Here is a 144,179-nt window from a genome sequence, read left to right on the forward strand (position 1 = left end):
TGACAGCAGGATTTAAAATTGGATGGATGGTAGTGTCTCATCATCCAAAATATATCCTTGCCGCCATCCTACTTCGTGGCTGGCAGATGCTGAAGATTGCCTAGTTTGCATATCAAAAGAAGAACACGGATAAAGAGCAATAATCAGAGTGGTAGATTGACACATTATAGCCAGTGAAGCTTAGCGGCTTGACTCAGAGGGTTTTGAATATTAAACAGGAAAAGCAAACGGGTGATAAATTAAAACGACAAGCGTGTGACTGTGGTAGCAGTTCAACCAAACTGAAAGAAACTTCTGCCTCTCAACCAGTGGAGGGCAGTAGAGCAAAGACATAAACATTTATGTAGACTGAAAGTAATCTCCTAGCTATGGTATTACCAAACTGGTGTTACTTGGCTATTACTCCATAATTCAAACTGAATTTGAAACTTCAGTCGCCAAGCAAGCTAGAGATGTTCTGCTGAGGCGAAGAATCACACGGTATTGGAGCCAGCAGGTGATTATAAATGGGACAGAGGTGTCAGGTGGTTCAGAGTTTGTATTTCTTATATTTCTGTTCCAGCTACTCTTTGTCTCTTCCTCTGTCTGTCTTGTCTTTCTTCCTCTGCTTTCTGCTCAGCTCCTCTAAGGAAACTACCAAACTTTAAAAGGTTATATTTTGTAGATCCGCACCGATCTACATACAGGGCACACAGGAGACATTGGAGACATGTGCAAGGTATTGTTTTGCGTGAATAAAAGCATATAAAAAAAGGCTTTATCACAAATGAAAACAAGATTTCAAAGAAGCAGCTAGCAGGTGTTATATATTTAACCACCTGCATTCCCACTAAAAGTAGCTGTCTGGTTGTCATGGAGCATGAGGCAGACTGTTTAAGACTTTGAAATCATCAAAAGGCAGACATGCTTTTTAAACCAAAAAATGATATATTTGATGTGGAAGGCTGCAGCTTTATATGCAAATGTGACCTCTTTTCTTGACTGAACACCCTCACCACCCACACGTGGTTTTTAACACTGCAGAACAAAATCCAAATGTACTGTACAGTGGCTCTTTGTTCAGTCTTCCTCTACTAACTGATGAATTATTAAGAGAACAAGAAACTTCAAATGTCAAAATACTTCTCAGACTTTTTCTGAATGATTTCTGATATAGTTTTTTTTTTCCTGCACTGACTCCAAAGTTAGTTGTATTTAAGGAGCATTCAAACCCTTGCTCTCCCCTACACGTCATCTAAAAGTATACGTGTTGAAAGGATCATATTTGTCCCATTCATCAGAATCAGAGTAAAGGTCAGTCAAAACAAGGTGAGGTTATGGTGCAGTAGTTGAAGTAGCAGCAGTCCAATAAATCAACTGTCTCTTGTCTCTTCAAGAGACGGCCAGGTCCCTGTGCTTAAGTTCACCATCAAATAATATCTAAAATCCTCTTCAGAATACCTTTCATAGTTTGATTGAGCCTTGTAAGGGAAAGTAATCAGTAATTAAACTGTATGGGGTTCAGTGACATTTCCATACACTCCACTCCACCAGGTGAGGCCCATCAGTCCCAGTTAAAAGTATTCTGATGGATTCCAAATAGTATTTGTCTCCGGCGAGCTGACAGTTTCAGTTTTCGCTGCTCTCTGTTGTAGCAGGTGTTTCTGTTTTCACCTCTGCCTTCTTCTTCCCATCTTTTTTCTCATCGTCATCCTTGAAGAACAGAAGAGGGAACATGCCAAGGATACAGCCGATCCCGACTCCGAGGGCCTTACCCTGCACACAGGAGAATTAGAATTAAGAAGATAATCATGACGAATCACAATTTAAGAAACTTGCTTTTAATTTATCTGCACAAAAACAGTCTTAAAATGGTATCTGTATCAGAATTTATGTTTTACATTTTACGCAGCACTTGATCTACTTAATGTAAGACTAGATAAGCAAAAGCAAAAGACTGTGAGGAAAGATAGACAAGCCTGAAAACAAGTATTTAAAATTTCCAAACACTGATATATTGACTGATGTGCTTTTAAGAAACAAATCAGATTTTTACTCAAAATGTTGAACTATTGACATGGCCTTTTACTCAACTTAATTACAGCTTATAACATGTCACACTTCACCAGTCACAGCATAATAAAAACCATTCAGGCCTAATTTTCTTGCAGAATGAAGGAGTAATTGAAAGGGCACATCTTAGAGATTTATGTTACTATTGTCGCTGTAAAACGCTGTGATCTGGGTTGCTGTTCACAATGCATTACACAACAAATTGAACCCATTAAAATGCTTTCAGCTGCCGGCTCAGTTATATCCACTCTGAGGTTGTTAATGCTGTTTGTCTGTCTCTCACACAGACAGTAGGAAAGTGAGACAGACATTAAGGTCCCTTCAGAGTAGAAGACAGAGACAGTTGCAGAGCAGATTCTGGGTTAATGGTTATAGATTGTGACACAGTGATACTTACTGAGTGAGAGCTAACTCTGGTCTGCCACATATCAGCCTGCTTTGGACTCAGGTCAGGAATTTGCATCCCCAGCCGAGACGCCAGGGCCTCCACATAACCTGCTAGCCTAAAGTTGGGGAGGAGCAGACAGGCAAAGAAAAATCAGACTTAACATTGCACAGTTAAATAAAAAGAGAGAATCACTTCTCCTCCGTGAACCATAAAGGTGCTGCAAGAAACAGATGATGATTTACCCTCTCACTCGATCAAGTGAACCATTTGTCCTTCAATCTGCTCAAGCAGAGAGACACATGGTAGGCAAAAAGATCAGTAATAGGGACATGTTTCTAGTTATAGATAGTAAAGACTCAGTTAGTGTCAGTATTGGTGAATGTGTTAAGATGTGGATGATTTGGCCCTAAGCTTCCGATTTTATCATAATGTAAAGAAAAAGAAGTACAAATATTGTTAACATCATATGAATAAAACCATAATGTCTAATGGAAATCAAATATATTACTTAACACAAATGTGCCACACACACTTGCACACATACTGAAACTGAGCTAGGATTCATGGGTCATTCTGTAAATTGTATATGGATTAAATTTACAACCATGTTTTCATGTTTGCTTTGTTCTGGTTTCACAGTTATCTGTTTTTTAGATTGCATGTCATGACCCATTAAACCACACATGGAATAATGCCTTCCAACCCAGAGCAGGAAAGACAACGACCAAAAGAATCAATAATAAGAAAATAAATCAAAGTTAATGTTCCAATGTGCTCCTTGTCGCTGCCATCTGTCATAAAACCAGCAGGATGCCAAAGATCCTGTCTCATGCCAGAGAGAATGTCTCCAGTTTGGATGTAAATGGAATAATTTCCATCACTCTTCAGTTCTTTACATAGATGATAGATTGCAGCACATAGGGAACAATGCTCACTCAGTAAGAAATGTAACATTAGAAACTCATCAATCATACCAAACTTTTTCATTGTAAATTTCAGTTCTGAAGTTGAAAGTTTTGTCTGACTAGTACATGTAGATGTGTAGATGATTTCTGTGTCACTGAACAAAATTAGTAAAGATTCAACTTATTTTTGTCCTTTAAAGATATAGACAAAAACATGGTTGTGAAAATACAAATAAATTGTGATTCTGATATATTATGACATGTAGATTTGTATTATGACATGATATACTTTGTGCAGGTTCATCAGTGAATCAACCAACACCAAGGGTGATGAAAAGTTTGTTTTTAATATTCCCTGGAGAGAGGCTGTTCTGCTCTGTTTATGATAGTCTTGACCCAAAAATGAACTATAGAAAATTATAGATTGCCATGGACCAGAGCAAAGAGAGAAAATGGAAGATGGGGATAAAAGTCTTACGTCAATAAGAAGAACAATGAGTGTAAGAAGAAAAATGCAATAGATAACAATAAGAATAATGTGCATTGTTCCATATTAATATTAAATAAATAGTTATTGATTTATAGGGGTAAACTGGGGCACAAAAGGGATGAGTATAAATAGCCCACACAGATGGGCTGGAACAGATGGGTATATGAAAGTCTAACTTTAAAAGGCACCTAGTGTCTGGCAAGAGGACTAAAATGTGTCTTATATTAAAAAAACATTTAAATAAAACCCATCATGCAAAAACAGAAGCTGATGCTGAAAAATACAAAACAAGAAAACGGCTGACACTAACATCAACTGATGCAAAGTGTTATGTTGGCTAGATTGCAGCATCTAAGAGTGCCGCAGTCTGGTTCCATGTCCCTTCCTCCAGCTGCATTCCCACTTCTCCCAGTCCGTTAGCTGCGATACTCCACCAGTCCACCAGATGCCCTCAGACTTTTCTTCTTGCTTTCCAGATCCTGCCACTCCCATCTGCCCTGGATTCACTGCTATCACCTCATTCCCCTCACTTCTCCACCCATCTTTCCATCTCATTCCCTCATCACCCATTTACTTCATATACCGGCACAGATCCTTGTAACTGTCATGTTGCTTTTTGTCAGTGCTTTCCAGCTTTTGTTTTCTGTATCCTGTTACCTGGACCTGTACCATACCTCTCTCACCTGGTTACTCTGTGGATTTAATACAGCTGTTGTTTGGCCAGCCATGACTGTAAGCTTTTTCAAACTAAAGTCCTTGCCTGCCTGCATAGTCTGTATTGAGGTCCTTTCCCTGCTGCCTAACACATACCACCTGTGACAGCAGCTCATGTGAGGGGAAGGAAGTGATAGCAGTGGTTTCAGTGTAGGTGAAAGTGGCAGCAACTGGAAAACAAGGAGAAAAGTCTGAGGGCATCTGGTGGACTGGTGGAGAATGGCAACTGAGGGACCTGGAGAAATGGGAATACAGCTTGAGGAAGGGATGTGGAGCTAGACAACAACAAAGCGGGTGAAGCTCTCCTTTGTCTCTGTTAATATTGGTCAGAGAACAGCAGAGACAGAATCCCCGTGAAGCTGGGTTTACAGTGTAGTCAGCTCTGAGTGAATGGGGCACTTATTTAAAGGGTTTCTAAAATGTACATTTTTAAGTAAAGACTGTTATGGCCAAGAAAAACCCCAAAACCCCCCAAAAAACAACTTGAAATGTCTGAAAAGCTGCTGCGTGTTACTGTCATGTGTCCAGCCAAAGATATTTAGCAGGCCAAACAGTTCCAATGTGAGAAATGATATATTTTGACTTGGTTCTGGTTCAGTCACTTGCATTGATGGATCCTCAGTTCACTGCACACACAAATGAGCTGCAGCTGGAGCTCTCAAGCCAGGGTGATGATAAGTGGCAAGTAACATATTTGAATATAAGATATGCCAAGCAGAGGAAGCCTCTGCATGTGTGTGTGCCTGAAGTGTATGTCTCCAGCTTCTTGGTTGAAGAATAAACTTTTTTATCCAGATTTGTATCATTACAGATTATGGCAAATGTAATAATTACAAATATTGCAAATGGCATTAATTTTTACAATTGAATTAAATTATAGTACACTATTTCGCACAATTGCAACAGCAGCAGGCAAATAAAATAAGAATAAATAAAGAATCAGGTCTGCATCAGAAAACAGTACTGAAGTATTCAAAATACTGAAATGATGAAACTTAATGAAAGAAGACTGAGATAAGGCCTGGCATAATTTCTCAGTATGAGTGAAGGGGCTAACTTTGTGAGAAGATGTCAACAAGCTGAAACCAACCTGGCTGCAACAGAAGCAATCAAAACTCACTGGAAATATTTTAACATCTCAGCCATTGAATTTCCTGACAACTATTATGATGAAATCTGCTTTGTGTTCCCTTTTTGGAATACATTTCAATTCTGATTGATTGTGTCGACAATGACCAACTGTGTTTTACTATTAAAAGGCATAATTGATCTCATGTTATAGTGATATCAGTCAGATAACAGTTTGATGTGAGATGTGGACATGGATGGATCTAAGTCAGTGAGAACAATAAGGATCAAACATGTTATAATAATCAATTAGCTTCAGGTGATGGTAATAATGGCAGGATTCAGAACCTGGTAACGAGCATCCTATGTGTCCTTGTGCATTTAAATCCCCACTGATCTATAACAGTATGATGGGCTTTAAACCTCTTTAATGGAAGGCAATTAAAATGAGATTTTCCCTAAAGGGATCAATGAAGGATCACATTATTGTTAATCCTCACAAACATATATGGAAAAATAATCATAAAAATGTTACTATCAAACATCCATTAATCATTGGCTTTATAAGCTTATTATAATAGCAGTTCATGGAATATGCTCCAATTTATGAAACAAGGATTAAGTAAAAACTGGCATGACAACACAGGGTTATGTGTCAGTCAAGTAAGATTCTGGGAATCAATTTTGGGTCCTGCCAGCATAGGCAACAAACATTTCCCCCTGTTTTATTCCCTGGAACCCACTAATGTCTGTTCTTATCCTTGTGCAATAAACACTTATTGGGCTCCTTGCCTGTCCCAGAAAGCTACTGATGCATAGTGGCCATAAAAGAAGCAAACAACAGCTGAAAGTGAGCTGGGCAGGAGCATCATTAACAACCGGAATGACTCATTAGCTAAATTAGGACTTCAGCGAGATTCAGCTGGTTTCCTGTATTTGTCAACACACATGCCCAGAGGAAAATCTTTCAAATTTGTCTCAGGATGAACGCCTACAAATGCAAAATATACAAACATATTATATGGATATGAATGCAAAGATTGCTCACCACAGACACACACACACACACACAGACACAGACACACACACACACACACACACACACACACACACACACACACACACACAGACACACACACACACACACACACACACACACACACACACACACAGGAGCAGGGTAGCAGAGCAGCAGAGCTCACTCACTGTCTCTTGGTTGAGGAAAGCAGACTTTGAGTGGGAGGATTTACAAACAATTATTGCCATGTAATCACTACAGTATTGACCAACGAGACTCTAGAGGAGCATGCTGCAGTGACGGCAACATCTATTTGTGCTGCCGGATTACACGACTGAAGAATAATGGCCTTGCAGAGAAGCAGGTGGCTGTTTCTAGGTGGTTCTAACGGGCTAATGTGTACATGAGCCGGGGTTTTAGATGTGTAGGACTTTTCATCCCTGCTCTCACCTATGTGTTTCCTGTTAGTCCATTTGGAAGGTAGAAGCACATGAAATTCCCTTAAGATAATAAAAAAATTATCAATGGATAGCTAAGAAAGGTAGTTTTAATGTAGATACTTCTGTTAAAGCATGCTAACCTCTTTCTTCACTCCACACAGTGATCTAAAGCACAACAGTGGCACTACTGGAGGGTTTCTGTAGCGGAACAATTCACATTTTTTGACTGAATGAAGCACAAATTCACACCAAACAAATTAGCAGATTTTAATTTGGCTCATTTAGGCAGGTGATTATTACACCCAGACAACCTGAAAATTGGGATCTTGATCTTCTTCCAAGTGATCTACAGAGTGGCTTGTAAGGAGTGAGGACAACCTACAAAACATGCATTTTGTCATTTGCTGTTAGCTGGCAAATCCACTAAATAAGATATTCACTCTTTAAATGGTTAACCAAGTCTACAACAAGTTTAAACTTAAATGACATCAGGGGTCTCCTCATCTGTCAACTTTACACACAGCTGCTGAATCACCGTCTCAACTAAAGTGCCACTGAATCGCAGAGTAATCTAACACACAGGGTATGTTTGCACTTCAGTATTTCCTCTTTGAAATGAACATAAACTGTAATTCAAATGCTGCAGTGAAGGACACCTGCAACAGCTCCACTGAGATTCAGTGCAGCAGACAAACAGCCTTCACACTCACCACTGTGAATCTATCAAAATCAAATAAAACACCTCTCTTGTCTGGTTTAATCTTGTCTCACCTTGACAAACAGGGCACAAGGGCTCAGCTTTACAATTATGATTGAGTGGTGAAGGCACACACAAACAAACAGACGCAAAATTGTGCGTGCGTCTACTGGGAACACTTACAGAGGCCAGAACAACTTGAGTGATCCATCATGCTTTATTTCACTTTCTCAGTGTGCGTCTCCATGTCTATATGATCCTGCCCAACTATGAGTTTGTATAGTTTCCTTTCTGTCTGTCTGATCATTGCCTTGTCTGTGTTGCTGACTGTTTTTAAATCTGTTATATTGCTAATAATCACTCAAAGACACCAATAGGGTGTTAAAAGCACAAGGTTGGAGGCCTCTTCTATTACTTTAAGTATTATGGCCAGTAGAGCTTGTGAAGCAGGACAGGGAGCTTATTATGGTCCCTCAGGCCACCAGTAGGCTTTGAAGTGGATAACAGACATGAATCAGCTGATTAAATCCAAGACCCTGTGATCGTCTCTAAGGATCCAAGACACGCTGCTGTCTTTAACAACTGATCACATATTGATCACAACTGTAGCAGACAGCTGGGATTAGACATGTGAGTCAGTTCATTTTTGTTTCATAATTTTGGAGGCGCGGATGAAGAAGCAGCCTGTAGGCAGCAATATAAAAATGAAGAAAGCTGGAAGAGACAAAACACTGGCTCACATTAATGAAGGTTGGATTTTAAAAATATATATTTTCTCTTTAGTTTCTGTTCCAGTAACTCAACTCAACAACATATTAAGGCCATGTCAGAGCAGAGATTTTCCTCTTAACAGTGCTTTACAATCCCTGCGTTTACTGCAGTACATTACAGACTGTTCTTCTACAACTTTTACATCATTTAACTCAAAAACAGAAACAGATGCTGATTAAAACTATACAAACGCTGTTAAGACAGTCGTGATTCAATACATGCCTTTTTATTCTTTGCAGAAACATAGACATGTTTTCCTCTGGGTAACAGGCATCTGGTGGCTGCGTTTCATTTTCTCCCTTGTTGCTCATGCTTATCCTCAACTGGGCTAAATTTAACAATTGCAGTCTAATCTTAAATTAATAACATAGCCTATACTAAAGAGAGCAGACTGAGATGATAAACATGCTCAATGACAATGTCAATTAGGGGAAAAAAATACAGGATTCTGTATATAATTTATATATCTTTATGGAAAAACAGTGTCACTGTAGTATCAGTGCAATAGGGTGTACACAATATGATTTTTGTAATATTTTGAGTGAATAAGGGTATTAGAGTGTCAATCCCCCTGCAAACTGCCACAATTTTCAGGAACTTTAAGTATGATGGTGACAAAAAATTGGTCAGTAACCTTTCTATATCTGCACATATCTGTCTATCTGTGGGCTTGTGTGCGAGCATGTGTGAAATCCTTACCCGAGTCCTGCCAGATCAGACACCAGGTTGCCAAGAGCAGCAGCTGTGGAAAGTGTGAAAGAGAAAGATGCAAGATTACAAGATAAGTTAGGAAATTGAGGTTTGTGTCAAAGACAGCAACAAATTGTGTTGTCTGGAAACTGAGCTTTGAAAAAAAACAAAAAAAAAACATAGGCATGTAGTTGAAGAGATTCACCCAAATATAGTGTAGTGCCCTGTGTATTGATTTCCCTGAGAGTATATGTAAGGGGTCATACCCTACAAGGTGTACCTTGTACTGGACAACAAGCAGACAAATAACCACATTTATGTGTGTGCCTGTAAATAATAACAGTAATAATCTTCATTTGAGGTTCAGGTGTTGACTGGAGGGGAAAAGCATGGTATTTAGGCTTTCCTATATCGATGTACTGTGAGATGTCACCTATGTCACCACTTTCATCATAGAAGGCAGGAGCAGAGCAAAAAACAGAGCAATAAATGATGAAGCCCTTCACATGAGTTTATTAGTTGGTTTACATTGTTAATATTGTTTGTTTGATCACATGTATATATTATGTATATATTCTGGTTAGGATATTAGTTCTTGTGCATGAAATGATGAACAACCACACTGTGTTTTGTGTTATTAAGGAGGCAGATGCACGGCTCTAGCCCACTTCACTGTTGACTTGCTTCGTCAGACTAATAACTTCACATGAATAATCAGCGCAGAAGAGCAGCTCTTCAGACAGCGCCCCAGGAGAAGAGGGCAAGGGCATGTTGAAATGATTAATGAAAGAGGCACGAGGAGCAGAGTGTCATTATCTCTCTCAGGACATTTTCTGATCTCTGTCACTAGATGGAGCAGCACTGGAAGAGAGGAGCTTGGGCACTGAGATACGTTGCCAGAGAACCTGCTTAAACTGCTGCGGCTGCACCTGAAACACCCTCCCCAGGGGAACTGAAACAAAGCAGCAGTGCCATCTCTGCTGACATCTCCATCTAACTCTGGCAGAAGGTCTGAGTGCTTCAATCTGACAGACTTTCAGCTACTGTAGCAACTTATCATATAACCAAACAAGCTTTCACTGGCTGCAGTGACATCACGCGATTACAGACTGTGAATCTGTAGTTTTTCATTTAAACAAATCAGCCACATTAATCAGCACAGAGGAATTCAGATAAGCCTTTAAAGAGCCGCAGTCAAATTGATGAAGTCGGTGTGTCCTGAGATCTAGGAAAGTGTTGCTTACTGCGCATCTCAGCAGGCGAGTGACCCTGACCTTGTTTAAGAGAGACTTGGCTGCTTGCTGGAACAAAGCATTAGTGTTAACAAGCTTCAGGTCTTTCAGTATTTTGCTTCAATAAGGGATGTTAGTTTGTTGCTCTCTGAGCAACATCATAATGAAAGTAGAAAGGCGGTGACACAAAGGAATGTAGCCAATCAGTTGGTGCCAAAATACAGAGAGGAAGGTTATTTTAAGTGAGGAGATCTTTTTGGTATTTCTATCACAATATTATTTTGTGCAATGGGCAGGATCCCAGTTTGACTGTTTTCAGCAAATGTCTGGCTTTAAGTACACACTAAGATACAGATTTCCTGGTTAGTTTGTGTACATTTCTGCATTTAAATTGATGCAAATCCCCTGTCTCTAAAACACTGAGGATGATGCTTAAGAGAAATGACATCTCCTTTCAGAATTTTAAGTAAACTTTTTGATTTCTGTGTCTTTGCTTTGTACTATTATTGTTGCAAGACAATCCGTACTGGCAGTTTGTTAAAAAGAAGCAAAACTGGTCATGTTCAACACATATTAAGGTAACAGAATAAGAATTATTTTTAAAAATCGAGAACATATAGCAATAAAATAAATCCCACTGTAATAGTACATCATACCTCTGCACAAGCTCCTGAGGAAGCTTATCTAATGGAGAGCTCCAATCAGGCTTCACTATGTGGTCGAGTTGCTCAAATGTAATTATGAGTCAAGGTCAGCTGTCTGCCTTTAACTCACCACTTGATCTGCTACACGCTGTACTCTGCCTCAGACATGCAAAATACAAGAGATTTTGAAGCAGTTCCTTAGATGTATAGTATCATGTAAAAGCTTTTATAAAAGTGACTGAGTTGCATCCATCACTCTAACTAGATTGAAGGAAGAGAGTCAGCGATAGAGGCTGAGATGGGCCAACAGTAAACAGATAAGGGACAGTTTTGATACATTTTTATTAGATCTTACTTCTGGGTTAATATAACATTTAGCCAGCACAGAAACTTTTATATGATTTCTTTCCTTCTTCTGTTGGTAATTTTATCTCATGCATACCTCATGATGGAAGTTTACCAAAACCTTCCAGACCTGCATCAAAACTCGAGACACTGTCTGCATTATGCATCATCGGCTGCTGGTGTTAAATGGGTCATGAAACAAATGGAAGACGGCGCAAACTTTTATTGCTTATTTGACTTCAAGGCTCTCTTACCAGCTATATGCTGTGGGTCATAATGTTCACTGACTGAGAAATGGATATGAATGAGCGACACCCATCTATAGCTGGAACCTTGCCACAGCAACAATAACACGAGTACACGTAGCCATACATAGGCTTACCCACAAACAGGTGAAATCACTAAAAGCTTGTATTTATGTATTTAAAGCTTGTGTGTTTGTGTGTTGCAGCTGCAAAAAGGTTTCAGGTAAGTGGAAACAGGTCTTGGATCACACCTGATGATGTGAAGAAAACCAACCTCAATGCATTTATTCAGTCTGTTTATGTAAATGCATGATGTTAAGCTCTCAAAAATTAAGAGATTTATTAAAAACACATTTATGCCATATAATTGAGATAATTAAGAATCTAATGAAAATGGAACTGGGAAAGACTTAAGTCTCTCGGCGGAGTTGGTTGATTTTGTGAGTTAATTGCCTTAGTTGGAAATTTTAATGGATTTAATCCAATTTGGATTTTTCCACATCATTACCTCTGTTTGAATTCATGTAATGAGCCCAACTCAGCGGTAGACTTTTTTGTAATGGTGCAGCCTCCATCTCCAATCGAGCAAGCTGAGACACATTTACCCCCTAGAAAATGTGTGATTGGTGGACTTTACTACAGATTTGACACAAGTGGTAAATCACTCTGGACTGGGTTAGATAACTGAAGAGCTGAAGTTCCTTCTGTTTTTCATGAATCAGTGGCTTTCTGGACTTGGGGGTAATTTTTAATTTTTGCAGTCCAATAAATGTCTACAAATTTCCCAATTGTAAAAAAAAAGCTCCTTTGGATTACTCAAGATCTCAATCATCCATTCCAAATTAAAATGCTGAAATGCCAATTTGACAAAATGTCAGATTTGAAAATGTACATGAACAGCATCAGGTCAAAAGCATGTTTGATGTCAAGTGCCTCAAAGTGAAGATTCACATGCCTCATCTGTACAGTCTTATGCTTGATAGATCTATCACTCCACCATTTATTCTTCCTCATCTCTTTTGAATATGAAAAGCTCAAGCTTCTCCTTCCTCTGCTTTATAACAACGTCAGTGCTGACTCCTCCAAGTCTTAAAACAGATCAGCTTAATGCATCTGTTTCATGTCACCATCATCACAACCGGTAACATCAAGAGGATAACAAGGAGAAGTAAGACCTCCAGAATATAGTAGTTAGGAATGCTGGTTGTCCTAAAACTTGTTATCTGTTCTTCTTTATTCACCATCACAACCTTTACCCTTTCTGCTTCTAGTAACGTAGAGACATACAAGAACATTTTTAACATGTGTAAATAAAAACACTTTTCAGGTTTCAGACATACTGAATATCAACAAGTGATAACATTACAATGTAAATGTGCCTACTTAAGCCAAGTGGATCTTCCTACACACATTCAATCTGCTGGTGAACAGTATGATCATATTCATGAAATTATCTACACTTGACTCTATCTCTTTATCCTTTCTTTAATTTTATCATCTTGCATTAGTGACCCAGCAGTGATCAAATTGTGAGTTTATCGTTAAAGCTTTATAATAAGACAGTGAATTTTGTCAACATAAGATTAGAAATGTTCTTTTTAGAGTACTGTCATTCTTTTTTTAGTTAACAGATGTATTATACAACAATAACAATATATAGAAACACTGACAGAGCAGAATACACAGTAATACCCCCCCATGCACACACAGGTCGTGGCCTGGCTTTGTGAAGCAGACATTAAGCATCTGACTGGCTACACAACAACAGGTCAGGTCAGGATGTTGAAGCCATTTGAAGGCATGGTAACAATAAAACAAAAAACATTTTCATATCTTGGGGGGTTGGGAAGGAGAGCATCCAGCCCCTTGTGTTTTGATGATTACCTCTTACTGCTTGGGTTTAGAATAGGGATATCAAAAAACCTCTACATATACACAACATATACACCAACATAGGCCTATAATTGCCATCACGGCCTTGTGGACCAGCAACCTGCACCATATATGCTTGTTATAAGTATCACATATGTGTATGTTTTTAAAAAAAAAAAGATGAAAACAAAACAGGGAGTCCTAGTCTCCGCTGGCTGTTAATATTAATGTGCATACTAGTTTATTGAATATTTGTTAAAAACTGACATGACTCAAAGAGCCTATGTGGCCACGGCCAAAATCTTGAAGAACCACTTCTGCTTTCTCTATAAATACTGATTCAAGTAATCTTTAAACCAGCTCCCTATACTGAAATGTAATTTCCTCACATTCCAAGTAATACATATTGTCTGTTTCACTGAGAGAAAGTCTAAACCAAGTGTTCTGATATGAGGTTAGTCTGTCTATCTTACATCCCAGTAGACCAACTGTTGGGCATGATTACATCCAATATTTCGCACTTTTTGGAGTACTGTAATTTTAATTAAGGAGCAGACAAGCAGAGCGGCTTGTAGTCTGGGCTGTCAAAATCTATTTATGAACCTGTTAGGTAACAGTTTTGGGTCTGTATTATTATTTGTTTTGCAAACTTTGATTAAACTTAAACGATGCACTTAATTTGACCAGGAAAATGTTTTCAAATTATGACAAACATAATTCTACTACATCCTAAATCCTGGGAAATCATGAAAACATGTCAAACTTGACTAACAGATGTTGTCAGTTAAGTTTCAATGCTAAAAACCTTCTGCAACAAACAGAAATATGTGATTAAAAAGTTTCATGATTAAAAAGTCCATGAGGATAAATTAAAATCAAAGATGTTTTCAGTTATGAATGAGCATCAATAGATAGGGGAAACTTTGTGAAATTACACACAGGAGACATATTTTGGAGAGCCTGATGGACTCTTTATGCGGGAAACTTACCGATTTTCATTTAAAGTAGACATTTCTTATTATGCATTAAGTTACATAAGTGATCATTTTCTTACCAGCCATAGTGGAAATGCCAAGGATCACGCCAATGGATAACTCAATATGTGTGCCCTGTGGAATAACAAACACATTTCAGAAGTTAGTTCATCAGACAGAGATGTATGTCTGTCTGTCTTTTATACAAACCATCAGTATGGGTTATCTTTCCAAAATGCCAAGAAAAGATTTAATTACATAAACCAAGTATGATAACAACTGACTGACTGTAATCTTAAATTCAATTCAATTTAGACTTTCAGTTCATGGTTTCCTGGCTTCAGTGCAAACGTCTTATCCCATCCAAAGTGGAAAGCAGTCTGCGATCTCCAGGGTGCATCAGTTTCTCTCACAATTTGGACTGAAAGAATAGAAGCACAGCCCTGCAGGATCCAAATACAGTCAGACCTTTGAACTCACTTACTTGATTATAATTTTACCAATTCATCAAACTTTCACTGGCCAGCTGAATCTGGCCCAAGAGGTATTGATTTTAATTTTCATGGTTTTGCTGTGTTGGCTTTACAAAGAGTGAGGAAAAAAGCTAAATATATTACATAATATCATATTCTTATAGTATATTGCTTTTGGAGAAGCTACATAATTATGTTTTACTTTCAGTAGGTTTATTCATTTTTGTTTGTTCCTCTTGTATAGATTTTCCTCCTCCCTGTAGATACCCCATAAAAATTCATCATCCATGTATTAAAAAAACAAAACTGTTGTGCAACGATGCTTTGAATTAAAATATTACACCTCATTTTCTGAGCACAATTCCCTGGGTTTAGGTTTTAATTTATTTTGCTCTGAGGATTCCTTTGAACAACTTCACAAAGACTAAATAAAGGCTCGGTATTCTCATGGCAGATGAATTATTAAAAAGTGTACAGGATGTTAAAACACAAAGAGAAAAGGAGTGAAACAGAAAAACAGAGATGACAGACAGATGGCAAAACAATGACAGAAAAAATAGGAAAATACTCAAAGATGAATGTAGTTGCATCAAACAAACTTTGAATTTTGTTTTTCTCACTCTCCCTCCTCACTATCATCCAAAGCTTCCTTCAGTATCTTGAATATAAACAACAACAACAACATGTGAAAAATGGCCCCTGTGGAAATCAAGCTTCTACCACTGAGTATTTGTTTTTCTGCAGGGGGATCACAGCACTGCATGTAGCCGACACTTACAGCAACTATCATGATGCAGTTGTCCAGGAATCCAAATCCAACAAAAGGGAGCGCATTGTGCAGCAGAACTGGAAAACAGCAAACACAAACAATAAATTACTAAAATGGACATAAAGTCTACTGATTGTTTGTGCATACACATTGGTTAATTAATAACGACCCATTAGACATAATTGAGCCTTGCAGAGCGCAAATGTGACAGATTGAACACAAACATCACATCTATGCTGAGAGTCAAATGAATACAATGAAGCCAGAGCAGTCTATAAATCAAAGGTTAAACTGATATGAATTGATTGGAATTTTGTAATCTATGAAACCATAATTGGTGAGCAGTTTAGAGCTGCAAAGGCTGGTCAACTGATCAATGAATCTGCAGCTATCAAATAAAACTCACTTTTTAAGCAAATCTGCCCAAATTTGCTGGATTTAGCTTCTCACGTGATGACTTGATGCTTTTCTTTGAGTCATACATTATTATAGACTGAAACTCTTTGAGTTTTAAACTGTTCTGACAAAATAAGACATCTGAGACAGTAACCTTTGTCTCTGGGATAGTTCCACTATTTCTGGCTTTTTATAGACGAGACATAACCTCAAGATTTTACAAAAGTTTGGGCTCAATAATACATAAATATAAAACAAGGCATATGAAACTGAGATCATATAAAAAACTAAAACTGATCTCACAACACTTTTTTTTTTTTTTTTTTTTTTACAGTGGTAAGAGAAGGATAGTTAAAAGAATGCAAATGTGCACATCAGTAGGCTATGGGAAAGTAAAACATAGGACTGATACATGTTAAAAAAATAAATGTTGCATAAGTTTGTCAAATCATGATGTATCGTCTCCAACAAGGTAAAGGCCACCGGAATGATTAACTACCTCACAGGCCAGCAGTAAAACATTAATGCTTTCTCCTGAACTGTAATACATTTCATCTTGTGAGTAAAATGAAGCTCATTATAGTGTAGACTATTTTTTGTGTGGATTGTGTCATAAATATGAAACAGCTCCATTTCCAGGCCAAAAAGGCAATCAGACTGTCCTTTTACATGCATAAATAGACACACTGTGTGTATTGTGTTGTGTTGTGTGTGTGTGTGTACAAGACATACTGTACAAGGCAATATACTCTGGTAATGTGAAGGTGAATTTAAATGTCACCAGCAGCCCCAGAAAAGTTTATTCTATTCTAGATGAAGTTCAGTTCAGTTTATAGTTTATAGTCCAAGTAACTGATCTGCAGCAAAGAGTTTTCTCACAAAATAATCGCTGCTCAACACCAGTCATCACTTTTTCAAAAGCCATTATTCTGCCGTAGTTCTTTTTCAGTGCAAAGTGAAAATCACGGTCAATGCACAAATCGACTGCTGACTCATAACTTAAACACAGGCTTTACTTTAATGTTACACCAGAAGCCTTCTTGATCTTAAAATGCACGCTGAAATAAAAATAAAAACTAGAACTCAAGAGTGAATTCTAACAACCTTGACATCTTTTCAGGCAATATCATCGTCTGGAATCTTTTTGTAAGACCTTTTTGTTCATTTGTCTGTCTAGTATCCACCGGGCTTAGACATACTGTGACAGTTTTTATTTTTCTGAGGCTAATCAAGCATTTTTTGTCTTCTTTAACTGATAAACAATACTTAATGATTATTCAATGATGTCCACATAAAAACTGATGAACTTTCACCTAATGAACTCTGCTGACTTAAGTGATTGGGTGTCTACACTGTTAGATGGTAAAGACAGTTTGTTAGAAACACAACTTCAAGCACATTTCCCTCCACTTAGTGTAACCAATCAGCTTATTTCAAGATATTTGAGGTCATACGATTATGACTCACATAACAGTAGACTGTTTCTCAGTATTCAAAAGTCAAGAAATCTTTTCCATAGGAGTCATCAACATGTAACTCCCAGGAGAAGATGAACGGTGCAGCAATACACACAAGACAAAGACTTTCTGTGTTGAGGAAAATCATGTTCACAAATCATGTGCTGTTGTTCCTGTGGCAGCCTGCTGAGTAGATGTTTCCTTTAAAGATTCTCTCTGCATTGTTATCTTTACTGTGGCACCCAAGCAGGAAAATCAGCATTTCATAAGAACAAGAGAAACGGAGATTTCTAACATGATGTCTCTGTCTTTGCCTGCTAAAAAAGAGCGCTCTGTTAGCAGCAGGCTCTCTAACCTCTCAGCGTGAGGAGGAGAGGGTGCAGAAATGTGAGGTCATGTCAGTAACTGAGCACCACAGAGTGAAGTGTGCCTGCAGGAGCATTCACTGTGCGTGTGTTCATGTGTGCAGGTGGATAACATACATTAGTGGTGACCTTGTTCTATACAGAGCCTCTTCAGATTGAAATTCAATCACATCGAAAATATTACACATGTAAAAAGCACTATGTGTGTTTTAAATCATTGTTTGGGCCTGTCTTTTATCTTTTCCTGGTTGTACTAGTCAGCAATAATCTAATTTGTTGCTGCATTTTACATTTCATTTCTTTTATATTTGTTTCTGTTGTGTTAATTGTTTCTTTCATATCTGTTTATGTCCAATATTTTGCATTATATTAAATTGATTGTATATATTGACCGCAGGAAGACTATAAACTGCATCAGTGGAAGAAAATGAGGATCTGCTAAACGATTAGAGCTACCGATCTCTGAATACACAAAATTATAAAGTCCCTAAGTTGTTCAGACAGTGTATGGTAATGTGCAGAAGGTGTAGTACAAGCAGTATGTCCTTGATATGTACAGTGTTAATTTTCTTTGACAGTATATTTGTATTTGTGTCGTGCTGTGGCACAGCATTATGGAAGAGTTGAATAATGTGAACTTTGTTTCCTGTGAAATGACAGGATTTGTATTGTGTTTTTTAAAGCTCATTATCTTCTCAAACCTCTCTCTATATTGTGAATAAATTGTCTTGTACTTTAGATTTCACTGTTTTCTGTCTTTGATGCCATAGTTTGCTTTTTAATCCGTTTGAAACATTAGGTAAAACAAAAGGAAAATCACATATAATCCTATCAGCCAGCTTTATATGGTGTTTTTCATTTCCACTGGAGACAAATTATCAATGATGAACCACAGCATCCTGCTCATTAGTGATAATTCAGACTGACTGTTCATTAGTCTCCCTGGTTGGTTGATTGACAATTAAATGAGGGATGTCAATCCAGGCTGTCTTGACACAGGATTTATGAGCATTTTTCAAATCACATGAACCTCTACATTAACAAAATGTAACAAAATGCACAAACAAACATATCAAGAATGATTACAAAATAAAAAAGCACAACTTAAAAGACTTCTTACCATATCTTAACTGTGCTCGAGTTGGTGGTGCAATTTCCAGCTGCCCTGAAAAAGAAGAGAAGAATAAATCGTATTATAAGGCATCTATATATTCTCTGGCCTTCTTTTCTATGGAGGGGAAAAGTCAGCATAAATGTCACGCAGTTCTTAAATGGCAAGGCATTAGTCAGGACCTTTTAGACCCACGGAGAGAAAATCAGAATAAAAGGCAGCAAGAATGAGGGAAAGGGGGGAAAAAAGAGTATAAATTATGGTGATGGGTCAAAGGAGACGAAAGGGAGTCAGAGAAAGGAGTGAGGAAGAGGAGAAAAGAGCTTCTCCCTTGTTGTCACCTCCCCTGAGTGCAACATGGATAAGGACAAGAATGACGTCAGAAAAATGATGAATGTGCTGCCAATCAGGCCTCGGAGGAGGACTGCCAGCACACTGATTATAATTGGAGTGTGTAGAAAGGGAGGAAGGGATACAAGGTTTGAGAGACATTTCATTTCTACCTTTTCAGGTGATATCACCATCTGACAATAAATGGATGAAAATATAATGACTTTACTGCATCAATTTGCATCCTGATACTCAAGTTTGAAGGACACTGTGAAGTTAAAGAGATGAAACATCTATCTGAGACGAGAGGTCACTGAATAAAATAAGGGTTGGAAGTACCAGGAGGGCCTGTTGTAAAACAACAGATAATCACACTGGTAGAAGACAGTATTTCATTTGCAGGTTCGGTGAAATTGGATTTGATTCACTGAGGGCAGTGAAAATGTTACATAGTAATGAATGAGTTACAGGTTTCTCCACTTCTCTGCACCTAGACACACACACACACACACACACACACACACACACACACACACACACACACACACACACACACACACACACACACACACACACACACACACACACACACACACACAGCCCAAATTCAAATTTGCTTTCTCGGTGGAAAGCCATTACTGCCAAATATCAACTCCAGGATATGACCAGCTACTATAAAAAGATATTTCTATTTTTTTTTTCATCATGAATACATTTTGAGTTTGCCATTACATTATAGGTTAGTTTATGTAGGTAAATAGGTGGAGGTTTTTAGTTGCATTCTACACCCATTTCCATCTTCCTCTCCATCCTTCTCTCCTTTCCTTCCGGACTCAGTGTCACATTACTCCTAAACAGCAAGTGTGTCAGACACATTTTCCATATGCACGTCACACGCAACTGATCTGCTCTCATTTTAATCTATGCAGCAGCCTGCACCTGCTCCGTGAAGGCTTGCGCTCGGGGTGAAAACGCACTGTGAAACGTTCATTTATGCTTCAAAACTTTTTTCCTCTGTTTTACGTGTGTCACTTCAATCTTGTATTGGGTTCTGAGTGCTTTCGACACGCAGGTGAGCTACGCCCAATACTGTACCTGAACGCCTCCAGTGTCGACACAGGCAGACCGCTGCTGCTCTTCTGACGTGCTGCTCACGATTCCTGTCTAGACCCGGGGTTACAGTCTTCAGTTTAGCCTTGGTCTCATATTGCTGACACAATGAACAATTGTTCATTTCAGTAGGGGCCCTTTCCTCAGTACAGAAAAAATACTGCTGACACATTCACTCACACTCACACACACACACACACACACACACACACACACACACACACACACACACACACACACACACACACACACACACACACAGACATATAACAACATGCAGTATGTTCACCATCAGAGGTGATTACATGATGAAATATTGCCTATACCGACTTTCTCCATGGGCACTGTTCAAGGTATTATCTTATTTCACAGATTTTGGAGAATCCTCACAGCTACAAAATCAAGTGCAATCCAACTATAAATGCAAGGAGCAAACTGGCATAGATAGAGATCTTCACCAGGGAAGATATATCGCTTCAACAATAAAGTAAGAGAACTAATTTCCTCCCCCTCATCACTCACTCAGCCGTTGTATAACGGGGTGATTAATGGCTTTCAATGATCCTCCTGTGCTCATCGGTGAGCCAACAAGGTCTTTAACACTGCAGCTTTCCTCCAAACAGCTCATCCAGAATTATTCTCAGCTGTCATATAAGACTTATATCTGTAAGTATCTGTCACTAAACACTGGTATCATACAGAGGGCAAAGATGAATCAGAATGTGCTTTTTTTAAGGGCAGATATTTTGATAAACCATAGCAGGAAATGCCCAGGTTGAATTTTTTGAAAACTCTTTGGATATTTGAAAATGTGTTTTGTCCCTATATTCCAAGAGAAAATAATTTTGGTCACCTTGCAACTCTTTCCTGCACATACTGTCTACTGCCAACCACCATAATGAGCGTTTTTGGTATTACAACCAACTGGAGGTGTGTCACACCTGTTGCTGAACAGTGACTGCAAAAAATATTAATGTGACCTAACTTCTTCCAGCAATGCAATATCTTTAAGATGTGTAGGAAACATGTTTATGTAGTTTCCCAATGAGCTCAAACCAGTGTCTGGCTGAATCCTACAGTACATATAACTAGTGAAGGTCAGTCAAATTAGTCATTCACTGAGGTGAGAGTTTTTGTGCCGTTTTATGTAATATCTAACCAGTGAAACACACACAAAAAAGATATCCAGTCTCAAACTGTAAAAAAACAAAAAAAAACCTGTTTGTTTGGATGAGCTACTCCTCATGGACACATCAACTTGGCATTCTTGGATTTTCATAATCACTGTAAGTCGTTATTGTAATCAAATTTTACTACACTGTTGGGCTGATAAACATCTAATCTAAAGGGATACATGGAATCAGTTGCTGCTTGATTAAAAGGAAAACTAAAATACACTCCATGGTTTCTTTTGACAAAAAATGACAAGTCTGGGTTTATGTAGACTATCAAACATAAAGGCTGCAGATGGAAAGTTAAACATTAATATGATGAAAATGATCTATTAACATTAACCCATGCTGTTGTTGTTTCTTCAGACAAAAGAAGTCAAATTTATTCTGTGTTGAATCTGAATTATTCCTTGATCCACACTTGGTTTGATTGTGATTTTCTGACAAAATAAAAAGGTTATAAAAACTCTAGAAATCTTGTGTATAAACCGGTCATTTTGTCAGAGACACAGAGTGGTAAAAATGAATTAAAATGTTTGTTGTTTACTTGTAGTTGCTCACCTAACTATGTACCAGACTGTAGACTCTGTGGTTGCACCATGTTGAGTGATGCAAGCCTGTGATCAACCTGATAAATAATTATGATCTGTCAAACTCTGACAAGAAAGAAATTACAAAATGTATAATTTGCAGCCCAAAAATCAGAAGCTTGTTACTGCTAGATTTTCTAATCATTTAAAAATAATAAGACCAAACGAAAAGGCAGCTGAGTCACTGCCTCATTGCTGGTCACATGAAAAAATCCATTAACAAGAGAATCTCTTAGAGATTTTTCTCTCCCAATCCAGACATTTATTAAGACTGTAATAGCCGACATGGCTGTCTATCGGTCCCACAACTCCTCTGTTCTCAAGTATTGATTGCATGCATGCTGTCTTAAATCCCAACACAGCTGCTTTCTTGGGAGAATTCATTTTCACCAGACAGGAGTGGTGAAACAATGTAATGGCCTATGATAAGTAGCTAACTGCAAGCATGATTAAATGCCAAAGCAGCCACATGAACAGCAGACATCTGGCATCTGTGTTTACAGATAAACAGAAAAAAAGGATCTCTCACCATTTTGGGAACACGTTTGAACTGTTAATTGCCCTGTCAGCTAGATCATGCCTCTGAAGCAGTTATACCCAGCATTCAAAAATGGCTGTAACACATCCTTTAACAATCTCTCCATTAGAAGAACCAGGCTGTATATGTGCTGCAATTGGACACTAATTAAGAAATCATTATGTTAATGCACCACCTAGAAAGTCCGGTCTTACTGTCTAATATTGCACTTCTGCATCTGAGCATTGGTGTGCTTTATCTGACAGTCTGTATGCTACTCTGCCGCTATTGGTGAATGGTGAAACTCTATATTCCCTATTCAGAAAGCCAGATGGCACTTACTGTAAAAGGATCAGTCGAAAAACCTCTCATTGAAAGTTGCTTTCAGTTTCTCCATACTGTATGACTCCCAGCCAGGTTTACTTTAGAGACTCATCTAAAGCTGTTGAATTTTAATGAGCTTTAAATTTAACCTGTGGGTCTAAATGATGCAGAAAAGTTTTCTTTAAGGTGAAAAGTCCTTTGTCCTTTCTTGTCTTTGTTTTGCCTTGACAAATGTATCATTCCAGACTTTGCCTCTCAGTGCTGGCACAACAGGCTACAGTATTAGATTGACATGTGAATAGACTTTTGGAAATCGAAGATAAGTCTGTAAAGGAACACAAAAGCCAAGTTTTCTCTGAGCAAAACTCAATGGTGATGAATGAATACCTGTCAGCTCATTCTGAGTTTGTTTCGCCTCAATAAAAATGACAAATAGAGGCAATAAGACTGTACTGCATTTCAGGTGTCGGTGTTACAGGAGCAGACACAGGAACATTTGAAGAGGCATTTTTCATTGTACTGCAGCTTACAAATTATGTGTGTTTGTGTGTGACTTAGCCTTTATCTAGCAAATGCAGACTCAAACTAAATTCACACCAGACCAGGCATTGCGGTTAAATCACCAGTGCTCCCATTCATTTGAATGGAAGTAGTGCGTTTAGGCTGGATGCATAAAGAGAACTGGATACAGCGTTGAAGGCAGGTTACAACCTCTGCACAACCCTGTGGAGGTGCTGTAATGCCTGATCTGGTCTGAATACCAGCCTCCTTGTTTCTCAGGATTTTATTGATTTTTGAGTTGTACGCCTCCACACGGGGAAGGGATTCTCATTAACTGAGTGTGGTTTTGATACAACAGACTGTTGTGTGAAGGGGCATGGTGTGTAAGTGTATGAACATGTGTTTATCTGTATGAATCAATGTCACCTTACTGCATTTACATTTTTTGTGCACGCACATTCTTGTATTCTAGACAGAGCATGTGTGTCTGAGATCAATAGAGTTCAGCAGAACAGGAACAATAGAAGGCTAGAATCATTCATCAACTGCACAGCACCTTGCTATTGTCCTATGATTTATGAGAGAGAAAAGAGGAAATTACACGGCATAGAGAATGTGAGTCAGGATGGGCAGACAGTCATTAGTAAACATGAAATGGGAGCAATGACAGTGGAAGGAAAGAAGAACTTTTTGTAGCTGTCTAGTTTTGAGAATTTGAAGTTGAATACATTTGTCCTTCAAAGGGCGATCTGATTTTGTACCAAAAAAACCCTAAAATATTTGAGCACATAATGAAAAGCAATGTTTTCTCTATCTATTTTTCTTAGAGGCAACCACCACTCTCATGAAGTTTAGAAAAAAATTCATCTGAAGTTTGTGTTTTACATATAAAAGCTAATTTGAAGGAAAGCTCATTTATTTCTGTTTTTTCGGTTCTACCTGCCGGCCTTTACCCATCCCTCATACGTTTGCTGGAGGATTTCTGAATGTCACATCAAAACTTAAATACTTTATCCACTGAGAGAAATTAATGAGTAGCTCCAAAGATATACAAGAATAGCCGCACAGTATATACCTGTGAAAAGAAAAACAAAAAAAGCACTGGAACGCAACACTACACAAACTGAAGCCTAAATATGTTGTTAGAATTCAGCAAAGTATCATTTTTCAGAGAGCTGTGTATGGCAGGTAGACCATTAAATATACCAACCTATTCCCCTAGCGCCTAAAAGCAGCTGTGGAGGGCATGAAAAAAACCCAAAGAAAACAGACAAAAAACCACCCTCAAATCCTTGAAACATCCCCCTGACAAATAGCAAACCACAGGGGATGAAAAGTAGGAAGTAGTGTTGTTTCCTATCTGTGTCACAGCAGGCACTCTGCCAGAAGGAACAAAGGGCAAACTCAAGTGGGAAAAGGGAGATACTTTTAATTGGGTAGTGGGGCTGTGTTTAAAACAACTCACAGTGACAGTCCATAGTGACTTCACCTGCACTTTGGTAACACTAACAAAGATAGAGTGTACTATATGGCAGACCACACATTGGTTAAAATCAATAATAGCACCCTCTAATAATTTGATAATTTGATCCCACACTCATTCCATGCCAGTGGTGTCTGAAAAGCAACCACTTCTATCCTCCAAAAGCCTCTGGACACTAACGGTACACACAAAACATGTGCACAGGTGTTTTCACTTATTGTTGCCAATTAGACCTCTTTACAGGGCTGTGCAGGAGTGCACAAGCCATGCTTTACTGACACCCTGGCCGCTATTTAGTGTGGGATCACGTTCACGTTTATGATTTGCCGTGCTCTATTTGGCTTTGCTGGCACGCTGCATGTTCCCGAGCATAGAGGCTAATGGTTGAGAACATTGCCTAGAAAGTGTGACGGTGCCACAAACTATAATGAATTTGTCTAAGTGGATGAAGAGCAGCAGGTAGAATGGCAGGAGCAATGAGAAAGCTGCTGGTTGAGGATGAGTTCTAATCAGTTTGCTTAATCTCTGCATAACTTCTGCTCATTTGCTTTTAATGGTTTATTAAATCCAATCCCATAGTGTAAGCGCAATAGAGTCCTGCAAGACTTTCCTGGCTGAGTTGGCTGACTTACTGGACTAAATGGATCAAATTCTGATCTTAGACAGTGAATCTGTATTCTATGATGCTATTATAGAGTCAGTAAGCCAAATTTGCCTCATAGCACTGCATTGATCCTTGGAGATTGAATTTACACCTCAATATTTCCATTCCAGCATGGCACATTTGCAGTTTACAATGCTAAGTATGGCAGAATTACATATACAGTAGTTGTAGCCCACAGCAATGAGCTAATGCTCACACTAAAATAAGACATAAGTTGGTTGAAAATTCAGTCTCCAGCTAACGTTTTAATGTTTCAAGCAGTGAGACCATTTAAAAGGCATCCGAAATATGCAGCCGAATGCTGCACACGATATAATGATGTTCCAGGGAAAAGGCATCCTTACCAGCATGTAAGACACATGAAAATAAAGTAACAGCATTGTGTTTTTAAATTCAATGCAGTGTTGTTTTCATATTGATTCAGCCACGAGTCTCAATGTTTATCATGCTGCTGGTAAACTACATGTGCTACTTTGTTTGTTTGCTGCACAAGCTGTAGTCTCAGGTCAGCACAAGAAGCACATGCTTTTATGTGTGCTGAATTTAAAAAGTGGGCACTGCACTGGTCCAGCACCAACCATGACTGTATCAGTTGGAGTGGACCTTAATCATGCATAATACCATAATAAGACCTTAATTAATACAGTACTAAGCAACAAATACAGACCTGTAGAGAGCTATTAACCTTAATATTCACTATGAAATGCTGAATTAGTCTTGTGGGGCTGCAGTGAAATCAGCAGCCGTAGTGATGGTATAGCAAAGTCAGTTACAAAAGCTGTTAAAAGGCCCAGGTGCAGACCAAGGAGAAAACAGGCAGGTATCTATGTGTGCGTGTTGCGGTACATCTCATGAGTCTGTGAGGGAGGGATGGAAAGAGAGGAAACAACACAACAAAAGAGATAAAAGAGAAAACTTAAAGGAGTTAATAAAAAGTGAGTGTGTTGAGGTCACATTGTCCCATGTAAAAAAAGAAAATGATCCATCCCGATCTCTTATGCTCTGAAGCTCATGACCTCGTGATCGAATGGACAGGCTCACAAAAACAAACACCACCTTGAATATCAAACACATCCTGCTGTGCATAATATTACCTGAGCTTCTGTGGTGCTGGCATAATTTGATTCCTGACTTGTTCCATCTGTCTAGGTTTCACAAGAAAGATGAGACATACACAGTGATTTTCTTTGTCACTTTCATATCCTATGAATTATATTATTGTAATTGGTGCCAGATTGGCAATTGGCAGACAATCTTACAGACAGATCTCTATTTATTATATTTTTTGTTTTTTAAACTTGGCCTTGATTTGTTCCCTCACAAAGACTCCAGCTAGGGAAAAACAACTTTACTGCTGAAAAGATTTCTATTTTTTTGCACCAATAATGACGTAACTGACCTTTTCTCTTCAAACAAAAACACTACAGTGGTCCTCAACTTCAGGGTCATGGTCACACTTGCTTGTGAAATGTCTAAAAACATTACATTTTAAGGTCCATTATTGACCTTAAAAATACTAGTTTGACAAACACAGCCCAGAGCTCTCAAAAATGAGTGGTGGAATGTTTCTGTCAAAAAGGTATTTCAAGTATTCAAATCTCAATAATCCATGTGATTTCAAATAAGTGATTATTCTGAAAATGTGCCAGTTGTGTCAGCATTCACCACCCTGCTTGTGTTTCTTTCATCAATTGGTGACAGATATCACCTCATTTTGGGGGTAAAAAAAACACAAAAACTGTAAGCTCGACACTGCAATTTAGAAAAGTGCACAGTGAAGAACTGCATTGAATCTACTTGGCACACTGACACTGATTAGTCACCAATCACGGCAACTCCGTTGTTGGCAGTGAACTGCACTCAATAAACACACACACTCTCTGTGATGAATGGTGTCTTTTCTGAATGCAAATTACTTTATGACAGTGACCTGCAATGTTCAGTATTGCTGATGTGTCTACTTTGTTTTAAGGAGATTGATGTGAGTCACTTTGTATTTGTGTGGGTCACAGCAGGTTAATTATAACCATGCTAATTCACACCATTATGTGTGTGAATTAGCATGACAATAATAGTGTATGAGCTGATGCAGGAAGGAGAAATGAAAAGGTGCTGTCCTGTTCCTTGAGAGGAAGCTATAATTGGAACGCCTGTCAGAGGTTACGGCTTCTCCTTTCAACACAAAAGGTGGAATAAAATATCATCAAGCACCGTGAGAGCAATATGTTGAGGATATAAAATATTTAGAATATAAGTCTACCTTTGAATCAGATTAACGTGAAGCTTCAAGAGTGCAGACTGAATCTGAAGCATTCATAGTTCAAGAAGAGATTCAGAAAAACCCTTTCAGACCAATATAATATGGGTAGGAAAGTGCAACAAATTCATTTAGACGTCTCCCTTCCTATGCTGCCCTCTCCCCTCTTTTACATCTTCAGTTAATACTCTCCAGCCTCTACAGTGCCTCTTCATCCACTGAGCCATGATGGGAAATTGCCTCTATCCAGTCTTCTCCCACATCACCAGCAGGCAGCATGAAAGCCATGTTAGTATAGCGGATGACTGAACGCTGATGATCACAGAGGTCCAGATGAAAGAGAAGGATTTCTGGATGTTTATTAGTATATCTGATGCATCTCTCCTCCATGCCCACTCCAAATATTTGCTTCCTTCTCTGTACATTAACCCCAATTTACATGAATGTGAGTGCTGAGTTTTTATAAAGTGAACATAATTACTTTTACATACGCAGAGGTATGCAAAATGGGTTTTCCAGCACACAAATACAGTATATTATGTACATACATCAGCACTTATTCTTGATAATACAGACTCATTAAGAACTTTTTCAGCAGTGGTTTTTGCAGAATGTTATGAGTTGTTATTAGTTTAGCTTCTTTATTTTCACTTTCATTATTAAACACCCACAGCGAGACTCACATAATAATCAGAGCATTCTCTCATTTTGCTCGACTTAACCATTAATCGTTTCTCATTTTTCAGCTCATTTAAAATGAATACTCCAGTCCCAGTTATATGTTTAGTTATTTCAAATTTTAAATTTTTTCCTCAACCAGACATTTTGTCACCCTGAAAGGACTGTGTAATAATCACTGAAGTGAAGCATTAATGCCTGGTCTCTGACAGTGCAATTAGTGAGAACTCAAATATGACAATGGGAACTCATTAAGAGCCACACTTTAACTGTGGTGGTCACCATTGTGAAAAAAGGTTAATCTAGATATGTTTTATTCTTCAATATGGCCATGAAGACTTTCTTATCAATCAGAAAAAATTCAACTTCATTAAAAAAAATTGCAATATTTGTCGTGCAGGATCTTAATTTCATGTCTTTGAAACACCTCTCAATGTTAACTTTTGTTCGCCGTCTCTGTCCCAGAGCAATACAATTTGTATCAGCGTTCTTGTTAAGTAAGTCTGAGTCACCTTGTACATTCCCTGGTTATTACAGTGCAGCTCCCTCATTGTTCTGACTTCTCTCCCCTTCAACCCTTCCTGTCTGTTAACTGCTCACATCCAAATCTCTTTGTCTTCAACTGCCCTGAGTGTCTGTGTTCGCACTTCACCTCTGTCTTCTTCCCTGCTTGCTTTCAAACTTCTCTTCTCTCACTTCTATGAGAATGGGATGCACTGATATAAGAGAGAGCAGCCTCAATTCCTGCCATTCATGTGTGACCTTCATGAAAAACTGCTCCTTTCTCATCAAACTTCTACCAGTCCTTGAGAGAAAACCCTCTGCCCCTAAAATGCGCAATAAATATGTCTTTTAAAACATTTTCTAACTTGTCAACAAGAAAAAACCATGCAAAAATGTACAACAAAAGGAAAGAAGGAAGTCAAGGAAACAGCTGTCCACTCTTACATTTCACTGATGTAAGATGGGTTTGGCAACATTACATTATTTCACCAGAAAATCTAAATAAAAATGTATTGCACCACGATACTGTGATTAGTGACTTGAAATAAGATGCATGCTTCATTAAGCAGCATGCAAGTAGTTTCAGCCACCATAAAAAATACATGGAGACATTTGTTTGACATTAGAACATAACATTTTAAAAGTAAAATTAATCTCAGATTAAGTATCATGAATGGTGAGTGATGTTTTAATTTTGGAAAAGGTGGTAATGTTAGCAAAATATTCCCAGATCTACTCTCTGATCCACAAAGAGTGCTTGATGACTCATCTTTATGTCTCTACTAGCTTAAAGTTTCACTAATCAATATTTTAATATCAACAATGAGTCAGATGAAGATGTGTCCTTTGAAATGGGTCACTGGTAGTAATTAACCTTCAGTGAATCATCTCCTAACACTGCAGTTCCCCTCAACTTTATAAAGTGTAAAACCAACATTTCAGAGCACAGACTGGAATGAAGGTGGTGCCTTCAGTAAACAAGACCAGCGTGCAAATACTGCAGTACACTCTATTAAACTAGAGGACCCTCCCTGCGCTCGGATATTGTGAGTGAGATTCAGCCAGCATCTTCACCGCTCAACCAACCTGCATATAAACAACAAGAAAATAAGGGTTCTGCTTCAAGCGTCCTGCGGGCTATAGGGAGGTTATTAATGATGGAGGTTGATAAGCCTGTCAAAAAAGGTCAATCTCTCCGTCAGCAAGTCAGTGAGAGAGTGAGTCGACCAGTCCAGCAATCACTGATTCAGCTTCTCTGCAGCCTGCATATACAGTTGGTAAGAGAATCCCTGAAGGTTTTTATAGCATGAAGGTGACAATGTCAGTAAGCTCTAGCCAGGCAGGCCCCATAGGTGAGAGCAGAGGAAATTAGCCGTCCTCTATGTATAGTCACCTTTATACACTCGCTCACATTATTCTCTCATTGTCAGCTGAGTCATTCATGGTGGTTTTGAATTCAAAGGAAGCTTTAATGATTATTATTTAATGGTATTCTGCAACAATCACATCAATTGTGCAAGTAAAATACCAAAACATGAAACAACATTGCTGTTAAATTTTTAATGATCACATTATTATTTAACCATGGTTCTCCAGCCATTAAGCCCAAGACCACTGTGGTCCAAGATAAGTGCAACACCTTTCATTTAGCAGCCTCAGTGCTGTATAAAACATCCATCATGAGGCTTATGTGGGATTTAGCGCTGTTTGCTCAGTGTTGATATTGCAGGGTATTTGTGGCACACAGAGAAAGGCTCGTAGCCTGTGGTCAGGATGCAGTCAAGTCACATCCGACAGGAAAATAATGATGTGCTATTAGCAGCCGTGAGCATGAGACATCTCACGGTGAAGATGGGTCAGCTGGTCTCCATCATGAAACCATTTCTGTGTCAATTCCCCTGAGTCAAGATAGAGAACGGCAATAAAGACGACAGCGGTGTATCAAATCAGGTAATCGTACAAACTCTGGGTTTTTTTCAATAAAGTAATTTCCTCTGGGCACTCAGGCAGAAAATGTGGTTCCTAGAAAATAGCATGTCTAATCTGCTTAAGTAATAATCATCAAAGCTGCAAAAATGAAACATGTGAAGATCTTGTCAATGAAACTGCACTGATGTTTACCTGCTCATCTAATGACCAAAGTCACGGTTAGACGACACTGTCAAACTTAAGTATCATCAAGTTATCTGTCAGCAGAAATCGAACTGGCCTGTCATAGCGTACATGGAGAGAGGCGACTGACTGCTATGGCATTATATTTACATTTTTGATGCATCAGATGGAGTTTTCCGACAAAAACCTCCTCTGATAAGATGACAGGTTGAAATCTGCTCTGACCTTTTAGATTCAGCATTTGATCTACAGATTAAACATTTAGAGCCACAGTGTCAGAAGCATGCGTATATTAACACTGTCAATCTGTGCTGTGATTTATTCACGTACTTGTTACTTGTTACTCACAGCCTGAGAAGAAACAGTTCGAACACGTCACTATTCATAGCAACAGATGCATACATGTTTAACATTCAGCACTCTATTGCTACATGCTTTTACAGCAGCTTGGTGCACAGTGAAAGTGGAATGAGATACATAAAATAAAAGAGACTATTTTCACTTTGACTCAGCTTTTCTGAAGCAGGAAATATTTGGAGCTTCCCCCGCAGCAAGTCCCACAAGATGGGAAAGATGTAGCTATCATGAGACACAAGAGTAAACAAGGCTCCACTGTAAACTTCCCCACAGCAACGCAGGAAGAAATCAACAGTGCTTCATCTTCTATCTGCAGTCCTAGATCAGATCTCACTGGATCTGATTTCTATATCAATATTTTTATGACACAATAAAAGAGCATTGATTAAATTTTCAGTTGAGATTTGTTTTTTTTATGGCTTGAAATAGCATTTTCTTCTAGTGTTCATACAAATCAATTTGTAATAAATTATGTGAATCTATTTTTAAGTATAGCATAGTCTTTGCTCTTGACTGCTAAAGAGGAATATTACGGGTGAGAAGAGTTCACAGCAGCGTATTCCCAGAGGGCCTCATATGCTGTAAAGCCTCTTCATCACCATCACTCATCTTCTTCCCCACTCTCTCCCTGTTCTCTCGTATGCCTCGATATTGATCGACCCATTTCTCTCTCTCTCTCTCTCTCTTTATCTCTTTCCAAATGTGGAACATCTACCATGCTCTCATACTCCCGTAATTTAATTCTTTGATTCAGCTCATGAATGCACTCAAACTTTTTACGAGAGTAACTTAAAGATCAGATTAGATGTTGTAGCAGAAATAATGCCAAAATTACAGTATATGTGTTCACACACTCAGTCTTTTTAACTATAACATGATGGGTTTATAGTACAGGAATGCCAAAACAGGCCTCTAAATTAAACTGTAAATATTAATATGAATATAACCAACTATGTTATTCAACTCTCCCCAAAATTTTTTTAAAAAAAAATAGAAGAACCAAAATTAACCTACAATAAACTTGTATCTACTGGGTGCTCGAATAACTTCAGCAGGTAGTTATTTCATTCCAATATTCACTCTTGTTTATTACGGATTTATTCTTTTTCAGCATCTCGGTGGCTGGAACCTACCCGAGCATCTTTTGAACAGTTTTTGTCAGAAATATTGGACGATAGAAGTGGAAATAACAGCTACAGTAATGTTATTTTATTGATCCCTGCTGATGGATGCACACATGGAGGTCAGAGGTCAGGGTCAGTGGCAAAACAGCACTTGGGGGTTAGCTGTCCCTCACAGTGGAACTATGATGTTTATAGTAAAATTAGGCTTTAACAGGATCCTTCCAACTGTGTCTCTTAGGTAGACGTTACACTTAGAGACATAAAAGTTTGTTCATCTTTTCAAAGCTCTGATGCTGTAGCTTGGAACAACACATGCAGCCTCTGTCATTGATAATTAGTCTGATATAAGATTTTATAACCCCAGGGTTAACAGCTTGTCATATTGTATCTTGTGATGCAGTGGTGAGTAATAGGGCTAAATATGACCTGCTATGATGCATAAACCATTGTAATCATCATTATAAATGATTTCAATTGAGCATTTTCCAATTAAGCTCTTTGTGATGATTCTCTATGTTGTTCAATATATTAATGACATGATTTATATGCAGAATTAAATGCACAACGTTCATGTCAATCCAAAATTGCAGGTCAAATCAATTTATAATGAAAAAAATGGCCAAACAGTTTTCTCTTTCAGTGCCCACACAGTGATGTGATGTGATGTGATGTGCTGACCAACTTCAAATGTTACTGCTCCTTGTACTCTTGCACATCACCTACCTTGAGCAATGGCTATGGACTCGAACTTGTGCAGCTCCCGCAGCAGACAGGTACGCTCAGTCGGATGAAGGCTATAAATAAATTCCTTGGCCCCCCGGGGTGAGTTGAGAGGCTCCACGGGCTCCTTCAGCGGGTGTGTGCCCAGGTTACACCGCTGCACCAGCATGAAGAGAGGCGGCTCTGAGGCGAGTCGGGGGCCGGGGGATGCCAGCGCGGGTGTTTGGTGGTTGCTGAGTCCGGCTCTGGTTAGCCCGGTCCCGGCTCTGAGAGAGAGAGCGGGCCGCAGAACTGTCCGCAGACTGGACAGCATCTCTGGGATAGGAGGGGGTAGAGCGATGCGCTGGAAACCTGGAGGACAACAGCGGAGGACGGTAATGTCTAGTTATCACCATTTTAAACCTACATTTGTGAACACATGACATACATGACATAATCACATCATTTTTGCAATTATTGTAAACGATCCCTGCAGTGGTCGCATGCAAACACCGTAAACACATCCTCCATCTGTAGATAACCCGGGTTATTTGAGGGCAAAACGCGAGCCTGACAATAACAATTACACATTATTTACGAACATACTGACTCGAGCCTTCATCCTACGGGGAAGGATGAAGTAGGAAATGTCCAAAATCAAACTGCAACTTGTCTTATCGGACGCACCTCAGTCGATGCTCCGCTGTCCCGTCCAACAACCTCCAGAGGAAACCTTGAAAATACACAAGCTGCTGCGAGGCATACGTCTCTTATTTATGCGATTTTTGTAGATAGACGCTCAAAACCTCAAACACCTCATCGGCTGTATAGCCTATTTGCGCAAAATCACATTTTTGCAACCGTAAGTCTGTAAGCTGGTGTAACCTCTGGCTGGCAGGATGGTGTGAGGCGGATGGGAGGGCCAGCACAGCCCGAAAATATTTTCCAATAGCAGAGCTGCTTTCCTCCGTACGTAACGCTGACGGCACCGACAGACGTACGCACATCCAGCACATATAGCCTGTTGTAGCCTATTCATACATCGTCTTTTGCGTTTGGCATAACGAAAACCACACTGTGCACTGAAATCCTCATCGCTGGTGTTGATAAACTTGCTATAACTGAAATATGAGTGATGATGCCATGAGGTGCCAATGCTCATAAAGTGAGATAAGCTATTATTTAAGGGTCATTTTCTGTAAAAAATAAATAAAAATAATTGTGCAGTATAAAGGAGTAGCCTATATAAGTACTCCCCAGTGTGAAAGGAGTGTCTGTTGTATTCATTCCTTCCCCTTCACCCAGACTACAGTCCACACCCACAGAAAATATGACACCATTTGGAAGTTTTTTGTTTGGAGGAGGAGGAAGCCTCATGTGAGGCACAGGAGGAAAATGTTTGTTTAAAACCTGTGATTTAATGCTTCTTTCGTGTTTTTATGTCGCGGGTTTCGGCTACAGAGTGGGAGATTTATTATTTTGGTTGTACTTTCATTGATTAAACCAGCGCTTCAAGGCCTCTAAGGATGGGAAGTGATGCATTATTTCAGTAAAAGCTATAAACCAGGATAGAAGTGTTTGGAAAAGCTCGGGCAAGAGCGACCCCTGGTGGTAAAAGCAAACACATTATCTGTTTATAAGGCGGATTCAATGACTCTGTACTGAGTTCAAGGGTTCTTGAGATAAACAATATGAGCCGAATAAAAAAAGATACTGAAATTGCAAATGAAAGCTTTACTGTCATAGTTTTGTTCCTGGTCATTACTGTGAGTTCATCAATCAGGACCATTATTGTCCATCATGGCAGATGTAATATGTAAATATGTCTGTAGTATATGTTTTGTTAAATGTTTATTGTGTTATGTATGTGAAAGACAAGACAAATTTCAGATAAAATATTCCAGTAAAGTCAGCAAGACATTCTGCAATGAATGTGAAATTTAGGCCAGCAGAATGAAACCCTCAGGAAAACAAAACAAGCATTGTAGCAAGAAGGAGGTCTTGATGCACACAGAGGATACACACTTGCACAATCAAGAGGCCAGCGAGCCGAAGCAAAATTTATATTTTTATTGTATTGCTAAAGCTGTCATTACACAGAAAATAACAACCTTTCACTTTCTGACACGAACTGCATCATATCCTGTTGAACTGTACAGGGACACACAGAGAGGTCAACTCTCTCAGAGGGGGGGACATAAACTAAAACTAAACTAAAAACCAGCTTTAACCACACTTTCAAACCCTCACAAACTATAAACTTCTTATTCATAGGATATACTGACATTTGGCAACTCTGATATAATATATATTTACTATGCTAGCAATTTAAATATGGAAATTACAAGTTGATAATACACATTTAAGACAAGTGGGTGGCCAAAAAATCCCAAACATTAACATCATCAATGATCTGGTGAATTTAATGCTGTTTTCCACAGTATATAAGCAATAATATTCTTACTGTGTTGAAATATAACAGTACGGGGGTATCTGATTTGTCAGAGGGTTGTGGTGCATCCCCTGTTCATCAGATTAAGTCTGGCACAGAGATGATACATTATGTATGAAAGCACAAACTGGATTCACATGCTAAGATGTTTTTGGGAAATTCAGATCAGATTAGGCCAGACATTATGGCCATCGTGTCATTTGTTTAAATTTTATAAGACAGATGCCTACCAGATCAGCTGTTTACTTACAATTAATTTTACCTCAAATCAATCAGTAAGTACAGTTTAACTTTTTAACACAGATCACACTCAGGGAACAGCTCAAATGTAGCATGTTGCGTTATGTTCCGGCAAATGTCCTCAGTTTGCCAAAGAATTTTTAGTATTTGACATCTGAAGAAAACATTCTATCTCAACTGAACTCATAATACTGATGCAAATTTCTCCGTGAAGAAGCAAAAACATGTGAGCTTCTGTTGGAGGTCAAACAAACACACTTCAGTGTAGCTGCGTGCCACTTTTAAATCAGACAGCACCGTTAAAATGCAGTTTTTGCACATGTGAGTGAAATAAGGGACTTAAATGAATCATAAAAATACAGCCAAGAACAATTCAGTGATGCTTAAAATCTGATTTACAACAAATTATCATGTGTGGATAAACAAAAACAAAAAAACAACAACAACAACTCTATGACTCTGATATTTTATATAAGTATAAAAATAGAGATAGGTTGAGAAAGAAAAAGATTTAAAGACTGAGAAAGAAAATAAATTAAATGTGTGAGTTCCTGGACTAACTTGTACAGCTAAATAATATTTACAGTTTGATAAATCTTGTAGTAGCCATGGTCTCACAGTGCTTGAACTGAAATGCAAATTAAAATACAGACTATCCCTAAGTAATACAAATTTCTTATAGCCTATAGTCTTACAATGCTGCAGTGTGAGGAAAAGCCTCATATCTGAAACATCTTTTTGTCCTGTAAAATAAAAAAAGCCTATACCTACCTATAATGACGTATTTCTTACATAATACAGAGGGTTTTTATGTGGTTTCTTAGTTTTTAGGGTTACAAAGCTTTATATATCGGATTTGTTTCCTTGTCGCCTTTGATGCTAAATATAAAACACCAAAATTAGAGCTAAAATGACTTCAGATGACAGATGTAGAAACTGAAGTAATCAAAAAAGGTGGACATACATGCTAGAAGACAACCGAAAAGCTCAATAATAACAGCAACCAGACAAATAAAAACAGTTTGGCATCACCAATTACTGCGGATAACTCACAACGTTCAAAACATCAAAAAATATTTTGCCTTATTATCTTCTATAAAATGTTTTTCTAATATATATAAATTTGAATTAAGGTGGAGTTTTAACATGGCACATGTGTACTCTAACATTTATTAGTAGTGTTATAAGCAATCAATGCGCAACAGGTTGCAAGATGGCACATACAAGCTACAAAAAATAAGGAGCTTATATAACGTAATGGCTACCTTATCAACATAGATCACTGAGTAGCTCTACGAAGCTCTACATGTACATGTTACAGATGAAGTGAGATTCATAATGGAAAAAATTATCAAAAATAAAACCAGGTGAGTGGTTTCCAAATTCAACATTGATTATTAAATGAAACTAAATAAGCATTCTGGTTAAAGGAGTGAAGTTGAATGATTCTGGCACTGTGGAGGTGGAAATACAGGTAGATACAGAGTGTGAGAAACAACGACACACTTCTCAGATGAAGAGATGTGCAAAATGATTTACAAATCACGTAAATACTACAAGAGTTAACACAAAAAAGAACCTAAGATATAGTGTCTCTTTATATGATGGCATCACCCATGTGAGGCTTTAGTCTTCTTAGATGAACCTCGGGCTGCAACACATTGTCAGTCCATTTGCTTTTACAGAAGCTCTCTTTATTATTCATACTCCTGTCCATAGTGACATAGGGACAACTCAAGTACTATGTATTTGAGTATTATGGATGGAAGACAGCTTTGACAACACAGCAGTAGTTTGCAGCTGTTAAGGCGTCCCTCCGAGTAAGCAGTCAGTTCAGTTGGAGGGAAGCCAAATGGTGCAAACTAAAGCTGACCAGCTGAGCCATTACCTCCAAGTGTACCTGAGTATTGCTCTCTTGGTGCTGTGTCGTACTTGCTCCCGTAGAGTCACTCAGCAGTTTAAATGTTTAGTTGTCCCACAATGGTACTATGCGTTTTTAAACATATAATACACAGTGTTTATTCTACACTTAGAGGAGGCATACATACTGTCCTCCTGCTTAAAGGGGAATACTGGATACGTCTTTACTGTCCTCTTAAAGAAATGAACATACTGTTCTATAAACCTGCTCTTTCCTTCTCTTGTTATTTATTAACAAAAAGATTTCCTTATGTTGTACACTTTAATTACACAGATGAGGACTCAGATTTGTGAAACTTTTTTAGTGCTGAAATCCTTTATTCTAGGACCTATGCAAGAAATCAGGTCCTATCTTGTTTACTCAAATTACCATATAAGGATATACCAGAAGTGGGAACTATGATCCACTTTGGCTCCAAACAAATCTTTTTACTACCTTTACATCATTTTTGAGGCATCACAAACCAAATAAGGAGATGTGATCTTAGTGCTTAAATACTTGGTTGGCACCCAACACCTGAGCAATAGAATATATTTCCCTCTCTGGATCATTACAGAGGGCTTGTGTAGTAAGGCATTCTCACAGGTGAAAATTCACAGAATGAGATCTGTGTAAAATAGATGAAATAGACTTCTTGTATAAACAAAGAAGCCATATGATTCTGTAAATCACATTTTTCTAAAGCCTCTGACCCCATTTGCAAACACAATGAAGGGGGGGCCTCATGCCTGTGCCATGAGCTCACGTCTCTTATGACTCTCGTCTGCGTGTTGTGTTGTTGTCATCATGCAATGCGTGGTGCAGAGCGATCGTTGGTGAGGGTTCTCTTGAGCTTGACCCCCTTGCGGATAGCTACCAGCATGTTGCCATCTCCAACTTCTCCTGCCTCGTCTTCTCCCATCTCACTCTGAAGGTGCTGTTGGGTCAGCTGATTGGGCGATGGGATGGTGGGAGGGTTGGTCGTGGCCTGACCACTCCAAGACATCATAGGCAGTGCACCAGCATCCTCTCCTCCTGCCAACGTCGGAGAATCTGGACTCTCTTCTCCTCCACCTCTCATTTCCTCTGCACTCCTGCTGCCATTAACTGCTCCTGACATGTTGGGCACTGTGGGGATTTTTACTGGAATGACGGGCGTACGAATAGGGATGGGGCCAGTACTAACAACTGAGCCTGCGCGGCGAGCAGAGGGTTTTGAAGAGGGAGTGCGACGGATTGTGGCAACCCCAGGGGTGACGATAACTGGACCATGGCCTGTAGAATAATAGCCAGAGGCATTATGAGAACTAGATCCAGAATAAAATCCCTGACCTGAGCAAGAGGAGCCTGTAATTATAAAACAAAAATGATTAATCAATTAGAAATAACACACCTTTCAGCCACACCCTTAACAAGAACAGTACAACAAAAAGGAAATGTAAAAAGAGAAACAGGCACAAGCAAACACAAAACTATTCTGATAAGGTATTAAATTATACATTTATGTAAGTGTGTTTAAAGTAGAATTACTTACATTAAACATGATGCCTTACAACAATAATCCACATACAGACTCAAACATGAAAACTTAAAAAATAATTCTACATCTGTGCACTATAACTACAATCTGTACCTGTAGGGGTGGATGGATAAGCCCCCGTGTGGATAGGTGTGGAGGGATAAGCTCCGGTGTGGACAGGTGTGGAGGGGTAGGGTCCTGATGAGTAGGCCCCCTGTCCAAGGTAGGGAGCCTGCGTGCTCGGCAGGCCGGCTGTGGAGGCTGGCCGTTTGGTCTGGAACATGCGTCGGTACGACTGGCCGATGTCACTGTTTCTGGGGATGGTGGAAGACTTGTCAAAGTCAGACTGCTGCTGCTCAGGCTCCTGGTCCCCAGCCATTGAGAAATAGTCGTAGTCCGATACTGGAAGCAACACACAGAAAAACAGAGAGGTCAGTGTGACGACACACTGAGACATAACAAAACAGTTTGCACTGGTGATCATCTGATTTACAAAAAGTTTGTTACCTTGTGAAGGTATAGTGTCTTCAGAGCAGCAGGGTGTGTTGGTCTGAGTGCTGTAGCCACTGGAGCACTGGATGGAGTCTCTACTGGACCTCTGAGTGTCGAGCTCTAGACCTCTGGATAAGGCCAGGGCCAATTCCTCATGAACCTCAATTCCACCAGCCTGGAGCAATCAACCAATGAAAATAAAAAGATTTAGTCTAAGAGTCTGAGAGTCTGACTGTCTGAATACAGCTAGATACAATTCATTAAGTCATTAAAATCATTAGGTACAACTTGTTAAAGTCATTAAGTAGGAACATTAGCGGTGAGAGGCTCAATCATGTGGTCTGAAAAAAACACTGGCCTGCTGGAAGTTGAATTTAAGGTCACCTGAAACTTAAACAACACACTGTAAATGGCCTAACATGTAGACTGGCCTATGTTAATATACCTCATCCAGTCTATGTAGAATAATGACGTAATTGAGTCGCTAAACATTTTTATAGGAATTTGCAACAGCTGCAGTACTAAAATTTTATAGCATAAAGCTGACAGTGGAAAGAATGTCTGCATCCATATGGACCCCCTTTAATGGAGACCAGTTAGTCACGCACACTTCTCACAGGTTGCTGTTATAATAATTACTAGTATTGAGTGTACATGGAAAGTATAAAAATACTGATACAGAGATAGAAATAAAGTCAGCAGAGAAGAACAACAAAAAAGTGAACATGTGCTAAAAATAAATTAAGAATTCTGAATGACAAAAACAACCAAACAATGAATGAATGCCTGCCTCAAAGCTTGATCTACAACAAGAGTCATTAACCAGAATCTGTGTTATTGTGAGACCTGCTGAAGAAAAAGCAGAGGGACAGTAGGAGATGCTGACTAAAACTGACCTTGGGAGGTGCAGCCACAGTCCTGTTCCTCTCTTCCACTGGGCTCTGTGTTTGTAGCGCAGCTGGAGCTGGTACTGAGGTTGAGATGGACGCAGGGTTGCTGTCACTGCTCATACTACCATTACTGTCCACTGTAGCTGGAGTCTCCTTGTCTTTCTTCCTCCTCAGTGTGTTGACCATGGGCTGGTCATAAGGCCCTGGCTTTGCCCAGTCCTATAAAGAATGACATGTCAGTGTTTTTGTACTTATACTTCACATTTATATTTCTCAATGATGTGCTTCTGATGATGGAATCTCCTGATTCAGTTCACCTCTTGGTTTTTAGGTCTGCAGATGTTACTGGAGTATAAAAGAAACAAACTAATGAGCTAAAAGTATATTTTACACACTAATCAAGAGTATCTCGCATGTTGAACCAACTGTTGGTGAGGAGGAGGGATAAGATGGTCATCGAGATGAAGATGACAAACAAACCTTCCAGGTGGGGACTTGGGATGAAGGCACCATGGGTGAGCCCATCATGCTGCAGTGAGGGAAGTCTGGCAGCAGTGCTGAGGCGGGACGTGACCATGAACGAGTGGGGCAGGAGGTGGAGGTGGAGGATGAAGAGGACGGAGGGAAGAAGGGGAAGGCAGTGCCGGAGCTGGACCCCAAACTCCCCCCGTTGCTATGCAGGTAGGGGGAGTTGGCTGGACTGTAGTGGTCAAAACCATTGGACAACTGGATATGTGTGTGTCAGTGGGAGGAGGAATGATAACAGGCAGACACAAAAAGAAAGGAAAAACAAACAACACAATGGGATAAATTACTGAAATGAAATAATAGTGCAAAATCAAAATGCAAAAGACTGTAACACTTGGGACAAACCACTCAAATGGAACACAAAAATGATAAGCGATTCATCACATAAAAACAAAGCAAATTAAATACATTAAACTAAATGAGCATGAAAAATTGATGGAGGCGCCGGTTCAGAGCTGTCCTTGACTGTCATACACTGCCGTTCCTTCAGCTCGTCAGTGTTTTATTGTCAGTGTGGAAAAACGAAAGTCACTGTACAGCCAAGTATGAAGTTAAGTATGCAATACAAACATTTATTAGGAAGAGGTGAAGCGTTGATTGTGGATGAGTGTGTTTCACCTTGTCAGTAGTGTGCTGAGGTGCAGCAACAGCAGCAGCAGATAGAGAGGGGGGGTCACTGCTGCAGTCACTGTGAAGCTGCCCAGTCTCTGACACCTCAGAGGATCTGGAACTGGGACAAGGCTGGGACAGCGAGGGCAGCAGCAGCAGCACGCAAGAAAGCAGGCAGTGGGATGAGACCAGAAGGAGAGAGAGAGAGAGAGGGAGCGAGAGAGAGAGGGAGAGGGAGAGATAGAGAAGTACAGAGGGGAAAATGTGCAAACACAGACATTTCAGCAGGTAAGACAGAGAGAAGCAGAGAGAAGCAGTTTGTTAGAGAGCAGAAGCAACTTTTCCACAGTTCTCAGCAGTTAGTCAGGAATACAGCCAAGTGACTATAGAAGCTGTATAGAAGGTTCACTGGGAGTCATACCAGTATTAATTGTCAGCAGTGTTACATTAGAGGTGTTGGAGCTTTGTTAAAAGGAAGCATAGACACATCTCTGTACTGTGTGGAATGACTAGAAAGTATCCTCATCAATTGATATTTAAAATGGTATATTAGTAGTTTGGCCCTGGGTTAAAGAGTCCTGTTTTGCAATGTCTTCTTCTTTCAAACAGTAACTACTGTAACTACACCAAGAATAAGGCCATGAGAAGGCTGATTCTTGGGACGGTGCTGTAAATGGGTCAGATATTCACTTGCCAAACCACCTTCACTGCATCATAAAAACTTGGAAATCTGACGACACCAGTGTTTTCTGGACAGGGGAACTCTGGTTGCTGGCGTGCTAACAAAACATCAAAAAAACTAGTGCAGCCGCTCTCATGGTTGATGTCAAACCGCAAACCTCAAGCAGACAACCCCCTGGACTATCTCACTGATGATTATCTCAACCCCCGTGTCAGATTGTTAGATAAAAGTGACAGAATGAGACTTGTTGATAGAGACACACTCTTGACTGCCAGTAAAACACACTGTTGTCTTTTTTAACATGTTATTTTACTTTGATGCATTTCATGAAAATACAACACACAAGCCTCTGCAAGTCGAACCAAACCACAGTCTGTCACAGCGGTCGACTCTTTAATAGCAGGATGAGGCTGACCTGTTTTGCCCTGGGCCAGAATGGAAGCAGACTAATTTCCTGAGCAGTTATACTATAATAATAGCAGTGAAATGACTTCACCATGATCACATAAACTTAGCCCTGCCAGCCAACTGCCTCTCACAGTGGTTTGGGTGATGTGTGAGAGAAGAGTTGTGTGGATTGCTGATGAGGGGTTTTCTCTGTCTATCACTACAATGACTTGTAAATCATACTGCATATGTGGTTTTATAGTCTCGTCTCAACCATGCGCACATACTTAAGTATCTAAGTAGTTGAGAGTTTTTCTTACCTTTGTTTCAGCTGGCATAGGTGACGATGACTTGGACGATGTGTATTGGTCGTGCGATGAAGAAATGAAGCCCGAGTCGTGCGAGGAGATGCTAGAGAGGCGAGCCGGGGCCTGCTGGGGAAGCGTGGAGCTACGGTACCGATGGCGGGGTTGATGGTGGTGGAAGAGGTGGTGTGAGGTAGAGGAGGAAGAAGAGGAGGAAGGAGAATGAGAGTGAGAGCCGCTGGATCCCCTGGAGTCACTACTGTTAACGCTGTTCAGACTACTGTGAAAGGGGAGGGAGTGAGGGATGAAAGAGAGGTTTGGCAGTGATAGGCGGAGAGAATCAGGTGCACCCAAAGACATGGATTGAGGAAAGAAAGTTGGGTAAAGAAGAGATAAAAAAAGGAATAGCAGGGAAGGAATGAAGGCAGAGGATTGGGGGAGAATGTGGAGGAGACAGGGTGGGAAACAATTAACACAGCACACCAAGATGCAGCAGGCAGTGACTGAGTCCAATCCAGTCAAAACAGCAAAACAAACCAACTGAAGAGGCGCAAAATCATAATGATAATTACAAGCAGGAAATCACAGGATTTTATGTCCTATTAAAAATACACACAATATGGGCTAAATTATATACAAAGCTGACAAAATTGTAAAAAGTAACTTATGGGAAACAGTTACTTTTACCACACAAGTATAAGACAAAACTATCAGGTACTACACTATCATGCATAAACAGAAACACATACAAGCTAAAATTCATAATTTGCAAAGCAGATTTTTTTTGCGGCTTATTCACAATGATTTGTGAATTTGTGCTTTTTTGATCATAATAAGCATTGGCATTGCACTGTAACATGAAAAACGCTGTATCTGGAAAAATATGACTCTTAAATTGTTCCTCTATAGCAGGTTAAAAATGTTTTCACAGTCTGGAAGACCTTTAAACATCATCGTGAAATAACATATAATTTAAAGCTGATTTGAGGTTGATTCAATCATAGAACACCCACAATCCCAAAATTGACAGCTACAAAGCAATACATAATCCAGTCATAAAATATCTCTCTTGAAACCAGAACAGTTCAGGAAAAATCATTAAGAAACATAAAAAGCAGGGAGGACAGAGTTTATGACACATGGCCTGAACAGCTATGTTACAAAAACTGCACTTTTTGTCAATCCTGTTTTTTTTTTTTTTAAATACATATTTATCACACAGGCCTGTATATTAAAACAACTCTATGCAGTTTTTTCTTTGACAGTGTCACTTCATTTCGCAGTGAGGTGAACTTCAAACTATCAGTTGAAAAGAAGTAATGAGGAATAAGAGCTCATATCCACCACTGGGTGGCAGACGTGGACTGGGCAACATTGTTGAAGGTTTTTGTCCTTGTTCCCCTCCCCTTTACAATGATGTAAGCTGTTTCCCAAGTAGATTCATCACTACTGATGAAGTTTTACAGACAGATCTGCAGATTTCAGTAGATCCTTTGTATGTACACTCTATAATATAATCTCTAATTTCACCAAATATAGACTATGTATACAGTTTCATCTGGTGATCTGGGTGACCAAAATAACTCAAGTAATTTAATTTTCCAGTCAATGTCATTTTGAAGAACCCTAGATCACAAAAAGATTTTAAGGGTCCGATTGGTTAGTGTATACTTGAAAGACAACGCCTCCCTTTCACTTATGTTCAAGTTATGAGTCTTGTGATTGGTCCTTGAAGCCTACCTGCACATGCTAGACTTCCTGGACATAGTGGTACTGGGGGATGAGGGTGGCGTTTGATACGACCAACTGTAGTCTGAGCCCTTTAGGTCCAAAATCACCTGAGGGAAGAAAATATTTGTCATACTCACAAAGACATAAGGTACTGAACAAAGATACATTTAATCTAAGGAGTGTAGCCCCCTACAAATAATACAAAAATATGGCATATAGAGCAAAAAGGACATGCTCTGAAACAGTGAGATAAAGGTCAGTTGTTTTCATTTTGCTCAAGTATCCACAGATTGCCTGAAGTTTTTCCTCACCTGTTCACTAGCAGGAGGAAGCTTGTGTGGGTCAGAGGTCAGGGCTTTCAGGTCATCAGAGATGCCCTGGAGATGGGTGACCTCTCCCAGCATAGAAATCTCCTCATCCTGAAAAAAAACATGGCAGAGAAAATGGAGACAATCTGAATTACTTTCGGGAGGAAAAATTAGTTTAGAGAAATCAGTCACTATTTAGATAGCAGTGATAGGATAAAACAGGTTCATTTAAGATTGTCTGGGGAAAGAAATATACATTTATAAGTAGCATGATGAGGCTGAGGGCCTAACATGGCTTATTCTGGGCTTGTCAGAAAAAAAGCTGCTGAAGAGTGAGATGACTCTACACTTCCCTTTCTGTTGCTCTCTGAGTGCTTATCTGATGTTTGTTTCTCTCCTTCTGCCCCCGCTGTACTCACCACTACAGGCTGCAGCATGGCTACGAACCAGCAGAATCTCTGCCTCTCCTCTATAAGAGCCTTCCTCAGGGCCTGCTTCTCTGTCTCCTCCAACAGAATGTATTTATCACTCACATCCTGCATGGCGCTGTCCAGCTGGGGTTGGATATCACCACGACCTTGTGCACGAAACAAACACACAAATGCAAACACACAAAAGAAATGTATTAAATCACTAGTTCAAATAAACTCATAAGGAAACACAAGCTTGGTCTATTTACAAATCTACATTGCTAGCGTGAGATGAACTTGATCACTTCGTATTATTTTATTTTCATCCTGTTTTAAAGCATAAATTACAGAATAATGTTCCAATAACATGCATGGATCATCTCACAACAGTAGGAGCATGTTGTCTTGGACTGTTTCTACTGCTATACATTATATCTTTCATTGTGGGCACTGCTATCTTCAATGCTACTATTTGACTGTCCCAACTAACTTTTGGCTATCACTGCCACATGAAGGGCCACTCTTGTCGTTGAAGTGTTTCATGTCTCTTTTATCTATCTCCTGTTCTTTATGCTAATCTGTTGCTTGTCTTGGAAAACTTCAGTCTATTATGCCAAAATAGCCAAAAGTGAGAGCCATTTCTGACTATCTCTACTCTACTCTTTGTTAAACACTTCAAAACCAGGGTGTTTCTAGACATGGTAACACTGTGTGTGTTTCTAGACATGGTAACACTGTGTGTGTTTCTAGACATGGTAACACTGTGTGTGTGTTTCTAGACATGGTAACACTGTGTGTGTGTTTCTAGACATGGTAACACTGTGTGTGCAAGGTAGCCCCAAGACCATCTGGCCCTCACGTGTTTATGTGTGTTTGCATATGCAAATCTGTAAATGTTTGAGGACAATCACAATCCCAAGGTTATCCTGTTATTCAGCACTGTGTGTGTCTTTATGCTGGGTGTTTCTACATATGTGTCTGCATGCACTGTGCGTTAACAGAGAATACCCCAAAGCCAAATCAAGCCCTCTTTCTGGCGACTGCTTAAGACTACATGCAGTGAGTCTCAAGAGCATTATCAAACCACTCAAAGTACTCTTTACACACCAACATATACACACAGTCTTGACTTTGATACACCAAGGTTAAACCCACAGTGAACAACTTTGTGGTCTGTCTGCCTGCTCTTGTGTCTGAAGAAAGATAATGAACTGGCGCCTTTTGTTCAGTCCCTATATCATGCAAAGCAGTGGTAAAGACACACAGATAGAGTTACAAAGAGAAATAATCTTCACCTCAAATGTAAAACATAAGGATATGCATTTTAACTTGAGGACAAGCCATCAGCTCTTTCTTCTCTTCTATGTTATTGCACTTTATTCATTGTATATGGTGAAGCATGTGGGGAAGCTATGTTTCCACTGCTTTATCTCTCCATCAGCCTGCTAGACCACATTAAAAATGACAATTAACAATGACTGCCAAGACACACACACACACACACACACACACACACACACACACACACACACACACACACACACACACACACACACACACACACACACACACACACACACACACACACACACACACACACACACACACACACACACACTAAGGACTAAGGACTAAGTTGATGGAAGACCACACTAAATGGAAATTATCATTATAGAGCCACTAGTATTACAAAACTGACATTAATGAGAAGTGACTAATTGCTTCAATAACAATATGAATGTTGATATCATGTGAAGTTGTCAAATATATGTCCTAACTACAAATTTTGGGTGGATGAAGTTCCAGGACCGTGTCTGTATCCAAAGTGAGGAGAAGTGTAATTATGCCTGACAGGTTTTTCCAGTCTAGACAAGTTCAGTCTAGCGTAACTGCCCAAGTGTTTTCACCAAAATACCAAAAACTATCTTTAAAATTTTTGGTAAATAAATTGATGACATAGTACATTTGCAGCTGACTAAAATCTGCAGAAGTACTGCCACTGAGTATACCAACTCTACAAAATGAAATAATATGGGGCAGTGTGCAAATGTATGCACTCACAGAATTTTGTGGTTGTTGACAAAATAAGACAAACTGAGTTTCCATATAAAGGGAATTTAGCAAGCTGGGTTTGGTGTCTGTGACGCTGAACTCAGAGGAATGTGGGCTATGGTGAGCTTATAGCAGTTCCTGCTATTTAATATGGAGACTATGATGGAGTAAATAGACTGTAGTCCAAACTGCTGTATATATTTTCAGTCTCATGTGGATCCAGTGGTAGTACACAACAACATTGTGAGGTTTTGTGGAGAGCTATGCATGCCTGAAGGAGACAGGATTCACTCATTAGTTTGGTTTCCACTACAGGATCAAACTCATTATTATTCACTTCCTTCCAGGCAAAATTAGTCTTTTTCCATCTCTTGGCATGGAAATTATTCACAAACTGGATTGGCCATTCAAATAATGTTTTAATCTACAGATGTAAATAGCTGTTTGATGACTATGGACAGGTATGTGTAAGTGCATCCATGAGGTAAAACTGCAAAGGGTGAAACTACAGAATTCTAACTTTTGGTAGCAAAATGATCAGTGTGCGCAATGATAACAAATTATGTTTTCACTGACTGTAGACTCTGCTGTAAAGCTCAGTGATACTTTAATAAGGATATATAATCTTTGACACTCCAAACAGATTTTCTTTAACGTTGGTTTGAGATGATTAAAATTTATTTTAAACTGGAGGACTCCCTTGGCCTCAAAGTAGCTTTTCAGGCCCCAGAATGAGAAATTCTGTGGTGTCTCCCTGGCATGCAGTGAAATGAGGAAGCTGGTTTTCTCCTACTAGTTCAAGTCTTGGCAGACTGTATTCTCAACATGACCAAAGTGGTTTTGGAAAGATGCTACTATAAGTTGAGGAACTTTGTCTGAGACAGAGGGAAAGTCAAATATTTTCTTTGCTGCTTTTTTTGCTATTGCTTGAATAGTGATTATCATTATCACAATCAGTGTCACGTTACCACCACATCTACACTGTACATCTGTTGGTTAACCCATCAAAAAGTGCCTTATTCCTTGAATCATTCAATTGCAAGGATAAGATTTAATCTTTTCTGCCAATCACCAGCAAAACTGATTTCCTTAAGGCTTACAGAGTGATATTTGAGTCCTTTGAAAGTGAATTATGAGATCATCAATTTAAACCATGTTTGCACACGTGACAATTATAGTACTCCTGTGGAAAATGACCATAAATGGTAAATACGATCAACTACTTTCAACTGACTACATATAAAGCATGAAACTTATTTTCAACATTCAACCAAAAGCTATACTACTTACTCACTCAGGCTAGGACAGACATCAGTGGTGATGTAAGGGCCATGATAGAGGGACGCACATTTGCTACTGTGTACCACTACTGTCATGCACGCTTGGCTATGAGGTGCCTCCTTCAATTGAGTAGTTATAGTACAAGTATATCTAAATAATGGATAAGAATACTAATGTTTTTCTCTTAGTTAATCCACATAATTCAGTCACAACAAGGGAACTTAAATCATACTGTACATTGTGCTCATGTCAGATAATGAAGGCACGCCCTGACATGAAATGACAGCTTGTGGGAAGCAGACTGGTTGTTAAGAGCTGAATGTCACAACTTTGTCTGTGCTGTGGGCTATTCTTCGGTTTGTACGCATTCCTGTCCTGTGTGCCATAATTTATAAATTGGTGGAACTATGTGAATGACAAGGCCCTGATTACTACTTCCTCTTTTATCCTCAACAACATTTTAACACTGAGGTTCAATTTAAGGTCAAGGGTCACACACTGCATTGTAAACAAATCCAGCCTGAGAGATCTTTCACAAGTCATTTCTGCCATTAATAAGGTCAAAATAGTTGTTATACAATTTATTACTTATCACAAATTTTGAGGTTATAAACACAAAATCAACCAAGAGTTTCAGAATTTTTACTCATTCATAGTCTAAGGTTGTTTTTTTTCAAACTTAACTTGCCAAAAATTGAGTGACTGAGCCAAGATGAATATGGTGGGGGTCGAAATGGCCCACTGTCTGCACACAAGTAGATACATGCACACACACACACACACACACAAATGAGATTAACTGGTAACTTTCACATGACCAATGATTACATTAGGTTGAAGTCATAGGCTGTTTCTTAGCAAGGCTGGGGTCTTGGGTCAGAAAAACACCCTCACAAGACACATATCAAACATCTGATATATCCTCATAACACAAGCAGACAGATGGGCGGCTATTTGTGTGTGTAAATGGAGTGCTCTTCTTTTAAGCACTATGATTACATTAAGCAACCTACACATAAATTTGATTAAATGTTTGTGAGTATTTCTGTGATATGAAGGTCAGTGAGTTTAAAAGGCTTCTTTGGCAAGCCAGGTGCAGAATGACACATCAGCACTCTGGGCTCCCCTGATGGAAATTTTAATGTGTTTGTGTGTGTGTGTGTGTGTATGCGTGGGTGCACTCGACTCTATGTGAGATATTTACTTCTGGATGTTGTCGACCCTAACATCAAGGTAACAATCCCCAAAATGCCTGATAGATGAAAGATGGCTGCCAAACAAAGTAAAATTCAGTTCCGATGCAGAAGAAAATGGAACAATTACTTAACTCAGTTTCTGCCAAATGACGGCAGTAATATGTCTTTATCTTCTCCTTGTGTGTGTGTGTGTGTGTGTGTGTGTGTGTGTGTGTGTGTGTGTGTGCGTGTGCGTGTGTGAAGAGCAAAAGGGACATAACAATGCCAACTAAGAAAAAACATATGGTGGATACCACAAAAATGATTTAAAACTTTAGAAGTTAACATGACACTACATTAGTCCAGTCAGTAGAAAGTGCTAGACCAGTTTAGACCCGGGTGCATCTCATGCCTACATAAGCCTCCACTTCACCTCCTTTCCTTTTATTACATTCTCTGTGCTCTTTCGCTGTCAGCCTACAGCATATTAATACTACTACTGTGATACTTAAATGATCTCATACAAAAATTCTCTAATGAAGTGTTCAGGAACACCTTATTACTTCCAGAGGTTACGAACATCTGGGTTATTTGATAATTAGGCCATCCTGCTGTGTGAACAAGAGAATCCATAAGAAGACAAAGGTGAGGAAGCAGAGGAAGTCACAGTAGAAAGGATGAACTCTGGGTCTCTGTTATCCTTAGGTAAAAACTTACATGGGACAACAGATTCATAAGCAGCATAATATGAATCTGACTATTCCAATAGGTTGTGGTAACCATAGACCGTAAACTTTGGATGTAATAGCCATAGAGGAAAATTGAGCATACCAACATTTAGCAGCATCCACAGTATCGATTATTTGCATAACAGACTAGATTCAGACTAGATAACAGACTTCACAGTGTAACTAATATACTTAATTAGACATCATAGCATAAACAACAGCCTGGACAGATAGTTAACTCCACAGACTGACTTACCTATAATATCAGCTTCAGTGCAGCATAAGGAGACGGATGGTATCAGAACCACATGGGGACAGGGAGAGGAAAAACATCCAAGTCAACTGAAAGAGTGCCAGCACTAAACAATGAATTATGTCCTAAAGTTGTAGACTTGTGTGTGTCTGTGGATTGGTTAATGTACTGAACTAGATTGAAGTCAATCTATTTCGAAATTAAAGTATTACTTTGCTGAACAATATCAAACTATTTAAAATAACAGGGGAGCAAAATGACATAAAACCATATAGCAGAAATTTGAATGATTAATCTTACTACCTTAAGTCCCACAGTGTCTAAACTAGCACTTAGTTGAATGCAGAGAACTGTAGGGGAACGACACAAGTCTTCTGTAGAGGTATTAATATTTCAACCCCTGTACAACCTGTACACTGTAAATTATGTACCAAAATTAACAAATCTTCTGTAGAGTAAGAGTTAGAAGAAGCACTGATTCATTTTTGTGCAGGTTTGTTGCATCTCTTCCTCCATCTGTTGACTTAAGGAATTTGAAACATGCACTTATTCAAACCTGAAACTCTCAACATTGCAAAATATACAGGAAGCACATTAATCTAATTCCTTTTTTGTGTATATTAGTTTTTCCTCTAGGTAGGTGAATGCGTATGTAGAACCTGAGCCAAGAGAACTGCAGAGGGAAAAAAATCCCCTGCCCTCTCTGAGTGTTTACCAAGTAAGGTAATGTTTAGCCTTACAAAATCTGCACAAGTCTTAATCAGTAAGGACAAACTTCTACACACATCACTGCTGTCAAATGAAAATCCCATTTATCCAATTTGGACATTTTCCCATTGTCGGATTTGAAATAAAATATGACATGTTTTATTATTTTAATAATCAAAAGGAAAATCAGGACTTTTTCTTTTGTCCTTAAAGCAGACTTCTTGCAGATGAGAGTCTTTAATCCAGGACACTATAATCAAACATGTTTATCGTAATTTGACAACCAAAGCCCAGGTGCTTACTGCTCAACTAGCTCAGGTAAACATAATTCAAGTTTACAAGATTCCCCAAATAGTTCAATGCGAACCACATCTAACTATCATCTGGCGCGTAAAAGAACAAATTCTCTGATCTGACATGGATATATTTCAATGGTTTAGTAAGCCATACTATATAATTCTTATCATGAACTAGTTTTTATGCAAGCATTAAATATAACAAGGTATATTGTGATATATATCTTCTGGATTTCATACTCTGTGGTCAAAGGTTTACAGGTGTACAGGTACATGATTTAGTACAAGCATGTCAGCCATACAGAAAAAAAAATAAAAAATCTGCATCTCATAGCCTGGTCACCAAAAATCATAAGGCTACTCTTTTAGCAAACTCAGAAAAAGACTAGAGGCAGAGAGATCCATTTCACCAAGGGCTAACTCACAGTTTCACTTGATTTGATTTGTGTCCACTATCATTAGCATAGACAGCCCTTAGTGGTGTTACTTCTGTTAATTCACCTAAGTTTGGTTTTCTATTACGAAAAAAAAAGTTTCTTTACCTTTCTTTGCTTTCTTCTGAAGTTTCAGCGTGTCTGAGGACTTCTTCTTGATTTCTTGCCGAGCTCTCTTGTACTCTGTTTCACATGGACACGGTCAAAATCAGATTAACTGTGCAGAAACTGAGTGTTAAGGTACTGTTTTTAATACACTTACTTGAAGAACAAGCAAACATGGCACGGCAACCTGAATGTCACTATGCTTTAATCCAGATTATTTAGCAATTTGCTAAATCTAGCTGTTTTGTGGATCAGTGTGTTGTTTCTCTTGCTGTGTGTGATTACATTTGTTTGTCACACCTTTAGCATGGTCCTTGTCCAACGTGTTGACTCCTCTTTTCCACTCCTCCATCTGTTCTTGAAGAGGGTTGATCAGACCCTCCAGAAAGGCCCTGTGAAAACAGCAGGTGACTCACTTCTAATCCAAGGTCAGCTTGATCAATTAAATCATTTATAGCTAAATATTCACGATTAACCTTTTAAAATCTAAATGTGTCACTTATAAAAATTCTAAACCCAACCAGTGTTTTAAATAAATACCAATAGTGACATGGATTATCCAAAATACATTTTTATTAACTGATTTTCTGGCTGAAAAACTAATTATACAAATGTACTCAATATTGAGAAAATGCAAAATACAAGCCACTAACTTATGATGTTTCATATGTTACAGATTCACTTTGCAGGGTTTACCAGTATATTTGTCACCTGACTAAAACAGCAGTCAGACTGTCCGACATTAAAATCATTAGGTCTGGTTTTCCTTTAAATCTCTATGGTGAATGTTATTGTCTGTCAATTATTAACAGGCAGAGAGGGACAGAGGGTGAATAACAGAAAGAGAAAGAAAAATGTGCTTATGTCTGACAGTGTGTCCAAGAGGATGTAAGAAGCTTGTGCAGTCATGTCTGTCAATCATTACCCGACTGTGCCAGTCTTCCAAGATGTATTTGTGTGTGTGTGTTTAAGAGGCTGTGAGTGTGAGAGTTGGGCAGCTGCAGGCTTAGTCCCTCACACTAAAATTAGACTTCCCCCCTCTTGCAGACATTTCCCCAAAGTGTGTGTCAGTGGGTGGGTGGTGACCACAGCCCCCCTGTGTACAGCCCCTGCTATGGAGATCCAAGTGGAATCTCTACTGAAATGCCATCCGAAATTAGAGAGCCCCTTGTCTGAGTAGTGTGTGTGTGTGAGTGTGTGTGTGAGAGAGAGAGACAGATGTTGTGTGTGTGACTATACTGAAACATTCTAGATGTTTGTGTTGCCAGACAAATTGTCTCTTTCCCGGTGTTCCACTACGAGGGGTATTCTCACTCAGACACTAACACTCACACACTGCTAGGACTAGCTTGGGTCAAAGTACATTAACTGACCTACTAATAAAGGAAACACTGCATGAATGTTTTACTTTGAAAGTTTGAAAAGACTTATCGTGCTGAAAGTTTTCTAAATTCAAAAATCACATTATAAGGAAAGCTGTATCACTTGAAAGCAAAACGGATGTAGTGTGTGAAGAGAGGAAGGTCTTGTTGGGCATATGAACTTCCTATTAATGCTCTTTATTTAGATCGACCAAGCCTCCATGATGGGATGTATTGACATGATAACCCCAATGAAATCCCTGTTCTCACCCAACCCCTCTTACATGTCTGACTAAAACAGCACAAGGGATACATCTTATAAAATCCTGTATGCTAAATGTCAGCAGTAGAGAAGAATAGAGGATAAAACAGGCAGTGTGTAATGTTCCTTACATGGAGAACTGTTTGAGTTTAGCCTCTATGCTGCGATGTCTCATACACATCCTGGTCAACGCTGATCCAATGTCTCTGGTCCCACCTGAAAGACACAAAAATAAGATGACAACGTGAGCTTTTATTGAAAGAACTGTTAAAATCATACATTTATCCATAAAACCAAATCTCACATATGAATCAGTATCATTATCAAAAATCACTGAGTAAAATTATGTAATAAATACACACATAATACTGTACGGACTGTACATGTATTATGTACAACTAGGTCAAGTACAAAAAGAACAAACAGAAATACAACTTCTTATCAAAGGTCAAGACCATAAAATATTAATGGTGATCAAACCAGCCACATGAAAATATTCTTTTCAGGACCGTTTTGACTGTAAGAAGATGGCTGGGGGCAAGAAATAAGATCCTAATAAGTTCCTAAGTGACAGTCATGTCCATGACAGTGGAAATAAACAGAAAAATCCAACCGTATCCACTGTGGCCACTAAGTCTGTTTTTGGGATTAACAGGCTGCAGTGCAGTGCCGTCAAACAGCTTCACATCTGAAACAGTTTGCTGCAGTATGAGTTAAATGACCATTACTGCACGACTGAAGTTAGAACATTTAGCAGGACCTCTAATTACAGAGGTCACTGAAGAAACTCATTTAGCAGAGAGCTAAAATGCAGACACCGGACTTTTGGACTAGATATTTGAATTTTTTCTACTTGTTCATTTCCAATGTGTTTTTGCTCTCAAGTAACTTAGAGCTTACATTTAATAATAAGGTATATAAATAAGGTAATCACAACAGCAGTCAGTCACTGTTTGAGTGTTGAGGAATAAAACTGAATGTGATGTCTGAATTTTTATTTGCTGGTGTGTGCAGTGTACAGTATATGAAAAGTAAGTAACATTTCTCACATTTCTGCCTTAAAAATATGCAACTGAACCCCACTGACTGATGGAAAGCTGTTTTGTAACTATTGAAGTATAGTATATAACGGTTAGTGAATGATGTGAATGAATTGTCTTTGTACTAGATTTAGGAGTGACTTCACTACAGAAAAAACTCATTTGCTGGACTTTCTAAATCAAACATCAGTAAGAAACATTCCCTGATCCCAAAGGCCTCAGAAAACAGTGGAAATCACTGGAAAACACTGAGCTACGAATTGCACATGTACTCAGGTCAAGAGAAGTGATGGGAAGTTTGATTTGGAACCTTGTAAATGTGCTTGAGGCTAGTGTCAGTTTCCTTCACACAAGCTAACTAGCTGTCCACTGGAAGGCCTCAGGCTGGACAACTAAGCAGCGACTTGACATTGATTGACAGAACTATTGTCTGGCTGCTCAGTATGGTTAGCCAGTTTCTCTGTGGGACCAAAGCACTACTGTATGTGTGTGTGTGTGTGTGTGTGTGTGTGTGTGTGTGTGTGTGTGTGTGTGTGTGTGTGTGTGTGTGTGTGTGTGTGCTTGCGTGCGTGTCGGTGTTAAAGACAGTTTGATTGTGATGATCTGATGTGAAGTGTGAATCCCCTCCAACAGAGCGAGCCATTCTGCTGTCAGCACAGTCCATGCTGCATGCAGAGACACACACACAGAGCTGCCACTCACTCATTCACACTCATTCTCACACACACACACACACACACACACACACACACACACACACACACACACACACACACACACACACACACACACACACACACACACACACACACACACACACACACACACACACACACACACACACACACACACACACACACAGAGAGAATTGTCTTTTACTCTGTGAGATGCTGGAAACAACAAATGAAAGAGGCCTAACTTGGTCGAGTACGCTCACCACTGATCTCTGAGGAAGACAAAAAAAAAATCAATAAACTTCTACTTTTATTTAAAACATGAATAATTTAATAATGATCGAGAAACAAGACACACAACTCGACAACAAATCCTGACAGAACACGATGACAGCAATATCAACACAACATAACAATACACATTAAAATTGAAATTGTGGTTTCAAATATTTGGAGTAAAAATTCAGTTAATGTAGTTACTAAACCGTAACGTGGTTGGGGACGCTGACAATGAACAGCTCTGATCTGAGACTTTTTGGAGCAAACTTGTGTAGACTCATGACCAAATGTCCACATTCACAAGAATAATGTATGAAGACATGTTAAGGAGATTCATAGTCTTCTCTTCCCCTGAATTAAGACTAATTACATGGATACAGAACTTTGATGTCAGAGTTATAAAAGGTGCAACAACACTGACTGTGTATGTTTGTCAGTAAGAAAGTGCATCCATAGAGATTCTGATATAAGTCTGTCGTATTCTGCTCTTGTATTTTAACCAGTGAGAGCAGCGTGAAAGCACAGAGGGTGACTGTGCTTTAGGTTAGTCTCTAAGGCAATTTAAAACCTTCCCACACCTTTCAACAACATATCATTAATGTCAGTCCCACTGAGCCCATTGTGACCTTAATGTTTTCCCTCCATTCATTCATATATTACTCTCTTACTGTGTGTGCTTGTTATTGCAAAGGGTGTGGCTACTACCTGACATTAAAGACCTTTCTGTTATGCAACACCACAATGCTAATTCATTACTGCGTTGACTTGTTTAGTCATCTTATCCATCCATTCATCCGCCCGCCTACCTTTCCCCTAATATGAATGCTTGTTATTTCAGGCTGTGTGGCTGACAGATGCTCACAGGGATGCCACAAGGCCACAAAAACAAAACAGAAAAACAATCTAAAGTTCATTCAGCACTACCCCGCCCATACTACTGGATTTGATATGAGGCATATGAACAAAAACAAAGTCTGCTCTTGGCAATTTGCATAGGTGTGCCATTATGGGTGTAACACTGCAAAGCTCATTCTCGATTCAAATGTGTGAGATTATTGCAATGCCTACATTTCCATTTTAACGGTTCCACTGAACAGCACATTTCCCATCTCTTGTGTTTTGACTATTGCCAGCATACAAGACATGGGAATAAAGAAAAGTTTACAGATGTTATTATTGCTGAAAATATATGTATGGCAGAAGAACTCCTCACATGCCATGAGCATAAAAATACAAGATAAGTCATTCTTACAACTAAAATAGTTCAGTAACACTACATATATGTGAAATAGACTCCTCTCTCTTCCTCTCTAAAAGCATGTAGTCAATGTGGTTTCTGCCATGACTGCCAGTTACCGCGGAAACTGTATGCCTGTGTATTGTGTGCATGTATTACTGTTATTCATGATACTGATTTCAACCACATCATTCACTTCAAGGTCGAACATTATCTGCAGTTAGAAGAGTTAAATGTTAAGATGCTGGTCAAAAGTCAACATTGTGTCTGTTTGCCCAGTTTGAAGAAACTGCTTTTGTTGTTCTCAGGATAAAGTGGCAACAAAAACAACAAACATCTTGCCTACTCTGTCTAGCACCGAATGACCCCTGGATATAAATAGTCTGACACACACACACACACACACACACACACACACACACACACACACACACACACACACACACACACACACACACACACACACACACACACACACACACACACACACACACACACACACACACACACACACACACACACACACACACACACAGCTAGCTCCGACTGCTGTTAGGCCAGACCTCTTGTCTCTCTCTCTTCTGTGTGTCTGTGTGTGTGTCTGTGTGTGTGTGTGTGTGTGTGTGTGTGTGTGTGTGTGTGTGTGTGTGTGTGTGTGTGTGTGTGTGTGTGTGTGTGTAGTGGCATAGCTGGCTGTCAGTAGAAATAGTTTCAATGTGACATCCTTGTTTCGGAGACTTTTAATTATCCGTCCACCACCAAACCAGTTGAAAACACACACATGCACTCAGAGAAACTCTAAGCCCCTGTGTCCAATCAATGGTACATTGACAGCTTTGTTTTAACTACGCAAACAAGTACGCAGAACAGGCAACTCTGAGAAAAAAGACGGCCCAACTTGGCGACAATATGTTTTAACATTTTAGTCCTTTGGCAAGCTCAAATAAACACCAATCATCATTTCCTTTAAGATTTGTATTATATGATTGAAACAAATGATTGGGTGGCAGCTTGTAATGCTGAGAAACAGTTTTTATTTTCCTAACAAAGCTCTATCTCTTCATCTCTGATATTTTAGATTTCTGTGGGAACTACTGCCTTGTGAGTCTAAAGCGACATTTGTGACAGAGGTGACAATGTTCTGTCAGTGTGTGTGTGTGTGTGTGTGTGTGTGTGTGTGTGTGTGTGTGTGTGTGTGTGTGTGTGTGTGTGTGTGTGTGTGTGTGTGTGTGTGTGTGTGTGTGTGTGTGTGTGTGAGAGAGAGAGAAAAGGGAGAGAGAGATAGTATGGCCATTTTATGGTGGGTAGTTGCCAAGTCTGTCCCTGTCCTCATCCCTTTTCCATGACTGTTCCGGGAATGTCACACTGTGCTGACACGGACAGTGAGTGTGTGTGTGTGTGTGTGTGTGTGTGTGTGTGTGTGCGTGTGTGTGTGTGTGTTTGCACTTTGTAAGAAAGCCTTTGGAAGGACAGCACATCAAATGGTTGATGTGTAAATGCACTGAAAACATACAACAAAAAGGCACTTATCAATTAATTGTAGTGTTATTATTATCAGCTGTAATTATGATACATAGACTGCAGCAGAATAGTTTTCCTATGTGAGTGAACATTTTGGCTGAGCCTTACATAACTTACTTAAAAAAGCTTACTAGACAGTTTCCCAGAGACAGGAAGTGCAACTCATCCTCTCTGTGTGATTAAATAAAGGTGGAAGGACAAGGTTAACTTTCAGGTTAATATGAGAATATGAAACCATCAATAAGGAGTCAAAACAGTAGGAAGTCAGTTTGATATCAGCAATAAGATACTGTGAGATTCTTTTTGTTCTATTCGCCTGCAGCCTTTACCTGTAATAAAGTCTTAATGAAGTTCTTTGAATTAGAAAACATAACAGTCTGTACACATTCACACTAAATACAGAAGAAGAGAGAAATAAAGAAAACCATTTAGAGAAAGAGGAAAAATGGAGAGCGAGACAGAAAGTCATTTGGCCTGGATAGTTTTGTAGATCACAGAAGCCGGCTAACTAAACCCAGCTCTGTGTATGGGCACCAGATGGTCGCTGTTAACTATGGGCCAGTGGTTACACTGATAAGAGACTTGAGACCATACAGCTGGATACACACACACATGCACACGCTCACCCAGCTGGACAGAGGTAAGGAGATCTATTCACTAGCTAATTAGAGAGCCGGAGAAAAACACTAAAGTAACATCAACACAAGCTGCTTACATCTAAAATAGAATCTTTTCCTCTTTGTGTTGGACTCCAGTTGAACAAAGCCCCTGCTTTACATGACAAAAATGAGCAATGACACTTTTTCAAAATGATAGTGTACATCTGCACGGTGACATATATATATATATATATATATATATATATATATATATATATATATATATATATATATATATATATATTATGTAGCAGTTAAGAAGACAACTTTCTGTTAGCCTCAGTTAATACAGCTGATACGAGTGGCACCTAAAATAAATCTACTGTATTCATTGTAAAAATTTGCTTTAATGCATATAAAGTGGATACAGCCTCTGGCGTCACTTATTCTGTATATACTTTCTTTATCAACAGGGATGTTGAACTGTTTTTTTTTAAAAACTTAAAAACTTTTATTTCTATAATGGTTACCACTTTTTCTTGTCCACAAAGTTTTTCTGTTTAACTTTAAAGTAATCCTACATCATTTTAAAGACTACTTTCCATTCCTGTGATATCTTGAAAATGTATCTGTTTCTCTCTGTCACGCACGCACGCGCGCGCACACACACACACACACACACACACACACACACACACACACACACACACACACACACACACACACACACACACACACACACACACACACACACACACACACACACACACACACACACACACACACACTATAGTTGAACAGTTGGCGTGCCCAGATGGAGCCACCCACAGAGCGCAGATACAGGCTAGCATTTCATTCATTGATTTATTTGTCTGCTCTGTCAGTCTGGTAGCTTACTGTGAGTCTAAAATTACATTTTTTAATAAACAGGAAACTAACTGGCTGATTGTGAGGAGTTTTAATGAATCTGAGGCCCGAGGAAGCTAGAAAAAAGTCAAGTAATGTACAAATTTATGAGTGAAACAACTGATCAATCAATCACTCAATAAATTTGCTATAGTAGTTATTCTAGTCGCAGGCAGGGGTAAAGTGGGGAGAGGTGTGTGGACATTAATCTGCATGCTCTCCAAGGTCAAGGATTTATAATAGTCTGCTCTATTAGTTGTCCTAACTTCCTTGGGAACCAAGCTCACCTCTTAATTCATCAATGGTTGCTGACAGGAAGTCAGTTTGTCTGTCTTACCCTGTTCACCCACACACACAAACACACACTCCACAGTCAGCAAGTCTGGACTCGAACGGGCCCCAACACATGCAAACGTGTGGGCACTCAAACACACACGCACCTGCTGCAGTGTGACCAGTGCTGACGCACAGAAACTCAGGACTGTCTGACTACATCTCCCAACAGCTGTCATCCAAAGACAGGGGAGGGGAAAAGGAGGACAGAGAGGAGAGGAGGGACAGATGAGGAGAGAGCCGAGGATTCATGATAATGAAATGATGGAGACAATTTCCAGGTACTGTAAAACTGTAAAACATTAACTCAATTACAGTTGGTAAAAAGGCTGTTCTCTGGTGTATCACAATGTAGCTGATGCATATTAATTAGACTGTGTATTGGAAATAACAGATAGTAACATAACAGTAATAATATCAGTGCTCTATCTATATTAATTTTGCCTCATAGTGCTGCAAAGTTGAACCAGGGACGTTATGTGGCACTGTAACCATTCAGTTGAGCATGATCTGGTTTGATTTAGTGATGTCGCCATTGTGAATAGAAATGCAGAAAATAAAACATTCATCATGAAATATGCTGACATTAACCATAATGGCATAAACAGAGCCTGTACTGACTAAACATCAGCACAGGTATGACCTGACTCGCAATCATACAGTAGCTCATAAAAAGGACGACATATGAACAGATGTAAAAACAGACATTTACATTTTTATCGATTTTCATAAATCATGTTTTTTTTATTGTGCATTCAGGGTGATATCAATCAAACAGCAGCTGGGTTGTTTTGATAAAGTAAAAATAACTCAACAAAAATAAAACGTTATTGTTTCAAAGTATTCAGTGTATCTCAGTATTCAGTCTTAAATCAGTATTCGGATTTCCTCTTCTTCTTACGCCCTGATGGAGGTAACATAAATGGCCCTTCTAATTCATCTTTAAAGATGACTAGTTGCCAAAGTTACACGGAAATTTGCTTTCAGACAGCAAATATTCAGCTGAACAGACGCAGCAAAATTGCGTCACCTGGCCTGAATAGTGCGTGCTGATTAACTGAACGGATTAATAAGGTTCTGTTAAGGAGCAGCACCGGCGTTTAACCTTTTCTACTATAAAAGGTGAACTTGCATTGACAATGGACAATAAACGCCTTTAATACCAAAATGTATTTAAGTGTTCAGAATGTGCTATGTTGATAACTCACAACGGTCAGTTTATTTTTTGAAGGATGCTGAACTCTTCATATACAGTAGTGAGGACGATAACTTATTAACTAGTATAACTTTTACCACATAGCACCATGAACACTGAATACTGACAGGAGAGCTAAGAGAGAGGAGAGCACATATCACAGACCACTGGCCTGGTTTAACCCCACGATACTGTGTATGAATAATTTGCATCACAGTCAAATGAGGCACCAAAACAACAGCATGCTGCTGCCTTAGTGTCTATATTCAGATAGTGGATGATATGTAGCTTAGTGACAATATTCATCTACATGGGCAAAGGGCCAACAATGCAGTGGACACCACTGACTGTAATTCTACAAAGATGTATATTATTAATAATAATAATAATAATAATACTAATAATAATAAAGATGTGTCTTTAAAATAATCAACAGACAGTGACTAAAAACTGTAGTTGTGAATGTGTGTCAGTGTGCCACTGCAATGCAGTCAAATGCATCCTGAATAGTAATGCAGAAGACTTCCATTGCCCTTCACTCCTTTCCATTACCCTCCACTCCTGAAGGCTGCATCTCCCTCAATCTACTCCCTCCTCCTCATGTGCTTCTGTTTTCCTGTCCCTTTCTGCCCTCACTCAACTGATATAACAGCTACACGAGTCCCATGTTTTACGTTCTAATGCTATTGTCCATCGTATGTCATGTGAAAATGTCGGAGAGAATGTCAGAGATATAAAAAGCTTGTGTCCTGGTATTCGTTCGAGGCACTGCAGAGTGTCTGTCCTACTGGCTACTGTTACCCTGCAGTCCACTGATTCATTTTGAAAGAACAATGGCCAATGGGGAAACTCCAACACTCGGTCAGCCAAGTTATTGTGTAATTTCATCACTCACTCACAGACAACAGCGGATATAGAAGTGGTCCTTGGCCCATCCAGTTAAAAACATTTTGATGTTGAGGACTGAAATGTGAAGAGGTGAGGGTAGCTAAGGATGAAGGGGAAAGGACAGAGAATAGGTGACAGAGAGGACTAATTTGAGAGTGACAGTATGCCACCTCGGTGTGGTTCCGCAGTGTGAATGCTAACGAGGTCTTGAGGCTAAAGATAAACAAGAAAAGATATCTGACAAATGCTCCCATTGTTTTCTGTGGTCTCATTTGGATGCTTACTGAGCTACTGTATCTCTACCTCCCTCTTCTGTTATTCTCTCTTTCATTCTCCATTTCTGTCTCATAGCACTGTGGAATGGACGGATATTAAAGGACGGAAACCAATTAAGATAACAAGAATGAATTGCTGTTGTCTACAAAATGCCACCATCCTTTTTCCTGTTACACTGTGTGGTTTCAGTTATTTTTTATCTTGCAAATTTGTGGCACATCAGGTATTTATTCACAGCAAGTGCTTCCTGTTTTTTCTAATACATCATCATTAAAACTATGAATATTCTGCATCTGGCATCTATCATTGTAACAATGATTTGGAAAACACAAGAGTGTCTTGTGTACCTACATCAAAATGCTACAAAATAATTTCTTATTCAGATGTGTGTGTATGTGTGTGTGTGTGTGTGTGTGTGTGTGTGTGTGTGTGTGTGTGTGTGTGTGTGTGTGTGTGTGGGTCATTAAAGCTGAATAACCAAGGGTGTATGTGTCTACTGTTGCACTGTTGCTGTTTACATGTACAAAATTAGATAAATGTAAATTCAGAAATTCCTAAACCTGTAGTTAAAAGGTTGTTTGGTCATAGCTGTTTAATAACAACAAATTAAAAAGTACATTTGTGGGTTTTATTAGGGTAAGTTTTATTAGGCCTGCAGAGCAGTTAGAACGTATTTAAGGATTTCTGAGGATGTTCACAGTGGAATATCTGTTAGGTTTAGGACAATGAAACAGGACAGTCATCCTGAACATACAGCTACAGCAAAAACAAGCTGTGTTTTATGTCCAAACAGTAGAAATGTTTTTAACTGGCTGAGTCAGTCACCTGACCTCAATCTAACTGAGCAGGTGTTTCACACTGAAGGAAAAAAAAGCCCCCAAAAAGAAACTATCTAACCCTGTAACTAAATGTTTACAGGACAAAGTCTTCAGTCAGTGATTGGCTACTGATAATTTGCAAACAATATTAAAGTTGGGGACTTTACTCTACATTTCTCTTAATATGAATTCCTTAATTTGTCCAAGTATCATTTGTTTGCTGAAATTGGGGAATAAGGTATTTAAATAAGGCTATATTTTTTGCACTTAAAAATATAAAATATAAAAATATTTTAAAATAATTACTACTTTATGTATCACAAGTGTATCAGAACTTGATTGGCAACCATAAATTTAAGTTAAGCATGAATGATGAAACAAGTATACTTATCAGAGAAATGAAACAGCACGCCACTTCTGCCTGAAGACATACTATAGGGCTGAAGAGTATGGCAGTATGTTAATGTGGTCTCTAAGATTCATGTACAAGAAGAGTACATGAATAAAAGTGTGTGTGGTCTCTAGATAGAAATCCTCTGCTAGCAAACAGTCTCCAGACAGAATTGATATGCTAATGTATGCTAACTGGCCTACTGTACTCTTACAGTAATATACTATAACATGCCGGTTTCGGATGCAGATTGCAACACAAATGTAGGTCATGGAGGAATTTAAACCCCTGTTACAGTGATTCTACTGTATTAATTTCTCTGATTTCTTCTTTTAAGCTGCTGTCTCTGATCGACTTATGTATCGCACACTCCAATCTTTTTGTGTTCAGTTTAGCTCTCTCTCTCTCTCTCTTGTTTCTTTTTGTGCTAGTTAATTTTCCTGCTCCCACCCCTGGTCTCTGATGTCTCTCTGAATGTTGTACCATAATGTTAACATGGTGCCAGAGTTAATCCAGTCAGTAAGCAATCAGCCAGTTCAATGAGCGGTCAAAGTCAAGACAAAAATAAACGCCCACAGAGTGGAGAATGTCTCATGGGAAAGTACATGATGGAAATACAGCATTTTGGTGCACTCATGCAGATGCTATTACCGAGTATCAGTAAACCAAGATTTTCTTTGGTTTACTACAGCCGTGTTATATAAAGAGGTCTGTAGTTATCCACTCAGGACTCAGCGTTGCTTTTAAGCACTTCTAATTTTTAGCTGGAGCACAAGACTTTTGTCACCCCCTTCTGGCAGTGAGAGTGATTCCAAAAACACTGTTGACACGCACGTACGTCATAAGCTCTGCTGTAGCCTTCTCCGTCACTACTGATGTGACTGTAAAACTGTCGATACATTTTAAGCGTCACCCAACCCCCGTGAACTGACTTGTTCAACTCTCCGAATTTGATACATTCGGTCTGATAACATTTTGAAAGTCTAGAAGAGCCATACAATAAATTATTTCATCCCAATTTAAGTTAGCAGAGGGCTAACTGGAAGTTAGCGGGATCGGCTGGTGGCAGTCTTTGGTGCACATTCAAACAGCCGCAGTGGGAATGTCTTGCCCGACATGAGATTTAAAAATTCTGGTATACTTTATCTGGTGATAATAGGCTTAATCAGCATTGTGTGAACTTGTTTGGCAAGGATTTAATTGAACTGAAGTTCATTTATATGAAGAAGTTTTGGACCGCAGGCTTAACAGTCCGGAAAATTATAACTGTTGAATCTCTTCACATCTTTTCATGGCATGTCTTTATTTTTTGCACCAAACTGCAGATTGTTAAAGGGTTAAACAATGCAAATATACCAACTACTGGCGGCAGGTTAATTCTATAGTCAACAGACTTTTGGACAATTCCAAATCACTCAAAGTAGCATTTCTGCCTCGTTAGCATTCAAAGCATCAAATGTAAAACAAATAATTAACCTCCAAAATAACAAAGTGTTGTTGCAATTGAACCGGCAATATGAGCATTTACTCACAGACAGCCAGTTTCGGTACATTGTTCGACACATAACAGCTTAACAGCAGCTATGAATCTGCTCACCAAAATCTCACCCATTAAAGCCACCAATGAGAGGGTTTAAATGTATCATAAGATGACCAGAAAGGGAGAAAGGGAGAGAGACAGATAGAATACATTACCCTAGAGCCCACTCTTGCTCTTTTCTGGGCTATGGTGACCCATTTTTTTCTCTAATCTCCCTTTCTGGTCTGACACAGATTCTACAGACGGACAGACAGAAAGGATTTACTAGGTCCAATGAACTAAATTCACTACAATCCTTATTTGTGGCATGCAGAACTGAGCAGCAGTGGCAATGATAACTGCAACTTGAAACCATCCAACCATAAAACCATAACAGACACTGACTGGTGAAAAGTGTCACGTCAACATATGATCAGAACGTGCAAAAAGTCTGATGCCACAGTTAATCATTCACAGTGAAGAGGGCAGAGGTTCGTATTCCCACTGCAATAAAAACTGAATAAACTAAGCTATGAGTCACAGGGTCTGAGTCATGTTCTCACAGTATGTAAGATTAAAGTCTACTAAATAGGACCTGCATTGCTCTCAACTGTCTGAACAACAACATACAGAGAATGAGACCTTGTGGAGACTTACTCTGAAAAACAGTGAATACAGTGCTTAAAGGTTGCTGATTTCCTGTATTTTCCTTATTATCAACAAACCTAAAGACCAAGACCAACAATGACCTGATCTACTAAAAAAAACCTTGGTTTGAAAAACCAAAAGGTGCCAGATAGAAAGCAAAGACATACTGATGCTCAGTCAAATATTGACAAGTAACCAACATTACAATAATCTAATCAACTGTGCCATTAAAACAAGTTATGCTGGTTTTATTGGCATCTAGAAAAGACAACGGCAGGATGAGAACATAAGGTTACTCTAATAGTTGATGGGAAAGAATATCAAATATCCACCTCAGTCTATAGCAGATAGAAATATATCATGTTACCACTACAATTAGACAGCCTGCAATTTAAAGATGACAAGTGCCAAAATTTGTATGCAACACTTTGTTTGCTGAGGGCAAAATCCACCCCGAAACACAATTTACACATGCCATCTATCATTCTCCTTTATAATGAAGAACAACCTATTGTCTGACTTGGCAGGAAACTTGAAACCAAACAGGTCATCTAAAATATCAATAATCCACATTTGCTTTTCACCCTCTTCACTTGGTCTCTGAATGTGCCTGTGACCTTTTCTTTGCCTGTATGGAGTCTCAAAGGCCTCCAGTCAGCGAGATACTGGTGATAATTTAAACCAGATATGCAGTAGAGAGACTGAACTGTTTGTCAGTACAACACAACACTGCCTTGTTTGTAATAATGACCACCAGATTACACCCACCGTGTGTGCGCATGCGTGCGTGTGTGTCTGAACCTCAGCATGCTTATACGTCCGCGCACACGTGAGCTCGTGTATGTGTAAGAGCCCCCCATGCCGTCAAAAAGTTAGCAAGGGAACATTCTCCACCCCAGTGTCACCCCACATCCAGCCACCCGCCCTCGTACCCACAGCAAACACATATTCAAACTCTTCACACAGACACATCATTCATTCAGAGTGTTTTATGAAGTGTCTATGGGACGATAAGGAACAATCAAGACACTGAAAGCTCACTGAGGCTGCCCGCTAACTGAGTAACTTGAACAGATTGAACTCAACCATTACTTTTCCATGTACCTGTACAATGGCTTTATTATCACATACACACTCAATGATAAACTCATACCTACTTAATCAATTTATAGAACGCCGTGTGACGTGCTTGCTCAGCAGTTTGCAACATGTTAACAAAACTTTTTTTTCTTACAAACTCAAACAGCTGAAGTTGAAACATGTAAACACACTACACACATATAACACACATTATGAAAGGTCAATTTTAAGATTTGCACGTATAAACCAGTCTAAAAGAACAACAGTTTTCCCTTCACTGTGGAGTCCTGAACTTTATCCAGCTTCACCTCCGCTGATCTCTACAGCAGATGGCTCCGCTGTCTAGTTACACAGCAACAAGCTGACGGTATCCCACTGTGCGTGTGTGTATCTATCTGTAGTTATTTACTCCAATGTCAATGACAATGTTACGTCACCTTATTCTCATGTATGTAATAAACTTCCCATCGCGACTTCTGTCTCTGGCCCTCCTCAAGCTACCCATCTTTTCCTGTGTCCTTGAGGGAAGATTCAACTGAGCACAAAAGTTTCTGATGATAAACAAAAAAGTGGTTTGGCGTTGCTGTCACAGACCAGCTGTGTATACACCTGGCTTCGACAGCCTGGACACAGACAGGAGGAGAGGGTTTAGATGCAGAGTAGAGAGAGGACACGGCGAAAGAAAGGAAACGAAAGGAAAGAAAGAAAAAAAAAAGAAGGCGATAAAAGTGAGAAAGAATATGCAAAATGAAGGTAGGTTGTGGAAAGGCTTTGAATGTAAGCTACTCTATGAAGTCTAGTGTGAGTATACAAGTGTGTGCATGGCAGTGTAGAACAAAGGTGGACTGTGTCGGGTCACAGCCTGGCTCACTGGATGTGGTCTTCTGTGAATGTGTTGAGTGTTAACTATTAAAGAGAAAAAGCTAAAATTAGCACACACTTCCACAACATATAAACTTGTGGGGTAGACACAGCCATAAGTGTTTTAAGGTAAAGTAAATGGTATATACACACACACACACACACACACACACACGCACAAACATTTATAAAGTCTAATTTTCTAAAGACAACGTGTCCAAACAACATGTAGAAGCTTGCTTCTTGACCTTAAAATATGTGGAACAAACACACATACGCAGACAGATGAGTTATCAGCCCTTGTCACTCTTGTGGTAAACATTTAAGGAAATGTCAGCCACTGATAATTACGTCAATCAAAAACTAATAAGCTTAACAGGAGCACCAGTACAATATGAACCTGGCTGACGGCTAAATGCGCTCACTGTCTTTGTCATGCACACTGACACCACAATTTTAAATATTGAACGCCTCCAACGTCAGGTTTCACATTAACCTGAGTTAACCCCAGAAGTTTTCCAGCAGATAAAAGCCAGGTGCACAAAAGTCAACGGGAAGTCCAAGCGGTTTTCTATGCTGACGTTTCAGGAACTGTTGGCAGGTTATATGAAGCCTATTTGCCACCCTTTTGAGAAGGTTGGCATGCACTGAATTGCTGTCTTGACCTTGCAACCTTGTTTGAGGCTTAGCAGTGTATCATATTTGACATTTTCATTAGTGGTGATGCAAGCACAGGAATAAGATACTTTTGCCAGTTTGGACAACATCAAGACGGAAAACAACTATCTGATAATGTGGGATGTTCTCTGATGGTGTATCGTCTAGTTTGCAGGTTAGGCAATTTCTCAGCGGGCTACTCTGAAGGGTGACTGGTCGAAGACAAATAGGTGTCCACTCAAATTAGGATTACTATTCAGTTTATCCTTTAAGAGCTTAGAGTGAGATCCTTTGTTGAGTTTTTTTTTTATGAGAAAGAAGTACAAATTCTTCAACTTGCTTAATAAATGCCTATTAAACCACCTCAGGATGACATAAGTCTGATGTTTATTTGCCAGAGAAATGTGTGTTTTGAATTTGGCTTTGCATGCATTTCAGATGTTTCACATCCAAAGCTCACTGGTCTAACCGGGTTCATGTTTAAACAAAAACAGAAAGCAAACAGCGCTAACACCCACAAACACATACACGCACAGTCAAGTGGAAAAAGGATTCTCTGCTCACACGGGTGTTTGGCCTCCTCTCTTCTGTCTCAACAACATATTCCTCACTTTCTCCTCAAGAGAGTCCCGTGTCTTATCCACTTTGTTCCACATACACACACACAACACGGATACTTCACACATTTGTGTCCCTGAACAACATGATAAGGGCATTTTTGGAGCATATCTCTGAATTTTAATATCAATGAGCAGATGTTAATATTAAAGCAGATGGCTACAGCTAAATCTTTCAAAGACATTTTATTTTTTTATGATGTTACTGAAAACTAAAAGGCTAAATGAGTAAATCTGCCATGAGACATGATAAAAGTCTGACCTACTAATTCTCAAACAGCAGAAAGACAATGAAGCAATACACCAGATGACTCTTTAGTCAGTGAGTCTAAGAGAGACATATATGGTATTGTACATTTCAGTCTATATACATAAAATCTATACATCTGCTGTGTTTACATAAATGTGCAAGTGCATACATACATGGGTGTGCAAGCCTGAATTAGTCATAGACATAGTGAATGTATGCGTGAGTCTGTGTGTTTGACCCATTAACTGATTTAATTGCTGGTTCCAGTGATTTGTAAGATTCCCAGGATGAGGTCAGGGCGAACAGAAAAGAACAGAGGGTGGATTGAGAGGCAGGGAGCTTGTTCAGAGGATGGGATCTAGCTCTGGGCTGGAAAGAGGACAGGAAATGTATACGGTCAGGCTGGTCTTGGACTGGAAAAGAGGACAGAGCACTTTCAGAGAAGGCATTGAGACAGTGGGCTAGTTCAGGATCTAAGGTTGCTCTGTAACAGAGGCCAAGCCATGAACTGAGAGGGGCAGAGAGGAAAAGGCCAGGTTTTTTTTTTTTTGGTGGAGCTGTATGGGGTTCTGTCAGAAACGGAGAGCATAGAGTGCACTCAGAGAAATGAGCAAAATACAGACAGAATTACATTCAAGTCTGCTCCACAAAGGTCTGTTTAGTGCATTCCAAACTGGGTTTAGAAAGCCGCTTGGTTCATTAACAAAATGTCACTTTTGTCTAAGAGCCTGTCAAGTAAAATTACATCTGCATTCAGGTAAAGCTTAATCAGTTATCTAGACTAGAATTACTGAGAGCAGCTCAGAAGGAAAGCAGCACGATCAATCTGACTGTCTACTAATTTCAAACTATGCAAGTTATTTTCTTATTAACTCATCACTTATTTATTTTAATTAACATTGGCTGGATGTGTGCTCATTCAGTTATTATATAGCTCAGCTGAATAAAAATGGGAATAGAGGGAACAAGGGCCTCATTGAGAAACAACAGGGGCATTAATATGCACACACTCGCACATACACAAACAAGAACACATACGTATAGCATATGTGCACACACACAAACTCTTGCACTCACATGAGATGGACACACTTGATCTCACACACTAACTCGCACACACTGATGTGAACGCTTGTAGACTACCCAGAGCTCTGGATGACATACAGCCTTATTAATGCACAGCTTTTCTGCCCTGCAGTCTCATTCTGTATCAAAGACTACAGAAACCTACAGTATCCAGTCCATATGTTCACTCATTACTAACCCACTATCTTCCTCTTAGACTCTGTGCACCCTACTTTTTCCCATCCACACTCTAACCCTCAGCTTTATGTGAACGTTAATTGACCTACATTTTTCCCATGCATGCTTTTAAAGACCTTTTTACACTCTTACATGCACACTCACTTACAGCAACTGTAACCTGTAACAGGTATGTATGCTGTATGCACTGTCAGACTGTGCTCAGAATCCCTCAACAAACATAAGTTGTTTGTCCAAGTAGCATTGGTTACTTTTAACACCAAATTATAAGCCTTTATTACGTTTTTAATCATTTATTAAAGTACTAACCACCAAGACTGGAACGAGAATATATTATCTACGCCTGTAACAGTCTCAAGCATAGATAACAGATAACAGTTGTGACTGCTTCTGTCCTGCATTAGCAGAGGCACCAAGTGCATTGCCAGATGACTGGAGATAGAAGAAGGTAAATCTTTAGAGACATGTGGGGTTTACGGCCCCACTTACCCCCAAAATCTGCCAAAGACAGCAACATGTTTTATTGTTTATCCAATTTCTTTTTTTTCAGTTTCAGAGAGGTTTTATTCTAAAATGAATAAGAAATACACAACAGATAGTCCCAAAGGAAGAAGATACACACCTCTAGATTGGAAGTTATTTTCGGGTGCTGAACTCATTGTAGGCCCACAAGGGCCTCAGTGGAACTAAGCTATTCCATAAGGAGGGGCGGCATTAATGTTAATGGGAGAGGTTATACATCAGGCTGATGCTAGGCAGTCTAAAGAGGTCAGAAAGATGTAGCACAGCCACTTTGTCAGAACTCCAGGCAAGTTTGCAAATACAGAGCATCAAGGGCATCTCACCCAGTGCTAGGGATGTCCCGATCCAGCTTTTTGCACTTCCGATCCGATACCGATATTGTTGCTTTTAGCATAGGCCGATACCGATACCGGCCGATCCAAGCATGTATTAAAGATTAAAGATATTTACTTATTTTGTTGTTATACTCATGTTGAAAAGGGTTTTGCTCTTAAGAACAACTAGCCAACTTAATTAGGTTAGTTTGAATAATCCACAATGGTTGGTAATGAGAAGCTGACCTGTTTATTCATAACAGGGTTAAATAAACACAAAATAGACAAAATAATAAATAGTCAATTAACCACACAAACTGAATTGGCATCAGTGCTCTGCTCTTGAACAACAAGAGTGTAAACCAAGGCTTAAAAAGCCATCAGTGCAAACAATATTGTAAACTGTATTAAAAAAGCAAAACACACAAAAAAGCTGAGTAGAAAATAAATAGTGGGATGCTGGACAGGTCGCTAGGTGTGCTGAAAAACGCGGACCGGATTTGGGGGGAAAGCTGAAAAGAACTGGAATGGATTACCTACAGCGGTGCGCTAGAAAACACGGACCGGAGTTTGAAAACAAACTGGATCGGGAGTCCGGATCGGGATTTTCCCGTGCAGGCCGATCCGATATTGATATGCATTTTTTGCTAATATCGGCGGCCGATCCGATCCAAATATCGGATCGGGACATCCCTACCCAGTGCAGCAACTATTTTCACTAAAATACTCCCAGCAAAATTCCCAGTATACATAACTACACTATGATTGTGGGGGGAAATTTATTTGGTATTTAGCGCTGCAGCCAGTAATTCAACAGCCAGTCAAAATAGTGTTGAAGTTTATGTTTGGTTGGTGATTTGTTTTCTTCCACCAGTCCAAGTGAAGAAAAAAACAGGTACAGTCAGCTCAGAGACAATAGAGCAATAAAAAGGTGTAAGGCAGATAACAGGTTTTAATGAAAAGTGTGTCAACATAACAGCAATAATGATACTAACAATATCCTATAAAGGCGGAACTATACTATAGTAAACATCACTGGGACAATAAGATGCCTGACTTATAAACCTCCACAGTGACAATTATTGCACAGAGGTCTTTTAGCCTTATCGATGTACTACTACAGTCAGCTGTTTATTTTTCATCTTTGGTGGGGTATGTTACCATGGCAAAACCAACAAATATTGTTACTTAATCAGGCAAGGCACATTTTTAAAAGCCAACTGCACATAACATAAAAATAATATGTGAGCATGTTATTGACATGAGCTGTACAGTGTCATGAAATGATTGATTATTACAGCTCAAAACAATCAGAAGAACTGGATCAGTGACTAGAGGATTCAAGTAATTAGCAGTTATAAAACGTGTTTGTAGGACCATATAATCCTTTTAGGTCCAAACTGTTCTAACAGGCTTCTACATGCTAGCTCTATGGCAGGTGTCTATTTCATCCCTACAGAGTCAAACGTGTCCAAACAGACTAAACACTAGACACACACACACACGTACACACACACACACGTACACACACACACACGTACACACACACACACGTACACACAAAAATACTCATTCTACATGCAGAGACAGTGTCCTGACAGCTGTCAGCCCATAAGTGACATAGCCGTGGATATTTTTATAACTGTGAACTAACTATTATGCTTCAGAGAGAGAAGACAGGCACACTGATTGACTTGCATCCTTGCAATGTAAATAATGTTTCTGAATAAAAAACAGACAGATTTATAATTTACCAATCCTCATAATGTTTCATTTACTATGTTAAATATTCTAAAGGACACTCATTTTAATTGTGTACTACGTGTTGCAACACAATCCAGAGGACAAGGTCTTTGTGAGACACAACTCATGGAAGATTTAAACAAGCCTTTAATAATGTCTCAAAACTGGTAAAACAGCTTAATGTCAGTTCTTGATCTATGTAAACATCACAACTGTGTTAATCTGCTATGGAGTCTTCCCACAGTCCCTTTTACTATATAAATAGGTTGGTCATATTGGCTCAACTTCATCAAAGTTAAGACAAACTCTATTTTATTTTCAGTGATTTAAATGTCTGTTTTTATTCCAACAATGATGTTGAAAGTACATCAAATTGCATTATGTTGTTATTTTTAACTTGAGCTCTCCTTGTCTGGTCTGTCGTATGAACTGACCTCATCTGTGGGCTGGTTGCTGTCAGCTGTTTCACTGTGGCTGACTCAAGACCCACTCCGTCACTCTCACACTTACTTGGTGAATGGAATACCAAAGAGGTAATGCTGCTATACATGAACACAGAAACGCACATGTAGAAATGAGCTAAAAAAAGATGCACTCACATTCGAACAGTAACACACACACACACACACACACACACAAGCCCTTTACGAGACTGAGGCGGCAACTATGACGAAAACCATGATGCAAATCAGAGTGAAAGAGGGAATCTACATGGCAAGATGAACTAGCCCTTTATGAAACAAGGGAAATGATCATTTTCAAGACAAGACTGTTCTTTTGTGTTCTCTGTTCTCCTACTCTCTTCTTCTCTCTCTCTCTCTCTCTCTCCTCTCTCTCTCTCTCTCTCTCTCTCTCTCTCTCTCTCTCTCTCTCTCTCTCTCTCTCTCTCTCTCTCTCTCTCTCTCTCTCTCTCTCTCTCTCTCTCTCTCTCTCTCTCTCTCTCTCTCTCTCTCTCTCTCTCTCTCTCTCTCTCTCTCTCTCTCTCTCTCTCTCTCTCTAGATAGAACAGAGCTTTGTCTCATTCTTCACCATTGACCAGCACAGTTGAATATTTTCAGAGGGCGGGAATATGGTTCAGATTGCCTGTTTTTTTCTCAGTCAACAGCTGAAATGTAGCTGAAATGAAAATCACAAAATACTGCAAGGCTATTGGCCTGGTTTTATGCAGCACTGTATTAAATATTATGGTTGTTTTGATTTGTCTTCGGTTTAATCAGTGCATCAGTCCTACTAGGCGTCAATTTGCTAACTCCTGGGAATAAAAAGTTGAGTAAATCAACTACAGGTTGTGCTCTGTACTTGGATTCACTTGGTCGGTCTTCTCACATATATTTTCTTAACTGCTTAGTTACCTAGTAGGGGAGGGGGAAATAACTGGATCTTAGATGTATCATGATTCTCTTAAACTCTCTTCACAGTCTTTTATATATTGCAGTGAAGTCTCACTTTGGGGGAGGTGATGAGTTAAGAAGATTACTAACAGAATGTGAATCATTCTGTTCATTTAACTCGTTAAGTTGAACCTAACATTAATTAACCAATTCCAGCAAGTGCACTTTACTAAAGACATGTTTGTATTCTCCCTACTGACAAAATATTTGGTCTGTGCACCACAAAGAAGTAAAAGTCAAAGATATGCTCTGGTTTGAAAACATGAAATGAACCGAAATATAATCAAATTGTGACATTACTAACTGTTTCTAGCCCTAGTGCTTACAATGTCACATGTTTCCTTTCAGCCTCTGATCATTACCGAGGAACAAATTCACAAACACCTTTTGTTAACAGCTTGTTTGTTTGTCAGTCTCCTGGACATTGTTCCATGTAGCATGATGTCTGAGTTCATCTATCAGCTCAGACTGGAAACATGTTTAATCATTAACTTTTAATCACATGAGTTTAAATCAAATAGAACCATTAGACCTATTAGTCCAAACACTGTCACGCTGCTTCAAGGCAGAAGCAGCTCGTTAGGTGAATGATGTTTGTGATGTCCTGGTGTGTGTTTGTGTCAAAATAGATACGGGCTTATCTCTGCACGTAATATTTTTAACATTTAACCTTTAAATTCAGTTCCTTAGTGAATGAGTTGGAGGATTAGTGTGAAGACAGCAAGCAGACATAAGCATACTCCTGTCACCGGATTTGCTGAAGGCAAGACAACTTTGAAAATGTAAGTCTAAGTCTAAAAATTCAACACGGTCCTGTCATGGACAAACAAAAGAGTTGTTTAAACATTTTTGTAGTATCTTTGTTATTGACATTACACAGTGACATACAACACTTCATAAACAAATAAACAGGCCCTTTTTTCTGTCAAGATCTCTCCCTCTTAAGGCTCAGAAGAATGTTTAACATTGAGTTTTTAAGGTTAGGTGCTGGCTTGCGGCTTGCCACATGACGGTCATTAAAGTTGGTTTCAACTTTATTCAGTGGCTTGGAGGGTCAAAAGTGTGCTCAGGACACTTCCTGAAAGCCAACTGGTGATGAAGCCCATGCTGAGAAAAACATCCCATCCATTAAAAAGAAAACAAAAAACATGGACTCGACATTCGGCATCTACTGCTAAAATAAACAGTGGTGCAAAGACAAAAGCAGACAAAGAAGGGAATGTACACAGGATTGTGACTAAGAGGATCATTGGGAAAAGGGGGATTTCATCTACAAGAAAATTGAGTTAGTGTTCAATGAAACTTGAGATTGTGAAAATAAACCTAAAAAAATACCTCTGAGCAGCATTCAAAAAACAAAAACTATGCAGTCATGCTGTGCAGAAGTGCAAAAAGCAGATGAAAAACAAGTAGAAACGAGAGGCAATGTGGAGATGCCAGAGAACTTTTCAGTGCACTTTATCAGACTGAGACAACAAAGCAATGAGAGTTCTTTGTTCAGGAAGAAAGTCCAAATCCGAACACGACACAACAGAGCAGGGCCAAACAGGTGGTTTCAGCTAATCCTCTGTGAGTGTGTCTGTGTGTGTTGGTGTCCGTGTGTGTGTGTGTGTTGGTGTCCGTGTGTGTGTGTGTGTGTGTGTGTGTGTGTGTGTGTGTGTGTGTGTGTGTGTGTGTGTTTGCGTGCGTGCCTGTGTGAGTGTGTGTGTGTGTGTGTGAGTGTGTGTGTGTGTACGTGCATGCATATCATTCTATCTTTGAGAGAGGCAATTTCAGTTAAAAACCAGCGCTGTGAGGACATTTTGGCCAGTCCTTACACCTTCAAAGGGCAGTTTGAGGTTTAAGACTGGGTTTTAAGGTTGAGAGAATTGATTTAGAATTGGGTTTAGGGTAAGGGTTTGGTTTAGACATTTAGTCGTGATGGTTAAGGTTAGGGTAAGGGGTAATGTGTGTCCTCACAAGGATATAAAGACTTTTTGAAAAATGTAAACATCCAACAATGGCTCATTGGCATGTATATTATATATACTGCCATATATGTGTACTTCTTCTACCAAATCAAACAGGTCCAGTCTTTGCTGAGAATGTGTTCACTCTAAGCTCTGACATAGTCTGAATAATAAACCACAACAGGAAAAGAAAGGTTGAAAGCTTTGTCTGAAAGCTTAAGTTTGTTTCTTTTATACAAACTTTCTCCACTTGGCATTCCAGTTTAAATTTCACTCAACTGTAAACGTGTAAGCTGGGATTTAACTTTACTATTGACAAAAAAAGAAGCACATACACACTATTCTTTAATTATGTGCCTGGTCCATGTAATGCAAAAAAAATATTCTCCTTTTGAATAAAACACGTGGTTATCGTAAATCATTCAAATAAACTACACAAAAAAAAGTAAACGAGCGCTGACACTTACATGACCCTACAGTTTATCACTGGACTATTTCCAAACTGAAAGGTTTTTAATTTACAACACTGATTAATTGTTTTAGATATATTGCTGAAAAGGTTTGGACAACAAATCAGCAGACATTTTTTATTTAAATAACACTGTACGTTAATGGTATAATTATTATGTTTATGTTATGGTACATTCGATTTATAAGCTATTAAGCAGAAGCTGAGTGAAAAGAGAAAGAGCACACAGTCCAATGTTGCCTCACCTAGCTTGACTTGAATCAATAGATGATACACTTCGATATAAAGGATATGACAAGGATATGACTATGTTTCAATATCATTTATACACCGCTGAGTAAGCATGATAGAGTTGACTAAGAGCTCATCAACACTGATAATGACACTGTGCGAATTAAAGTCCAATTTTAATAAAATGGGACTGATCTACGTTTAGTGAAATCATGGCAGACAGTAAGCATCCATCCATAAGGTGTTTTCTTGATATTTTAGTTTTGCTCAGTAGCCTGAACTTAATGAACTCATTGAGGTGTTTTGGAAAGGCCAGTTTGTTAGAAGAGTTTCACATTTTCAACCCATGATAACAGTTAGACAATTACGACAGTGACGCACTGGGTCATTGTAGAAAGTTTCAACATAGCAGGAATCCCCAAATCATTTAGTTTTTAGGGAGTTTTTGGAAACGGTGATGAAAAAGAGTAAATTACGTTTTTTTTCCCCCAGCATTTTCTCATACGCAAGTAAACACAACCCTTGTAGTCCAATGGTCAACATTTTGAAAGATACTCATTACTCTAAATGTGTTTTTCAACTTTCTGATCTTGCTGCTTCAGTGATAAAACTGATAAGAGCCTCAGGTTAACTTTCATCTTCAACTTCTAAACACCTGTAAACATAACTGCTGTCAGATATCAAACCTCTCAATCTTTATGAGTTATCATCACAGCCAATATCTGAACATTTACACAGCAATTTAACCATTTACAAAGTCGGCCGAAAGCTTTGTTCTTATGACCTTTAATATTTTCACAACCAAATCTCTGTTTAGCTTCATGTTTTTAAACTTCCTTATTATTATTTTTATTACCGGAAGAAAATAATTGTCGGTTATTTTTATGGTGTGGTGGTAGAGAGAAATAGAGCCGTTTCCCTTTCTGTTTTAACCCCTCAATACACAAACTCCTGATTTCCATGCTGCTACCATGGTGACAGCTGTGGGAAGCAGGTCAGGACTTGGACATACATATGGAGACAAGAAGAAGAGAGACAGACAAAGAGAAACAACTATTGTGGACAACTATGATGAGTAAATAAAAGATGGTGTGCCTCCTTCTACTGATCTAGATAGAAAAACCATGGGGCTACTCATTAACATCAAAGCTACCGTAGCAAACAAACACATATACACACAGACACATACATACTCACACACAGACACAGGCTGTGATGTCTTTGGAAATAAACTTTACTCTTCTGCTTTGTAGGTGAACTATATAGTAAGCTGATATCTTCACTGAGTAGAATAACTATTACCTCAGGCACTTTAAGAGGTCCATTACACGTACAAAACAACTATTTTGTACTTACAGTAGATTCTATCAGAGCGGTGTGGTTTTTCTGACAAATGAGTCCTGTGTAAATTATGCTCCAGAGACAAAGTTTTTCGAAAGACGTTTCTTTGCCAAATATAGTGGGCTGTTGTGTGGGGCTGATTTTAAAAAAATGTATCCGATTTTTCATTTCTCTGAGCCACAAGGAACCACGGCCACCAAGAAAAACATGCAGCTAGTATCTTTAAAGTAAGTTAGTGGTAATAAGAAAAACTTTCTTTTAGACTGTTGGACTGTCCTGCCTTGAGCATCTGTGTGCTTTGCAATGGGAGGCCTGTACATTGGATCAACACATCAAAACAAGCACACAATCACATAAAATGAGTTGACATTGTTACTTAATATTAACGTTGTAACATTTTAATATTAATGAAAAAATGAGATAGAGAGAGAGAGAGAGAGAGAGAGTGTTTATTTTAAACCTTTAACCTGATGCACCAGATGGTTTGGTACACAGAACCATCTGAGAAGTCATCCTTGGAAACTGTTTGGAAAAGGACAGGCACTTTGCACATGATTGGATGAACCATCTGTGTATCACCATTTATCACTGTCTTACCGAGATAAAAAAGTAAGTAAAACCTATGGAACGGAGCCCCTAATGGGAAATGTGGTCTACAATCGTAGTAATCAAGGCTCATTATAATACCTCAGTGTAATTATCATGTGGACAGACTATCTACCTGTGATACAGATAGCAGCATGACAGGCAACAGTGCATTATAACTCATTATCGATGCTTGCCCCTATGCTCGAGAGCTCAGACCTGTGTACAATGTAACCTGAGCAGAGCACAGGAATGAAGAGGGATCTGTCTGTAGCACTGCTCACCTATGAGATACAATAATGTAGAGAAAAGGGGGAGAGAAAGTGATGAAAGAGCAGATAAAAGATGACGCAACGCTCTGCAGCTGACTGAATGTGACTCACATCATGGCAAACATTTATACTGTGTGTTACACAGAAAAAGAGAGAGAGGAAGAGGGAGAGAAAGAAAGAATGATGACTCCCTGTACTCCCCCATCTCTCTCTAGGGTTTATTCCCCCCTCTCTCTTTCTCTCTGCAGTGACTGAGTGAGGTGATGAATGTGTGTGTCTGCCTCAGTTCCTATTAATAGTGTGGAACAGGGCTGGAGGTGTCAAAGCTATGGAAGGATGAGATCTCTCACTCTCTTTCCCTCTCTCTCGCTCACACACATACACACACACACACACACACACACACACACACACACACACACACACACACACACACACACACACACACACACACACACACACACACACACACACACACACACACACACACACACACACACACACACACACACACACACATACACACGAACAGAGTTTAAGCAGACTCCGAGTCCAGATGTAGCAGAGGTGGAGAATAGGTGGGGGTGGGGGTAGGCACAGAGCAGGGGAAAGAGGGTAGAGGTCGAAGACAAAGCCAGCAGCAGAGCTTCAAACAGCGTACTGATGGATTTACTACCCATATGATAAAGCAAACAACCTAGAGAACTTCTCAGCACAGTGGGGTCAAAGACTGGACCTGCACAGTAGAGCTACACAGACAAACACACTGACACATAGGTGCCCAGACACACTGACTGTTATACACAGAGTTAAATGATTTAACCCTGTCTGCCCCGGGGTCCGCCAAGACTGCAAAATGACACTAAATACTTTAAGAGATGGCTGAAGATCACTGTTTACACACTCAAGCCTGTATCTGTGAGCATATTCGTACCTCGTGAGTTGGTAGCCAGGTCAGCCACTTTCTGAAAGGCATCCAAGAAGGCGGCCACAGCAACCACTGTCGCTCTAGAGGAAAAAATTAAGACAGGTTTAATTAGAGAAAAAACACACACTTTACTGGTATTAACAGATATAAACAACATACAATACCATGTTTTATAGAATGAAAGTGATACACAGAATGAAAAAATCCCAGTGCATAGATGCTGGCAGAAGAAGTACTTCAAATCAGTCAAAGGTTACAGGTTAACTGCAGTAATTACATACGTGCTGGCAGGCTAACACATAAACTGATCAGATGAAGAAAAAAATGCATTAAATTCTCTGTTATTTTGAAGCATAGAAGGAAAAAAAACATATTTTGCACACATGTGCATTCATACTATATTTTTAATATCAAAATTATAAAGCTTCAATCAACTTAAATAATTGAAGTATTTGTGATAGTATCAATCAAAATAGTATTTCAGTATGAAAAGTAAAGTATGTGACAGCGTCTGTATGTTGTGCAAGCGCGTGTGTAAGCTAAAACCTAAATGAGCCCTGCTGTGTGAGGAATGTCTATGTGATTACTTAGAGACCGCTGGAATCTGTTCAGCTCAGCAGAGCAGCTTGTGAGCTGAGTTTGCCGCACTGACAGACCAATGAAAGGATCAATGTGTGATCTGCCCTGTCCACCTCTAAAAATGGAAAGAGGGTCTGTGTCCAGTTTACGACTAATACCTGCTTCTCTGTCATTTTGTACAGTTTACCAAGTGTTTAAAAATTGCTGTACAAAATACTGCTTATACATAACAGACTGGAGAAAGGATAAAAACCAATCCCTTCACAAAAAAAAGACGTGATGCTTGGTGTACGATTTCTTTCTGTTTTGTTCATTACAGACACCAGCTCGCTGGTATCCTGACTGACTGCCTGTCTGAATAGTCACTTTGCTGTCTGGAAACGGGCAGTCTCACTGGCAGCCTGGTGACTGGTTAACACTGACATGCCTCCTTCAGAAACAAGAGACCTCTCATGATTAAGATCACAAGTATGGAGATAAAAGGCTCTTTGTGTGTACGTGTGTGTATGCATGTGCACTCATTTCTGACAATGATACATTTAGCGCTGCTGCCCCCCCATCTATTCTTAGTTCAACAGAAACTGGAATGTGGCTGTAGTAAATCTGAATCATAGAAAGAGGCTGTGTTTAACACGTTTCAGACACAACATACCAAGAATCATGACAGAGTAGGTACTTTATGTACCTTAAGCGATACATATATACTGTATCCGTCAGTCTACATGTCCACCTCCCTTCTAAATTTTTAGGACTCCTTCAAGAACTAAGTTTTATAATCACACCAATGGAAGAAGTTTTGATGAGGTCTGTTTTTTCACAAAATTAACCTCAAACCAGAAGGAGGGAGGCCTGTGTGTAAGCCTATCTCCAGGATGCATCGACCACTGCCCACCAAACAGACCAAACACTGGCAAGTTAAAAGGAGACTGTGATTAGAAATCAGCTAGCCTATATTCCACCCTGCCCTCTTTCTTTAAAGTCATGTAGTGTGTGTGTGTTTGTGTGTGTGTGTGTGTGTGTGTGTGTGTGTGTGTGTGTGTGTGTGTGTGTGTGTGTGTGTGTGTGTGTGTGTGTGTGTGTGTGTGTGTGTGTGTGTGTGTGTGCATGTGAGATATCTGATCTCCTCGACAGAGACAGACTACCTATCAGTCACCCGTGCTACAAAAAGAAACACAATTATCTGGACATTTTCCAAGGTGCGTCCACCCACAAAAGCTTGTTTGTTCTAACCCTGTGTGCCTTAATTTGTAAACACTTGTTATCTTCCACAGGACAACAGAAAACGTCCATAACATAAACTGGGAATTTCCATAAACACTACACAGGTAGCTTTCACTGCTGGGCAAAACAACAGCAGAGTTCAGGTTGGTGTCAACGCTCACATTTGACTTGCGGATGGAACAAAAGTGTATTTCATCTTTTAATATTCCAACAGAAACTACTACATATCTCTTTTTATCTAAAGGTTTACTGAGTTTGTTTTTATTCTATGTATCCAAAGACACATGTACTGCAACTGGCAGCAGTGCTTCTAAAGCATGTTTTTAAAGGTGGGAGGAAACTGGAGCACCGTGGGGTTCTCTAACGCAGGACCAGCATTAACCACAGAGTCACTTTGCTGTGCACTCAAAAAATGACTTATGTAAGGATTTGACATACTCTGAAGGAGGTTCATTGTGCTTAAGAGTATTTACACAGTGTTGAATTGCACACTATTCTTACCTCTGTCAAGACTATAATAGCTGTCAGTTGTTTCATCGAGTTACATACAACATCTCAGAAGGACTCTCCAACAAGGAAAAACACAACTGAGGAACTGATAAACAACCCTGATCCAAAACTTTGTTACAGACCTAAGTATTCTCCTACATTCACCCTAACAGCTGAGTCTTAGCATCCAGACAAACGATCATTTTCCTTGTCATTCACAGTAATGTACTATCGGCTAATAAGCACTACAGCGTTGAGCTGACCAGAAGATCCGAGGGTGTGTTCTGCAAATGGAAAAAGAAACATACGCACATGCACACACAGATTCCTTTCTATTTAAAGCCTGGTGCGGGTACGAGAGCAACCTCCAATTGATATCCGCCTTCCCTAATTTATACCACGTACACATGGATGTATGGATCGTATTTTACAAGCACTTGCAAAGTCTTGTTCAGTCAAGTCGAACTTATTAATTCAAAACAGGTTTGTGTGGTGAGTGGTTTTAACTGATGCCTGCTTTTATTATCAGCACCTCCCCTCCACTGAAGCGTAACATACGGTAGTTCACAATTACAAGCTGCAATCATCTGCCATATTCTGTTCCACACTTTTACAAGAAAGAATGCATGAAAGTTATTGAACTGCTTAATCCATTTACTATTTCACCATATACTTTCAAATATAATTACATCCCTGGAAATACAATATACTTTCTTTTATGCGCTCTGTTATCTTAAATCATCGTTAGAGGGAAAAATCATTCCATCACAGTCCACAGAGAATTGTAAAACAGGCAGCGCTGAGAAAAAAAAGAAACATTTGACATTTATGAATTATTCTTGTTCTTTTCATTAAAACATATTCTTGTTCAATCAACAGAGAATTGGGTATGTTTGATATAGTATATAATGTATAAATGAATGCCAAGTTGCAAAGATTATAACCAGGTTTTAATTTAATCTCAGACAGTCAGCCAGAAAGCATCAAAACTGTGAGTGTAATATTTTTTTTTAAATTGCTGCGGCAGGTCCTCTGCTCTGCTCATCACTGCAACTATGACCCTGACTGCTAACACTGGCCTTAAAATCTGCAAATGCCCCTGTCCTGTCCTGGACTCAAGACAAATGACTTTAGCATATCTATTCCACAAGGCCTTGGCCAAGCCAATCTCAATTCCCTGTTGGCTCTACCATAGTACAGCAGAGTGCTCTTTCTGACAATGATACATTTAGCGCTGCTGCCCCCCCATCTATTCTTAGTTCAACAGAAACTGGAATGTGGCTGTAGTAAATCTGAATCATAGAAAGAGGCTGTGTTTAACACGTTTCAGACACAACATACCAAGAATCATGACAGAGTAGGTACTTTATGTACCTTAAGCGATACATATATACTGTATCCGTCAGTCTACATGTCCACCTCCCTTCTAAATTTTTAGGACTCCTTCAAGAACTAAGTTTTATAATCACACCAATGGAAGAAGTTTTGATGAGGTCTGTTTTTTCACAAAATTAACCTCAAACCAGAAGGAGGGAGGCCTGTGTGTAAGCCTATCTCCAGGATGCATCGACCACTGCCCACCAAACAGACCAAACACTGGCAAGTTAAAAGGAGACTGTGATTAGAAATCAGCTAGCCTATATTCCACCCTGCCCTCTTTCTTTAAAGTCATGTAGTGTGTGTGTGTTTGTGTGTGTGTGTGTGTGTGTGTGTGTGTGTGTGTGTGTGTGTGTGTGTGTGTGTGTGTGTGTGTGTGTGTGTGTGTGTGTGTGTGTGTGTGTGTGTGTGTGTGCATGTGAGCGCATGCGTGTCTGTGATGGCTGCTTAAACCAGAATGGGCAGAAAAAAACACTATATTTGGACCAAAAAATGACAGAACAGTCTGAACGCTGTAATTGGTTGATTTCCTAGTTACTTTGTGAGAGGGGAACATAGGGGCTAAATTACAGAGTAGTTTGCCTCAGGATGTCATTACACACACAGACATATGCTGCTACCACTGCTGGCTAGTCACTTATCCAGGCCAAGGAGGGAAGGTGGGTGTGTTTGTGTTTTACTGTGTGTGTGTGTGTGTGTGTGTGTGTGTGTGTGTCTATGTAGCCCAGTCCCCAAACTGATTACAGAGTTCCTTTGAGTGGGGGGTTAGGCTTTAGTCGAAACAGCCAGTTTGGCCAAATTTGAAGTGACTGGAGATTGGCTTTAGAGTGGACAGAAAAAAGCCTTATATGTATATCACAACAAGCAAGACCAGAGAGCGCACTTGCACGCTCCAGCAGTAAAGGCTTCGTTACAGCCAGCCATATACAACAACCACTGCAGCCTCGAGCAGGCCATAGCTAGTATAAAATACAAAACAATGTTGTCTATCTTTGAGTGACACTCAGGCATCTTTTCCAGGAGTATCAGTTGACCAATCCTAGAGCAGGAAGGTGGTCTAACGCTATAAACCAACTGGGTCAAAGTAAGGGATTATGATCATCCATTAGTACAGATTAATATAAGGGAAACCTTTTACAAGCATCTCCATCATCAAGCGACCACTGACCTACTATAGTTGGATAAAAAAGAGCTACACATGTCATGCAGCCATAAAACCATCTGTAAAAACAGTGCGATGTATAATTTTACTACATATGCTTTGTGTGCACTTTTATATCATGAGGTCTTGATAGTATAATAACTGGCTGCCAAGTCATTTACATCAGTCATGAGACTCGTTGCCAGCCCAAGAAAATCTGATGCATCCTTAAATGTTTGTTGTTTTTTTTTCTGCCCCTTTACACGGGCAGGTCAAGGTTAGCTGCAGAACAGGATCACCGAAGCTAATGGAGTGCCTTGCTGAGGTACACTTCAGGGGTGTGAATGCATCCTGACGCAGGTGCTAAAAGCTGAGTCATCTGGTTGAATGACTCATGTGATTGCCTGTTTGTTGACTTTGCCACGCTGGTGAAAACAATACTAAAAGTTAGATATTTAAGGCACGAAAAGCAGGTGCTTCAGTACTTACATTGTGTATTTCATTTTCTACACATGCATGGTGATATTACATGAGCTACTAAATAAGGCAGATTTCCTCTATTCAATCTATACCTCAATGGCCACAAATGCTTTAAATAATGAGTAATTCACACTGATAGCAAACACATGAACTTGATCAGTAGAACACCATCAACTCACTGACAAAGGTTCAAATTACCTTTTCACCAGTACAGTAAGTGGCATACATTATTTTGTCATTGCCTTGGTGTCCAAACCCAGATATTGTACTGCTAAAACAGCCAGTCATTAGCAACAAGGCCAAAAATACTGCCCTGAGCTTTAGCATGGCAGGGTCACATATTTAACCCCAGAATGATGGAGACACTTGAATAACATATCACCATTAATCAGCCCTAGTACTGAGAAAATAGAAGAATGGGACACTGAGTGGCCCCTGGAAAGTAATTGTTAAGTCCCTGAGCCTTTATAAAACTGTCAGTATTAGTTTGTCTGAGGACACGTGGACACTTAAATGGCCAGAGAACTGCCATGTATTGTTAATTCAACGAATAATTGAGTCCACAGGACATCCATATTTACAGTACTTGCGGGAGAATGAGCTTTTATTTCAGCTGTCATAAATTGTTTGTCTCCTGACACGTGGCCACTTAAAACCAACTAGGAGAGGTGGCTGGGATTGGCATCCATTGTTAGCAGAAGACTTGGAATAATTTTGGCAGGAGGTGCGTAAGTTTACAGCATTAGACAGACAAATTAAATAAGGCTTTAAACAGGCTAAATGGGCAAAAAGGACACATAATGAGCCCTGGACAGTATTGTTGAGACATTAGGCTTTTATGTAAACTGTCAGTGCTTGTTAGTCTAAAGACACGTGACCACTTAAAACTTCTTGGGAAGACAAGTAACAATGACATCTACTGTAAAAGTCCAGATAAAGTACGAAATTGGTGAACAGAATGACATATTTGAATGTACGAGGGGTCAGTATGGGATGTCAAACATTATGCAATAATCAGTTAGGAAGTCTGTGGGTAGGGTAAGTTGAAATATGCACTCCATGTTTTTTATACTACAGTTCAAGTGTATCTAGAGTCCCTTTAACATATGCACTGCAACCCTGAAGTTATCCGGACATCACCTGGAGGAGCTGAATGAGCGAACTCGAGTGTTGAATCAGTTGGACCAGATATCAAACGGATATAATACAAAGTCTGTGTAATGTCCAGTTGAGTGCATATGTGAATACAGCAGGTCATTTTTGTGAGAATTCACAGCAAGAGAATAGGTGTGTTGATGATGTTACTATCATGCGGCTGGTGCTGGATAAACGCAGCAGGCTAGCTAACCTGCATTGTTTTGACTGGACCTGAATGCTCCGCTGTGAAGCTAGCACTGATGGGAGAGAGGATTTCCTGAGATTTCTGATCAAATAAAAGCTGTTTTATTTCTGGCGAAAAGCTTAAGAACACAGAATTAAAACCGCAGCATACTTTTTGCATCGTGTCCTGCCTCCTACATGCTCTACCCGGGTGCCACTCCTCACCTAAACCAAACAGAGTACTTCTAGTCAGTGAGAATTGGACACTGCCAATCTTATGTTGTGCTCTACATGTGTGAAAGAACACCTCCAGAAAATATCTGCATATCTGATTCTCCAGACATCGCTTTCATATGTGAAAACGGCTTATGTCTAAATCAGCTTTAATTTATTATAATCAGAAGACCAAGAGCAGGTGATATCATTGAAATTACTGAAAAAACTAAAAGACTTCGAGTGAAAATGCAGATTTTTCGTCTCTTCCGTTTTATGTGCTTTAATGTTCTTCCCTGAGTCAATCATCAGTAAAACACACAGACACATACAAATATGTTGTACGTGCCCACAAGCACACTCTCACCTGAGCTGCGACTGCAGTTTGCCGGCCTTGGTGATAAAGTCCTCCCAAATGGGGTAGCTGCACTGTGGGGAAAAAATAGACATACAAACATGAATGACACAATCTCATCATCGAACCAGATTTCACTCTTCCCACAGTTAAATAACACTTCAACCAACATGAGCCTGTTTTGATGCCTCACCTCCCCTGCAGGGGTAAACAGAACTAACCAAGACTTTCCCATCCATATAATCTAATATTGCTGCCAGTGGAACTGAGGGAATCCGCCAATTAAGTTATAGGACAAAAAAATAAATAAAAAGTTTAGCAGGGTTGCAACTGAAAAGCATGAGCTAATTTAACAAGTAAACAAATTACTTTTAAGCATTTCCAAACAGCTGAGTTTCATCTTGCTCCTATTTTGTATTGCTGTATTACTGAAAAAATAGACATCACCATCATGTCCTGCATTTGTTAGGCTGCGAAATGGGTCACAGGCTTCTTTTGGAAAAATCCCCACACAACAAAAGTACTCATACTATGTTATAATGAGCCTCGCTCCCGATGGGACTCTAAATTTACCGAATTCAGGTCCTGGGCTGAAAATAGTTCAAGAGGCTTTTATCTAAACTATCACAGAGAACAAGTGGCTTAATGCATTGAAAAGAGCTCACAGACTATGGGGGTAATCTAGTACAGCAGCAGGACAACACAAGATAAAGTGATGAATCTAGCATGACCAAATGTTTGTCAGTGATGTGCTACTACTGACAAGGGCCTGAGGAATGTCATGTTATGCTGTCAAACATTACACCCAACGACCAGCTCGACCCTCACTACCTACATTTCTCCTATTTGTTGTGTCCAAATCTCTCTTACATCACTTGTGTTCCCTTTAATGTCTTCCCTCTCTCGTCTCTCTCTATGAAAAGGCCGCTACCATCAGCCCCCATCACAGCACAGATAACAAACACTCCAGCATAATGGCATAATGAGCTTTCTCTGCATTCTCCCTATCATTTGTCATTTATTCATGTCCATTTATTGTTGAAAGATGCAAGGCTTACAAAGAGGGTCTAAGTAAGCTATCACTTTTCTTATTTGAGCACACAATCCCTTCAGTTGCTCTAAAATAGAAAATTACATTACTGGATATTTGAATACAGTATGTAAAAGTTTAAAAAAAAAGTACACTAAACATCTCTATGACTCTGTCTAATAGCATAGTTACTTGACAGTTAAGAGACAGGGGGATCATGAATGACCAAGTCAAGTGAGACATGGTAAGCTGGGAAGTGCTGAATGTCTGAGCAGTATTCATAACAAACCTTCTGACTCCAGTAGACCTGATGGCTGGCCATTTGACCTACACATGTCAAAGCCTTCAGACCCTGCCTTCAGAAAAATGTCTACCCTGACAGCCACATTCCCGGCATTCCTTCAGGCTAGTACAACAGCTGGGAAATCTGCTAATTGTCTCATCAGCCAAAAATAACATCCAAATAAAATGCCCCAGTTTAGTGACTGATGATTGTCCTATTTAACTTAGCCTCCCTCCAATTTTGGATGCTCCATCGGCTTCAAAGTGGAACAAATGCACGTGAAAACTTAAATAGGTCTTTCCAACATAATCAGAGTTTTGTGTAATAACAATAACATCATAGCCCAATAAACTAACATATATGAATACGATATGAATACTGCACTAATGCAAGATAACGTTATAGCATAGCCAGAAAAACTCATTATCTTGAGTTAGATATAATATCTCAATACTACTCAATCAGTTTTGATTAGGCCTATAGACTTTGAATACAGTAAAAAAGTAACTAAGTGAGCTGACAACGGTAAATGAACCTATGTTATGTTAACCCGAGGGGAGTACACTTTGCAATAGACTGGTGTTTGGAGAGTGAACTGGCTAGGTTAGTTTACTTTTGGACGTCGCTTAACAGCCCTCGGAAAACATAACTTGTGTTTAAAAAGTAGATTTTTCTTACTTTCATGTCTCCGATAAGCGTTTGGAAGAGTCCTCCGAGCGCGCTGCATTCCTTCTCGATCACAGCCTCCATTTTCAGGACCACCTCCAGCGGTCAGTCTCGACTCGGTGAGTCGCTTTCTGTTGGCCCCCTCCGCTCCCCAGGAAAACCCAAAACAAACACAAAAACTACTAAAAGATATCAACAAAAAAACGAAAGAACGCGTGAATAGTAATTTATGTCGTAGCGAAATCGACGAACAGCAACTTCGCCTCAGTCAAACGTGAAGAGAAACAACTCGGTCCTGCTCCGGTGAGCCGTTTATTTCAAATCAGAAGAAGCTGTTGGGACGAAAGAGACATTTAAATCCCCCTCTCCCTTCCAGGACGCCCCGTTCAGTCCCATGGCTCGACCGCGAAGGTAATCTTTTGCAGTTCGTTTGTCCACACTAGAAATAATCCACGGTATGCAGCAGGTAATGTTATTCCGTATTTTGACAGGTAACTAACGTGAATTCCTACACTTGAGTCTGACCTCTCACCGCTCCTCTACACTGACTGAAGAGTGGGAGGAAAGCAGAGGAGATGTGCGTCAAGCCCGCCTAAACCGAGAGGAGCGCTTCCGGTTAACTTTTCCACCAAAACAAAAATATCCAACTCAGAAAAGAAATATTGGAGAAGTACGCACCAAGCTTAAGTTTAACCCCCATCCCACCAACATATTTAACTAACATGCCCCTGTGGAAGAATAAACAACTTTAAGAAACAAAATGTTAATTTCTTCTCAAAACATTACAAGTCATGTAATCATTGTCATCTGAAAAAGGAAAACAAATGTAACCCCAGTCAAGCTCCCCCACATCTGTCTATGCAGTTTAAACAGATGTTTTAATGGGTTAATATAAAGTATTGCACACTATCAGGGGGGTGGCATGGGATGTGGGCATTCATTTTTAAGGGCTTGTGGAAAGATTGTACTTGGAATGAAAGTTTCAATTTGTATTAAAGAAAAGCATACATTTCCATTTTACACAATATTGAAATTAACTTACTTTCTTAAAATAAAAATAATGTTTTTTTCAGATGACATTAAATAGCTACATAACTAATAATGTTTTGAGAAGAAATAACTTAACATTTTGCTTGGATGGTTATTTCTTACAGTACTTTATTCTTGGGGTCCCCTGGTTGGTAATCCTTGCATGTTAAAGATGTTAAAAAGCACTAATTAAAACATAAACAGAAAACAGTTATATGAAGTCATTACGTCATGAAAAATTGGAATAATAGAATAAAGCACTTGCAATATATGACAAAAAGTGTACAGCTGGGGTCTGTGGGTATACCAGTCATCAGGATTAAGGTTACAAAGATACAATATTTTACTTACTATATACTGTGTTTTATATATTTGAACAAAAACAATCACAATAAAACAAATACTGAGTTTGGAGCACATATCCACTATCACCAAGAAGGCCCGGTTTGGCAGTGCTTGTACTTCCTGAGGCAGCTGAAAAGGTTCAAGATGTCACAAATGCTGCTGGTGCAGTTCTACACAGGCATCATCGAATCAATAACCTCCTCCTCCATCGCTATGTGGTTTGGCTCTGCATCAACATGCTCCACACACGGACTGCAGCGTGCTGTGCAGCTTGCAGAGATCACGGGACTCACACTCCCCTCCCTCACAAACACTTACAGCAGAAAGAGAGTGGGTATGAAGATCATGTGGTCTGACCCTTCTCACCCCAGCCAGCCCCTCTTCCAAAAACTCCCCCTCTCAAATGAAAATCCGACTGAGATCCCCAAGAATCACGGCCATCCTCCGTCTCCACAGCTTCTTTTCCCAGGCATTGGCCACCTTCAACAAAGACAGTAAAATGCTGTAAACACATCAACTCCGCTTCATCTCTTTGTCTGTCCTGAACTTTGAACAGTAGATGAATATAGATCTTATTTTTTTAATTGCTAACTGTGCATACATATCCTGTTAATACATATGCATCGTTTATTTACAGTCCAATTTATATTTATATCTACACTGGTATTTAAACTTCTATTAATATTCTGGCTTTTTTGCACACACATAGTTTTTATCATGTCAATATGCAGTTCATCCCCTCTGCACAGTCTTTGTAAATAACAGTCCCTCCATTTCTTACACTGTTATGGTTTTTTTTTAATGTTTGTTGTTTAATGTTCATGTTTATTGCTTTTTCTGTTGACATCACACCACACTGAATTACATGTATAGGCTACTGATTACATCCGGTAGATGCAAAAAATGATACATTTTGCTTTTATTCTGAAAGTGAAGCCGCAATAACTTTCGGTAATGTTTTGTTGCACACTCAGGTGAGAAGGTGAGATCATCACTTTTCTTTGTGTATTTCATTGTGCAGCATTTTACTGTAGAAAAACTAAATGTAAATATTATCTTAATGACTTAACGTTTTTTAAAAATATATATACAAGTCGCTTAAACTCGCATGAAACAAAGTATTTTCTTTCTTATCAGTTTTATCAGTGAAGATCCATGATACTAACAGAATATCGTAAGGGGTCTCCATATCTTAAAAAAACATGTATTTTATGAGAAGCCAACTCTTTGCTGTTTATGGATAAACGTTGGATAAATAGGGGAAAACTCACGCAACACAGCTGAGCAGTTGTAGATAAAGGGAGACATCTAGTGGCTGAAATCTTTACGGCAACAACACATATTTTGGGGAGTTCACAGTGGGTCATGATATGGGCGTTAATTTCTCCAAAAGAATTACAGACATACGAGCAAATGGTGAATCCATTACAGAATCCAACGTTTTATAAATACCGTATTTGTAGTGCACTATAGGAGTTTTCATAAATTATAGTCTTCAAATTCTAATAAGCGCAGACCTGCCTTTTTGTCAGAGCTACTAGTCAGCCTCACACAATTGTCAGTGCAAACCATAATGCAAGTAACATGTGAGAGATACAACTTATTTATGATAAAGCCTGAAAAAGTTCATTTTTCTATTTTTTTAATTAAAATTCCATGCTTTTCTCCTCAGTTTTTGCAAAACAATAAAAGGAGCTGCATTGATTCAAATAAATGTACAGATACGCTGTACTGTTTTGTTTTATACAAAGAAAACCAATGAGTCTGCATGATTTGATAATTTAACTTAACTTAAGCTGTACATGCCGAGCTTGTAGTACTAAATGTAGTATTGCAGCATAGTATTTGCTCCACCAACATCTGAAGCCTGTAATAGTAAGTACTATTGATTGGGAGGTAAAGTGAATAATGTAACCTGTAACAGAGTATCCTTATGATGCATTAATGTCCATATGCCAAATACATCAATTAATGGAAAATATGCCAAGATGCATATAAATATATTATATTTTGTTTCTGAATTGATTTGATACACAAATAGTGAATATGCACATGTACATAATGTATGAAGTGCAGGTTTGGAAACAGAACTGAACTGGATCAAAACCTTTGATAAAGAAGCAATTGCAAACAAGTTCCTGTATGTTCAGTATGTGTTCAAATTCATGAAACCACTTGCATACAAAGGGGGTGGAGTACATGCAGTCTGTTCCCAACAGGAACTTACAACAGGATTCAAGAGGTTGACAGAATCTACCCTGAAACCCCAAAGGATTTCTGGATATTGTATTGTCTGTACTTATTTTCAGTGTCATAATATTGTCCATAGATTTGCAGACAGAGCTGGTCAGAAAATATATTTGGGAGCAACAGACCTTTTTCACACAAGATAACACAGCAGATTTTTGTCTTAGTGGGAAAATGTTACTAATAACATTAACAATGGCTAGTTGTGTAAGTGTAAGTCTGAGTCATGAGTGTCACAATAAGAGAGCATGTTAAATGGAATTCAACAATATTTTTTAAAATTGTGACATTACAAAATGTTTTCTGTGAAAAAGGCCTGTAGTCTGTATGTTCTGGTATAAATGGAGGACCTCCCTTTTACCCTCTCACATATATTTGAAGGAACATTGTTCACTTTGTAAAGTCTTTTGCCATTGTGCACCATGAGGATTTTTCATATGACCAAGGACACTGCAGAGACCCATTATATCCTTGCACAGTGCAGTACACTATTTGCACTCACTTCAAGTGTGAATATGTATGACTAGTGACTTTTCTTTGGCGGCTCCTAGTGGTGGCAGAAAAAAGAGATAACATGGAAGACTGTTCAGAGGTTATTTTTTTCTTTAAAACATTTATTTCTGTAGCTCTTAAAATGTCAACAACAGCAGGTGTCAAAAACCAAACTTTACTTTCACTTAAAGCTATTTTAAAATTAATAATATAACTTAATAGCCTTATACAAATAAGAGTATACAGTACATACAACTACTAATAAATCGTGTAACAGTTATTGATTTAGGAAATTTGATGCCACCTCAACACAGTCACAAGCGTTGAGCTCTAAAAACATTCTCTAAGTAAATGATCTATTAATAGATAAATATCAAAGTCTGAAATAACATAGTACCTGACTATAGTTATTTTTTTTTATTATTATGATGGTCAGATTAAACAATTAGTTTTCAAGTATAACATGAAGAATGTCAGATTCATTCAGCCCAAATCTTGGTCAACTTGTATTTGTAAGTAACTCACTGGTTTGCTTGAGCCCACATAGAACTTCATAACACATCATCTCCAAAAGTTATATTGACCAAACATAAAAAACAGTTTCAATATTGTGACAAACAGTTATGTTGGATATACTGAAAAGCTTGACAAAAAGTGCTCACAACAAGTAATGAAACTTTTAAATGCAAATAAGCTCACATTTTAAATAATGGCCAGTTACAACAATGTATAACAACCATGTTTAATGTACAGTGAGTTTGCAGTTCCTCAGCGCCAAGGCAACAAAAAAAAGTAAAACGTTTTATAAAAAACTCACACTGCCTTTTAAGGTCATTCAGAAAACTGTGCAATCACATGTTCTGTTGTGCATAACCGATAAGCCGCATAAATAGGCACATTTTTTTGTGACAACGGGAATGGGAAAATTTCCTTGAAAGAGGATGAAACTCAGGTAATGGTATGATTAATAAAATGTTTAACAAAATTAAAATGTACATTATTTATATCTTGTAAAGTTACCCTGTTTAGTTTCATATAAAATGTATCATATAGACAGTCCAATCACAACTTTCTCTAATTTCTAACAGATTTAGTTATGCTGGAAAAATTAATGAAAGCTATAAAAAAAGGTTGGTTATCAGCAAATGAATCAAATCCATATGATGATGAAAGCTAAAAATACCTTTAACAGCCCAACTTGAAACCAATTCTTTAAATTTCTCATAACGAAATTCATTATATTTGGAAAATAGTAATTTGGGGCTCTGAGTCCCATGGGAGTATTATTGCCCAAAAATCTGAACAGATGTTTTGACTATGACTGTAATATGACAGTTTGTTGACATGAGTTTCCTGTTATCAATATAAAGCTCAAACTGACCTGAACTAATCTGAACTGAAGTAAATATCAGTGCTCTCTATGGAGCTCTGGATGTTGTAGCGAATGGTTTAATACATGTTGAAGTTATGAAGCAGTTTTAAAATTAGCTTGTGTTTGTGTTCTTGGTTACATCCTCCATCTCTTGAAGCCCATCACCATACTGCAGCCGTAGCATAGTGTTACCACAAATGCAAATATCTGAGATAAAAGACAAAAGAAGAGAAAAAACAAACCAGTTGGTCAGAAAATCCTTTTAACTATTAACTAACTATTCATTTTACAACTATTTTGATAGACATATATTCATTATCTTTTAAATTATCTTTTAAATTACCACCAACTATTCGGTATGTTTACTTAATAATTGGCTACAATAATTTATCAAAATTATCTGTCAAAAGACTAATTGTTTAAAAGGGATCTAGTCTTTTACACCAACATATATAAAGTATATACTGTACAGTGTTGTAGTAGATAAAGGGAGTGACTAAAATAGACAGTGCTCTAGGTTAACTCTTCCATTTTATGTAGCTTTCATGTTTCATCAGCAAATTCTGAACATAAACTCCAGAGATATGCAGGTACAAGTACTACTGTTTCATTGATCATATACAGTGCATATTTCATTCCAATACCTAATATTCCATTTCAAAATGCCTCATAGTAAAAGCCATAGTAGTGCTAAAGAAATTGGTCATATAACATGCATTTGAACATCATGATTTGCCCAGCACATTTCGCCAATATAAAAGATGACCTTACCTGACATATCCTAAAATGTCTGTATCAAAGAGGACAGCTGCCACCTGCTTTTCATCATACTGTACTGGCCTGATAGTTCTAACTGATAGCAGGACGCCACAGGCAGACAGTATATTCTGTTTTTTTATGGAAACAGGGACACTCTTTCCCATATGATCAAAATGTACATGCAACAATGTAGACCAAAGCCAGAGTTTAGTCTAATGGGAGGTTACTTTGTACATGCAAATTGGTCAACTCAATTGGTTTTTTTCTTACCCTACTTGAAAGCCTGAAGTAATATAATAGGGCTTTAAAGATAATACAAAATTAACCTTAGGTATTTAACTTCCAGCAACTCCCCCATCAGTAGAAGTCACTGGAGAAGTTTGACTTCGGGCAGAATAATTAAAACAATGCTGTGAGTGATGATATGATATAAAATGCACAAATTAAGCATGTGTTGTACAGACTCACATTAAAAGATACCACTCACCGTGGCTGCCACATTAATACTGTATTGCTTCTCATCCAGTACTGTGAATATATTGCCCCGGGGGCGGGTTATACATATTACAGTTTCAGTGCTGTTAGGCAGCGGCTTGATGTGGGCTCCTCCATTAGCTGCTGTAGTTGCTGCTTCCAGCACAAAGGCAGCAAAGTAGAAAAGCAAAGCTACAAAATGGTAAACCACATCCTGAGAAACAGAAGAGAGAATACATTAGAAAAAACCCCAAAACAACATAAGTTCAAAAGTTTAGTGTTTCAAGTGTAAATAACAGATGCAAGACCAGCAAAACTCTTAGATTTCACTTCCAAGGATCAAGTGTTTGTAAGATTTTGTCCTCCTTCCAGAAGTTGACTGATACGTGAGTTTTATCCTACTATGTAATTATCAGACAATACAGTAGGTACACTGGCTAGCTGTCAAATCATCAACCTTTTAAATTAAATGCAAAGCATATGAAGAGTATATACAACAAACATGGCAAATAAAAGAACATGAGAGAAATCAAAAAAAGGAAACGAGTAAAAGGTTTAAGAGATTTTGGAGTAAAACACAGAGAAAGAAGAACCAGAGAAAAGTGAGCGAGAGCCTGTCAGAGACTAAAGAAGGTTAATGACAGTTTGTGTTGTCAACTCTGTGAGCCTGGCAGGACTACAGGCAGGCCTTTGTTGCATTATGGTGTGAGCTCATCATCCATGTCACTCATTGTTCGGCCAAAAACAAACAACCCCACACGCCTAGCTACTCCTGGGAGCAGGGCCTGGAGCCTGGGGCAAGGCTGGCTCTGTCTGAGAGCTCAGACTTAAGACAGAGTCCCCTGCAATGACATGACATGACATGACGACATGGCACAGGTTCAGCTCCTTTTCTTATATTATGGACATATTCATTATATTCATGGCAGTGCTGAAACAACAAGCAACAAGCTGGTTTTGTCTCAGGAACATTACTAAAAATGGCTTGTGCTGGGTTGACAGACTCATTATAATGAAGTAGTTTGTGTTCACAGGTCCTGGAATAAATCTTTATCTCCTTGACTCTACTTAGGGCTAAAAAGTACAGTACTATAGCTGTAAAGGCTTTTGCAGTTTTCTTGGACTACTTTCTAGTGCAGCTTTTCTGACAGATCCTCCTTTCATTTCTGTTCCTGAATCACTACTAGCAGACCTTGAGAGCTATTAAAACCACTTTTAACATGGTGATTTATGTGCATTTAAGCAGGTAATTACATTTGTAACAAGTAACAACTTGGTGAAGGCGTGCACTGGCACAGTCAGAATGTGGTAATAGAAGTTGGCAGTTTAATATAGATTGTTAAATTGTGCCATTTTGAGATGAGGAAGTGTAATTTCTTATCTCTGATATGTCACATAAAAATGTATAAGACTGCTACAAGAGGGCTAATAATAAAATAAGCTGCTGTTGTGTAGCTTGATCATTTATGTTTACTTCAACATGTTAGTGAGCGCTTGTCTTACTAGTACCTCAGTTACTGTAATAACGGATGTCTTACATAATAAAAATGCAAACACTATGGGCCTGTCTATAATATTCAGTGTCTTCAGCATTACATGTTCTTTCTATGGCAGATTACCATTAAAATAATGCAGACACACATGTATACACACTGTATGTAAATGTGTATCTTTTGTTTTTTTATACTCCAGATTTGCCATATAATGATGGGTCAAATCACAAGGAGATTTCATTTTTGTTATTCATAGTGGAACATCCACAAAAGCCACACTGAAAATTGGACTTAATAATACTATGTAATTTATCAGTCATTGCACTGAAAAAAGAATTTACTTTCCATACATTAAGAGAAATAATGTACAATGAAAAGAAATGTCTCTTAGAACACCCCAAGGTTATCCACACAGAAAGCCCTAACCAGCCATCATGCTTTGTATTTGATTATTACAATAAAGCCTTTTGGTAAAAATAAGCTGGTTCACTTTTCATTGTTTGATATTAAGACATTTCATAACACAAGTTGACTCAAACTGCTGCCCCTGGCAGAAGAATGATTTCCAGCTTGGCCACTGAACCATATCTTTGACTTTCATGCACCAAACAACAGTCGCTGCCATGGCAACATTATCACACACTGCTCTGCCACTGACAGCCATCTTACATTTCAGTGAGATTGGACTTTTTATTCATCAGCATATCCTTGCTCTTTTAAATCATGGTTAAATATTTAATATATCAAATATAAAATATTAATATAGATCATAGAAATAGCTTCCTTTTCTGGTTATGGTGTAGGCCATGTCCAACTTGCTGGATAGACGGGGTAGCATGCAGGCGGCCGAGTGATTAAGAGCGCATGCCTCATACACAGTGGACCCCGGTTCGAATTCTGGCCGGAAGACCTTTGCTGCATTTCACACCCCCCCCCCTCTCCTGTGATTTCCTGTCTCTCTACTGCTAATGAAGTTGTTTATGTCAGAAAAAATGTTTGAAAAAAAAAAGATACACAGTGAGCTAGCTCAACAGCTGCATAAGAAGTAAGGAGGAACAGAAAAACAGACGAAAAGAGGGACGGATGACTAGCCAGACTACCTGACTGACTTATCAACTCATTTATATGACTTACCAAGAAGTTCCAGTCAGTGTTGATGCGATCAGCCAGGCCAGTGATAAGGAAAGTGAGGTAGGCACAGGAGAGGGAGAAGGTGGTGAGAGAAACAGACATTACCCAGCCTTGCAGCAGAGGCACGGGCACATTGGAGGAAGCCACCAGGATCCATACTAAACCACCAAAAAACTGGAGATATAAACAAACACTCATATTGGTGACAGATACAACATGACTTTTACTGTTTATGCAAAAAATAGGCAAATTCTTGAACCAGTACTGACAAAGGCACTTGGAAAGATCCATTACATGTTTCAGTGCACACATTTGTATACAGGCCTATCAACCTATGACATGCTAAGAAGACATCACAAATAACCATTTCAAGTACAGGCTACTTGTATGGTATACTGTAATTATGCACAAAGCCAACATTTTCTCCCCTGACACTGATTCTGATACCTTAACTCAGGATATCTGCTGTTACAGATTCTTGCTCAGATACAAGTGATCTGTTTTTCCCAAAGTCGACGTCACTGCTTAGGACTCGTTTGGATCTTTTTATTTAAGGTAGCATGAGGCCAGGGATTTCTGAGGTGCTAAAAAATAGTTGGCTGCCTGGTATGACTGAATAAATGTAGCTGATAGTGGAAACACTTCATCATTTTATGACATTGACAAACTGTATTAAATGTGGATCAGTCATGACTTGCAGATCAAGCAGATCAGATTAGTGCATCCCTAATTGTACTGTATATTTATATATTATATTTAAAATACACTGCTCAAAGCAATTTTGTCTCAAGCTAGAAGCAACCTGTTGCTTTACCTCCAGAGCGTCCAAGATGCAAATGTTGTTATTGAGAGGACATAGACACTGTGTTTGACTACAGACTGCAAGGCAGAGTAACAAATGACATCTTTGAAATGGTTTATTTGATGAGGGGACTAAACCCTGAAGGTAACATCATTTATTCAAACACTTACAGCAATAAGGAACTTTAAAGACACTACTGTATACAAGCTGTTAATAGTAATTATTGAGAGTGATATTGGAAAAGGCATTAACATTTTTGATAACAACTTGGCATTTCAATGACTCTATTGAGTATGCATCTGACCACGTAGGCCTGCAGTTGCAAACAGGCTTATAGACAAACAGTCAAATAGTCATTTGAGGTGGTGTGTAAAGCCACTGTAGAGGTCACCTCGCAGGGTTAAAGGTCATCAAGATGGAGAAAATAAAGTTGCCACTATGCAGATACAACTAAAAGATACCAATGGACTGTTATTAATGCAATAATTAATATTATAAAAAGGAAATGATAATAATATATCTGGGATAATTACAGGCCTACATTGCTCCACCTAGAGGGTATTGAATTCTGGTCTGATCTGCTGTTTCGTTGTAAGAAACAGGTGCTCAGCCCTGGCCAATACCGGCCAATGCTTGAGGTGACATTTGCCGTTGCATTGGCTGTCAAACTGTAAGCAACAAACCCAGCCTACGGCTTTTACACACGAAGCAGTCAACTCCACAAAGTATGTTACAAGCGTGCAAGATAAAGTCTAACTGCACTTGAACAACAAATGGCCGTCTATTATTAATAAAGACATTTTTGACAATAGAGTTTCTGCAGAGAATTTTTACAACATCATTGAGGTAACTGCTACATTTAATCATATGATAAGAATACTATATTAGCAATACGTTTCTTTAAAAAAACAAAAACAAAAAACACTTACTATCTCTAAACAGACAAGAGCTCCAGAGTAAGTCCTCAATACTTCCAGTCCCAAAGGTAGAGAAATAGTTGGCGCTGGGAAGGAGGTGGCAGCGGGATTAGCGGCTGGTTCCGACATCTCTGTGTCTCCCTCTCTCTTCTCTCTCTCACCCCCTCTCCTCTGGCTCTCACCCCTCTCTTCTCTCTCTCACCCCCTCTCCTCTGGCTCTCACCCTCTTTATCCCACTAAAAAGGCTCCGTTAAACAAAGGAAGGGAGCAACGGGGGAAATTCCTCTGGAGTCATGTGTCCCCCGAACAGGTCGGACAGGTGCAAGGGCCACTCCCTGGACCCATGTTGCATTCAAGGACCTCACGTAAGCTCCTGTATCCAAAGATCCAGTTTGAAAATAAAAGAGATAACTAAACTATGTCTGATTGGGTTGTCTATTCTGATTGTAAGGTTATATTATGTCATTATCTGTGTGGGGGCGCAAGTGGACGCAACAGATTAAATTAAACCCCCCAAATACTTTATAGGCTACAATTAGAGATCACAATACATGCATGGGCAAAGCACTATTTTGTATTGATTGATTTATTTATTTATTATATCTATAAATGGTTATAGAAATCGAGTTTAAATGTGTAATAATAGCAACTTGAAGCAAATAAATGATGAGTTAGCCTATGTAACCAAGCTTTTAATTAATCTACTTTATCTAGTAAGAGTTGCATGACTGATAGATGATGTCAGTCCAGACGACCAATGCAGTGATACAAACACGTTGTTTAATTTTTATGACATGCTCAAAACATTGGTTTTGGCACAATCTATTTGTTTTTATGGTTCTCCCTGTGTCAGGTGGTGACCATGTAAAACATAAAAGGCATAAAAGGCTTTAGGGTGTGTTTATGATGATGCATCACCAGACAGGTCAGATTGTATTCTCTCCCCACCCTAAATGTCAGTTCTTGATGCAACCGTTGAGTTGTACGGGTTTTTACTCATCTTGCAGTTTTGTTAATTCCAACAGCAACTGAAGGCAGCAATTTTACCCTCACTTTGGATTGTTTAAAACACTCGATTCCTTGTGTGTGAGCAGCTACCAGCAGACACCAGGAACCTCACTGAGAGGGAAGATCAGATAGTTGGAGTCATGACTTGCAGACTACATTGATTACTTTAACACTGTTAGAAGAGAAAAGAGTGCTTAGAAACAATGATGTGTGTACTGGTTAACCTTCACAGAGCAAGAGCAAAGAAGTCTGAAAGGTAAATATTGGTTTAAAGGTTAGAGTAACAGCAGAGGAGAGAGGAGAACTGATTCCCCCCCCCCCCCCCCAAAAAAAAAAGTGACTAAGCTATATTTGTGTTTTCACTAGGACATGGGAACTGAAACATCAAGTGTTAACGGGTAATTTTTTGGTAATTTTTTGGGAGTTTTTAAATTTGTAGTAATACTTAAAAGTAAAATTGATTTGTTTTCACATCAGTTAGTGAGAGCTGTTTCTTATGATAAACCACAGTTAATGTTTATCTAGGATTTGGATTATGTGAACCAATGTTGACATAACCTCTGAGAGGATACTGGCCTCAGTTCAGTTTAGTGTGACTCGTAGTGCAACTCAATAAAATGATGATAAGAATGTGCATCCTATCACATGGTATAAGGCCATTGTTTATACAATTGGCACTACTAGATTAGTTACAGCTGATGTTGTTCAAGCATAAAGGAAATGGGGGAGAAAGGAAAAGACGTGAGAAGCAAATATTTGACCCTGTCCTTTGTACATGGAAAGACCTTTAGGACGGTGGGACTTTGGGGGCCTTGCCTCTATCTTCACACTAGCAGGGAGCCAGAAATAAACCTTCCTTCACACTAAACAGTTGATTCTTATGATTTATTACATGCAACAAACATATGACTATGATACTTTAATCATTAAATGGTGAAATATAAAATAATTGTTTTTAATAATGTTCATCTTTATAAGCAATGGAAGAAATCATTCAGAAGCTACAACATTATACATTATTCATTTCATTGGCTGGATAATTTGTCAGTTTAGTGAACAATATACTTTGTCTCATCTGACCAAGTTTATAATTACTAATTGGCAAGATATAATAATCTTAGGGGGAAAGGAAAGTTAGTCGGATGCTATAATTGTTCATTGGATGTATCAGTGCCTTTTGTTTCATATACGAATTTAGAAAGATATGTTTGTTTGTATAATGAACATAAAAAATTATTATAGAGACACAATAATGAACAGGTGTCATCAGACTGTGAGCCATCTTCCAGAAGGAGAAGGTAATTATCTTAACATCTCAAAACATCTTGTTTTGTTATCACTACCTGACTGAGTCATTAACTGTATATAAATATGGACTACATGACAGCTCCCCAAAAGTGAATCCAAAAAACTCAGTTGTCCCCTGGTGGCTGTCGGCTGCAGCATAGGTCATAAACCCTGCTCCCTTCCCCAATGATAGCACATGAGCCAAACTAAAAAAAATCCAAGTACATGTCAAATAATCTTTTTCCTTAATATGTTTTTTTTTTCATTTTAGGCAGTTCTTATTACATCAACTGCTCATTTATATTATTTGTTTTATATGCTTTGTTTTTATTTTGTTATTTGATGTTATAAAAGAGGGGGGGGGGGGGGGGGGGGGGGGGGGTCATTATTGACAGCTGTGACAGCCACTCTTAAACCTGCCGCCCAAATAATGACACACACAAGCAAGATGGCAGCTCCTAGAAAGGTGGTATCTTGGCTTTACTTTTGTTGAGCGATAAGAAGTGGAGACAAGTTGTCCATATTTATATACAGTCAGTGGACTCAGCGAAAAGTCCAGACAACAACACTGGCAAATGACATTAAGAGAGAAGATGGACTTGAATATGCAAATATGTGATGCACTGTACAATGTGATAGAAGAAACTTAACACCATAAACCAAAAGACAAACTTGTATGGCTTCACAATGGAAGGTTATACTCACAAACCCATGATAACCTGTCAGAACAAGGCATGTCATTCCATCCGCCTCCTCTACTAGAGAGCTCCACACAGTCCTCAATATTACGATCATTGTTGGGCTCCCCTTCTTGCCAGTATCCGTCACCTACCAGATCAGTCCCATCCACCCACTTCCACTTGTTCTCTATGTCTTTGTCAGACAGACCTATCCAGATTCGGCTGTAAAATTTTTTGACAAAGTCCTGTTCATTTTGTGAGTTTATAATCACCAAATGAGCTCCTCTGTCTTCGCAGTCTTTTTTGCTTCTGTCCCAGCTTTTGGTCACTGCTTGAGCAGAGACATAGTAGCATTTGTTGTTGTATTTTTTCCAATCATCGGGACAAAGTTTATCTAGAGAAAGCATATGTGTATGTTAGTCACTGTGATCCTGAAAACATATCTCAGATTTAGGGGGACAAGCAGGGAACACATTTTGGGAACTTACTGTAAGTCCAGGTTTTCTACACTGATTTCCATCAATAAGTGATGTGATTAACAACAAATCATCTGCCTTGGGAACACTTCAAACACAAAGCCCAAATCGCACATCAGACCAAACAGAGACTATGAAATAATGAACAAGATTTGAAAATTCTGATAAAGCTGAAATACACATTTGCTGTAGGCCTATACAACCCTCTCCATACTAATGATCAAGGGTAGTCGGTATTCCTACTGTATGTACTGCAGTTTAATGTAAGGAGGTCAGCCTTATAGGATACATTCATATTAAATGTTTATGTGAAGAAAAAAAAAATGCATGAAGATTTGTTGAACCCGATCCTGCACTTTGCTAAATGATTCCTGCACAATGATTCCTACCTATGTAGAATATTGTAGATAATTGAAATGTAACAGTTATGCAGATTAACCTTTCACTTGTGGTGCACAAACCATGCTCTTTGCAAAACTTTGACTAGGAGAGTTGCAATTTTTGAGTACAAGATTTCTGTGTTGTCTGAGGCATCTGGTATCTCTGTGTAGCATTAAACAGACAGTACATGATTATTAAGACCACTTGGATTCATCAGTAACCAAGCTTTTTACTTGTATTGCTGACAAATGCTCAACACAGCTGGATATAATTATTCCTCAAAATTAGAAAGACCAGCATAAAATATAATGGGTGACCTGAAAGCCTTAGTAATCATTAGTGAAATATATGTTGTTTAAGGTAATAGAGAGTATATTCACAGATTTTTCTAAATCTTGTTCAATTTTAATTATACATTGGTGAATCCAAATAAACATATTCATACAGTAAATGAACATGGTACTGATATAATTGTACTTTTGAGTTGGGTTTAGCAATAAGGAGATACTTAAATAGGTTATAAAATTAAACACGGAGCCTACGCTGCTTGAACAGGACAGCCACACATTTATTACTTCACTTTTCTGATCCTACGTTAAGTGCTACGCATCCACATACACTCACTTCCGTTATCTTCCTTCAAATGAATGAAAAATAAACTCGTGTATTCTCTGACATTGTATGGGGTTTTCTCCGAAACAGACCCAGTTTATTGCAATGTATTTTCAAAGTCCGAGTGATTAGGATGATATGGTGATTCTGGGCTCAAATAACAAACACATGGTTAGAGTCAATTTATGATTATTCCGGTTTAGCATTCACACAGTGAAGATGTGATTTTATTTTGATGGAGTATAACGGAAGTAAGTGTGGATGTGCAGCAAATGACGTGTGATCAGAAAAGTGAAGTAATAAATGTGTGGCTGTCCTGTTCAAGCAGCGTAGGCTCCGTGTTTAATTTTATAACCTATTTTAGTATAACGCTCGGTTACACAAGTATCTCCTTATTGCTAAACCCAACTGAAAAGTACAATTAGATCAGTTCTTCCACGGCAGCATATTGCACAAACGACTTCTCTCCAGTGTTGCAGAGTGAGGTGAGTGAGCTTTTTTTCTTGATTCATTTATTTATTTTACATATATGGCCCTAATACGCCGTCGTAGGTTACTTACTTGTTCTGTTGAGATTCAACTTTTTGACCTCCTCTTGTAACTCATCTCGCATGGTAACCACAGTGTTGAATCGGCTCTGAAGCAGCTCCATCTCTTTAGTCAGGTTGCTTGCATCCATTTTCAGTTGGTCTCTCTCATCTCTGAGAGCGTCTCTCTCTTCATTCAGAGAACTGAACATGGTCTGTAGCTGGTTTCTGCTTTTTGACAACGTGTTGTAGCGCTTCTGTAACTGGATCCACTGAAGAGTCATGTTTTCACACTCGGTCTGACCAAGTGTGAAAAATTGCAGTTGGTCAGTGCCCTGAGGACTGGTGGCTTTGTTATCTTTAACAAGAAAATTAAGAATTAATGATTGAGCATGTAAATGACCAAGTGAGCACTGCTATACATTTAGAGGAAATCTTGCAATAAGGAGAACATCTCATTATTTAAACCAACTCTCATTTCTGCGCTCACATGAAAAGACAATCACTTGAGATTTTACTTGGCATTCATGCTCATTATTAAGACAGTGAGATACTCACTGTTGGCCACATAGCTTAAGATCACAACCAGCAGAAGAAGATACAGCAGCCCCAGGCACACTGCAGCTCCAATGTACCACACTGAATCACACATTATTGCCATGAAGAAATGAAAACCACAAGTAAGCAATACAGTTCCATACATTTGTAGCATTATTTAATTAGCAGTATCATGCCAGTCCCTCCCAGCATTTGCTCATATACACAAAAGGCTATAATTACTTATAAATACTGTATTATACATAAGTGAGTATTCTTACCCAAACCTCGAGATCTCCCAGTGTGTTTGGATCTCTCTTCAGTATCCATCAGGTTCCAACCGTCTCCTCCAATTTCCCCAGCCTTTCTGTCAAATACCACTGACATGTGTCAAATTTTAATACGTGTATTTTCACCCTCCTGGTCTTCACTCTAGCACAGAGTTTACAAGTGTGTCAGCAAACAGTCCTTAAAAAAACATTTATCTGCTGACACAGCAAATACAAACTTCTGGGATATATTTCACATGTTTTGGCAAGACAATGGCTTGGACAACACAAGCATTTAAAGCTGCACTATGATAATCTTTTGACATTAGCTCTAGTGAATATATGCAGCATTTACTTAATTGTTTCTATGATATAACTCTGAAAAGAAACTGTTAATTATGTGTTTGCTTGCAAACTTTGCAGATTAATTAACTATGCTTTACAGTTTGCCCATCTATGTATGCTTGCAGTATGCTCATGAGTGAGTCTACTGTCACAGTGACTTGGGTTCTGTCTTTTATCAATATAAGGATTGCGGACTGAATCTTTAAAGAGGGAACTTTTAAAGGTCAGCAAAAATGTGGTTACATAATACTAACAGATGTCTGCATGTGATTATTAATGTGCCAGTCATGCAATTTTGACTACAAATTAGGGGAAACCCACTTTTCCAGCTTCCCAATTCTTTATTATCAATACTTGGGTATTATTGCAGCCTTTAAATGACAATAATTAGCCTTGATAGCTTTTGGTAGCAGTGAACACAAGCAGGTTACACAGGGCCAAAGAGCAGGGCAAAAGGGGGTATGGTCTCTGTCCTTCTACAAATCATATTATATATCCATATCTTATATATCTATATATATACCTGATTGTTGATAATGCTTTAGATTGTAAGAAAACACCTATCAGTCCCCCTCTAGTGGCCTAAAGGTGCATAACGCTAAAAAACCTGACAAAAACATAGTTCAATTCAATTGGAAAGTTAGGTATTAAAATGTCCAAGCACTACTTATTGGAAACCTACTATTTACCTCACCACCCCAGTTTGCATTCACCTCAGGCTGTTAGAATCTGCCACTGACTGTATCTAATACAGTGTTTTCCACAATGTTTCCCCTCATCTGTCTGTCTTTAATGCTCTGCTGTGTGAACCAAGGTCAGAGGCACTGCAGACAAAGTAAAGATACACTCTTACACATATTTTAGCAATTTAAATAGATAAGATAGATAAGATCTTGGACAATTAATCTTAAGTAAGTGCTAAGTAAGTCGTTTCTAATCAAGCAGGATACACAGGGCCAAAGAGCAGAGTAGATTTCCTACAATTATTTTGTTCCTAATAAATATCTTAACCTGTCTCAGTGCTTCCCCTCAGATACTTTTCAGGCTACTTGAAAGTTGAATTAATTTTTTGGCTATATGGGTGCAAACTGCCACATCCAGCTGTCTGACATATTCTGACCTCATAAAGTTGGGTTGGCTAACATCTTGCCTATTAATCATTTTTTTAAAAAACCTTAATATTGGAGAGATTCTATTCTATACCATCTCACTCCAAACTTTTTTTTTCATGTGTTCAGGTTATTACATGGATGAAGACTTTTTTTTATACCATCATGTCTTGAAGTGGAGACAGAAGAGAATAAGCTTCCTTGGGAAATGTTTCAATAACTTATGTGAGGAAAAAGTTTTCCTTTACTGCTGATTAATTTAATTATAATTTTAATTTGTATGTGAAAGTGAGATGTATAGACATAGTAAGGGCATGTTAAGATATTACTTCTAAATGGAGTGTGTTTTCTGTAAGATGTTGTAAGATTCCAGAATGTATTTGTTTCTCACACAACTGTACCTCAGTAGCACTTCCTCATTCTCAAACCGACATCTTTCCTCACTGAAGGGTGCATCAAGTTGAATCTAGCATTCTCCCATAAAGTTATTCACGCCATTCAAACTTGTCTTTGTCTTCAGAATGGTACTTCTGGTATTTTTGAGGACAAACCACTGTTTAAAAATTACAAACCCGTTGTGAATGATACCAGTTTTAATGGTCTCTTCACTAAATGCCATTTACATTGATGTAAAATAGGTATTTTTCATTGTAGAACAAAAGTGACACAGGCTACACATATGACATACATTCACATTCACCGCTATGTTCAATTCCCCATGAGTGTATTTTACTGTTATTATCTTCAACTTTTTGTTGCTAGAAACTGATCATTTTCAGTTTTTAGAATGTGTTCAATAAATTCATAATTGATTTGATTGACTAAAATCATCTGCAGCCTATAACCACCATGCACTTACTTATTTGAATTGATGGAGATGTCTTACTTTAATATACATGTTGTGAGGGAATTTTCCTAGTCAGGGTTATGGTCCCTCCAGCTCAACAGTAACCTCAAATTGTATCAATGACCTCAACACTGGCATCTACATGTACTCCTGTCAGTAGACTCCATGGCAACCAAGGCGCCTGTCTGACTAGAGGTAAAAATAGAGATTAATCGATGGATAGATAGATAAGCAGCCATCAATTTTTTCAGGGTCATAGGCAAAGTTTAAATCTTTCAGAGTCAAGAGAGGTAAGGGGATTGTATGTTTAGAATGAGGTTGACCAATAATTTCTTCCCATTTAGGCTGCAGAGAAGTAAAAATTACTTTATTTACAGAACATAATATATATACTGGTATATTCTTTACATCAGGGCTGCACACTTCATTCTCACTCTTCACCTCTCCTGTGTTTGCACAGGGAGAAAGAGAGACGTAGAGACAGGTGTACAAACACAAAAGCTCTTGAATGAGATGTGTGACCGACAGGCTGGTAACACTGCTTTCATCATGTGCCAAATAGATGGAGGGGAAGGCTTAACACAGGAGTGTGTTTGTGTGTGGGTGTGTGTGTGTGTGTGTCTGTGTGTCTGTGTGTCTGTGTGTCTGTGTTAGTGTGGTCCAGGTATTCCTCACGTTGTGGGGACATAAGTCTGTTTTCACAGTTGTGTCGTGGGGACTCAACTCCCTTAATGGGGACAAAAAGCAGATTCCCTTAACATAAATCATTCAAGGTTAGGTAGGTAGGAGTTAGGCATGTGCTGGTTGTGGTTAGAGTTAGGATAGGCCTCCAAGAAATGAATGCAAGTGAATGTTATGTCCTTTGAGGTGACACATGACTCTTCCTGTGTGTGTGTGTGTGTGTGTGTGTGTGTGTGTGTGTGTGTGTGTGTGTGTGTGTGTGTGTGTGTGTGTGTGTGTGCGTGTGTGCGTGTGTGTGTGTGTGTGTGTGTGTGTGAAGCAGCAGATCTTTATGAAATAGTAGTCTAAAGCAAGTTCATGAGTAGTCTTTCAATTCCCACTTCCCAATTCCCACTGTAGCAGTATCGTATTAAACCATAGAGTACATGTAGTGTCATGTAACTGAGCTCAGCCAGACACTAATGAAACCACAGCAAACACTTGACTCTTTGTTTTTTGTGTGTTTTTTTTTAGTGCAGGGATGATATACGAGAAGCTGCTGTCTATTTCTGTGCTGCTGTTTGTTTGGATAGGAAAAGAATATATGTACTAGTGCAGTCACACAGTTGGCTCACCATAGTCATCTTTGGCGCAGCACACACATGTATAGCTTTCTGAAGTTTCACAGTAAACATGATACAACAAACACAGTTACATGAACATATGTACCTGGAATAGAATATATGTACTGGTCAGTTATACAGGCAACCACATCTAGCTGAGACAAAGCACTCTGTAAAAGGCCAACAAATTATTAGCACAAAAGCTAGCAAGCTAGTTTGCTAAGACAAAATGCAAGACAAATGCATTAAATCCATTCTTTACACTGCATCTCACTGAGCCACACTTCTAGCATGCTTACACAGGTGATGCATTTGTGTAAAATACATGGGCCTACTACAAAACATACTGTAACTGTATATACTTTGGCATGCAAGCCTGCATGTCTCATTGAATTATCATGATGCCAAGGCAGGTGTTCCTCTTCCTCCGCCTCCTCCTCCTCCTCCTCTTCTCCTGCTTTTTGTGAACTCACAGACGAAAAACATGGTGGCATTACACTCAACATGACCCCATGTTCCCGTGCTGAGCAGCTCCACACAGCTGGAGTTTGTGGTGGGAGATAATCCGGAGTTCAGCTCCTCCTCTTGACTCCAAGCTGCAAACCCCTGCAGAGGGTTGGAGTCTGCATAAACATAATTGCGTGCTCCATCCTGAAACATAGGAGAGAAATAATGAGAAAATTATTCACGCCAGGGAACACTCTCATAAAAGAGTACCTCATCAGTTAATCAGGTCTCGGAGGGGTTTGTCCCTAGATCACACTGCTTTATGACAGGACAGGAGATGAAAACTGTGGTTTGTCATCCATCATAGTATAACCCTCCATCAAGAAAACTTATAAATTGCTTGTTGATACATCACTTCACCACATTTATTGGATTTTTAACTGTTGTTGATGGCTGATCTGCTTCTACGTTAAGACCAGAAAGGGACAGTTCACCTGTTTCAGTGTATGTGCACATGTATGTCATGCTGGGGACCACTTACTGTGTCCTGGGTTTGAGCCTGAACCCCTATATAAACTCTTGTCAGTCCTGCCCGACTGATGTAATCTGCTATGAGGTGGTTACTGTTGATGGTTTTCGGCATGGCAAGCGTGCCTCCTCTTAGCTTGCAGTTCATTGCGGCCTCCCTGAACCTCTTGGGCTCCTTCACCAGCAGATAGTACCGCTCCTCTGTTTCTGTCAGCCCCAAGATAACTGGAGAGGAAAGGGTTAAAGTTGAATGGTCATGGTTTAAGGAGAACAAATTGCACTTTAGCAGACAACAAAAACATTGTAAATCAAACTGTAAATCAAAGACAACAGAAATTAAAGGGACTCACTGTTCTTTACAAACTTGACAGCATTCCTCAGCTTGCCTACATTAACATCCAACTGTCCAACCACCTTCCTGTACCTGCCACAGTCACATGTAGTGCCTGATGGATTAAACAAGGGTTAGCATTTTGCACAGGATCTAATGGCACAGACATGTACAAAGTGCAGTCAGTACACGGAAGAATGATGACACATTTTTCTTGAGTCTGTGACCAGCAAACGTCAGCTGACACTAGTATTTTCCCAGGTGATAGATCTGCAAAGTGTGTGAACTGCAGCTATTGTAGTAAGAGAAACACACAATCACATGGATTGAGGTCAGTTCCCTTACTCAGTCAAACATTCCACTACTTGACTTTGTACTTTGTTGTCCTGCTGCAAATCATAATTAGGGAACTACTTTACGTAAAAAATAAATAAATAAAGGGATGTGAGGCTTACATTGTTCAGCATTTTAGTTGTCATTTGATTTGAGAATGTAAACAGTAACTGGATTTTATATATCTTTTTTATTTATTTAGGGTCCCCTTTACCGAAGTAAAAGCTATTTTACATTCAAACATCACATTAAGGACAAACCATAAAATTAACAAATCAATATGAAATAAAAATAAGAGAAGATAAGTAGTTCCCTCACATCCTTAAAGTCACCTCAACAGGAAATAATTAAAACATATACTACAGTTAGTAAGCTAGGTATAAGTAATTGCCCAATACTACTAGTGCTAAGTGAAGCACAAGTTAGTACCATACGTATAATCAACCTTCACATACAGAATATCATATGTAACCCAAACTGATTTTTCATTGGTTTTAGGTAAAGGTAATATGAGTCGTCCCATGAAGGCATGGCTGGTGCGATAATAATGTCTATCACTGATTTATGTTAGCTTCGAATATAAGATTCTTAAAGCACAGATGTTTCACACTGTCCCTTATTAAGCACAGGAAATACAGAAACATTTGTTCATAATGTGTATTTCAAACTGTACAATTGCTGTAACATCATCATTATTATGGCAAGCTGAAAAGTGTTATAGTCTTGCATAGGAATCTCACCTGGTTTCCCTTTTAAACCAGGGGGCCCATCTAAACCTGAATCCCCTTTGTCACCTGCAGAGGAATAGAAATAACAAGAGACCATTCTTACAATTGAGACTTATGTGATCCTGCTAATTCATACTATATTTTCATTAATAGCCCAAAAATATTAATACATAATACTCTATTATCACAGACTATCAATAATTGTTCTTTTATTTGATATGAGCTATGATGTAGTTACAAATTATTTCCACTAGATAGCAGTATTATACATAAAACATGTTCAATCCTGCTGCACACAAGTTTAGATTTTAATGATGATAACCCAGATTTAAACTCAATGTTCAATGTTGTAAAAATAGTTTATTACAAAATGTTAATCTGGTTAAAAATATAGATTGTTTGTGTGAATAGTATCCACACTGTCTCCAAAACATATTCATTCATCCCATAGCTTAACTGTGGAAATTAACCCAACTGGCAGTTGCACATTTTGGGGAAGTGGGCTGTAGTACAAACATCACAATAGACACAATTAATTTGTATGAGGAACAGCCAGAACAGTGAAATATTGTAACTGAACAGTGTGTGCTACCCGTGTGGGTTTTTTTGTGGTTGAAAGGGATAAATAGCCATAATATGAGCCTTCAGCTGACACTCTGAACCACAGTGATATGAATGGAAGAATAACTCACTTAAAATGTGTTAATACTTGCAAACACATTTTAAGTGGCTTTGGTTTGAACTATCCTACAGTATAGTAGCTTTTTGAGTTACTAAATAAAATGTTCCCAGATAGGCAGTGCAGTGTTCATATGGGACATACAGTAATATCCTCAGACACTGCAGTTAGTTATTTTTTCCATATTAATTCACTTATAACACACCGTTTTATTATAGTTTTAGGTAACTGTTCTTTCGTCCATGCCATGTACAGATGTGCATATACTGGACATCTGCTGGCTCATGCATAGCATTATAAGAGAAAGAAACTATACCATCTGAATATTCTCATATATAGAATCTTGGCTGAAGACCAATTTTGCTAAAGTGGATGTGAAAACTGTGACGTAAGTAATCTGTTAAAAAGAGTAAAGAGTAACTGAATTGTAGTTTGTGATTCTTCTAAAGCTAACTTTGCCCTAAAAATGTGATTTTTTTTCTCCAGGTGTTTTATGAGCCATGAGCCCTGTGACCTCACTGCTTTGCCTGACATGGCTGATGCAAAGCCACTTTCCTGTAAGCATATTAAACATAATGAATACTGAGAAAAGTAAATGTGTACAAAAGGGGGAACATGACTGCTCATAAAAATAAAAATAAAGATAAAAAATTGCTTCAACCACCCACAGCCAAAGCAACTGCATGACATCATAGGATTATGTTTTCCTCTATCTTTGGATGTGATAACTTAAAACATACAGTAAGCTCTAATTGGCTTAACACCTCTCAATGACTAGTTTTAAAGCAATTCCTTCTTGTGTGCATTAGTCTTGGGACTGATTAAGTTTCTGAATTGTGTAGAATTTTCCATTCTAGTTTGTTTTGTGTCAATGGTTATGGTGCAGCTGTCCAAGCTGAGGAAGAGTTCACGAAGCTATATTTGTTCTTTTAGGCAATTATTTTTTTATTTAGCTATATTTCTGGCATTCTTGTAGCATGTTATTGACAACTGAAGGCTCATTTCTACAGGTTGAAAAGTTTCATGGCACAGGGACAAGGACAAATTCATAAACATGACAGAAAGTTCATCAATCATTCTTCCTTTTTAGAAGTATTTTTACAGACACAAAAGGATCAGAGTTTTTCTCCTTGTTGCACTGTCCCATTCTTCATACGATATATGTGAGTTAGTTATGTTAAATGAAAAAGCCTGTGTAGACCTTACAATACATATGTATGAACTTTGCAGATATCAAAATGACTTTTTTTTTTTTTGCTGCACCTTTATCTCCAGTGGGCCCCATCTTTCCTGTGTGACCAACATCTCCTTTAAGCCCCATCTCACCTGGAGCACCTGAGGAAGAAGAGAAAAGAATACAGACAATGAGAGTAGAAGAGAGAAAAGTGGCGGGAGAACGAAGAGTGGTTCGAGAGGATCTAATCAACATCGTAGTATGAGCACAATGAGCATGACATTCAGATCCACCATATTTGACATTTTCCAGAACCTCATGTAAAAATATAGCAGATGTCACTATAAAATAATGCAAACGTTCAGAATAATCAGAAAAGATTCCTGATTTTTAGATTTTCTAATTCTGTTTTGTTCCAATTACTGTTTTTCATATGGTTCATCATTTTCCTTCCAATTTACCTCTCTTTAAATCTAACCAATATTATTGCATACTCTCATCTCATCTTTTAGACATTATGTCTGTGAGCCCTGAGGTTGTTTTCCAACAATTCCTGTTTCATAGTTTGGCTCCTAAATTGATGCTGTTGTTATTATTATTAATCCAGTAATTCAATTGGACTACTCTGCGTTCAGAGGCTGCTTGTGTGATAGTGTGTGATAGTCTCTAAACAGTAGTCCACCTTTGAAATCTAATAAACAGTAATTGAATGTATTAATATTTATGTAATTATGTATTATGTAATTTTAGTTACTGTATGAAACTAAATGTCTCTTCATCATATCTACCACAGATCATATACTTTTTAACACCATGGAATTTGATTGTTGTTGTCCCAACGGCACAATTAGTGTATCATTTTACTCCCAAATCCTGCTAAGGCTGTTTTAGTTGGGAACTGACATGAGAGATACTGAGGAGATGAGGAATGTTTCAGTGAAGGTTAGGACGGAGAATTTGAGAGAGAGAGGTTGTATGTGTATGTGTGTGCAAGTGTGTATGTGTGTATGGGAAAACTACTGAGTACAGACTGAGGCTTTCTGCCAGCACTTGAATGAGTATTTCCTCAGGAAACTATTCAACTGGAAATTGATGGTATTTGAAATACAAAGTGACGCACTGGAGAGGCCTATTGCTATTAGAGGATTTGCTACACACACACACCCACGCACCCACACACACATGCACACACGCACACACACACAGCCAGCTATTCACTACTATTTCCCATTCCCCACTTTCTCATGTTGATTTTCTACTTGATGATTTGTGAGAAGTGTTGGTGAGAGGTGTGAGGTCTTATGGATTGTGTGAGGTCTGGTGGACTCCAAAGCTCTGGCCTTTGGGAAACTTTACTATTTCACGATAATTTGTATGAATTCTTTGGGTAATTTTCTGCAAGAATGCCTGAGAATCACTATCCCAACCTAAACTAACTTGAGAAGTGATTATAGGTGCTACATGCTGGTCTCCTGCTCTTCTTTCTGTGTCTATGAAAGGTGATTAATGTTGTTTTTGCAGTGCTTATGTGTGCCAGTTAAACCGTCTTGCTAAACTTTCAGATAACAGTCCTTCCTATCACTGGAGTCGCTCTTTATAATGGCCAACCCCTCCAACTGGTTTAACGTCTGGATTCTCCAGCAGCTGGAGGATTAAGGAGGTGGAAGCCACATTTTTCATCCTAATCAAGGAGCCTGAGACACATTTTAAACAACCCTAAGCCATTTTGAAAAAGCTCAAACTGGCATCAGACTTAATATAGCATAAGACAAAAGATTAAAATATGAAACAGACCTCAGTCATTCATCATACATTATTTGCTCAGTCATATTAAGCAAATATGAATACTGGTATTTCTGCTTGTTAGGGTTAAGTGGAAAAAGTGAAGAGAGCTGGGTCACATCAAACAAACGCTTTGAGCCAGAGTTTCCATTTGTTGTACATATGCTTCATTGCTAGTTGTGTCAACAGGTTCTGTACAAGAAATAAGAACATTTCATAACACCACAATCTATTGTCTGTTAGAGAGAAATACCAACTAAAAGCAGTTTTGAGTAAAGCACAATTAACACATTTATTGTTTAAACCCACAACCGGTTGTTGATCTTAATGAGCTGAGAGCAACAAATTGTTTTTGTTACTCTCCAGAGCATTAACAGTCACGTATTCCCTTTCACTATTCCAAAATGAAGCAACTACTTCCTGTAAAAAGCCCAAATTAAGACAGGGAATACATGTGTCATCTGTTGACCTGCTATACAAAGTTACAAAGTCATTATGGTGTAAGAACCTGTGTTCATTCCTACATTAAGCATACACAGAGAAAAAACACAATGATTGGATTTACTACAATGTAGAAAAATTACCCCAAAGCTCAAAAGTTGAGAAAGGTTCATACGCACTTTCTTTCTTTTTGCACTTTTTTTTAACTGACTCAGAACAGTTCTGGTTATTGTCTTTAACAAAGTCTGATGAATAAGTGTGTGTCTATTGTGAGAGTGCAAATGTGACTGTGTATGTGTATAGTTATGGAATAAAAAAAATATCTGCAGAGAGCAAGCAGCCAGTAACCAGTGCCTTTCCATGGGGTGCGCATCTGTGTAAGTATTGTGTGTATTTGTGTCTATTTCCTTTATGCTCTACTATATGCCTTGTGTGCATACAGTACTGTATTTACTCACGTGTGTTTATGTATGTTTATGTATGTGGACATCTGTGTATATTATACGCGTGGTTGGTCGGCCAGCTAGTCTGGAACTCCTCTTGGAACACAAATGTTGAAGTGGGACACCACTGCCTTCCTCAGCAGCAATTAACACGTCTGTTTCCTCCTCAGAAAAGCAGCCGTGTAGGGTTGTTTATCCGTCACAGAGCAAAGCAGGCCTCTGTATCTCCCACACAGCAAAAGAAAGCAAGCTGTACAGAGCAGGATCATTCTAAAGCGGCTGTCAGGGCAAAGTCAGCAGGAAGTGTATGTTGGGACACTAACACCATAGAGTAAGATGTGATTGTTTGTTTATGTTACACCAGAAATATAAATGATATTTTTGAGACTTTAAGATTCTGTGATAAATATAAAAGAGGGGTGAGGCTTCCTCGGCCATTACCTTGATTGTTTTTAGCCCTTGCTACACATGATGATATATACTGTGGGATTATATCAGTAGTACATTTTACATTGAGTTATATTAACATTCCTACTTTACAGGAGCCATTTACTGTATGAGGACTAAATATTCAGGCAATCCCTTTTCCGCATCTCATACTTATAATACATGGAAGGAGGCTGTAGATAGCCTACCTGGAAGTCCTGGTGGTCCATTCTTCCCCAGTCTCCCCTCATCTCCCTCATCTCCAATCTCACCTTGGTCTCCTTGATGGAAATAAACACAGTAAAGAGGAGTGTGAAAGGAGATATGCAATCCAAAAAGGTAAAGTGCGTTAGTTCAAATTGCATGCATACTAGATAGTATACAACATGATGATAATACACTACATTAATGGTTGGCCAAGAATTTCTACAGCACTGCACTGGGGTGAGTGTTACTGTACATTGTACATTGCATGTAAACTAGGAGGTTTGACCCCTCAGGTTCCATTTTAATAAATGTGCATCCCAGCTAATAAAACGTTAAAGCACCAGCTCCATAAAAGTATTAATAGTAGAAAATAGTTTTCAGAATTGAAAGCACAAATAAAGTGTAGGAGAAATATCTCTGGTGGGTCCACTGCTGGAGGAGCTCTTGGCAGGAAATCATGAGAGGTTTCTGAGTGTCTATTAGAGCTGTAAATTTGCCCCAGTTTTTAAAGCCAGCGGCACTTTATATCTTGTTAAGCTCTGGGCTTTGAAATGAAGGATTGTAACAGGCCACCTCTACAGGTCTGAAAGAGTACTTTGGAAAATGGATTATTTGCTTTTGCAGCTTTGTAGACATTAGCAAGTAACCTAATTCACTGCATTTTCAAGATTTCAGTTCTTTTGCTTTGTGGACCAAAAACAAAGTAAAACTACTCACTTGTGTGATTTAAATATCAAATACCATTGAGATTTCCCATTAAATATACAATTTGCCAGCAGTGATTAAGAAGATTTAGAAGTAAATAGCAAAATAGCCAATTTATGTGTAGTCAAATAGATATATGTGACCTAAGAGAAGAAAAGTCAATTCAAGGTTTTATGTAAGCCAACTTTTCTTAAACAAATTGAGACATTTTGGCCAGTTCCACGTTCTTATGTCTCAATAAGAAATAAGATTCTGGTAAATCTATTTTAAAAAACGCTGAAGTACCAGTAAATGCAAGTTTGTTTTTTGAAAGAGTTAAAATAAAAAAGGACAATTGGGTGGACATTTTTCGGAAGTATGAGAAACACATAAAAACATACACATCCGACACCCACTCAAATACGCAGAAGTGACCGGACACACACACACATGCATGCATACACACACACACACACACACACACACACACACACACACACACACACACACACACACACACACACACACACACACACACACACACACACACACACACACACACACACACACACACACACACTCACTCAGAGACTCTGGTCAGTATTATCTGAGATGATTCTTGGACAAATAATCAGTACAGTTTAGTGGCAGCTGTCTAAATACACACTGGTACAAGGGGACTTTTTTACTAACACAGAAAACACAGACACTCATTTCCCAGAGTGTACAGTATGTGATTGTACTAGTGACTCCTTCCTATCTGCCTACACATGCTACCACCAGAACTTGTACTTTCAAATCTCCTGCTGTAAAACAATCTCGGTTCCTAAAAGCAGAACTAACATGCATCTTTCTGTATTCAAGAATGATACAATTCTTATCAGAAACCTAATTTGCACTGCTAAAACATTTGTTTTTTTAATCAACAGACTTCCAAACTCAATTTCTGTGTTTTAACTCTCTCTGACTTTCTTTTGAGGCAGAACAATAATTCATGTTTGTCAGTAGAAGAGGGAAAAAATGGTGCTGAGCTTACTGTTTGTTTTATTAGGTCTGTCTGTCTGAACCAGCAGGGGAACAAGCTACTGGATGTCGTAAAATGGAAAACACACGAAGGGGAGACACTCCCTCTAAAAGACTATGGGGTAGCAGACAGGTAGCTAATAAACTGCAGGACATTACATGCTTAGTACCTTTACCATCAGTTCTGTAAACCCTGAAACATATTAAGGGTGTTTCCTCAGACATTTCCATTCTCACACATACTGTATACTGATGTTCACATTGTATGACATTTACACTTCTAAGATTACCAAGATGTCATAAGCTTATATTGACTTATTTCCAACAGTATGAGAAAATCCATCCATCCATCAATCCTCACACACATTCAGATAACACACATCAGCTCATACCTTTAGCTCCAGGAAGGAGGGAGTTAGTGCAGACCTCTGTAGATCCACAGGCGTAGTTGAGCATAGCGGCAAAAAAGAGCAACCACATTCCTGTACTACATCTCCCTGCCATCATGTACCAATCACTACTGACCACTGAACAAGCTCCCGAATTTTAGATTTGATTTAACAGTTAGTCTCTGAGTCCAAAGCATTGGACAGCCAGTGGATCAATGCAGCACTAATGAGCAAACTTACTGTGAAGTCAGAGCAGAGCTATGCTGTTGTTGATAGAACACACACACACACACACACACACACACACACACACACACACACACACACACACACACACACACACACACACACACACACACACTTGTTTACAGAAGCTTATCGGTTCCTTGTCATAATGTCAAACAACACTTAACAGAGTACTGAATGCCTCTGTAAATCTCTTCAGAATCTCCAAGTTTGCTTAACTGCAAGCACAATTAAATTTAATTAAATGTAATAAAATTCACACAATAGATCAATAATATTAGCAAAGCAATGCAATGTTTACAGTTATGCAACACAACATCTGATGGTGCAAAATCAACACACAAAACAGTGTTTATTATGTTGTAGAGAATAGTAAATGAGTGAACATGGGAGTGATTTTGAAAACAGGCAGAACACCAAGATGGGAATGGAAGGAGGAGGTCTGGGTTGAGGGATGGGGCAACAAAATGCGGGACCTTAAAACTGGAGACTAGTGTTTCCTGCCAACAGTAAGTGGTAATTTCTGTTGATCATGAGTTTGATCATCACCTAACCGTAACCAGGTGGTTATATTTGTAACCATGACAACAGAGTTCTAGGTTGACTGGTGTAAAATCATAAAACGGCTGCCAATAAGGGCGACAGATCAGAAAAACGCTTCTATGGGTTGTTCAAAAAACATATTACGTTGTTTAATTTGGTACTGCAAATGTTGAACTGAAAAATGTTTAGGTTAAAAATACAAGCCCTTGTGATAAACCAGTCCTTAGTCAGAGTCAACAACAAGGGAGGAGCATCTCTTTGACTCCAATTTTTTCCTTTCTCTTGCTCCTCCTCCTCCCACCCTTCTGACCACAAAAAGTTGAAGGGGCGAGGTTTGGGCCTTCATGTGCGCACGCACACACACACACACACAAACACACACACACACACACACACACACACACACACACACACACACACACTTTCTCATTCAAGGGAATGGGGAAGTGTGTCCAAACTTTTGACTGGTACTGTGTAATATCTACGTGCAACCCATGCACACATAGACATGCCAACAAACACATATAAAAAAGCCTTGATGCAAAAAGTACAAAAATGCATTGCACACACAGAGATTCTCGCTTAACTGAATCTTTTGGTTTGTCAGTGTGTGATAAAAACATACAGGGATTAGAGGGTTTGGAGGCCTTGGAGTGACAGAGAAAAAGGATAGGAGGGTGGGTGGCAGAAAAGAAGAAAAAAAGACCAAAACAGAAAAGAAAAATAGAAACAAACAGGAAGAGATAATGAGAAAGAATGAGCCATAATTGTGGAAGAAGACACAAAAAGACAAGAGCAGGAAACAAAGAGGGTTAGGAAGAGAATGTGGTCAGAGCCACATGTCTTGGCATAAAGAGGGATTTCCTTATTCATGAGTTATCCTTCCTGGGAAGCATAACTTAAGCTCTCCATCAGTGAAACAAGTCATCGGGGCGTTAATGTGCTCGGGTCTTTGAAGTACAGGGAGGGGCTGATGACTATTAATTAAAAAAAACAACAAACAGATAGATTAATCTTAGTCAGGCTTAGGCTGTTGTTCCCTGAGGGACCAAGTTGGCTTGTAATTAAGGAGCCATTTTGAGGTGAAGAGTTCAATGCTTTGTTCCCTTTAATGTTATTCATATTTACAGACAAAAATCTTCCAAATACATTCATGCTGGGAAATGACAAAAACATTTCTCTGCTTGCAGTGAAGTTACAACTTATTTTAAGTTATGTTGAAAATGCTGTGCGCTTCAACAATAATAATATAATAGTTACACCAGTGGACAAGTCAATAATCATTTCTTGTTCCTGATTGTGATGTTTGTTTCTTTTGGTTTATCTGTGGAACACATTTCAAGCCTCACACACGCACAAGCTTGAAAACATTTGAGGCCTCACATGCTCAATATCAGTGACAGAATTTTCTTTTGGCTTCTATCAATGTTTGCTCCAAACTCCGACCTCTATATAGTTTCTGCTGTTGATTTTGACTTGATTTTGGTTCAAGAGCTCTTTTATGGTTCTGGCTTTGGACCTAGTTGACAATAGCTGGCTAGCTGGTGTGACTTGCTTAGTGATAGTTCAAAAGAAACAATCGGTGCCGACAACATGCATTTGTGTGGCCAACATTGTTAAAAAAAAAAAAACACTTACAAGCATAGTTGACATTAATATGGAGATGTTTATTGTTTGACTGAGCCTTAATGACATATAAAGTTATTATTCATAGTTGTTAATTGCAGTGGTAGTTTAAGTGGGTCCTTCAGGGGGTTCCAGAGTGTCCCCAGCAAAAAGGTGAATAATCTATTTTCACTATAATTCCATCCATAATACAATGACAGAATTACTATTTTGGTCAGAGGTTTCATGTATTTTCAGAAATAGATCATCTAAAAGCAAACATCTCAACAATGCACCAAATTTTTGTCTTGATATGAAAAAGTATGATGGACTGATTTAACACATGTATAATTTTTTTAACATTTGATAGTTACTCGGAACTGCTCGCTAATATTTTCCAGTCCAGGTTTGGTTGTTGTTCCTGGTGGTATAGGAGGCCTCTGTTATAATAAACAACTTGTATGGACATTGATCATTTAATTAATCATCAGTTCTTAATGATATAGAGATAAAATCATAACTTTTAAATAAAAAATTAAGAAATTAACACATGTATGTACATACTGTAATAGAAAGAGCTCATGTGAAGAAGGGGTGCTTACTATCTTTGTCTGTGTGTGTAAGTGTAAGCATGTGTGCGTACCATATCTTATAAATCATCCATTCAATTTGTGTAGACTTTCTCTGTTTTACCATTTCAGCGGAGGTACGGGAAAGTGCAGCATTCCTACCCTATGTGTGCATCACACACACACACACACACACACACACACACACACACACACACACACACACACACACACACACACACACACACACACACACACACACACACACACACACACACACATATAGAGTATACATAGCCACAACCCTGCTTTCCTGAAGGCTAATTGTTTACATGTGGTTTAGATTGCATTCTCTAATTAAGAATGTGATTCACGCTCCTGGATTGAGGGTTGACTCCACAGTGGTAACCACACCATGGAAAAGCCTTGTTTTCTCTACTGCTTAAAACCCCTTTTACAACACTGAAAGCACCATTTGTATTTTAAAACAGTAAAAAAGTAGCATAAACTGCCCACATGTGTGTCAATGACAAATCAGTCTGCAGCAACTTCAGCGTATAAAATATTTACCTAACCTCTGCTCTCAACCACATCGCTGTTGAGCATGAGTGTCATAATTGGACCAGTAACTGCTGTTTTTCCTGGTATTCACTGGGGATCTGTGCACACACGAAGCCCTTTCTCTGGAAATGCACGCAACAATCTGTGGTGACAATCAAAGTCAAACACTGAGTGATCTGTTGCTTTGCTTGTATGACTTAAGTATTCGCTTTGTGAGGATATGAGTCAAATGATTTTCACCATCACTGAATGATCCTCACCAGGAATCAATTAAAGTCATGTTTCAGTTTTCTTCATCGCTTAATCTTAAGACTTGATTAACAGTCGCCCACCAACACTGGTGGTCTTCGTAACCAATAGTGACGTCACTGAAAAATCTCTGATGAAGTTTGAAAACACTTACAAGCAAAATACTGAAAAAAAAGATTGGTTAACTCCAGTTATACATCTTATTCATGTCTTTTCTTCAGTTTTTCTTGGCTTAATATGAGGCTAATTTGTAATCTAACAAACAGAAGACTTCCAGCATGCAAATATGTAACTTATTTTATATTGTTTTCTTATCATTAATAATATTGAGACATTTAATGAGGAAAAATTCAGATCATACAGTGAACTGTAATCGACCTTAAAATGTATTGATTCAATACAAGGGTAAAAGTTTTACGAGCAAGCCTGACACATCGGCCTCCTCTACTAACAGACTGTGGAAAGACCCTCGCTGTGGTCAGAACAACACATTCACTTCCGACCTTCCATCAGAGGGAAAACTCATCTCTGCGTAACATTCTTCCCACAGGATGATTTCCCCTTTTTACTCATCGTGATTGCTCTAAAACACAAACAAAAGAGAAACTTTCTCTGATATAAAAGTCTGTAAAATAAGCAAACTCACACAGTATTTTGTTGATTCAATACTAGCAAGAAACATCATGTCTGACCCGGGTGTGAACTGCATCACTTAATTCCTTTTCTATAGACGGGCACTTTGCAGCCTATAAGACAACAGACTACAACATATAAATATACAGTTTTACTCAATGTAGCCATACTAGAATAAAGGACAAAATTCATGCAGTTACACAAAGATAATGAACAATAAATAGTTGTGTGGCACATCCACAATGCAGACTTTCATTATTTGGGCCTTGTAGAATAAATGTTAGGCACTGTGTCCCTCACTGATAGCTCCTAAATGACTGTAGAAATCACCTATGGAGGTCTTACACTACACCGTGAGCATTTTAGCCAGTCTCAGCACGCACCTAACATAGAAGGTGTGTTGGATCTCACCTCCCAATGCAACTTCCTCAACTGGTTGCGACATAAAATGAGATGCATTACATCACAAATGTATGAATGTATAGGAATTACTTATATAATATGTAATGTTAGTGGAACAGCACGCATTATTTTAAAATTGTGAAAAGCTTAACAGCTGATGCTCCTGATACCACTGATTAAAAGATTGAAAAACTTAAAAGTAGCCCATCCTTGCACACATTGGGCAAGATGCAGGGTTAAAAAAAACACATCACACATTAACACATGGAGTTAAGCAGTGGTGTCTACAGTGTGAGCGTGAGCTTGTGACGATTTCACATGAATTGTGAAATCTTACCCAACCAAAACTAAATCTGGGAGGACTGCCTGCAGAGAAGATCTTCCAAGATTTTGAATTTGAAAACAGTCAGTATTACAACTCATTTGCTGACAATTCTGCACCACCCACAAAGAGGTTCTGTGGAAGGGCTACATCATACTGTACATTGTTGTAAATGCTCTTCAGGGACACAAGACAGCAGACTGGAAAGAACACCTTTCACATGGTGCATGCTCACATGTGCACAGAAAAGACGGCTGGTAAAACACTTTAAACACGTCACACAAATGCTTCAGATCATAACTAAAATTCTGCTAAAAGGAAAGAAAAATACAATGGCAGGTGCATGAAAGGGGACACCCTTCAATCTGGTGACTGCCTTTGTAAGAAACACCTTGGAAACTTTGATGGTGAGAGAATTGCAGACAGACCAGTGTACACGATCCAGGCATAAAGTGGAAAGAAGTTGTTAAAATGTCACACACTGAAATCCCTGTGGATCCTGTGGGAAGAAGATGCAAAACTGGCAAAGCTGAATATGTCCCAAATTCTGCTCTGGAGTTGGAAAGCTTGGATCTGCGGTAATGGTACTTCCAAGATGATGTCAGTGTGTGTAATCTAAGAGCACAAAGACCTGTAATAGAACTGAGGAAGGAGGTGAACTTTTACCACATCATACACCACTCAGAGCAAGGTTACCTCAGTTACCGAGACCCAGTAACTTATCCATCTGTCAATTAAGTCCACTGCTTACAGTGACTGATTCAAAGAAAAAAGTCCGATATTGCTTGGATGCTAGGAGTCATTTAGAAGAATGCTGTGAAAAACTAGAAATTCTGTAAAAAATGAGAGAGAAAAAAGCCTTAGTTGTTTGAGTTATTTGCCGATTTCATGTTTAGTTTAAAACAAAACCTCTGAATTGATCCCATCTCAGTATTTTGTCTTGTTTTCAGTTTTGTTGATCGGTCCCTACGGTATGTTTCCATTGATCCGAGTCTTTAATTCTGGCTCGAGTTAAGAGAGAGGAAGCAAAGCAATTGCCAGGATAAGCTATGCATTGCTGGTCTCGTGCAATGTTTTGAGACATCTTCAGGCAGAAAGGCCTGGGCTTTTCCTGCAAGTATTTGATGATAGGGATTGTGCAGGCATTCAGCCAAGTTAAACAATACCAGAACATATGCCAAAGATAAAAAAAACCCCAACTGATATCAAAAACAAATTAGGTTTTGATTCCGCTAAGTTAAACAGATACTAACTTTGTACCACCACAGCTGTCGGAAAGTTCACTTTCACGCTATACTGACAAAAGTTTTGACCTACAGTTTGTTGGTCCAGGCTCTCATATCATCCATTCAGCATCAACATTGGCAAAACTGCTCCTCTGAATTTAGAGACATGATACCCTTAAAAGCAAGAATGTGGTACCTGCTCAAAGCTGAGAGGCGCAATTCTTCTCCCCTTGAACAGATTATGCTTTTTCAACAAAAGCAGCCATTTGTTTGACGTGGAAGCAAGATGATGGAAAGTAATGTTGTTGTGGTTACTGTGATGGATGTGTGTTTACATCTGCCTTCAACTCTGCTGACTTTGGTTCAATATCCAGCTCTTCCAGGAATAATTTTACTGAGAGAGGTTTTCATTTTTTAAAAGGCAAAAGTTTGTCTTATTTAACCATGACCAATGGCCTTCCCTAAGCTTAAACAAACTGTCTTGTTGCTAAACCCCAACTATTGTTGAGTTATTGTTTATTGCTTTAACCTAATCCTAACCCTTTATTAAAGTTGTGTTACCATTTTGTCACCTGTTTTTCACCTACAGTAGATGAAAATCAAGTGTTGCACTGTATTTAGTGTCATACTAAAATCATGTTCACAGCTCATAGTCACGTTGTGAAAGTGGATTTCAGTTCGTGCTCATGCTATGAAATCTAACGGGACTCTGTTAAACAGACTCATGTCCGCATATTAAATGTCAGTTTTGTTGTCATAGTAGTAAAAAGTTAACCAGCTATTCAAATTAAGCAGGAAAAAAAAAGGTCAGTAGTTAATAATTGATTCTAAAAATGAAGCATGCCACACTGTAGAAACCTTTAAAACTTTTCATACAGATTGTGGATTTTCTCCCCATTTTTAAGAAATGTGCTAATTATTCCAATGTCTTTTCCAATTGGTGTTTAAAACATTTACGTGTTGCAGCTATAAAATAAACTTTGTTAGCTTAACACAATTTTACATCCATCTTACAGTCTGCATTTCTCTTCAGTATTTTACTCCATGGCATTTGATCAAACCAAGATTCTGGACACAGTTTTACCTTCTGGACAAAACATTTACACTCAAAAATCACAAACAGCAGCAGTGGCAACACTACACTTGTTCCTTGTAGAGAAAATTGTGTTTGTTTTTATTTAATCATATGTATGCGTCACTGCATGTGCTACTTATTTCTTTACTAAATGCTATATTATATGAATATCATATGTTAAAGTGCAGTTTTTAGTCACTATTTTACTGGAGGTTTTGAGCCTTAAAACAGTTACAAGTGTGTTTTTTTTGTTACTTTGCCTCTTGGTTTGGAGCCTTTATAGTGTTTGGTTACTTAATCTTAGACTAGATCTAAGCGTTGAAGCTCATTCATCTGTCTGCCAAAAACAGCAAAATGTCAAATATGTGCATGTGCGTATTTGTGTTTGTATCTGCCTCTGCGTCAAATTTGTAAAGGTAGTTTTAAGATCATTGAACTGTGTCGTTCTGATGTGAGGCCTGATTTGATGTAATTTGCATCAGTTGATGCAGCTTCCCGTACAAAGTCCCAGAGGGAAGTTTTCATCAGCTTCCGTGAACCCTATAAATGGATGCTCAGCCATTTAGGGACCCAGTCACGGTCCATTTTTAGAAGGGAGTGGAAAGGCCTCCCTGTGCATGTGTGGGTTTTTATTTCTGGAGAAGAGAGGTTAATTATTATGAGACAGATTAATATTTCACATTCAAGGCAGACAAACCAGAAGGGAAACAGACATTCAGGTAGACAGATAAATATGCAGGAGACAGACATTAATTGGATAAGATAAATACAGTCACTGTCTAGAAATTAAAGAACACGTGCAGTACTAAACCACCGTCATTATTACCTTTTGGCTATAGGATATATCCTGGCAGTGAAATCACTGGCTTTTTTTCCACTGGCTGATTTCAAACAGCTTTTTTGGTAAATATTTACAGAATTATAGTAATTTAAGTTCTTCAGAGTATTGTGTTTATGTTGAGAAAGGCCAGCTGTCCCCCCTCTAAAGCTAAAAACATTTGTATATTACAAAATTCTCCTTATTTATTCAAAGGAAATTTCATTTTGAAGCCACTGTGAAAACATGGCCAACCTAGAAACCTATTCCAGTAACAAACCAAACATCAAACAATGTGGCAATGATGTCTAATACCACCAACACACACAGACACCCTTGCATTTATCCTTATAAGAAATTTGGAAATCTTTTAATCAAATTCAAAAGTCAGAGCTATTACAAATCTCTCGTAATGTAACCTCTCACGAATTAAGACGTTATTTGTAGCGAAGATTGATTGTGCAAGTGTCATTATCTCACTCTCAATGAAATGTCGGATTAGATAGGGAGCTGTAAGCCACAAATTGTTGAATTCAAGTAGCTGGCAATATTAAATAATATGAGTCAGATGGGTGTTGAGAAAACCACCTCTAGAGTCCTCACCATTTCTCACGACTCCACCTTACAGCTTTGGATGTCACATTGTTTTTATAGTACATTTCAGCCAGACCTGTGGTTGCACTTTAATATTAAAAATCCTTCCTGTTCTCAGTGATTGACTTAAGCCTAAATTCCTCCCTTGTGTGTCTGAACTACACCTAAAAGTTTGGAAATAACCTCTGCATCAGAACAATTTAGGAGGCTGTTGGGGAATCAAAAAAAGTCAAACACGTATTTCACTATCATAAATTATTTCTTCCCATAATTTCTATATATTCATATAATTTCTCTAAATATATATACGTATATATATATGTGTGTGTGTTTGTGTGTATATATATATATATATATATATATATATATATATATTTGGGCTGTCAATCGATTCATATATATTAACTCGCAATTAATGGCAAATTATTCACACATTTAATTTTTTCTAAATGTACTTTAAAGGGATATTTTTTTATGTTTTTAATACTCTTATTAACATGGGAGACGATATATATGCTTGCTTTATGCAAATGTATGTTTATTATTATTGAAACAATCCAGAACAATGAAATAGTGCATGCTCCAAAAATCTGCTGTCAGTTATGATATCAGTTAGGAACTACAGTAGTTACATTCACTCACCTGTTCATACAAACACACACACACACACACACACACACACACACACACACACACACACCTTTGGTGAATGGGAGGACGTCTCTCTGTATCAGCTGTATGTTTGGCCAGGTATTTGAGACTGGACGTACTCTGTTATCCAAAACGTTACTGCTGCATCGTTTCCTTATTTCCAAACTACAGGCCGGGACAAGGGTCAAACAGAATGTCCTTGCGTTAATCATGCGTTAGAAAAATTAACTCACAAATGAATTTGCGTTAACGCATTGTTATATATGTATGTGTGTGTGTGTGTGTGTGTATAGACACTAATGTGTATATATCTGTATATATCTATATCTATATCTATATCTATCTATATATACATATATATACACATACACATATATAACACTAATAATGCCTGGATTATTATTAAACTTCTACAGTAGTACAAATAGGGTCTTTACTTATAAATCCATGCATTGGAAAGTTTGTAAGTACACCAGGAGTTTATTAAAATAACACCTGGTGGCTTTTACTCTGCTGCTACTGCTAAAGCTGTAAACATTGTCGAAATCTCGCGCTATCACTGAAATAGCGTGTGGTCGCGCGAGATCCCGCACAGAGCACATCGAACATGAAGATGAGTGGCTCAATTTCGAAGGTGCTCTGTGCGGGATCTCCCACGACCACACGGTATTTGATAACAATCCAGGCATTATTAGTGGGGTAATTTACGAGATACACTTTTGGTTCCATTAGCACCTGTACTAAGCCATTCGGCTGATGGCTCTAACTCCACTAATTTGCAACCAAATGAAAAAAAGGGCTGAGGCGGTGTTTAGATAGACGTAATGGTGCATATGATGCTAGGTCGAAATTACGCCGAACCATCACTTTAATGTAGATACAGCCAATACAAACTGAACTGAATGGGAGCGCATGTGTGCCCTTATATGTGTTATGAATATGTTAATTGAAGTGACATTATTAAATATACAGTATCAGAAAAACCTGACTCTTTTTGTGAGATTAGTGCCACAGTCATACTATACATATTAATTATTCATCAATTTTTCAACTTATATTCAATTTTGTTAAATTTGCTTTAATTATGTCTAAATGTAAATAGTGAGGAGAAAGAAGAAAAACACATTTTCAAATTTTAGAACTACTTTATATTGTTATTCATTACGCAATACCATCAGGGAGGCATTGGATCAGTCCCATATTTATCCTGCAGCATGACAATAACCCTAAACATACAGCCAAAGTCACAAAGAACAATCCTCATGGACAGGAAGAACAAGCAGTTCTGACAAACGGTTTGGTCCCCACAGAGCCCTGATCTCAACATCATGGTGTCAGACTGGAATTACATGAAGAGACAGAAACAACCAAACACTTTGGAAAATTGTGTGACGGTGTACTGAGCAGGACTGCTGATGTTTAAAAACCAAAGTGTGGTCACACCAAGTATTGATTTGATTTAAGGTTGTCCTGTTTACTGCCTTTCAAATGAAGTTAACTGATGAATAAAAAACTATTCATGGCATTACTTTTGAAAGCATCCTGACTTTACTTTTAGTGCCTAAAATGTTTACAATATGTATAGCAATACATATATTGCTATATATGTAGATGTATATAGTATACAGTGCTAATCACCTTGTGAGTTATTAGATGAAGATGCTCAGAGGAACAAACTGTGTCCTTCCTCCTCGTCAGTCTTTGTTGTGTGAGCTTGTACTGAACATTTTCCACATTTTGTAATTTAAATGGGAAAAAAAACGTAACGTAAAAATAATAAGATTTTTAAAAAAAAATTGTTTTAATCATAGTCTATTGTTTAGTGCAAGGAATACCAATTCATTGAAATGGTTGTTTTGGTCATTTGATTCAGCCAATTAGTCATTTTGGTCATTTTAACAGTCCGTTAAACACAGCCCACATATATTTTTGATGGAATAAACAGAAAATAAGATGATGGAAAACCTTTAATGGTGCTTTTCATGTCACTGTGGACAGTCTTTTGGAGAATTCCCCTTGCTCCCTCATACACGTTGTGAAAGTGGTTTGGTTGCAATTTAAAAGCTTCCCGGTCTTCTACATCAGTTTTCTTGGCAGCACATCCTGTTTGTCTCACGCTGACTTGGAGGGTGACTGAATGACTGATTTAAACATTAGTTTCTGACACACACACACACACACACACACACACACACACACACACACACACACACACACACACACACACACACACACACACACACACACACACATACATATAAGTTATTCTTATAGTCTAACTGTGAAATGACCTCAGTTCACCTTTGAGTTTAAATTTCTGGCCTGATGCGTCTGTGAACAGAAGTGGACAATACAGTATAAGAAAAAAAGGAGGTTGTTATTTAGTCCTCAGTTGTTTGAATTCTGAAAATAAAGCTACAACTTTTTGCCAAAAAATGACGAGAAATGATGAGAGCGGCTGTAGCAGGGAAAAACAACCTTTCCCCAGAACCTTAATATGGTGGAGTGGCTGCATTGCAAAATTGCCTGATTAAGTGATACCAATGTGACTTTGATGTTTTCCATCATGTTTATTGATGACTGTTTTTACAACTTGATTAATGAGGTTTCACCTCACTTGCTTCTCCCTGTTGAACTCAGCTATAAGGTTGTGTCATAACTGTAATAAAGCATAACAATAAGACCCAGGTCATAAAAAGAAGAGGAAAAAAAGAGCTCCCCCGCCAAAATGCAAGACTTTAAAAAGACAAGATACAACGTAAACACTTTTTTGAATGTTCAGTGCTGTTCTCTGATTTCTCAGAATGAAAAAATCAAACATTCAGAAGAGACTACTAGATACTGTTGGACTCAAACAGAGATCTTTATTTCTATGGCTTTTTCTTCACAGCATAAATCACTGACACAGAAAATTTAATTTGTGGTGGATGACTTATGGAATGACAACAGAAGGCTGGAACGGCTTATGAAGACTGAGGTTGGAGCCTCTCGTGTTGCTTTAGGCACGGCTAGTCCTGCTTGTGTTAAAGTGTGTGTGTGTGTGTGTGTGTGTGTGTGTGTGTGTGTGTGTGTGTGTGTGTGTGTGTGTGTGTGTGTGTGTGTGTGTGTGTGTGTGTGTTGAAGCACACATTTGATATTCTCTGTTTGGATTCTGACTAGAGTTTCAATAGCAGCCATAATCTTTTATTTCATGTATGCAGATTTGTTCACCAGTGTTTTCTCCTGTATTCAGTTTGCTGTATCAGAATGAACTGCAGTGTATCTCGGCTGGCGGGACAAGCAGCAGACTGTATTACAGTTTGTAGCATGATGTGTGGGCTGAGATCATGATGTGTGGGTTGAAATTGATGTGTGGTTTGAAAGGCTGCTTGAAATATGGGTCCATGTCGGCGACAGTTCGCAAGAGCTACTCTACTCCTTGCTCTCACACTCACTGTATAAATCTTAACCATGGGTAAATTGTTAAAGTCTGACAAAAGGAAGGGTGGAGAGGCAAAACTGGTCCTGTGTAGCTGAAAGGAATTGATTCCAGTTGAGAATAGGCAAAAATAAATTGACAGGTTTAGGGTGTAGGCTGAAGGGACGAGAGATGAAAAAATCCAACATAAATCCCTAAAATGTTCCCTATGGCTGCAGGCTGCTTTTCTTTTGTTGCTTTGAGTGTTAGAAAAGTCTCCATATGTGACACCAGGCTTTCATTCAGGAAAATACGATGAATCCATAAGATCTGGAGGTTGATAAGAGGAGTGTATTCACATGACTTATTTGTATAGTACATTTAAAACAACCACAGTTGACTAAAGTTCTGAAAAAACTTAAAATACTAAAATAAATACATATAAAAATAAATAACAAATAGGAAAAAAGAAAATAGACATAATAATAATAATTGCACAATACAAGAGCAAGTCAAGTGTGAAGCTAAGCTCGAACTGAATTCTAAAGAGAAGAGGTGGGTCTTCAGCAGTGACTTAATGGTTTCTAGGGTCTGAGCAATTCTTATATGAATACGCAAGCTGTTCCAAATATTTGGGGCAGCCACTGCAAAGGCTTGGTCACCACTGTTTTGTTGCCTGGATCTCAGAACATACAAGAGCATCTGGTTGGTCGATCTCAGTGCTCTAACTGGAGCACGATGATGCAAGACTTCTGCTAGATAAGGTGGTGCCAGACCATTTAAAACCTTAAAAGCCAGCAACAAAATTTTGAAAATCAATCCTGAAAATGCACAGGAAGCCAGTGGAGAAAGGTCAGCTGGTGTTTTGCGATCATGCTTTCTTTTACCACTTAGAAGACGAGCAGTTGAAGATGAAGAGATGACTGATCCGCACCCACATGCAGACAATTACAATGGTCTGACTGAGAGGTAATACAAGCATGAATAACTTTATAAATCAGCTGTTTCCTGATATTTACTGGGAAGTGTAGAACGCTCTGTGGCAAAATCTGTATTTAATATTTATATTACCCCTATGTCAGTATTATGTTATCATCACTTCACTCTGTCCTCTTCTCTACCCTTCTTGTCTTGAGTATTAATTGAATTCTACATTGGCACGAAATTTTCCGAAGTTGCATTGGTTTGACAATTATTTAAATGCTGTCTCAGAAGCTTTTATCATAAACACTGGTGTAAATGGTTACGTTTGTGTATAAATAGTTCATTTTGAATGTGAATAATATCTTCATAATGATAAGATCAACACATCATCAACATGATTGATGTCCATCCAGTTAAATAATTCCAAGCAGAATTTGTGTTTCCTAATACATACTTACTGTCATGTTGAGAAGCCGTACAGCCTATTGAAAAAGGAGTCGCCTTGTTTTTACAAGGAGAAGAATTTGTCTTCAACTCACCTGTCAAAAAGAAACCACTTACTGTGTTTTCTTTTGGTTTGGAAGATTTCCTGTTCGTTACTGTACGTTTGAAGCTCAGTAAGTTTGGTTCTGGTCTGTGTCAGCTTCTATTCCTGACAACACAGATCTGTGTGGATAATACAAAATGTTATTTTAGGATCAGGTAACACTAATCCTCTATTACTTTTGCCCTTGTTCCAAATTGTATTTTTTGTTCCCCCGATATATCTTTAATTCTTTTTTGCCTTTTTCTCCTCTATGTTGTGCTTCCCTCTCTGGTGAGATGGGGAAACGATCTCTTGCCTTATACACAGACACTCATACATGTGAAAAGAAAAATCGACATGTATACAATCTATCTGACTTGAAGAGTACTCCAATTTTTTTCTCTAATAAACATGGTAATACTGGAGATTTATTCAAGTATCTGTCATCGAAAAACGTGTGTCTGTTAGTACAGACACAACGGTGTCTACAAAGGTAAGAAAGAGAGGCACCTAAGAACTTGACAAAACCAATTAAAGGTAAGGCCAGCATCCAACAACTCATCACAGATTTTCCCGTCTCTTTCCTCCCCTCTTTCCACGTCTCTACTCCCCCTGCATCTTTCCTATTACTTGTCTCCTGAAATTTCATGAAACGGGCCAAATGACAAAACACTCAAATACAAGCTTTATTCATATGAAGTGAGAAAATAAATCGTTCCAGACCACTTACGGATTCTTGAGGCAGGCACAACTGGAAACAGCTGCAGTTTGACACTCAAATAGTGCGATGGAAAGTGTACGGTGTGTGTGTGTGTGTGTGTGTGCGCGTGCGTGTGTGTGTGCGCGTGCGTGTGTATACAAATCGTCACCTTGTCATAAATTCAGTGCCTAAATAAGACTTTTTTTCTGCTGTGAATAAACGTTTACTTTTTAGTTGAAGTATTTTTCATTTAATTATGACCAAATGTCATCATGTTTTCATCTGACTAACCTTTTCATATAATAAGCAAGTGTGCAGCTAGTCACACATCATTATGTGATGGAGGGAAATTTTATATCATGTATTGAAGCCCACAACATTTTGCCTTTCATAGTTGAATCTTACAAACAAGAATTTAGCCCTTTGTGTTTACAAGACTGCTTTGACTTTCAATACTTGCCTCTCTTTCTTTCCTTTATGTATATTTATGTTCCTTTATTTATGTATCTTTATGTTACTCCACCTGCCTTACCACATCTTCATCTTTTATTTTTCATCTCCTTCCTTATTTTCCTTCCAGAGCAGCATTTCACCAATGACACTGGTTAGCAACTTCTTTATAAAATGCACAGGACAGTGAGAATCTAAATAATCTCAAGCTAAATTAATTCAGAGATCCTGATGTCTGGTGTGATCACTGCTTTAGGTTCACTGTAACTGTTGCTGGTGTAGATAGTTTTTCACTTTATTTCAATTTACTTATATGATGCCAAATCACAACAGAAGCACTTTTCACATAGCGCATGTCTAGATTGTCATGGTGCCACCATGTTGTCATCTCCAGAGGCTTCAGTGCTGCAGCACAGGGTGTTCCTCTTGCCTGGCTCGGGGGCATGATGGTTAATCTACTTTTCTCATCACATACAGCAAATTTTTGTGATGTGCTCATCTCATCTGAGCTCTTTGCTGTCTCCTTTCCATTATCCTGCTGCCTCAGATTTACACATATTTCCAGCTTGTGCTCATCTTTTCTTTCAAGGTTGTCAAAACCGTGATACTGAGAAGGCCAGGCCCCCACCCATCAGCACCTTAAGCCACTTGGAATAACTTGCAAAACTTCTTTTGTCCATTCATCTTCTGTGAGATGCAAAATACAGAGCTCAGGCTGGCATTCCTGTCCATATATGTAACAAAATAATTTGTCCTCTGAGAAATCCAAATATCCAGAAATGAAGATTTGTCTATTTTGAGTAAAAGCATGATAAGTGTCTTTAATAGGTTTAATTGGTTTTAATTTAATAATGATTTAATTGTAATTTTTAAGAACACAAATACACCTCTCCCCTCTATCTGTGCATATTTCTTTCAGCCTCTGCTGTTTCCCACCACACCTAAACAGAGGTGACATCTCTGATTACATTTCACTTCATTCCAACTCTGACTCTCCATCTTTCTGCCCTTTTTATTCCCTCCACCCAAACAGTGATGACTGCTTGTCACTTACAGATGAGTAATTGTGTATATTCTTTCTTCATCGGGGCATACAGTGGAACATATGATATGGTTAATGGCAGGAAGGGAGGAGTAAGACAGGAAAGTAACGTGGATTGCGATGGATGATTGATTTTATGGAACACTGCAGTAGTAATACATATAATATAAAATATAAAATAATAGATGTTAATTCACCCTGTCAATTCTGGGTTTGGGATTAGTTGCAGTCTATTAGGATCCTGGAACATTTTGCACCTCTGGACTACTCACTGTTCTTCATAAAAAAGTAAAATAAAAAAATCAGGGCAATATTTTAAGTGGAAATTAAGACCTGCAGGAGAATGATGAACTGCTCCTGAGGTGTGCTGAGTTTTGACTGTAATGAAAAGTACTGAATGGAAGAAATATTGGCAAAAATGATGAACAGGTCTGGAGAGGATTTAAAATAAACAGCTAAACTTTAGAAGAAATGTTCATATCCTCATATTTTAGACTTAAGTGTTTACTTTTTGACGCAGGAACATCTTGAGACACTTTTCACCGCAACATGTGGAAATGCGATTGTTGTATATAAATCTTTGTCACACGCTGTGCTGAAAGTTCTCACCACCTGAAGAAAATCTGTCCAGTTTGAAAAGCTGCTGCCAATTTGGGCTCAGTCTTTGAAAATGTTCCATATGATTCATCTTTGTTGAGATTAAATCTACATTACATTAGACTGTCTAACATCAGATTGTTATTTGCTCACTGGAGGTAACTCAGGAAAGTGTTGACATTTTGATGAATATACAAGTCAAAGGAAGTAATGAGAGTCACTTCAGTCAACCAGATACAATAACAAGAGCCTCTAATGACTTCAGAGCTCAAATATATGCTCTTTTATTCAACATAAAATTTGAAATCCTCTCATATGTTCACATTTATAATGATTTACACACAGTTTCTCTCATTTATTAATAAAGCCGCATTTTACTTCAGCTATCTTCGACACCCTGTTTTGATTTTCATAAATTTCTCTGAAGTCTTTTAGTTTTTCATCATTTTTATGTCTTCATTCGAGAGTTCTGGCAGTAGAGAGATGACAAGTAATGAGGGGAGAGAAATGGGGAGGGAACAGCAGCTAAGGTCCCCTGGCAGATTCAATCCAAGGCTATTGGGATTCACAGTCTACAGCTTTATTTTGACTCTCTCTACAGTCCTTTCCATCACTTTCTATGCAAAAAATTCCCCACTTTCTTCTTACATTTTTGATATGACATTTGTGTCTTCTTTTGCCCATCATTCACCCAGCAGAACTATTGCTCATCTTAATTTGTTTTGACTGACTGGGACCCACTGACATCATCATCCTCATAGCGGTTGTTCAGTCCATTTACGCTGACAAAAGACCGTTCAGCTTCTCTCGACGTAGACAAATTAGAGCCACAGGAGCTACAATAACTTTCCTCTATTCTTTCATTTGTTCTTTCTTTCTTTCATCATTTCATCATTTCACCATCTCCCCGCTTTCTTTCTGCAGCACTTATTTTCATTTCTCTTTCCAGTCGGTCGCTCCCTCTCCTTGTCTGATGGGCTAAATCTGTCACTGTCCTGTTAGAGAAATAAACAGAGCACTAAAGTAAAAGCAGAAGGACAGAGGGCGACTGTTCTCTGGTCTCACTGGTTCTGATGAGAGGAGCAGACAGAGCGCTGGCAGTACTACAGTGAGGCTGTCTGGGAGAAAGGGACCGTTTGCAAGAAAACATTACGTCATGAAATCAGACCAGAAAGGTCACGCAAGATGCACCCGCAATGCTCGGGGACAAACTGAGCGAAGAGAAGAATAATAAAACTTGGAGGTTTGAAAGCTGCTTTCTAAAGATGAACCCAGGTGACTAGTGAAAAAAAGTGAGAAAGTTAAACTGAAAATTTCTTCTCACTTTTTGTGTAAAACGTCTTTTGGACATATTTGTGGAAAGAGCGTCTGAAATTCAACTGTAAACTTCTGTGGTGTGCTACTGACTAGAACACATCATAGCCATGAACTTTGATAGACCATTTATATGTTGTTATGTACTTTTTATGCTGCCAGTCCCTTTACAACATTTGACATTTGCGAGAACAGTTGAACACAAGCTAGAACAGATGTCGTTCAGTTTGTATTCCACACATAAAGTGTTGTATTGTTGTGTTTGTCCTACATTGTAAAAAGGGAGGAGCTGTAACTAGCATTTGCTGTGTTTCTTTTATTTGTCCAGTTGTAGTCCTGATGGCAAATGACCAGACTAATGGCCAAACTCAGTCTCATAACTTAAGCACTCTGCGTGTTACTTGATGATTCCAGTCACATCACAGAGTAACACACAGAGACACAGAGCAATGCAAGGAGTACTTAAATCGCAGGCAGGACTATGCAAAGCAAGGGTGAACTATATGCGTGGCTGCTGGAATCGAAGCAATATTACAACCAATTTATAGGGCCAGTAAACAATGTTGCACCAATCAAATAATCAGTATCACAAATATTCATGTCCCCTTGAGAACAATAATGTAGAGCCCGCTATCAGTGCAACAAAATGAATAAAATCTACCTTCTTTTTGATGATTAAAGTTATGACCAAGTAAGTACACATGTCAACACAAATACATATGGTGATTTATATACAGTATGGTGATTTCTTTGGCAAAATTAAATTTAATGTCAGCTTGACTTTAAAACTGTCTTAATTTGGTTCAGTGTAGTTCTGCATCATTGAATCTTATTCTAGGCTTTTATTCTATGTCTTTATAAGCATAAAATAGAGCAAACATTTAGTGGAATAGTTTAAGTTGGACCATGCAGCTAAAATAAATCCCTGACCATTTCCAGTAAACCTTCAAAATGCAAACGAGATGGTTCACTGACCACTCTCATATGTTGAACTACAGTAGATTAATGAACTCTGGCTACGTTACTGGAACAAATAAAGTTCTGCAGCTCACCAACTGAACCTGGTTTTTGGTTGTTTCTTTTTTGGCAGGATCAAAGTCTGCCCTCACACAAGGATCATCGCTTCATGGCAGAAATCGCTGTTGCAATATTTAGCCCCAGTACATCATATTTGACTGGGGTTTAAGGGTTTCTGCCTGTCTTAGCCTGTTAATCCGGGTAGCCACAGTAGCTTGGAACCCTGTTGATATTTAGTCATGGTCGCGTGTCTGGAGGGTGAGCAGATTGCCTCTCGTCGGTGGGTCTGAGTCACCTAATGGACCGGCAATTCAATGATGTTCTGGGTCAGAAATAATCCATGGCATGACAGGAGTAGGGATGTCTGGCAGGTGAAATAACAATAACTGGTGAATCACACAGTTAACATGGAATTAGTGTGGATATTTTAATGGTGCGCCATCCAGCAGAGAGCATGTTATGTGTGTGTTTCTTGGATGGTGCAGTGAAGAAAGAAAGGATCCATACTTCGAGGGGGAGAATATTTTGCGTTGATGAGAAAACGAGTGTGCAAATGTTACAGTTGACCACAGACTCACACACACACACACACACACACATACATACACACACACACACACACACACACACACACACACACACACACACACACACACACACACACACACACACACACACACAAACACACACATACACAGTGACCCATTCATCAGGGTCTGCGGAGACTGGAAACTCCCCTGTCACAGCCAAACACACACACACACACACACACACACACACACACACACACACACACACACACACACACACACACACACACACACACACACACACACACACACACACACACACACACACAGAGTATATGCTGAAACACTGTGAGAAACGCATAAACAGTTGGCCTGCTAAACCAGTCTGTCACATTTCATATACTTAAAGAAATTTGTAACTTCAATAAATCTGTTGGGTTTTCGTTGTCTGACATGCAAAGCTTCATATAACATTATGGGCTTGTTTTCATGCCATCTAAATCACTGAAGCCTGGGATTGCTTTGGCTAATTGTCATGTTGTATGTTTTTGTATTTTTGGCTAAATTTGATTTATTTATGGGTGTGGTGTGGATTTTGCACTTTGCAAAAACTGTGTAAGGGAAAGTTTAGTGCCATTTAAAAGGTCTAATTCATACACCAGAGTTGTAAGCAAGAAGGTGAAAATCATCCATCAGCGAAGGGCTAAAAAAAGGTATTATTTTTGTTTTGAATCTTGAATTATTCCAGAAATTCAGCCCTCAGAAGTGTTTTCATGACTCTGCCTCAGGAAATGTTCGTTTATATTAGTGGATAACCGTACCATATTGCAACATTAAAGTTAAAAAATGTAATTTTGGCCTTAAAAAGGGTTTGGAAGTTGACTGGAAGACAGTCCTTAATAGGCCTTAATAAGAACCAGTTTGTCTGACTTTTCTCTGTCCAAAGTCATGAGAAGAACATAAATTAAACAAAATATAATGATTAAATAAACCTAAATTGCAATAAACATCAACTGAAAAAAACAAGCTTTTGCCTTCAAGTGGTGGATTGGCTCTTTTATTCTACTTCCAGCAGTTTTGCTTCACAAAACCACAGAAATAACAAGGAAATAGGAACAGATCATTATGTTCATCATACAGTAACATTGTCATATCATTATCATCAACATGGGAAATCAAACTCTCAAAAGTTTGTTTCTTGTAAGCTTTTCTTTCGAAAGTTTCCTTCTTCTTTTCTTACACTTTCAAAGCGATTTTTCTGGACACAACTGAGACTAGTGCCACTATCTTACTCATGAGGGTTTTCTCTGCAAGTACGCATACCTTTAGGTCTTTACTGGATATACTGTAAGTAGAAAAAACAACTATGTAGCTCTTCCAGCAATGACCAAATGAAACCAGGCCGGTGGTATGATTAGAGCTCCAAATTCAGACATCTAACTGCCGGCTCATTGATGTGATGGAAGAATAAAGAGGAGAGGAGAGGAGAGGAGAGGAGAGGAGAGGAGAGGAGAGGAGACGAGAGGAGATGAGAGGAGTGGAGGGTATAGAGGAGTGGAGACGACTTGAAGAGAAGAGGAGGAAATTGGAACAGTGTGTGACCACAGAAAGGCCATAGACGGTTTTAATATGCCCCACTAAAAAGGAGGGAAAAGCCAGACAAACAAAAGGGGGTTTCGGCAGCGTTTCTTTCGCAAGCGACCTGGCCAGCTGCTCAGGCAGGGCGCAGGGTGGGTGGGGTGTGTCACACACAAGGAGGCTGCAGGAATGTGATTTCCCACTCACTCTTTGCTTTCTTCCTCTCCATCCACTTTCTTTGTTTTGGTCTCTGAGTCTGTCTTTCACCGGTTATCTGAGAGCTAAGTTTTCTAGAATTCAAAGAATGTCTGTTATTGCATTTTTTAAGTTGCATTGGTCAGATTTTTCTTACCGTCAAATTGCGTTAAATTGGAAGATTATGCAGGAGAACTCATTTCACAAGAATCCAAATAGCATACAATGATGAATCAATACTAAGATATTGCACCATCTGGAGGGAAACTGCTCAGAAAACGTATGATTTACAGCTGTTGGGTGGTGGCAATAATGTGGTGACTGTTTAATTTGGCCAATTTGTCACACAGCTATTCAGGTCTTCTTACTGCAATGACATCTTATAATGACCGGGCATGGCAAGGCCATCATGGATCACAAACCCACATCAGCTGTGTTAACTTCCGAGAATACACAAAGATACAGGGTAAATTAAGAAATGACTTCTGTCGTTCTTTAGCTATTTTAATCATATTACGCTGCCTCAGAGGAATAGTGTCAATTACTAAAACAGACACTTGGAAAGAAATGACATAGTGTCAGGAATCAGGGACATCTGAACCACATTTTAGGAGGGAAAGTGAACCATTGCAATGCAGATACTCAGACTCACTGCACAGATAGACACACACACAGACAACCCTACATATACACACAGAAACACACAGATTACAATATTTGCTGAAAACCCCAAAGAAACACACATGGCACTCACATGACATGCACATGGGAACATACAGTATACACATGTACACATACTGTACAAACACAGGCAATAGCTTTTCATGTTCCATAATGTGTGTGCCCTGCATTTACCAGAAACTGTATTAACAATAAGAACACTAACAAGATGATTATATGATTATTACTGTCTAGGCCAAAGAGGCTAAAAGAAAGGCCAGTGGCGGTCTGGAGGAAAATGACATGAAAGACTCAGGGAGGAGTTCTGGCCAACCTTTAAGTGCTCTTAAATTTTTCTTTAAATTTCAAGGAATTTCTGATCTTGAAAGACAGCACTGACCTTAAATGAGACACACAACATTTTACTGGTAATGTCCCCACAATAAAACCAGGGGAATACTGCGTGTTCTGACCTTGGTCCAAATAAAGCTCACTGCTTTTCTTACATACAAGCATCAAGCCACTTCATGTTTCTTCAATCTTTCCAGACAAGCTGTTTACCAAAACAAAATGTTGAAATCAGAACATTTGCTTTGGCCATAGGTGTGAAGTGATGTTCTCGACATTGTTCTCCGTAGGGAACAACTTGACACACTGTTGATCAATTATTGCACTTCCTTACATAATTCCAAGTTTTGCCCCCACCATAATCAGAAATTTGGATCAAAGGATCTTTCTCATTGTTTGGGTTTAACTGAATCCTGCCACAGAACACAAGGATTGATAGATGATTTAAGACCATTGTTGACCATTTGAACCTACATCCACACGCAGACCCAGTTTCCAGATGTTCATTGATAAACTATGGACCCGTTTTGGCTGATCCACTCATGCTGGACCAGAATACTCAGCCATCTGAATGGAAGCATGACAGAGTGGCCTTCTCCCCAAACCTCACCGCTGCTTTGAACCTCCAGAAGGTTTAGAGAGAGGCTTAGGAGCTCAGCTCATAATATGGTTACTGGTTAGCCACTAGCGACCACACTGTACTCTCTGATGTTACCTTCAGAGGCCCAATGCAGCTGGCTGATGGTCGAGGCTTGGCCGAGCAAAGCTCTTTGT

General features: G+C 38.8%; 5 protein-coding genes and 1 long non-coding RNA gene across 14 annotated transcripts; 1 reads left to right on the forward strand and 5 right to left on the reverse strand.

Annotated features, from left to right (window-relative positions):
* Positions 1-384: 384 nt before the first annotated feature.
* On the reverse strand, positions 385-34,413 carry tmem65 (transmembrane protein 65). Its single transcript, XM_062422856.1, has 8 exons — positions 34,226-34,413; positions 33,563-33,910; positions 19,126-19,170; positions 15,797-15,864; positions 14,626-14,680; positions 9,243-9,285; positions 2,450-2,555; positions 385-1,755 (listed from the first exon to the last, which is right to left on the reverse strand). Exons 2-8 carry the CDS (start codon positions 33,870-33,872, stop codon positions 1,609-1,611), a joined length of 774 nt encoding a protein of 257 aa, XP_062278840.1. The 5' UTR covers positions 33,873-33,910; positions 34,226-34,413; the 3' UTR covers positions 385-1,608.
* A 1,180-nt stretch (positions 34,414-35,593) lies between these two features.
* Positions 35,594-91,141, reverse strand: LOC133983688 (protein MTSS 1-like). Of its 7 annotated transcripts, none has more exons than XM_062422853.1 (17): positions 90,610-91,141; positions 88,631-88,692; positions 81,450-81,523; positions 54,778-54,862; positions 53,324-53,415; positions 53,027-53,101; positions 51,484-51,495; positions 46,001-46,158; positions 45,585-45,692; positions 45,283-45,380; positions 43,558-43,687; positions 42,178-42,300; positions 41,512-41,757; positions 41,038-41,250; positions 40,157-40,316; positions 39,764-40,051; positions 35,594-39,477 (listed from the first exon to the last, which is right to left on the reverse strand). In XM_062422853.1, exons 1-17 carry the CDS (start codon positions 90,679-90,681, stop codon positions 38,936-38,938), a joined length of 2,538 nt encoding a protein of 845 aa, XP_062278837.1. In that variant the 5' UTR covers positions 90,682-91,141; the 3' UTR covers positions 35,594-38,935. The 7 variants fall into 7 exon arrangements, with proteins under 7 accessions (XP_062278837.1, XP_062278835.1, XP_062278833.1 ...); XM_062422851.1 differs by having other exon boundaries at positions 35,594-39,405; positions 43,558-43,822; XM_062422849.1 differs by having other exon boundaries at positions 43,558-43,822.
* A 3,724-nt stretch (positions 91,142-94,865) lies between these two features.
* mal2 (mal, T cell differentiation protein 2) lies at positions 94,866-101,965 on the reverse strand. Of its 3 annotated transcripts, XM_062422857.1 has the most exons (5): positions 101,841-101,965; positions 101,671-101,799; positions 99,943-100,113; positions 97,329-97,529; positions 94,866-96,289 (listed from the first exon to the last, which is right to left on the reverse strand). In XM_062422857.1, exons 2-5 carry the CDS (start codon positions 101,785-101,787, stop codon positions 96,218-96,220), a joined length of 561 nt encoding a protein of 186 aa, XP_062278841.1. In that variant the 5' UTR covers positions 101,788-101,799; positions 101,841-101,965; the 3' UTR covers positions 94,866-96,217. The 3 variants fall into 3 exon arrangements, with proteins under 3 accessions (XP_062278841.1, XP_062278842.1, XP_062278843.1); XM_062422858.1 differs by lacking the exon at positions 101,841-101,965 and having other exon boundaries at positions 101,671-101,834; XM_062422859.1 differs by lacking the exon at positions 94,866-96,289 and having other exon boundaries at positions 97,301-97,529.
* A 2,384-nt stretch (positions 101,966-104,349) lies between these two features.
* LOC133983692 (low affinity immunoglobulin epsilon Fc receptor-like) lies at positions 104,350-107,580 on the reverse strand. Its single transcript, XM_062422860.1, has 4 exons — positions 107,448-107,580; positions 107,188-107,268; positions 106,664-106,987; positions 104,350-105,027 (listed from the first exon to the last, which is right to left on the reverse strand). The coding sequence occupies exons 1-4, from the start codon at positions 107,551-107,553 to the stop codon at positions 104,636-104,638; spliced, it is 903 nt and encodes a 300-aa protein (XP_062278844.1). The 5' UTR covers positions 107,554-107,580; the 3' UTR covers positions 104,350-104,635.
* Positions 106,490-115,435, forward strand: LOC133983694 (uncharacterized). The gene is made up of 3 exons (XR_009925382.1): positions 106,490-106,587; positions 114,552-114,622; positions 115,341-115,435. It is a non-coding gene; the product is annotated as an uncharacterized LOC133983694 (long non-coding RNA).
* colec10 (collectin sub-family member 10 (C-type lectin)) lies at positions 110,784-120,870 on the reverse strand. Its single transcript, XM_062422861.1, has 7 exons — positions 120,638-120,870; positions 118,541-118,612; positions 115,329-115,400; positions 113,399-113,452; positions 112,345-112,440; positions 112,008-112,219; positions 110,784-111,670 (listed from the first exon to the last, which is right to left on the reverse strand). The coding sequence occupies exons 1-7, from the start codon at positions 120,750-120,752 to the stop codon at positions 111,416-111,418; spliced, it is 876 nt and encodes a 291-aa protein (XP_062278845.1). The 5' UTR covers positions 120,753-120,870; the 3' UTR covers positions 110,784-111,415.
* Between the last annotated feature and the right edge of the window lie 23,309 nt (positions 120,871-144,179).

The sequence above is a fragment of the Scomber scombrus genome, chromosome 7 (assembly GCF_963691925.1).
Source record: "Scomber scombrus chromosome 7, fScoSco1.1, whole genome shotgun sequence".
NCBI lineage: Eukaryota > Metazoa > Chordata > Actinopteri > Scombriformes > Scombridae > Scomber > Scomber scombrus.

Bases quoted from the DNA above. Each gene is read 5' to 3' on its own strand.
- tmem65 (XM_062422856.1), bottom strand. From the start codon at position 33,872: ATGCTGTCCAGTCTGCGGACAGTTCTGCGGCCCGCTCTCTCTCTCAGA. The intron at 19,171-33,562 runs GTAGGTGATGTG...CTTCTTTTTCAG, and splicing joins GTCCATAGCCATTGCTCAAG to GGCAGCTGGAAATTGCACCA. The intron at 9,286-14,625 runs GTAAGAAAATGA...CACTTTCCACAG, and splicing joins TGGCATTTCCACTATGGCTG to CTGCTGCTCTTGGCAACCTG.
- LOC133983688 (XM_062422849.1), bottom strand. From the start codon at position 90,681: ATGGAGGCTGTGATCGAGAAGGAATGCAGCGCGCTCGGAGGACTCTTC. The intron at 45,693-46,000 runs GTGAGTACAGCG...GTTTTTTTTCAG, and splicing joins CCATGCTGCAGCCTGTAGTG to GATGAGGAGATTTCTATGCT. The intron at 41,758-42,177 runs GTGAAACACACT...ACACATATCCAG, and splicing joins CTCAGCACACTACTGACAAG to TTGTCCAATGGTTTTGACCA.
- mal2 (XM_062422857.1), bottom strand. From the start codon at position 101,787: ATGTCGGAACCAGCCGCTAATCCCGCTGCCACCTCCTTCCCAGCGCCA. The intron at 100,114-101,670 runs GTAAGTGTTTTT...TTATATCTCCAG, and splicing joins CTCTTGTCTGTTTAGAGATA to TTTTTTGGTGGTTTAGTATG. The intron at 96,290-97,328 runs GTGAGTGGTATC...CTTTTATCTCAG, and splicing joins GTATTAATGTGGCAGCCACG to ATATTTGCATTTGTGGTAAC.
- LOC133983692 (XM_062422860.1), bottom strand. From the start codon at position 107,553: ATGTCAGTGGTATTTGACAGAAAGGCTGGGGAAATTGGAGGAGACGGT. The intron at 107,269-107,447 runs GTAAGAATACTC...TGTGTGATTCAG, and splicing joins TGGGAGATCTCGAGGTTTGG to TGTGGTACATTGGAGCTGCA. The intron at 106,988-107,187 runs GTGAGTATCTCA...TTCTTGTTAAAG, and splicing joins CTTAAGCTATGTGGCCAACA to ATAACAAAGCCACCAGTCCT.
- colec10 (XM_062422861.1), bottom strand. From the start codon at position 120,752: ATGATGGCAGGGAGATGTAGTACAGGAATGTGGTTGCTCTTTTTTGCC. The intron at 118,613-120,637 runs GTATGAGCTGAT...ATTTCCATCAAG, and splicing joins CCTCCTTCCTGGAGCTAAAG to GAGACCAAGGTGAGATTGGA. The intron at 113,453-115,328 runs GTGCAGCAAAAA...ATTCCTCTGCAG, and splicing joins GGGGCCCACTGGAGATAAAG to GTGACAAAGGGGATTCAGGT.